Source organism: Quercus lobata, chromosome 8 (assembly GCF_001633185.2).
Source record: "Quercus lobata isolate SW786 chromosome 8, ValleyOak3.0 Primary Assembly, whole genome shotgun sequence".
Classification (NCBI taxonomy): Eukaryota; Viridiplantae; Streptophyta; class Magnoliopsida; order Fagales; family Fagaceae; genus Quercus; species Quercus lobata.
The window spans coordinates 59,256,014-59,400,192 of NC_044911.1; the positions used below are offsets into that span (position 1 = coordinate 59,256,014).

Consider the following 144,179-nt stretch of genomic DNA (forward strand, 5'->3'; position numbering starts at 1 on the left):
ATGGAGCTGGTCGGTAACTTGCAAACTTATGAATTGGGTTTGACTAGAATCGGGAAAGGAGGCAAAAGTAAGAGCATGGCATTGAAGGCCAAAAGCAATGAGACAGATGAGTCTTTTGATGATGAAGATTCAAATATAAAGTCCTACATCACTAGGTAATTCAAGAAGTTCATGAAGAATGCCAATGCAAAAGATTCGACAAGGACTGTAAGCAATCCAGTTCTTCTCAATTTAAGAGCCAAGACAGAGGAAAGAAGGATGCAGAGGATGGCAGTCAGTACACCATTCCCTCCGGACCAAAGTGCTTTGGATGTCAAGGTTTTGGATACATGAAACAAGAATGTCCAACATATCTCAAGACAATTGGGAAAAGTAAGGCTCTGGCTGCTACCTTGAGTGACATCGAGCTTGAGTATAAGTCAAATGAAAATGATGATGAGGGAATCTTGAATGCTTTCACTGCTATAGTGGATCCTATTGAGGGGATCGTAGAAGAAGTAGATGAAGAAGAGAACTTAGTGGAGTCTAAGTTTAAGAAAATGTATGAACAAGATGACATCCATACAGCCTATGCTAAGTTGTACAAGGTTTCTGAGAAGTATGAGAAACTATATAGGTTGGTCACCAAAAAGCTGAGTGATGTTGAGCTAGATCGAGAGAAGATCTTTACAAAGGTTGATGAAGCAAATCAAACCATTGGAGCTTTGCGGTTCGAGAACAACTTCCTTGCTGAAAGGACTAAGAAGCTTGCAGCGAAACTATTCCAGGTTAGAGCTCAATTGGAGAGGACTTCCAATGCATAGGTCGATGAGATGGGAAACTTTCAGAAAGCTGCTCCTAACAAAACCGGTTTGGGGTATGATTTCTCTTCTCCTAATGTTGCCTCATCTAGTACAACTGTGTTTGTCTCACTTGTTGATAATGTTAATTCTAAGAATGATGAAACTAAAACTGAAATAATTAGTGATAACTTAGATAAGGGCAAATCTATTCTAGGAGTACCCCCTAAAGTTGAAAAGAAGGAGACTAGAAACCCTAGGACTAAGAAGGTAAACAACAAAAAGTCTTAACTAAAGAAGTTGCATCTTTGTCATCACTGTGGAGCTTCAGGGCATACTCGTCCAAATTGCTACAAGTGGTTAGCCACTCAACAAAACAATAGTATGCTATCGTCCAGAAACCAGAATCAGTTTCCATCCTCTTTTGCTCATCTTGGAGATCTTCTCAAGGCCCTCATGTTCCTTTCGAATTTGAACGGTTTTAATTCTTCCCCCTCACTACCGAATCAAAGGTTCACTTTGATGTGCATGAAATATATACAATAAAGTACTCACATATCTACATATTTAGCCTTACTTTTATGTTATTTTGTGCCCCTGCAATTAAGAAAGGAGGATTGTATGAAGTCAGTGAAGATTTAGACATAAAAGCTAGGTTGGACAATCTCACTCGTAAGGTTGAAGCTTTAGCTTTAGGTAGAGGGATGAATTCTGTCAATCAAGTTCAAAGTGAAACATGCTCTATTTGTGCTAGTCCTATGCATACAACACAAATGTGTCCTTCTGCAGCTGGGTACCCTGATTTTTATGCTGAGCAAGCAAATGCACTGAATAATTATGGAAAACCATTTGCTAGTCCATTTTCAGAGACATACAATCCAAATTGGAGGAACCATCCTAATTTCTCATGGAGGCAAAGTCAGCCTCCCACAAATGTAGGTGGACAACAAGTGCATCAACAAAGTCAATTTCGTCCACCTACTCAAGCATATCCTCCCATTCCTCAATCAACACCTCAGTTTGTAACACCACCAAGACAACAACCATCTTTGGAGGAGTCTCTCAAAACTTTCATGCAGTCAACTAGCCAAGCCATTCAAGAGATGAAAAGTTCCACCCATTTGAATACTCAAGCTATTTCAAAGTTGGAAAATCAAGTTGGCCAGTTAGCAACCCAAGTTGGAGAAAGGGAAAAAGGAAAGTTTCCTAGTCAACCTATACCTAACCCAAAAGGACAGTATGCCATCAATGGTTCTTCTAGTTCTACTCATGGACAAGAACATGTTCAGTCTATTACTACCCTTAGGTCTGGTAAGCAAGTTGATAATCAAGTGAAAATGCCAGAAGTGGAGGATGATGAAAATATTATGTTAAAGGAAAAAGGAACTCATAGTTCACATGATGATCATAGAGAAAAGAAGGACAACCCACCCGCCACTCCAATTCAGGATCTTAATTCCCCCCTTGATAAGAGGTTTGTTCCTAAAGCTTCATTTCCTCAAAGGTTAATCAGTCCTCAGAAAAGTGCACAATTTGGAGACATTTTAGAGGTCTTTAAGCAGGTGCAAATAAACATTCCATTTCTTGATGCAATTCAGCAAGTTCCTGCTTATGCCAAATTTCTAAAAGATCTTGTGACAATGAAGAGAAAGACAAATGTCCCTAAAAAGGCATTTTTGACCGAGCAAGTCAGTTCAATCATTCAGAATAAATATCCAGTGAAATGTAAGGACCCTGGATCTCCTACAATTTCATGTAGGATTGGGGATCATCTCATTGAGCGAGCTTTGCTAGATTTGGGGGCAAGTGTGAACTTATTGCCATATTCAGTATACTTACAGCTAGGTTTGGGGGATTTAAAACCAACAACCATGACACTTCAATTAGCTGATAGGTCTGTGAAAATCCCTAGAGGTATTATTGAGGATGTGTTGATTAAGGTGGACGCATTCTATTTCCTGTTGATTTTGTTGTGTTAGACACTGAACCTACTCTAAATGCCAATACACAAATCCATGTCATTTTAGGTCGCCCTTTCTTAGCCACATCCAATGCTTTGATCAATTGTCGGAGTGGTGTGATGAAGATTTCTTTTGGGAATATGACTGTTGAGCTTAATATTTTTGACATAAGTAAGCAAGTACTAGACAATGAGGATATATGTGAGGTTAACATGATTGGGAGCCTAGTCCATGATACTTTCCTACAATCAAGTTGTGAGGATCCCCCAAATGCTTGCTTAACCCGTTTTGATTGTAATTTGGATACTGAAAAATCAATTGAGGAGGTCAATGCATTGTTGGATTCTATTCCTCTCTTAAGTATTGATAGCTGGCAGCCAAAAGTGATCCCTCTTCCACTTTCTTCATCCCTATTCCCATCTATTGTAGAACCACCAAAGTTGGGTGAATTTTGGGAACACCAATTGATAAGTATACTTCAAGAGTATAAGGAAGCTATAGGTTGGAAAATTGCTGATATTAAGGGTATTAGTGCTTCTGTGGTTATGCAAAGAATTCACTTGGAAGACACTGCAAAAGCTTCTCAACATGTTTTTGACCCAGGTAAGTTACAATATCATTAGACTAGTCCATTCATAATATGAATTATTTATCTCCATGGTGTTGTTGGGATTTGGATGGTCCTGTTTATCAGGATTGATCTCCAGTTGTGTTAAATCTTTTTGAAAAAAAAAAAAAATTCTTTTTTATTTTCTGATTTTAGATTAATCTTTGTGTTTATTTTCTTGTTTAGTTTTATTTTCTTTTGTTCTAGCTGATATGTGACAGAAATTAAAATTTATAACAATCAGCTTGATTAAGGTACGTCTCCTCCTTCTCCTTACCTTACTTTTCCTACTTGAGTTTCTCATGTTGCATATTCATATTTTGCTCTCTTTTCATTCAAGACATATATTTGAGAGTATCATTTTTAACATTGAGGACAATGTTTGGTTTAGGTTTTGGGGGGATGCATATAGCTTTCTATCTTTTTGTTTTGTTTAGTTGTGTTAAAAAAAAAAAAAAAAAACTTTTGCCTAGCTTGAGGTTTATGTTTTGAGTTCATTATACTACTCTTGCTTAAAGAATTTCATTGCTTTCATGCTCAATTCATTGCACATGCACATAGCCACTCAAACACAACTTGTTGTTGAAGGATAAAAATGATTAGAAAATCTTGATGATAACAATGTGGAGACTGTAACCCCTGTGAGTTTTGAGCCAATCATTATTTTTGGAGGGTTATTCATTGTTTCTAATCTTAAAATTCATTTGGAAGTGCATAACATATTTCCCTTGTTGTAGTCTCATTGTTTTTTTCTTTTGGCCAAGAAAAAAAATATATATGATTTTATGCCACACTTTAATCTTTTGAAGTCATTGATGTTGAATGAACTATACTAGTCTTTGAGAGATGAGATTAGGCCATTTTTGTCTACTTTGAGCCATATATGTATTTTTCTTTTTTTTCTTTTTTTGATACATTATCGCTAGTCACCCCGTTGAGCCTTTTAATTAGCCTTTCTTTCTTAAAGCCCTTATCCATAGTGTTTCAAGATTGAATTTGATCAATTTGTTTCAATGTGGTGGTTTGTAAGAGAATTCAAAGAAAGAAAGAAAAATTCAAAGAAAAAAAAAAAGAAAAAGAATTGAAAAGAGAAGAAAAAAAGAAGAAGGGAAAAGTGTCAAAAAGAAGAAAATAAAAAAGGTTCTCATCAAATTTTGAGAAGTGAAATGTAAGGAAGAAGTACTACTTTGAAGAAGAAGAGTTGAAAAAAAAAAAAATGCTGAATGAAAATTCCAAAAAGAGTTGACATTCCAACAAATCTTGAAAACACTTCTTATTATTTACCTTCACCCTTTTTCATTTCATTCCCTTTGCTTTTACCCTACATTACGTCCTAATAAAGTCCTTATTTGATCTTGAAGATTGTGTAGTTCAGATATTGATATGACTGAGAAGAAAAAGGTGTGGTATAAATTCTTTTTGGCATCCTTTCATGAGACTACTTGTTCTTTCTTGATTAAGCGTTTTTCATGTGTTTTATATGTGAGGTATTTGATTTTGCTTACATTACTCCGCTCACATATATTGTTGAGAGTGTAACACCCTATTTCAGAGTGATTTCATTTGTTGAGTGATAACACCGGAAAGATTTGAGTTGAAGCATACTTTCAAATAGAGATTCGAGTCAAGTTTATTCTAAAACTAAGAGTATGTTTGGGTTGGCTACCACTTTTCATTCACATTGAGTTTTGATGGCATGAGAAATTTCTTTAGCATTTATAGTGTTTTTGAACTTGAACTAATCCTTTTTGCAAAAGGCAATTGAAAAAAAAAATGATGATTTTCTTTGTTTTGTTTAGTTATTTATTTATTTTTTTTTAGTATTCAATCTCAGAATTTTGTGGGTAAATTCCCTGCAAACCCTCACGAGACTACAACTCGTCCACTAGTGTAAGCTAGGGGTTTAAAGGCTTGTTGCATATGCTAAATGCAATCGAAAATTCCAGCGAAAGTGGATTAGTTAGGATTTCCTTTTTCTTTGTTTTTAACTTCTTTATTTTGTTTTACTCTTTATCTGTTTTGCTCGAGGACTAGCAAAATGTAGGTTTGGGGGTATTTGATGTGCATGAAATATATACAATAAAGTACTCACATATCTACATATTTAGCCTTACTTTTATGTTATTTTGTGACTGATTATATAATATCTTTGTGTTGTAGGTAACAAGGGCTTTACATGCAAAGTGGGGCTAGGCCAATTGAATCAAGCCAACTTACATCCAGCCAGGCATTAATTCAAGAATCCAAGGAGTAAGGAATCACGCCAAATCCAAGTCCAATTCGGATTAGGATTCCAGACTGCACATCGGTTAGTATTTTTGGCATAACTTTCGGCTCAGATGTCCAATCGAGATGATTCAAGTTGGGCTGGAACGTTAACTTAAAGGGCTACAACTTTTTAGTTTACCAAAAGTCCAAATTCTGAAGTTAAATGGGCCAAAACTGTCGGTTAAATGAAGCCTAAAAATCTGGGATTTTCTCTAAACGGGAATTCAACTTGTAATAGGATTCCTTGACCTATTTAAGGACTCTTTAGGGCAAAATTCAGGGAGGCTGAGGCTGAGGCAGAGGCAGAGGCTAGTGCTAAGGCTGAGGGCTGAATGTATAGAGAGTGCGGCTACTTCTTTGGTTTTCTTCTATGACAGTTAGTTTTATTTTATTTTTCTAGTTTAATGTTTAGTGTTTTATTTTTGTGTTTTCTTTCAATTACTATGAGTAGCTAAATTTATAATTAGGGTTGAGGATGAAACCTTGTTAAGGATTATCAGTTATATTTATGTGATTTGATTTTTCCCACAATAGTTGTTCTTTAATGATTTAAATTGTTCTTGCTTCATATCAATTGACTAAGATGGAATTCTAGATATGAGTTCAATCATGTTTTTCTCATGATTTAGGATTTGTCTTAATTAATTGAATGCTTGGTTTATTAATTCTTGATTATAAAATTGGATATCACTTGTGATTTGTCTGTCAATGGATACAATTTATGATTTGATTTTTAGAATTGGATATATCTTGTGATTTGTTTGGCTACGGATACAATTGATGATTTGATTTTATACTTAAGAAGCGAAGAAGAACATGCTATTGATTTTTAAAATAAGGATTTTAATGATGATATTTTCCATGATAGCAAGATTGATTTCTAGATTATCATGTAGTGAGTTGGGAAAAATTAATGATCATAAATATATGCTGATATGACTTACAAGGCGGATTCCAAAACCTTAATTCCTTTCTCTTGATTGTTTACATCTTTTTATTACTTTATATATTTTTCTTAGTTTAACTATTTGCTTAATTTTATTATTTGCTTAGTTTATTTTATTGTAACCAACCAATTCTTATTTAAACTAGATTAGGATTAATTTGGTTAAGATTTAATTAATTTTCCTATGTTCATACAAGTCCCTGTGGGTTTGACCTCGTTCTTGTCCAACTATACTTCGGTACGGTTCGTACACTTGCGAGTATTTTAAAATTTCACACAACACACTTAAAGGAAAGGTTCTTCCAAGGTGTGGAAGGAAAAAGGCTTAAAGTGATTTAGTCACTTTTCTCTCTCTCCCTTTTTGTTTATGCGTTACTTGTTTGTTTTGCTTTCTTGTTTTTGAGTTAGTCTAGTTTTATGCTTTGTTTGTTTAACATGTTTTTGTTTGTTTGTTTTCAGTTTTATTTTATTTGTTTTTCATAAAAATAAAAAATTGAAAAATCAGAAAAATACAAAAACAATGTATGTTTTGTGTATATTGATACTTGTGTACCTTGAATGGCCATTGAAACAAAATTTTCTAAATTTTGTATCTTTTGTAACTTAGATGAGCATCTTAATACACAACTAAGCAATTGAGCTTTGTGACTTGTATTTGTGATGAATACGATTAAGTAATCTCTTATACTTAACACTCAAATCACTCTTTTTGATGGGAATGATTAAAAAATCCTAAGAGAAAGGCATAAATAACCATCTTACTACTAAAGCCCGTTAATCATGTATAACATCTGTGTGCCTCGACATAGCAAAATTGTGATATTTTTGGCTTAACATAATTGGGTATTTCTTTTCTCTCTTTTATATGCGTATGCATGATATGTGTAAGCGACTAAATTTCTCGGTTCGAAATAAGTCAAACAAGTGAAATAGTGTCGCAAATGCGAGTTTTTATTTATGATTGTATTGATGATTGTGTGGTACAATTCTCTGTGATTACAAAAGATTGATCCTCTGATTCGATCTCCTTCAAAGATTTGTTGATTGGATTTGTAGTGATGTGATTTTGATTCGAACACCCAATATACTTCAATTTGGCTGAAGAATGGATCGAAGATCTTTGGAACAGAATTACAATGAATCTCTAGCTATGAGCTTGTTAGAAATTCTTTGTTCTTCACGTTCTTCGTGTTCTTCGTGTGTTCTTCGTCTTCGAAGGTTTGTTGTGGAAGTTCTTTGGGGCTTTAGAGGCTTGAATCTGTGGAGCTTCACTGATTTGTGGTTGTTTGAGGTTTCTGAAGGCTTTTGAGCTTGATTCTAGTGACCTTTGAGATCTAGGCAGGTAGTTTGGATGATTCTGCTTCGAATGTTCTTTGTATTCGAAAGTTTGTGGTGGAAGTTCTTTAGGGCTTTGGAGGCTTGAATCCGTAGAGTTTCACTGATTTGTGATTTGTTGATATTTTCGGACCTTTGAGCTTGATTCCCGCAAATTTTAGGATATAGGCAGATGGCTTGGATGATTCTGCTTCGAATGTTCTTTGATTTTGGGGTTGAAGTTCTTGAAGTTCCTGGAGGCTTCAGGGCTTGATTCCAGCAGAACTTTTTCACTTCTGAATCTTGGCCCTCCTAAATGTCTCAGGAAGGCTTCTATTTATAGGAGTTTGGGGGTGGGTGAGCGACACGTGGCGGAGCTTGATTGGTGACACATGTCACAGCCTGATTGATCCGCTTAAGTCATTGCTTACATGTGCGAGGTTGCTTGTGTCATCGCTTACACGTGCGAAGCTGTTTGTGTCATCGCTTACACGTGCGAAGCTGTTTGTGTCATTACTTACACGTGCGCTGATGTGTGATTGGTTTTTGCATGACACTTGGCAAATTTCTGTTGACTTCTGAATGGTGATAGCAAAACCTAGCAGCAGTATGTGGTGCTTTGTAATTGGCTGTATTTTGTGGACTTGGTAATGTGACATGTCAGCTTGTGATAGGTTAGGAATTTTCCCTGTCTACAATATGCTTAAAAAGAAAAATTTGCAAAGTAAAATAAAATAAAAAAGAATGAAAATACTTTTAAATATGGTTGCAAGTGTGTTTCTCGGAGATGTGGGAGTTATAGAATGTACCTTGAAGGTGATAGTCCCCATCAAGCAGTTATGGTTGTGTGTGAGTGTATTTGATTTTCTCATATCTTAAATCGTCATGATATGAGACATTTATGTACCCTTACTATGTTTCACACACAACACGCAAATTCTTTGTTACTTTTGATATATGTACATGTACAATGTGATTTGGTCATCACAGGGAATACATGTGTTAATGTATGCTCACTAATCTATCTTAACTTGTTTTTGAAATGTAAAATTGGTTAGACTTGTTTAGTGTGTGTGTGTGTGTTTTGGATCTTGAATGCTTTGCATATATGTTGAGAGTTGTTTTGAGAGCTTAATATGTTGTTTGGATCTTTAGTTGAGTAGCTTGCTTGTTGCATTCATCTTTATGTGTTTTTCCCTTCTTTGAAATTTTTTTTTCTTCTAGCTTGACAGCTTCTCGAAGGATCCTCGACAACTTCGCATCTAGCGAGCCCTTCTTTCTTCTTTTCTCGATAGATCTTATCGCATTCTTGATCCGTCGAGCTTTTTGGATTTCATCTCGATTGCTTCTCGACAGCTTCTCGATCCATTGAGCAACTTTCTATCTGGTCGTTGACAGATCCTTGACAGCACCTCAATAGATTCACTTCTGTTGAGATTTAGTGCTCTATAGATCTCGACAAATACTTCGATCTATCGAGCTGCGATTTCTATTTAAGGGCTGAGCGCGAAATCAGATTCATTTCTCACTTCTCTCTCTTGACAGAAAACACTCTTCTCTGCCTCCAAACACTTCTCACTCTCTCAAATCTCCTCACACACTGCATTTTCAACCTATATCAAGCTTAGATTACTTGATATGTGTTCTAAATCCCTTCATTTTCATGCATTTATGCATTTTAGACCTAGGTTTGGGGTTTTTGAATTTTTTTTTGGATTTTTGAGATTTTTGTGAAATTTGTGGGTTAAGTTATGTTGATTTGATTCTATATGCTCGTACATTGCATATTCCTTGCATTTTAATGATGTTTCATGCATTTAGATGTGTGCTGGTAGGTTTGGATTGAGTTTTACCCATGATGTATTTCAATTTTGCACGTCATATTTTCATGCATATGTATCCCTTTTTTTCTTTATCTAGTTGTGATTGTGTTCTATTTCTTTCTTTCTCTCTCTCTCTCTCGCTCTCTCTCGGATAGACTGTGCTATGGCACCTAAGCGTAAATCCACTTTGGCTCGGAACCTTTTTGGTGTTGGGTTTTGTGGAGTCTAGTTTTGTTTGATTCGGTTTGACGAATCAATTTGAATAATGTTGCGTGGTTTTTAATGGAAGATTTTTTGAGGAGCCTTTTGGGGGTCTGGGGACAACACCCTCGGGAAAATTTTTTTGGCCTGTTTTGTGTAGAAAAGCGTAGTTTTGTGATTAGGGTTTTAATTGTGTTGTTGTTGTGTTTTTGAGAGTGAAGAAAAATTGTAGCCGCACTTTGTACTTTTCCCTGATAATAGTGAAATTCCTGCAACTCTGTGGACGTAGGCAAATTGCCGAATCACGTAAATATTGTCTTGTGCATGTGATTGTTTTCTTTGGCATGTGTTTTCTCTATTTTTTTTTTTTGTTTCTCACAGGTTGGGAATTCGGGTTAATTCCCTACATTTGGTTCCGGGTCTTCTTCTTCTTCTGATCCCATTCCCCCTTTTTAAGTTCGGCTCCATGATGGGAAGGCCCAACAGGACTTCCTTGAGAACTTTCAGAAAAGTGGCGTTCATCTGGAGCGCATGTTGGTCTGTTGGACTTTTCTGACACTCCTCTACCCGGTGTCGTTTGGACTCGGGGCTGGGATTCTCTTATGGAAGAACCCTTGAGGTGTCCCATCGTGTTTATACAGGAGTTTACTCCAATATACATGGTATCGATACCTCTATACCTCGGTTTACCACGAAATTTCGAGGTACACGTATTGTAATTACCCCGGATCTTATATCCGATGTACTACATGTCCCGAGGGTATCACATCCTTATTAGCCCCGTTGTGAGCGTCTTTGGACTGTGGCTAGAGACTAGCTTTTGTCTTACTTTTGTGAGACGCCTTCCATATGGGGTGGGAAGCAAAACACCCCAAGCTCGGGCTTTGCAAAAGGTTTGAGATTCCTTAACATGGTGATGACATTCACTTTTACTCCATTGTCTCGCTATAATTCTATCACAAAGCCTTGTGCTTGTTTTCTCTTGTCTCTCTTAGAGGATCTTTCTATTGACTTTCCCACTCACTTTATCACTTCTATCCTTGATGTCTATCAGGATATGGCAACCCGTGATAAGCTCATCTTTCCTTCGGTTATCATGCGGATCCTTTGCCATTTTTCTACCTCCATTCCTGACTCTCCTTATTACACCACCATGGGTGCCATCGATGTCGATTCTGTTTGGCGGAGTGAGGCCTAGCTTCGACTGAAGCGGCCACATGTGGAGTCTACTGGTCCTACAACTTCTGCTGTTCCTTTGACTTCTGCTCCTTCTTCCTCGACTGGTGGTGTGACCCTCGAGGCCATTATGGTGTAGTTTCAGTGCATGGATACTTGCCTTGACACTCTCACTGATAAGTTGTGTCAAGTGAACAACCGTGCTGGTTGTATAGCACGACAACAAGCTTGCCTTGGTGGTTTCGCCGCTTTTCCATCTCCTTCTCTAGAGGCTTCAGCAGATGAGGATGGTGATGATGATCAGGATGAGGATGAGGATGCTAGCTCTTCCAGTGATGATGAGATGACGACCTTTCGATGACTTGCCCTTTGTCATTTGTGACAAAAAGGGGAAGTAGTTTTAGGATGAGAGTAGTCTTGTATTTAGGGGTAGAGTTAGCATATGATATTTTTGTTAGGGGGAGTGTCTATACATTTTGAGGGATGTAGTGAGGTTATTATGTATTTTATTTTCTTTCTTTTACCTCATGTATACCGGTCTTGTGACCATTTGACATATATTGTACTTATCTTTTCATATATATATGATGATGTATATTGTTCTTAACCTATCTCTCTATGTGTTGTTTCTTTTCTCTCTTTATACACATGTTTATTTATGTATGCAATATTTATTTCTGTTTCACACAAAGATGCCTTGATGAGTTTTGTTTAAGTATTTTAGAAAGACAGGTTGTTAAAGTCTACCATACTATGAACTCTCTTCTTGCAAAGTTTTTCAAAAGTTTGTGTTAGGGTTAGATTTGTTTTGTATCCCAACAAGTGGTTATGAGTTTAGTGATTTAAGACTTCTCTCATGATTCATTTGTTTGTTGTGGCTTTGTCACGGATTGCCAAAGGGGGATATTGTTAGGATATATGTGAGATTATTAGGGACTTTTTATTTTTTATTTTTTATTTATGTAATTGGCTAATCACTTGTTCCCACAAATCAATATTCCAATACAAACTCTTTTTCTTTTTTAATAAAGTCAAAAAATAAGTATCTTGGTCTTTGTATCCTTGTGTGTCAGTTTTTAAAATAAGTCTTATATATGTCTAGAATTGTGAAAAAAGAAATCCCAAACATATATACAAGACTGGGCCGAATTTCAGATCTAAAAATTCTAAAATCGTAATTCTCGATAGATCGAGTTACTGTCGAGCTATCTATCGAGCTTCACATTAAGTCTCGATAGCAGGCATCTGTCGAGACTTAATGAACAGCTTTTCTTCACTCGTTTCTCGGACCAATCTTCATGTCTTTGATACTTGACTTGAACAACATGTTTCTTGAAGTACTAAACCCATCTTAGATCTACCCAATTACAAGTAAAGTGCATTTTGTCAAAGGATTAGCCAATTATATATATTAGCAGTAATTATAAGTTGGCAAATGTTCATTCTAATGAAAAAATAGGAATGATTACTAAAAAAATAATTAACAATTTAACTTTTCATGTTAAATTTCAGCTACATGTTTGGTGCAAGCATCATCGACATTGTAAATACAATCTTGCAAGCAATTGTATTTGTAATCTTCCAGAACATGATGAAGAGCGACAAATACATTCTATATGAATTTTATGGTGACAAGGTACAATCATCATATTGGTATTGACGTATTGTACTAATTTCATTTTCACATGGAACTGTTGGATTTTTTAGGCTTATTTTGTGTTTAAATAGCTTCCATTTTTATTATTATTATTTTTAAGTTGGCATTACACATTTCAAGTTCACCATTTATAAGGCTACCCATAGTCTAATAATAATAATAATAATAACTACTATTCTATGGTGATAAGGTATACTTTTTTTTTTTGCTTTGTTCCATTGCTAAATGTGATAAGGTATACTTATTTCTTTCGTGTCTAAATGATATTAGTTTCCACAGCTTCTTTATTTATTTATTTTTTTAATTATCAATCTTGGTTTCTCAAGGGCCTATTGTTGGCTGAATAGATGCATGATCTTTTAAAAAGTCAGGATTTATAGTTTTTTGTTCGGCCCAAAAAGAAAATTAGATATTTTTTGACTTAAGTCTTAACAATTCCAAAACTTGATAACTGGAACAGTGGCATTTCCGATCTATTTTTTAAGAAATTAATGTAAACTTTTGGTTGCCTTGTGATGACCTTGAGTATGCTCTAGGCAGATATCATAGTTAATATAATCCAAAGTTTTTTTTTTTTTTTTTTTTTTTTTTGATATTCAATTGAAAGAAGAAGTAGAGTCTAACCCAAAATTACTTGTGTATAGGTTATTTCGTACCTATTAGCCACAGGCACACAATGAAAAATATTCCAGCATCTTCTAGACATAGACGTAAAAGGAAATAAGGAATCATCGAAAAGAAAGTCAAGGAAATGATTAAGGATCCATTTGGATAGAACTTATTTTACTGAAACTAAAAACACTATAACAAAATAATTTTTAAATGTGTGAATAGTATCGTGAGACCCATTTTTAATGAAAAAGTGAGTAAAAAGTGAAATTTGTAGATCTATGAACAGTGTATTGATGCACTGTTCATGAAAGACTTAGTCAACAACTACTACTAAAAAAAAAAAAAAGAGGAAAACGCAGAAAGAGAGAAATGTAGACGTGCAAACCCGCTATCCAAACACTTATTATAACAATCCACTTTCTCTGCACTTCCCATGTAAAAACTAGAAATCTAGTATGACACGAGTTCTTCTAACTTCTAGGAATGAAATATCCGGCTGCTCCTTTTCCGTGGGAAGTGAGGCATTTTTTAATGGTCTTTTTGTATTATATTTATAGGCGGTGCTTGGTAGGCTTACACGTAATTAAGTTGCAATGAATCATTCAAAGAACTTTTACACGGTTTTGAATATATGTAAAAACTACAAAGTAAAAACTGTCCAAACCATGTGTTTTATTTATTTATATTTTGTGAGTTTCAGTTAGTTCAACTAGTAAAGTCTTTGATGATTGAGTAAGAGATTTGAACTTCAACATTTGCTCACACCAAAAACCGATTGGTGTTTTGATTTGATAATAAAGAGCATCATCAGGAATAGATGTCATAAGTTGAAATTTTTTTAAAAAAAGTTTTATTTTTATTTTTATTTTAGATAGGAAAGAATTCTAATCAATGAGGTCCGCTCTAATAATTACTTTTTTTCATTAAATTAAAATATTAATTAATTTTTAGTATAAGTAAGATATGAATCTTAAGTCTTTTATTCAACAAAAAAATTTTACCAGTTGAATTGTGTGGTAATAAAATGCAATGATTTTGATTTTTGACACAAGAGTGGCGTGTGGATACTTTTTTCTAGCTTGTCTATGATATAAGTGCCACCGAGTTGGATTAGATATAAGTGCGCCGCCGATTTGAGGATGGATTGGAAGAGAAGAAATTAGAGAGCGGTGCCGACGAGTTGGATTGGATGAGAAGAAGCAACGCCAATTTGAGGTTGTGGGTGTGCGACTGTTTGGTTCTTGTATGGTTTTAGCTATTTTGAGAGTTCTGTTTAGAGAGGCAAATTGAGACAGGCAGAGGTAGAGAAGCAAATGTGAGAGGAGAAAAGTATGATTAATGTTATAATTTTTGGTTTATATATAAAACCTGTTTAGCCGGTAACCAAAACCCATTAAAATTACATCAACGGACAAGATTAAAACAATATTAAATGAAGGGTTCAGATTTAAGGGGGTATCGTACCCCTTTTTTTGGGGGGTACGGTAGAATGACCCTGGTTACTAATCAAGTACTTGAATTTGTTACGATGGATATATGATGCCGTATATACACCCAAGATTTCATGCATGAATTCTTGGCACATCTAAATGCTAGGAGATTCTGGCATTTTACCCTTAATTTTTTAAAAAAATTGGCAATATGCCCCTGTTTGCAAACTATATAGGAGCGTGCCCCTGTTTTGATACACGATTATCTTAAAATCGAGTTCAATTAAATACTTGATTTGTAGAAAATCGAGTTATGCCCGATCAAACTTAAAAAAAAAAAAAAAATTTCCATGGAACTCGAGTTTCAGGAAATTGAGTTCCATGCAAAAAAATTTTTTATAAGTGCAATTGCCCCATATTCAGGGAGCCCTATAGTGGCGTTTCTAAGCCCTATAGTGATGTTTTAAGACCCTATAGCGGCATTTTCCTGCAAAAAACCTGTTCTGGGTGCCCTATAGTGGCGTTTTTAGGCCCTATAGTGACGTTTTAGAGCCCTATAGCGGCGTTTTCTTGCAAAAAATTTTTATATCCCATACCAGCTTCAAGGGGCCTTATAGTGGCGTTTTTAAGCCCTATAGTGACATTTTAAAGCCGTATAGCGGCGTTTTGGAACTTGACTTCCCTAAAATTGAGTTCCATGCTTTTTTTTTTTTTTTTTTTTTTTAGTTTTATTCGTTATAACTCGATTTTCTACGAATCGAGTATTTCTTTGAAACTCGATTTTAACGTAATTGAGTATCGAAACAGGGGCATATCCCTATATAGTTTCGAAATAGGGGCATGTTGCTAAATTTTTTAAAAATTAAGGGCAAAAGGCTAGAATCTCCCTAAATGCTACATATTTTATGCCTCTTTAGACAAAACCACATGTACACAAAATGGGTCCAACACCAATAAGCACATTTCTACAAAATGGGTCCAACTGTGCTTATTCTCTTACCAAAAAAGAAAAAGAAGAACAAGAACAAATGTATGCACATGTGAAGACAGTTGCAAGTACCATATATGATATCATAAGTGGTGACGATACATGATGACGACTTCTCGATAATTATTAATGATGACAAATCCGGCACGGCAAGTCATATATTCCATTAACAATTAACGGGAAATTTAGCCATATGCATGGGGTTTTGAAACTTATATTTAAAAAAAAAAAAAAAAAAGCTCTCTCCGAAGACCAATCTCTTCCTTCATTGTTAAGAAAGTTTGAAGTATATTTAATATGAAAATATCATGAAATTCACTGGTGATTTCTTCATAGCGTGCCCTGAGAGTTTTTTATTTGGAATTTTTGGCTTGGACGGTTGGGCTGTTGAACATTGATTAATTCAGCAGACTGAAAAAGAAAGCTGCTGAAGATTTAATATAAATTAGTATTTATCAAAATATAAAAATTCATAGTAAAATTTTCACAATTTTTTAAAGTATTTTAATATTAACTTCATGTGAACATGATTTAGTGGTGGATTTAAGTGAAAAAGGTATAAATAACAAAACATATTTCGGCCTATTATGAATTTATGATTAAAAAAAAAGGTTATGTCTTTGTGAGCGTAGATAGATTTGCTCATTCAATATATAAGTAAGCAAATGTAGTCTATATATATATATATATATATATATATATATAAACTGAAACATTTGACTTTTTATTGACATCTTTAGAATTTGCCACATTATTATCATTTTTTTTTTAAAATAAAATTATTTTTGTTTAGTCCAAACTTAACAATAAGTGAAATCCTATCTCTCTAACAAGTTCAATTTAAACTCAAACTCAAACGTTATTAATTTATCTCCAAATTTACAAGATTAATTATGAACACTATAAAAGCAGTGTAAATCCCATTATATATATATATATATATATATAAATATATATATATATTTAAAGCAGAGTAGAGGTATGAGCTTTTCTTCTATTATTTTCTTCTCCTCTACTTTATTAAAATATATATATATATATATTATGGTTTTTCATATATTTTTTAAAAAGTAATTTTATATATTTAAAGCAGAGTAGAGGTATGAGCTTTTCTTCTATTATTTTCTTCTCCTCTACTTTTATGGTTTTTCATATATTTTTTAAAAAGTAATTTTTGTACATGAACCATCAAACTCTATTTAGCGGTTTTTTAGAAAATAAAAAAGTTTGCAATAATTGACATTTAAGGTTGCTGTTACTGCATATGTTTTTGCTTCACCTCATGATATGAAAGTATGTAAATTTATTGGGCAGAAAGCTTATATATGATATTAAGAGGAGGTACGACTTTCATTATTTCAACGTGGGCTCCTACTCAACATTTTTTAGCGTGGGTCACATGCTGATAAGCTTTGTTTAAAGTTTAGACTAGTTAAAATTTAAAACTTATTGTTTTATGGGTTCATGTACTTTTTTCTTTTTCTTATATTTCTCTTTTGAATAGTCATATATTTTTTGAAATGTTTCAATAACTTATTCTTTAATTTATATATCTTTTTTGACATTTTGGAAGTTTTAATATCTAAATTTGTGTAGTCATACACACACAAACACACACACACACACACACATATATACATGAACAACTCATTAAAATACTAAAGGAAGAGAGAGAATTTGAGTTTTTTAATTGAAGGAAGAAATATAACCTTAATAAAATATTGTATTTTATTTTTAATAACTTGCTACAGTCAATTGGTTTAAAGTATCAGTTGATTGTAGTTGCAAAAAATTTAGCTTTACCTTCTCTAATAACACATGATTTTTTAGTATTTTGGTGGTAAGATATTTTTTTTGCTAAAATAAAATCACCATTGTGAATGTTTTTATTGTTTTTGTTAAGTTTTTAGGTTGGATAGATGTTATTGGGTTAGGCTAACTAGGTTGATTGGGGAGAAGGGGGTCTAAGGTTTTAGAAGGGGGACCTAACTACAAAATTAAAATATATAATAACTAAAAAAAAAAAAAATTGAACCTAAGAGGGGCTCGGGCTCCACCTCAGTCCGTCCCTGCACACAACAACAAAAATGTAGCCTTTTTTTTTTTTTTTTTTTTTTTTTTTTTAGAAATTTCCAATCAAGTTGAAACTTCATGGTACATTCTCAAAATTTGGGGTCCCATATGTTACCCAATTTATGCCATAAGTGAACACAGTCCAATTTATAGTCAGCTTATGACAGAAAATTATTTGATAGTAGGAATAAATGGTACTCCCTCCTCTCATATTTATAGTACATCTTACCATAAATTTAATGAGTAAATTTCACCATAAATGTAATAGAAAAGTACACCATTTTCTACCTTTCGAGGGTACTTAGAAATTACTCATCACAGTGCTTAAAATTAGTTGCACCATTTTAGATAGCTTTTAACTATGAAATTCTTAACGTAGCCACACAATGAAAAATAAGGAATCATTGAAAAGAAAGTTTAGGAAATGATTAATACTTTATTTTGTACTTTCCGACAAGAAGATAGATATTTCCAACCACTAATCATTTTATTCCGAGAAAATTCAGGCTTCTTGCTGATGTAATTGCATGCATAATTTCCAATAATAGGACAGAAGCTTCTAAAGATACTTAACAAACAAGACGTACGTCGGTACGTGAACATCACTTCTCGAAGCCTGTACTAAAAAGAAATATATTTAGTCAGTTTAATTTGTTAAAAGGAAATCATATATAATAATGCACTTTCTCTGTACTTTCCATGTAAAAACTAGAAATCCAATATGACACGAGTTCTTCTAACTTCTAAGAATGAAATATCCCGCTGCTCCTTTTCCGTGGGAAGGGAGGCATTTTTAATGGTCTTTTTGTATTATGGGCGGTGCTTGGAAGGCTTACACATAATTAAGTTGCAATGAATTATTCAAAGAACCTTTACACGGTTTTGAATATATGTGAAAAGTAAAAATTGACCAAACCATGTGGTTTATTTATTTATATTTTTATTTTATATAGAAAAGAATTCTAATTAATAAGGTCCGCTCTTATAATTACTTTTTTTTTATTAAATTAAAATATTAATTAATTTTTGATGTAAGCAAAATATGAATCTTAAGTCTTTTATTCAATGAAAAATTTTTTTACTAGTGGAATTGTGTGTTAATAAAATGCAATGATTTTGAGTTCTAACACGAGTAGTGTGTTGATAATTTTTTCTGGCTTGTCTATGATGCACATTTGTTACTAATTATGTACTTGAATTTGTTACTATGGATATATGATGCCGTATACACCCAAGATTTCATGCATTAATTCTTGGCACATCTAAATGCTAAATATTTTATGCCTCTTTAGACAAAAGCACATGTACACAAAATGGGTCCAACACCAATAGCACATTTCTACAAAATGGGTCCAACTGTGCTTATTCTCTAACCCAAAAAGGAAAAAGAAGAACAAGAACAAATGTATGCACGTGTGAAGACAGTTGTATGTATGTCAAGTACCATATATGGTTTGAAGTTTGAACTATATAGTGATATCATTAGTGGCGACGATATATGATGACGACTTCTCGATAATTATTGATGATGGCAAATCTGGCACGGCAAAGTCATATATTCCTTTAACAATAAACGGGAAATTGAGCCATATGCATGGGGTTTTGAAACTTATATATATATAAACACTCTCTCCGAAGACCAATCTCTTCCTTTATTGTTAAGAAAGTTTGAAGTATATATAATATAAAAATATCATGAAATTCACTGGTGATTTCTTCATAGCGTGCCATGTGAGTTTTTTTATTTGGAGTTTTCGGCTTGGACGGTTGGGCTGTTGAAGCTTGATTCAGCGGACTAAAAAAGAAAGCTGTTTTGAAGATTTAATATAAATACTATTTATCAAAATATAAAAATTCATAGTAAAATTTTCACAAATTTTAAAGTATTTTAATATTATCTTCGTGTGAATGTGATTTAGTGATGGATTTAAGTGAAAACGGTATAAATAACAAAACATATTTCAGCTTATTATGAAATTATGATTAAAAAAAAAAAAGGTTATATCTTTGTGTGCGCATGTAGATTTGCTCATTCAATATATAGGTAAGCAAATGTAGTCACCATAATCAATATATATACAAGTACAATAACATACCACGTGGAGTCCACTTCAAATATTTTCCTTCATTTTATTTTTCTATTATTTAAACTATACATTTATTAAATACATATATATACGAATGTCTTTTGTATTTTTGGATGACTCTCCTATAGAGATGAAAACTTTTGAGAATCCACAAAATTTCTGCATCATCATTATAATGTATATATCTTTAATTTAATTTAATTTGTATTGCAAATCAGTTAAAACCAATTAGAAGTCATAGTTTTAACGAAAGTTTCTGATTTTTTTTATAGTTAGACTCTCTCTTACGCTGCCATGAAGCTTTTAAATTCCCATTATATTTTCTCCTTATCATTATATATAATATATATTTTTAATTCATTTTTTTTTTTAATTTCCAATTAGTCAAACCAATTAGAAGCTGTTTCCTTAGAATAAAGAAACGGGACATAGTGATACTAAAATAATAAAAAAAAGATTTTACTAACATATAACACATGCTTTTAGAGCACATATTATAAAACTATATATTTAAAGAAACCTTTCTATAGAAAAATAAAAAAATAATTATCTTTTTTAAATTCTCATAAACAATTTTCAAAAATAGATGATTAATCATCAACCGGATTCAAATAAGGAAAACTTAAAATAAAAGTCATTATAAAAAAATAATTAAAAAAAGTCACTTTTTCCACATGAGAGGTCACCTCAATAGGCGTACAAGAAGTATGAAAGTACGTCAATATTAAAGTTCCAATTGCAAATTATTTCTTTCCGAGAAAAATCTCTTGATTAGCTTTTTGCTGTTGGAACTTGGAACTGCATGAGTAATTTTCCAATCATAGAACAGAAGCTCCAGAACTTCTGGTTGTTTTTTTATTGTCTTCTTGTGTTACCGTCGGTTCTTGGTAGGGCTCACACGTTAGTTGCAATGTACTATTCAAACAGCTTTTTACATTGCGTTTTGTTCTTCCAAATTTATCAGAGACGTGATTGAATATAAGTGATAACTAATACAGTGCTTTTGTCTAGGAAAAAGTAAACAGAAATTGTTATCCACCATGATCACACATGCTATTTGTGAATTAAGATCCTCTTTATTTTAAAAAGAAATGTATTATATAGGGTCTGTTTAGATACAATTTATTTTATGTTTGCGTTTGGATCAGCGTCCATGTCTACTACGTTTGCGTTTGCATTTTCCGTTTTTATTTTTTATTTTTTATTTATTTTTTATTTTTTAGCCATAAAATTTGACTTTTCACCCATATACTGTTCACGCATTTCAGATTTTTTATGACAGAGTGCACTATTCAGCACTTTACTGTTTATGCACTGAACCCACAAACACTTTATTTCGGAAAAAAAAATTAAAAATGGGTCCTACGATACTATTCACATATTTAAAAATTATTTTACTATAATGTTTTTAGTTTTCAGTTTAAAAATTATGTCCATTTTATGATTAAGATTTAATTATTAGATATTTAAATATGTAAATGATGCTATATTATTTTAAATTTCATTTCACAAAATAAGCAATAGTAACTTGTGTTGCTTGTTCTTTACCATGAGAAGAGTTAATGTTCAAATTACCCACACAAGGAAAAGTATTTCGGCATCAAGTGATTCACCGATTTTTTCACATAGCCTCTCTTTTGTTTTTGTACTTTGATGAATCTAGTTGATTATACTTTCTCAACCGTTATGTGAGTGAGATATGAAAATTATAGTAATTTTTGTGTGTAACATGACTATTCTTGAAAACTAAATTTTGACTATGGAATTGTTAATCTACATTTTCCAAAAAAAAAAGAAAAGAAAAGATGTTGAATAGTCTTTGATGCATAGTTAAAATCAAAGACTCTTCAACACTGTTAAAAAAAAAATGTTGAAGAGTCTTTGATGCATTGTTAAATTGTTAAAAACAAATTAAACTTAATATAATTTTTTTTTTTTTTTGAGAAAAGTTAAGAAATATAATTCTTCTTTAATGTTACATTAATTGATAACTTTTTTTTATACATTCTTAGTTCATCTAAATGCTTCAAAGAAAAAAAAAAAAAAAAAAAAAACTTCACAAAAAAAATAAATGCTTCTAAAAGTTCATTTTTTCCTCCAAATTTTCGCATGTTGCCTACAAAGGTGCTACATATATTATGCCTCTTGAGACAAAGATGTAGAAACGAAGAACAACCATAAGTAATTAAGCATATATACGATAATATAATATGTTTAAACCTTCCCAATCATTGGTACAAAGAACGTTCTTTATTCACACAAAATAATTTGTTATCAAATTATACATGGACTTTTAATCTACTTTATTTACACAAAATAAATCAACTAGTCTAATCGGGGGGAAAAAAAAGGAAAAGAAGAAAAAATCAACTTGAAAATAACTGTTCAAAACACACTACAGCAATCCCAATCGGATCTCCAAAGATGGCTGAAATAATGAGCCTGAGAACAAGTATAGCCTTCGTCAAATATTTATTAACCTTCTTTCCCTTCTTGCTTCGTCCACTTTGTTCTACTGCGTCTTCCATATTTGGAACCATAATTTGCAACCCCGTGTCACTTGTCTGACCCTTCTTCCAATTATCAAGAATTAAGTCCTTCACACATGCCACATGATAGCAATACTGGCCACAGTTGGATTCATAAGACCAGCCCTCTATATTATTAGCTACTTTCTTGCTTTTACATTTAAGACACTTCAATCTTGATGAGACCTTTTCTCTAAGCTTCAGCTTCACCCCATCACCATTTAAGGTAGGTTCAAGCTTCATACAACATGGGTGTAGGTCATATGCGTTCTTGTCCTGGCTTTGGTACACAAACCCTAGCACATCTTTCCCACAAGCATCACAGCGCCTCTCCCCTTGTACATTTTCAATGAATTTGAACTCGCAAGTTTCGAAAAATGGGTGGAAGGCAGAGGATTCAGGCATTGCACACTCCTCGTGAAGATGGAAGTCGCACTGCTTGCACTCGTAACACGATCTTTCCCCTTGTCTGAACCCTATTTGCTTGCATCCATCGCAACTGTAAGGTTCTTGGGCAGCCACAAGTGTCAAAGTGTGCTGTGGGTGGCTAGGATGCTTTATCTCTGTGAGTTTCATGTCTGTATGATTGTGTCTGATCTGATGAGACTGCCTCAAAACTTGACACATATTTAATATTTATAGATGAAGAAAGTTGGAATGATAACACTATACAATTGTCAGGAACTTCACTAGAAATTTCCAAGAAAATGCATGGGCCGGTGACTCCAATAGTTCAATAGCGCGTGGCATGTTAATTAGAACGTTCTTCGGTTCGACGTTTGGGCCAAGTTAATTAGCTGATGAAGTGACCGTTTGTATAAAAAACGCGTCTGCGTTTGTGCTTATCCGGATCTTTTTTTTTTTTTTAGTGTGTTCCATGAATGGTTTATGAAACCTACAAGTATTTATTTTAATAATTTTTTTTTAAAAAAAATAGATCCAAAGGTATTATTTACATATTTAAAAATTATTTTATTACAGTATTTTTAATTTTCAGTAACAAGTGGTATCCAAATGGACTCGAAGATTTAACCAATACCCAACTGCAATGAAACACCAAGAGGGGTCCACTTGATACACTTTCTTTTCTTTCTTATTATTATTATTATTTTTAATTTTAAGTAAAAATTTATTAAACTTTTACCATTAATTAAGAAAACCTTTTTTGTTCTTTTAAATATTTTATAGGTGGAGTTCAGTTAATTCAATTGTTTAAATTTTTTTATTGTTAAATAAGATATTTAGAATTCAAATCTTGTTTACACAAAAAATTAATCGATATTTTGATAAAAAGTAATTACCTGAAATGAATAGCATATATTAAAATTCTTTGATATTTATAAGAAGAAAAAAATCTTTTTATTTTTTTATTTTTTATAATTTAATAGTTGGTTTAACAAAGATTTAAACACGGGATGTTAAAAGTATCAAGTAGTTGAGATATAAAACTCTTGAAAAAAAAAACTTGTTTCGAAGTAACATTAAATCCAATTAAAGCCCATTAATACACTAAATGTGTGCAATAATTTCTTGCATGTTGAATATGAAGAAATTATTATTTACATCAGGAGGATTGCTGATATGGTCCTCCCTAACCAATAAGATGATGCTATTTATGCAAATATATGTGTGAGTTTCCTAATCAGCACAAAGAATAAAAAATAAAAATTACTAGATGATGTCATATTTGCATAAATAACACAATTTTATTAATTTAAAAGTCAAAAGGATCACGTCAACAATCCTCCTGATAGACCTAATAATTTCTCAGTTAACAACGTGATCAGTATCCTTTTATCATTTACACTGGTTTTATAATTTTTATTATACTATTATAATGAGTCTGACCAATCTATCCAGATAATTTTATAATTTATACCCTAACCAATGCAAGCTTACAGTGAAATGAAGAAAGCTTTTACGGTTTTACCAACGCGACAACGACATGACCTATTTAGCTTTTGCGTCGAGAATTTTGGTTGGTTAATGACATATATTTGCACTGTTAGAAATACTGAATGATTGTATTGTATTTTCTCAATCAAAGAATATACATCAGTGCCTTAATATAAGAGACCTATGTGTGCGGTACAAGTAAAGTGTAGTACAAGTACAAATGTGCTATACAAGTAACCTAGTTGGGCCTAAAGCCCATAACATAATATACGTTAACAGCCCCCCTCAAACTCAAGGTGGATGTGAGACCAGCTTGAGGTTGTCAACCAAATCACGAGTGCGTCCCTTAGGAAGTGACTTGGTGAAGATATCTGCAAGTTGATCTTTGGAGGAGACGGAGAAAAGCTTGAGAGCACCATGGACAAGATGATAACGGATAAAATGACAATCAATTTCGATGTGTTTAGTCCGTTCATGGAAGACATCATTGTGAGCAATATGAATGGCACTCTGGTTGTCACAATAAAGGGGAGTAGCAGAGGATGTGGACACACCTAAATCCTTAAGAAGCCATCGTAGCCAAAGGAGCTCAGATGTGGTATCAGTAAGGGCACGATATTCTGCTTCAGTACTAGAGCGGGCCACAAAGGTTTGTTTCTTACTTCGCCAAGAAATCAAAGAAGAACCAAGGAGAAAGCAATAACCTGTAGTGGACCTGCAATCAGTGGGATCTCCTGCCCAATCAGCATCAGAGAATGCACGGAGTACAAGAGGAGACTAAGCTGAGTAGAAAAGGCCATGGAAGAGGGTGCCCTTCAGGTATCGAAGAATGCGCAGAACAGCAGCATAGTGAGTTGATCGTGGAGCAGACAGATACTGGCTCACCTGATGAACAGCATAGGAGATGTCTGGACGAGTAACTGTGAGATAAACTAGGCTGCCAACCAATCGTCTGTAAAGAGAGGGATTAGACAATGGTTTCCCCCCTGAGGGAGTCAGATGCGCATTAAGCTCAACTGGAGTGTCAACAGTCTTGCTATCAGTGAGTCCAGCTCGAGACAAGAGTTCAGAAGCATACTTAGCTTGAGTAAGATAAAGTCCATCTGTAGAATGAGTGATTTCAAGACCCAAGAAGTAGCTGAGATGTCCAAGATCTTTCATCTCAAATTGCTGACTGAGAAAATCCTTGAGTTCTTGAATGCCACTGAGGTCATCACCAGTTATGATCATATCATCCACATACAGGAGAAGTAAAATAGTGCCTTTGTCAGTGCGACGAAGAAATAAGGCAGAATCATAATGACTGGCCATGTAACCCAAATGAGAGATGGTAGAGCTGAATTTGGCAAACCAAGCTCGTGGAGCTTGTTTAAGGCCATAAAGTGCACGTCGAAGGTAACAAACCTTGTTTGAGTCAACAGAGAGACCAGGAGGAGGTTGCATATAAACTTCTTCATTTAAATCCCCATTAAGGAATGCATTTTTGACATCCATCTGAAAAAGATCCCATTTACGGGCAGCAGCAACAGCTAAGAGGGCACGGACAGATGAGATACGAGCAACCGGAGCAAAGGTCTCTTCATAATCAATCCCATACTCCTGTGTAAAACCTTTTGCAACAAGACGAGCTTTGTAGCGCTCAATGGACCCATCAGAGCGAGTCTTAATCTTGTAGATCCACTTACAACCAACCACAGATTTCCCGGGAGGGAGTGTCACCAAATCCCAAGTATGATTTTTAGATAATGCATCAAGTTCCTCTTTCATTGCAATCTGCCATAAAGGGTCAGTGGAAGCCTCACGATAGGTGTGAGGCTCATGTAGTGTAGCAAGAGCAGTGTAACAATGATAGTCAAGTAAATGTGTAGGAATAGATCTTACTCGAGTTGAGTGACGAGGTGGAATGTCTTGTGCAAGATCTTCAGGCGGAGCAGGAGCAGGGGACCCAAGCTCAGGGTTGGGGTTGGGTAGCTCGTCTTCAACCTGTTCATCTTCCACCTGTTCATTAAAGGGTGAACTAGGAAAGGGATCAGTGATATCTGGTGGTTGGACAGAGAAGTCTACAAGAGAATCAGGAGCAACTATAGGAGGATCAGGAGCAGCTACAGAAGGAATATGTGCCTCATCTGGAAAAAGATCTAAAACAGAGGAGGAAGATAGGGAGGCACGAAAGTGAGAGAGCTCGACAAAGAGGCGATGTTCCCAAAAGACAACATTGCGGGAAACACGAAGACGATGAGAGACAAGGTCATAACACCGATACCCCTTTTGAGTTTCGCCATAGCCAAGAAAACAACAAAGCCTTGACCGAGGCTCAAGTTTGTTATGCTCATGTGGCTGAAGAAGAACGAAACAAGCAGAACCAAAGGAGCGAAAGTGGTGATAGTCTGGAGATGACCCAAAAAGGCGCTCATATGGAGTTTGATTTTGGATAACCGGACTCGGAATGCGATTAATAGCATGAACAGCATGAAGAGCAGCTTCGCCCCAAAAAGGAGCAGGAACTTTGGCAGAGAGAAGGAGAGCACGAACAGTGTCAAGAATATGACGAAGTTTCCGTTCGGCTCTACCATTTTGCTGAGAGGTACCTGGACAAGTTAGTTGATGAACAGTGCCATAGGAATGCAAAACAGCTTGGAAAGCATATTGAGTATATTCAAGAGCATTATCAGATCGAAAAATTTTGATGCGTTTGGAAAACTGAGTTTCAACCATTTTTGCAAAATTAGAATATACTTGCAATAATTCAGAACGATGTTTCATATTAAAAATCCAGCTATAGCGAGAGTAATCATCAACAAAGACAACAAAATATCGAGACCCACCAATACTAGAGACAGAGGAAGGGCCCCAAACATCAGAATGAATAAGGTCAAAGATATCAGTGGATATTGATTCACTAGTATTGAAAGGCAAAGCTGGTTGTTTTCCTAATTGGCACGAAACACAATCAAAATTTTTTGTAGACACTGAACCTAACAAACCTCTAGAAGCTAATTGTTGTACCCGAGAGGAAGATGCATGACCAAGTCGAGCATGGCAAAGTGCAAGGGAAGGAATTGAAGAAGCTGTAGTAGCTGCAGCAATAGAAACAGGAGCAACAAGTGGAAGACGAAGGTTGTCCACGGGAAACATACGCCCAACTCTGGGACCAGTCCCAAGCTCCTGTCCCGTCCTCGGATCCTGCACAATACACCCAGAATAATCAAAGATAATGCGATAACCCAACTCAGCTAATTGTCCAACAGAAAATAAATTATAAGAAAGGTCAGGAACATTAAAGACTCCAGGAACCGAGAGATTGGAGGTCGCAACGGAACCTATATTATGACCAGACATTGTGGAACCATTTGCTGTGCAAATATTAAGAGGGTGCGGTGCAGGTTTAAGGTCAGAAAATAAGGACGAGTGAGATGTCATGTGATTGCAACAAGCAGAATCCATAAGCCAAGAGGTAGGAGACATACCAGATAAAGCTGAGAGAGAAGAGGAATAAGATGCATTACCAACCATACGAATGACATTGGCGATGATATTTATAAGGTCATCTCTGGAAATGGTGAAAGTGGATCCAGAAGACTGAGACTTTGTAGAGACGGGAGCCATAGGTTGGACACTCTCAGTGTTAGCAACAGTAGCAGCAGAAATGGAAACAGCTGATTTGTTTCGTTGATAGCAAGTCTTAATATTATGACCAAAACGTTTGCAAAAATTGCAAAAACGTTTGTTGGATTGTCGGCGACGATTGTTGCAAAAGGAAGAAGACTTGTCCTTATTCTTCATTTTGAAGCAAAATATGCAAAAATACTGCAAAAATGAAATCAACGTGAAAAATTGGGTAAGAAGCACCTGTACTGCAAAAAGTCAACTCTGCAGAAAAGTCAACGGTCAACGGTCAAAGTCAACGGTCAACGGTCAACTACAGTGATGACGTCAGCTAGGGCTGACGTAGATGATGACGTGGCAGAGATGACGTCAGCAGATGACCAGCGGCGCGTGAGGTGCGTGAGCGTGTGGTCTAATCTTCGCCGAAACTTCTGTCAGCGCGTGAGGGCGCGTGGCACGCCTGATGTTGCTGATTCTTCGCCGGTGATGTAGATCGGAGCAAGACGAATCCGATGACTGCGGCGGTGAGATGATCGGAGCAACACAGATGGCGCGTGGAAAAGCGGCCGAATCTTTGACCGGCGCGTGGCGGCGCGTGAGAGGTCAGTTGATGATGATTCCGGCGGCTATGTGTAGATCGGTTGAAAATCTACATGTTGATATTTCTTATGTCTTAATCGGAGGTCTGATGTGGAAGACCTGACGGAGGCAGTGATCTTGGTGGCGGTGATCGAGCTTCTGACGGTGAAGATTCAACCTTGGCACCTCTGAGGGCACAACAAAAAAAAAAGGTTTACTGACCGAAGAAGTTGAGGCAGCAGAAAACACCAACAACGACAGGACTGCAAGACACAAGAAGGTTAGAGCAATGACTCTGATACCATGTTAGAAATACTGAATAATTGTATTGTATTTCCTCAACCAAAGAATATACATCAGTGCCTTAATATAGGAGACCTATGTGTGCGGTACAAGTAAAGTGTAGTACAAGTACAAGTGTGCTATACAAGTAACCTAGTTGGGCCTAAAGCCCATAACATAATATACGTTAACATGCACAAACTTCTATAATGCAGCGGCTGCATAATAGTTTAAGTATAGATCATAGATGGACCATTGGACTAACTACCAATAACGATATGAAGCATACACATAATCTTTATATTGAGTTCATCCAATATTTTTTTTGGATAGAAGGACCTTGTACATTAGAGACCTTATATCAAAATAATGAGATTCAATTCGAACATAATCCGTGTATATGGTTTGTGCTTACAATTTATCTACACCACACAAGATTAATTTTTAAAAGTGCACTGACTCCTTCGAATGTGAATACAAGTTGCCACATAGTAAAGTTGTGGTAAAATTGTAAAATTTTTTGTGGCTCTCTTTGTTAAAAGGAAATCGTAATAATGCTTTTTCTCTGTACTTTCCATGTAAAAACTAGAAATCCAGTATGAGACGAGTTCTTCTAAGAATGAAATATCCCACTGTTCCTTTCCCGTGGGAAGGGAGGCATTTTTTAATGGTCTTTTGTATTGTGGGCGGTGCATGGTAGGCTTACACGTAATTAAGTTGTAATGAATCATTCAAAGAGCCTTACACGGTTTTGAATATATGTAAAAACTGACCAAACCATGTGGTTTATTTATTTATATTTTTACTTTAGATAGGAGAGAATTCTAATTAATAAGGTCTGCTTTTATTTATAATTACTCTTTTTTATTAGATCAAGATACCAATCATTTTTTGACGTAAGTAGGATATGAACCTTAAATCTCTAAAAATTTTAACGAGTTGAATTTACTGGAATCATGTGATAATAAAATGCAATGCTTTTGAGTTTTGACACAAGAGTAGCGTGTGGTGAATTTTTTTCTGGCTTGTCTATAATGCACATTTGTTACTAATTATGTACTTGAATTTCTTATGATATTTGATGCCGTACACACTCAAGATTTCATGCATTAATTCTTGACACATCTAAATGCTATTTTATGCCTCTTTAGGCAAAGCTGGGTGAAAATGGGTTTTTGCCCTTTTTTTTTTTAAAAAAATCCAGCAAAATGCCCCATATTTGAAACTATTTAGGGAAATGTCGCTATTTTGAAACTCGATTTTCTAAAAATCGAGTTTCAATTTAAAACTCGATTTTTGGATAATCGAGTTATAGCGAACTAAAAAAAAAAAAAAAAAAAATTTCTGGAACTCAAGTTCCATTCAAGGAACTTGAGTTCCATGTGAAGTACTCGAGTTCATGGAACTCGAGTTCCTTGAAAAAATTCAAGTGGAACTCGAGTACTTTACATGGAACTCAAGTTCACGTTCCAAAAATCAAGTTATACATTTGAAACTCGATTTTTAGAAAATAGAGTTTCAATATAGAGGTATTTTCCTAATTAGTTTCAAACATGGAACATTTTACTGAATATTTTAAAAAGAAAGGGCAAAAGCCCATTTTCTTTGGCAAAGCCGTACTACAATAAGCACATGTACCCAAAATGGCTCCAACTGTGCTTATTCTCTTACCAAAAAAGAAAAACAAGAAGTGAAGTACAAGAACAAATTAATGTATGCACATGTAAAGACACTTGTAAGTATGTATGCATGCCTAGTACTATATATGGTTTGAACTATAGGCTTAATAAATAATAATTAGATACTATAACGATTCATTCAAATGGGAAGCGGGTATATATTATCATTAGTGATGACGATGAGGGTGACTTCATGATAATTATTGATGATGACGGGTCAATTGGCACGGCAAAGTCATATATTAATTTCTTTAACACATGCGCGGGTCTAAAATTTCAAGTTAGAGGAGTTGAAGTATAAGAAGGACAAAAAAAAAAAAAAAAAAAAAAAAAAAAATCCAAATAGGTATCTTGAAAGTTCAAATAGTGTATAAAACACCCTTAAACGTTTAGACTCCCAATTACAAAATAACCAATTCAAGCTTTATGACAAACAACTAGTGTGCGGAAAATGAACACAAGCTATAAACAGAATTGGTATACAATCTAAGCCAATTAAAATTATATCCATAGCAGAAAATGAAAGGTAAAGATTAAGGGAAGAGAGATACAAACACAAGGAGAATACAACGATGTGTTATTGAAGAGGAAACCGAAACTCTCGGCATAAAACCTCTCCGCCGCCCTTCAAGCGGTAAGTAATCCACTAGAAAATGTAGTTGGGATACATGAACAATAATAGACCCTCCAAGCCTAATCTATCCAGTATACCTAAACCCTCCAAACTTTTTACTCCAACAAGGTTGTGCCAAACCTATTTCTTTTCTAACTTCCCGGATTCCGCTACTTGACCATAGCATCAACCAATGTGAAATTGGTTCCTTTCTAACTGCTTTTCAGAACACCAAACAACCCTCACACAGTAATGGATATGGTGAGAAAATGTTTTGGTAAATGCCTCTCAAGGATTTAACAATGGAGAGGAAGAGAGTAGAGGAATTTGAAGAGTCTCTTATGTGAAGATTATGGATGAATCAATCTTGTTTTATTCTGGGGTTTCTCTTTGAAAATTCTATCTGGAAGCTTTCTTTCTTTCGTGGGTATAAGGGGTATTTATACTTGGGTGAGAATGGAATGTGAAGAGTCAGGTTTTTCAAAATAGGGCTGGCTCGCGGATTGGTCTCACGGCTTAACTGAGTCGCGAGATCCAACTGCAAGATAACTGAACGGCCAGTTGTCTTATTTTGTCCTGTAGTGCTCCAGCTAGTATGACGCTTCAACTTCTGGCATGCCTGACATGTGTGTATTTTTTGGCAGCTTGAAGCCACGAGTTACTAGCGAGATCCTCTGTTTTTCTTGCACAATCTTGAGCATTTCTTCACACTATCTCACTCACTATCCTTACAAAAATCCCACCTAAATACAGGGTTACTAAATGCTGAAATACAAGCAAATTTGGCACGGAATAAAGCCAACAAGATGGTTAATTAAATTCAACCTTACATATCTATATAGTACTAATAAACTATCAACTAATATCAATACACAAAATCATTGTTTCTAATATATTAACATGCAATCATCTATCAACAAAGGCAAAAAAACACAAAATAATATTATTTCTTAAGAGCATCAACTGTTACAAAAACAATTTATTTTCACAAACTAAAACTTACTTTTGCTAATTTAATATAATATTTGATATGTCTCGTATAGAAGGTACAATAGTGTTTTTGGTATTTGGTATTCTAAATACTAAATATTTAGCATTTAGAACACCTAATGCTAGTACTCTAAGAGCACCCACAGCAGGTGTGGTAAATGTGCCAAATGCCAAATATTTGGCACATTTACCACACCAAACACAAAAAACACCAAATACCAGATGTGCCAAATCTTATAACTTTTACAACATGTGAACAGTACCGTTGCAAATTTGCAACGGTACGGAATAAAAATGGTATAATTTTAATCATATTTAATTCTCTATTCTCTCTCCTCTCTCTTCATTTTCATTTTATTCTTCTCTTCTCTCTCGCCTCTGTTCTCTCTCACCGGTTGCCTCTCTTCTCAGCCACCGATCCCCTCTATTCTCTCTTTTCCCTTTAATTTAAGATCAGTCTAACGGTGGCCATTATCACCGAAAGCGCAAGCGGCATGGGCGACGAGTTCGCCGCTCACGGCGCACGAGCGCCGAGCCATCGCCATCGCTATCCGATCTCTCTCTCTCTCTCTCTCTCTCTCTCTCTTGGTGGTTGTTGTTTTGATTGTTGTTGGTTGGCTAAGATTTGTGGATCGGCGTTGATGTGGGTTACGATGTGGGTTTTGGGTCGGCGTTGATGTGGGTTTCGACGTGGGTTTTGGGTCGGCGTTGATGTGGGTTTTGGTCGGCGTTGATGTGGGTTTCGACGTGGGTTTTGGGTCGGTCGGTGTTGATGTGGGTTTCGACGTGGGTTTTGGGTCGGCGTTGATGTGGGTTTTGGGTCGGCGTTGTGGGTGTGAGATTTGGGATGGGTGAAGGTTGATGAAGGTTGCTACGGATGATCTGGATCGGTGAAGGTTGCTGTTGGTGTTTGTTTGATGAAATGATGAAATGTTTGTCTGTTTGAATCAATGGCTATTTGTTTGTTTGAATCGGTGTTGGTTTGGCATTTGGGTGGTGGTTGTGCTTGGTGATTGGTTTTTTTTTTTTTTTTTTCCTATTTTGTTGGTGGTTTCTGCCTTGCTGGGTGTGTGTGATGGTGGGGTGGTGGTGGCTGTTGGTGCGGCAGTGGTGATGTGCCGTTGTTGTTGATGGTAATGAGAGGGAGTAGATAATATATTATTTTAATGTATAGTATATATTATTTTAATATATAGAATTGAAGGATAAAACATATGATAAATGAGATGTTGTAAAATAATGTGGTAAAATAATAAAGTAGGTGTTTGGTGTTGTAAAATGGCATAATATTTGCCACAGCTGCTGTGGATGCTCTAATATTGGGTTGATTGAGATTTTTATTTTTTATTTTAAAATTTTGTTTTAATTAAGTTTTTGAGTTGGGTAATTGCTAGTTGGACTAGAATAATTAAAATGGAGGGGTTTAAATTTTTAGAAGGGTGAGACTAGAAATAATATATATATATATATATATATATATATAAACATTAGAAAATATTATAAAAAAAATACTTAAAAGTAAGTCACGTTTTCCACATGAGAGGTCACCTCAATAGGCGTACAGGAAGTATGCAAGTACATTAATATTGAAGTTCCAATTGCAAATTATTTCTTTCCAAGAAAAATCTCTTGATTAGCTTTTTGCTGTTGGAACTTGGAAGTGCATGAGAAACTTTCCAATCATAGAACAGAAGCTCCAACACTTCTGGTTGTTTTTTATTGTCTTCTTGTGTTACTGTCGATTCTTAGTAGGGTCACACGTAGAGAATAGTAATTTGTGAATCAAGATCCTCTCTATATTTTTTTTTAGAAATAATTACAATATACTAATAACCCCACAGCTTAAACCATTTCTCTTCTAGACCTCTAAACACTTTATATATGAGAATGTGCCAACTTATCTATAAGGCCTTTGGCAAGATCCTCTCTAAATTAAATGGAATAAATTATTTCCATTTTATGATTAGGATTTAATTGTTAGAGATTTAAATATGTAAATGATGCTATCCTATTTGAAATTTCATTTCACAAAATACGCAATAGTAACTTATTTAAATGGCCCAAATACTCACAACTTAGTGTTGCTTGTTTCTCTATTATGAGGAGAGTTAATGTTCAAAAATACCCATATATAATTGTGTACACCCTCTAGATTCTTTAAAGGAAAAGTATCTTGGCATCAAACAATTCACCGATTTTTTCACGTAGCCTCTCTTGTGTTTTTGTGTTGTGGTGAATCTAGTTGAGTACTTTCTCAAATGTTATGGGAGTGAGATGTGAAAAATTTAGCAGTTTAATACTTTTATTTTGTATAACATGACTGTTCTCGAAGACTAAATTTTGACTATGGAATTGTTGATCTACACTTTCAAAAAAAAAAAAAAATTGTTGAAGAGTCTTTGATGCATAGTTAATATATTATAAATTGTTAAGATCAAATTACACTAGATATAATTCCTCCTTAGTCTTACACTTCTTGATAACTTTTTTATACATGCTTAGCTTATCTAAATGCTTTAAAAAGTTCATTTTTTTCCTCCCATTTTTCACATGCTGTCTACAAATCTGATATATATATATATATATATATTTATATATTTATATAAAATGCCTCTTGAGACAAAGATGTAGAAGAAGAACAATCTATAAGTAATTAAGTTTACGATAATATAATATGTTTAAACCTTCCCAATCATCACTGGTACAAAGAACATATAGTTTGTTACATGAACTTTTCATCCTCTTTCACGCAAAATAAATCAACTTGAAAATAACGATTCAAAACATATTGCAGCAATTATCCCAATTGGATCTCCAAAGATGGCTGAAATAATGAGCTTGAGAACAATTTTAGCCTTCCTCCAATATATATTAACCTTCTTTCCATTCTTGCTTATTCCTCCACTTTGTTCTACTGCGTCTTCCTTATTCGGAACCATAATTTGCAACGCCGTGTCACTTGTCTGACCCACATCATTTAGTCCATAAATATAATCCTTCTTCCAATTATCAAGAATTAAGTCCTTCACACATGCAACATGATAGCAATGCTGGCCACAGTTGGATTCATAAGACCAGCCCTTGAAATCTTTAAGTACTTCCTTTCTTCCACATTTTCTGCACTTTGATTTTGATGAGAGCTTTTCTTTGAGGTACAGCCTCACCTCACCACCATTTAAGGTATGTTGAAGCTTCATACAACATGGGTGTAGGTCATGTGCTTTCGTGTGCGAACATTGGTACACAAACCCTAGCACATCTTTCCCACAAGCATCACAATATCTCTCCCCTTGTACATTTTCAACAAGTTTGAAGTCGCATTTTTTGAGAAATGGGTGGTAGTCAGAGGATTCACGCTGCAGTGCTGCACATTCCTCATGAAGATGGAAGTAATACTCTTTGTACTCGCACTCGTAACAAGGTCTAAATCCAACTTCTTTGCAACCATTGCAACGGTAAGGTTCCTTGGCAGGCACAAGTTTCAAAGTGTGTTGTGGGTGGCTCCAATGCTTTATCTCTGTGAATTTCATGTCTGTCTGATCTGATGAGAGGACTGCCTCAAACCTCAAAACTTGATACATATTTATAGATCAAGCAAGTTGGAATGATAATACTACGCAAATGTCACGAACTTCCCTAGTGACTTCTTCGTGATGGGCCGGTGACCCCGATGGTTCAATAGTGAGGCACGTCGTTCCGTTGGAAGTACGTTTGGGCCAAGTTAACTGTTGAAGATTCAATCAATACGGCAATACCCAATTGCAATGAAACACCAAGTGGAGTCCACTTGATATACTTTCTTTCTTCTTCTTCTTATTATTATTATTTAAAATTTAAGTATAAATTTATTAAACTTCTACTACTTAACAGGAGAAAATCATTTTTTTTTCTTTTCTCTCTCTTAAATTCTCTTCTATTGGTGGTTTTAAGCGGTAAAATACTTTGTCGTTGGATAAGAGATTTAGGTAATGTTTGGATAGCGTTACGTTTTGCTGCGTTGCGTTTCTGCATTTTCCCTTTTTTTTTTTTTTTTTTTGCACGTATTTTTCCCCCTCAAGCGGCTACTGTTCATGCACTGTACATGAACAGTAGCTGCAACTTTTGACCAGTCTTCCATGAACAGTGCATCTGTACACTGTTCACGGACCCACAAATTTCATTTTTTTATCAACTTTTTCATTAAAAATGGGTCCCATGGCACTATTCACACATTTAAAAATTATTTTGCTACAGTGTTTTCTGTTTTCAGTTTTCAGTTTCAGCAAAATAAGTTATATCCAAACAGACCCTTAGTGTACGTTTAGCTCCAAATTAAAAAACCAATTTATTTTACTATTTAGTTTATTTTTGCTACTATTCATGGATCCCACTGTACTTTTTATTGTTATTCATGGGCCATACGATACTATTTCAGTTAACTTTTACTTTTATCTATAATATTTTTAACAAAAAGTTTTTAATTTCAATAAAATAAGCAAATTTCAAACAAACTCTTAGTGTTTGAATTTTATCTACACTAAAAACTAATTAGTCTAATGATAAATTATAATTATTATAGAGTGAATGTCATATATTGAAATTCAATGGCATCTATAAAAAAATAAAAATTCTTCATTTTTTTTATTTTTTATAATTCAATAATTAGGGGAAGTGAAAATTTGAATAGGTAGGTTTCCAAAGCTACAAGACTTTAACAAATAGGGGGAAAAATCTTGCTTTGAACTTTGAAGTAGGCATTAGATCCAATTAAGCCCATTAATAGCCAACTACCAAAGCCCAATACCTTAAAAAAAAGGAGCCTAGTCTTCAACGTAAGAGCTGAGGTCCCCTAAATTGGGCCTTTCAGACTTTATAATTGATTTGCTTGTAAGTTCACCAGTAACTCTGGGAGAAAAGCCCTTAGAAATAAAAAACACATATTTCCCGCGACACTAGAGAGAGAGAGAGAGAGAGAGAGAGAGAGAGAGAGGGTGTGAGATCATCGAATCATTGAATATGAATCAGAAATTCGGAGGAGGAAGACAACCTACGGGGACTCCGTCGCTGGCGTGGTCGTGCGTTGTTGTCGTCGTCTCGCTCCTTGCTGGCGCATCTGTTGTCCACAACATATATAAGCCTAATCTTGTAAGCCTCTCTCTCTCTCGCTCTCTCATAACCATTTCAATCTTTGGCACATTGCCAGTATGTTATGACCAAATATTTTAATAGGCCCATGACCTGTTTGATAAAATGTTTGAAACACTCCTATCTTGTTATCCATGACTGCATGACCTGTTTGATATGTCTTTTCCTACTACTATTGTGTGTAGACATTGCCTCCGGTGGAGAGTGTTCACGAGACTAAGCCGAAACAACAATCTGAGAAAGAATGATATATGGTCTTTTAGCTATAATGTTGGAGCTGGTTTTTGTTTCTGGATAGATAGATCAACACGACAATGTATGTGGCCTATCTTTGAAGCCAAATCCAAGTTTCAAAATTTTTGCGTGTTTTTCAGCTACATTTAATTGTTACGATCATTTTCTTTTTTAATACCCAGAACCGTAACATTGTAATTGCTACTGTGTTTAATAAGGATTAGTTTTACTTTTATCCCCAAACACTAACAGACATATATGTTCGCTTTGCTAGTTGTTTCTACCATATGTCTGAGTATGCACTTAAGATGTTCGAAGAAATAACTGAATGAAAGTTAGGTATGTTTTTAGTTTGGTTTCCACAGCAAGTTTTTCCATAATGCTTAGCTCTAGCCAATCAATCATGGAAAGAACTGACAATTCATTGGAACTAAATCTAATGCATTGAGAAAAATTCTTACTTTCTGCTAATACGGGGTTATTGTCGGTTATATTTTATTAAAAGCTTTAGTTTTCTTTTAGAAAGAGACTTTTATGGGAATGTTAGACTAGAGTATGTTTAATAGCTCAAAATTGAATGTGGGCAAGGTGGTTTTCAAAGTTGGATTCTTTAAAAGCTATTTCTGGCTTTGTTGCATTATACATTAAGGAACCACACAGTCTGCAAAGTCTAGGCTTTGTTTTATACTTCTGTTATGGTACCAAATTCAACTTGAACTTAGTTCTTGGTCGTTAATGTCTTTAATAAATATTCCTGTGTTGCATAGTTTCCAACGTTTGAGCTATTTTTGCATTGTTGGTTCTGGAAACTAATTTTTTTGAAGAAAGTAATTAAACATACTTGCTTAATTCCTGTTATCATTTTGGAACTGACCCTGTTAGCAGAAGTTAGGTCTTTCAAGTTACCACTTACATGAGTACTAGTTATTTACGACATGGGCAAAGCTTCAAGAGATAAGAGGGCAGGTTTTCCACTTTGTGACATTTCCCTTCATCTCTTTTGTTTCCCAGCCTTTTAGTAATAAATTGATTTATATGTAGGATTTATACTACAAAAAAGCCAAAGAAGGACGTTAAAGTGCTAGGATACATACTAGCAAAGCTTCCTTAGCCTCAACCTTCTTCCTATTCTCATCATCTTCAATGTTGTATTTCCCTGCATCCTTGATCATCCTCTTAATCTCCTCATTGGACAGCCTCGCCTTGTCACAGGTGATAGTGATCTTGCTCCTCAATCAAACCAGAGGTCATCTCCTCAACTGAAACATTCAAAATACCATTGGATTCAGTATCAAAGCAGACATCTATCTGTGCAACACCCCTTGGTGCTTAAGGAATGCCAAAAAGCTCAAATTCTCATAACAACTCGTCATCTTGAGTCCTTGTTCTCTCACCCTTGTATCCCGAGTATAAAGTAGTAGTTTGGTTGTCATAGTTGGTCGTGTAATGGCCCTTCTTGGTGTTAGGAATGGAGGTATTACTTGGAATCACAATAGACATTTCAATTCCAATAGGGGTGACATCCTAAAGTGTAAAGACTTGAAGCTTTTCGTTACCCATATGGGCTAAGATTGCAGCTTGAAAAGGCACTCCATATATGATATGCCACTGCATCGTTCAGATGAATGCTCCTGCAAAGTTCTTTCCTCCTAAATAAGTCCAATGATAAGCCAACAGGTGCTGTGCCTATTGGAATTCTCTGGAAACAACATTTAACAACGACATCATGAACAAAGTTCTTGTCATCTTAGCATTAGTTATGGCAATTTCTTTTGATTTTCTTAGCTACCATATACCAATTTTCGCACTGCCAAACACGGAATGGAGGTGATGAGGCTTTATAATTTGTTATGTTATGGCATTTTCTTTCATCTATATCTTATTAATTTCAAAATCACCTTATTAAAGATGGAAAAATACCTTTAAACCGGCTCGCCCAAACCTACCCAACAGGGGTTTCCCTGCCTTGTTCTCATCCCTACTTAATTTTATGTGGATTGTTCTTTTGATTTTCTTGCTTACCAAACACCAAATAGTGAATACTTGTGGCTTTTTCCGTTGATTTTATTGGCTACCAAGCATAGAAAAGAGGATATGAGGCTTTATATTGTAGTTTTCCTGTCGATTTTCTCGGTTACCAACTTGAAATCATCCTTAATTTTACTTAAAAAAAAATTATTTTAAGACAAAATCTCTATAATTTTTTTTCTTTACTAAAATAAATCACAAATTGCATTTTCCAGCCATAACAAAAGGACGGATTTGGTTATTTCTCAAAGTCTGAATTTTTTTAGTTTCAAATTAAAACAGTAGAGGTTCAGTTTGATTTTGATCTAATATTAACAGGATTTTTTTTTTTTTTTATGCTTGTATTTTTTTCAAATTATTAAGTTACTTATGTTTTTAGAGACAATTATTAAGATAATTTGTACTAAATAAAACTCTATTACAGAGTTCCAATAAATATGACATACTACGTACACTAATAAAATCTCTCTTACTCAAAGTTTGAGAATTAAAGAAGCTCACTTATTATTTAAAATTATTTAATAATCAAATTTGTAGTTTTAATTTTGTGTGTTTTTATTTACTTTAATAATTATTATTTTTATAGAAAACATAAGTGAATGACTTGCACCGACTCTGCCAGTGACCTAGCCACCCAGGCACCCTACATATGTATATATTTCCCTCTATGCGTTTTCTTTTCCTTCATCAGTTCTCGTTCTTCTTTCAGTCGTGTAAACACTTCAACCAAATTCTCGTAGGAGCACAGAACATGGGGAAGGGCAAGGGCAAGGGCAAACAAAAAGCCGTAAGAAACGAAAAACAACCGTTAAGTCTTACCATACACAATGAAAACTCAATCACCAACCAAGAACAAACTGATGCTTTCTCAAAATTCCCAGCGGAAATCTTATTGGAAGTAGTCTCGCGCTTGCCACCCAAAGACATATGCAACATCAGGAGTGTCTCAAAAGGCATCAATAATTTGACAAGAAGGCCAGACTTCGCAGCCAAACACTTCCATAATTGCAAAGCTCTTTCTGGTAATCTCACAGGATTCTTCTCCCAGAGTTTTTCAACGCAAAGTGTATGGCGGCACAATGAGAGCTGGTTCATTAATGGTCAAGCTATCCATGGCCCTGATTTTGTTGCCATAAAATCTGAAGCTGATCGTGTTCCAGATTCTCTCTTCAATTTCTTAAAGAAGGGGAACAACAGCAACGATTTGGTCGAGCTTATTGATTCTTGCAATGGTTTGTTACTTTGTTGCACTCACACTGGGATAGAATCGTTCAAAACGTGGTTCGTTTGTAATCCTTTGACCATGGAACATGTCACTCTTCCATATCCTGTCAAACGATCTAACCTGGTCTACTTTGGGTTGCTTGCAGACACAACCAACTCTGGTTATCTTCAATATAAGGTGATTTGTATTTTTAATCCGAAAGACGATGACTCCTGTTCTATGTTGTCGGTTTTTTCATCGAAAACGGGTGAGTGGAAGGAATTTGAGGAGAGCCTTCGCCTTTATGCCACCATACCATGATGGGTTCGAAGGTTGTATACAACAGCAAGCTATTTTGGGATTGTCTTGAAGGTCACATTCTTGTATGTCACTTAAACAAGGAAGGTAAATCAGAATTGATTGAGACTCCTCGTGCTCCACTAGGAAGGTCACTTTGGAAATCCAATGACAAACTTTTCTGCTATTGCCAGGGGTTTGATGATGAGACTCCTGTCTGGTCTCTCTCTATCAATGACGAGGAGGAACTTGAGTGGAAGGTTGAAGGTTGCGAGGAGTTTGAGATGTTGGCAGAAGATGTCGGCAACGAACTCGTTAGTTCGTTGTGTAATGTATTGGTGCAAAAAAAACCAAACATTGAGTTTAACATAATAGGTTTCAACCCTGAATCTAAAGAGATTTATTTATGGGAGCCAGATCCTAGTAATTTTATTCTAAGTTATGAGTTTACAGAAAGGAATTGCAAGTGCCTCTGGGGTTCTGGACGTGGACCATGCCGTATTTTGCCATATGTGCATAGCTTTGCGCCGATTCAGATTGCCAAGATGAAAGAAGGGGAAGGCAAACACTATGTTGATGTGAAGACAAACAAGAAGAAAACCAAAGGCAAACATGTTGCTCCACGTTCTCAAAGAACCAACTAATCTGTTGGTTTACAATGGACTCTAGCCAGTAGCCATGAGTGATTGCGCTAATTTGTCTATTATTTAGTATTCCTGCTATCATTTTCTTTTGGATTTCCTTTTCTGTTTTTATTTTATTGCACTTTCATGGTTAGGTTATCTTATTTATTATGTTATATTATAAACCTCTCTTTTTCTTTCAATTATTTAATCACTCAACTCCTCGACTATGTTATATATCTAGTTGTTCCTCCAACATTTAGCCTTTTAACATATAAAGTTGCTCCTATAAAAAAAAAAAAAATATATATATATATATATATAAAAAGTTGCGGAGTTAGTAGCATGTTGTAATTAATATACATTGTTTGTAAAATACACCTCCTACATAATTAAGCTTATTGATTGTGAGCCTACTTAAATGTTTCTCATTCATGATCAAGGAATTGAGGATGTTTCATTATTGATTTGGACTGTAGGGTTCCCAGGTTCATGTGTGCAGTCACATGGGCACATCTTTAACATTATTCAGGCCACCGTACATGTGAGGCAAACCCTTCAATGCTCATCAATTTTTACTCTGCATTTGCATTTTGAATTTCATATTTGCATAGTGATGTTCCTAGTTTCTACACCGATTCTTCTGTTCTCTCAAGAGAAGAGTTGCATCTTTTAATTCCACAAAATAGCACATGAAGAATTATCATTGAAGGCACAAGTTGCTTTGATAAACTCATATAATGCAATTTTGATATGACCAAGAAGTAAATATCCAAGAGGAAAGGTAAAGGAAAACATGGGGAGAGGTAATTTATTAGGTTGCCTCTAACTTCTTGTACAGTATGGCAGGACAAGACATACAAGACAAACTAATATCCTCACTTAGGCTTGTAGAAAAATCCCAAGGCCTAGTGTTGAAAATTGCATTCTCGGATTAACCGTGAACTAGTCTTGAAACCGGTTTTTTATGCGTGAGAACCGGCTAGTGTTGGTAATGGTATTCTCGGATCGACTCATAGTTCATGTAATGGCCTCTTGGTGGTAGGAATGGAGGTATTTCTTGGAATCACAATAAACATCTCACTTCCAAATAATCTCGACCCCAAGAGACATAGGAGTGACATCCTAGAGTGTAAAGTCTTGATGCTTTTCGTTACCCATACAGGCTAAGATTGCAGCTTCATGATCCATAGACACTCCATATATGATATGCCACTGCCTTGTTCAAATGAATGCTCTTGCCAAGTTCTTTCCTCCTAAATAAGTCCTACAACAAGCCAACAATTGTTACGCTTTTTAGAATTCTTTGGAAACAACCTTTAACAACGACATCAGGAACAAAGTCATTGTCATCTTAGCATTAGTGATGGCCTTTTCTTTTGATTTTCTTAGCTACCATATACAAATTTTCACACTGCCAAATATGGAATGAAGGTGATGAGGATTTATAATTTAGTGATGGAAAAAATTCCCTACCTCGCATGACTGGTCATGTCCGCACGGATTTTTCTTCGCCCAAACATATATTTATATGTTTTTATTTTAATATATATATTCAATGATTTTTATAAATAATTTATTATTTTTGGAAGATATTCTATTTATAATGTTTTATATATTTTATTACTATCTCTCAAAACACTTGCTCTATTAATTTGAAAATCACCTTATTAAAAATGGAAAAATACATCTGAACCAACTCGCCCCCAACCTACCCTATAGGGTTTCCTTGCCTTGTTCTCATCCCTACTTAATTGACGTGATTTGTTCTTTTGATTTTCTTACTTATCAAACACCAAATAGTGAATATTTATGACTTTTGCTTTTGCTTTTATTGGTTACCAAATACAGAAAAGAGGATATGAGGCTTTATATTGTAGTTTTCTTGTCAATTTTATCGGTTACTGACTTGAAATCATTCTTAATTTTACTTTTAAAAAAATATATTTTAAGAAAAAAATTCTATTATTGTTTTTCTTTACTAAAATACATCACATACTGCATTTTCCGAAAGACGGATTTGGTTATTTCTCAAAGTCCATGAATTTTTAGTTTCAAATTAAAACAGTAGAGGTTCGGTTTGATTTTGAACTAATATTGACAGGAATTTCTTTTTTTGTATTTTTTTTTCAAATTATATATAAGTCATATTTATTGGAACTTTGAAATAGATTTTTATTTAGAACAAATTATCTTAATAATTGTTTCTTTTTTTGTATTTTTTTTTTCAAATTATAAAGAAACCTATGTTTTTAGAAACAATTATTAAGACAATTTGTTCTAAATAAAACTCTATTTCAAAGTTCCAATAAATATGACATACTACACTAATAAAATCTCTCTTAAAGAAAAAAAAAAAAAAGCCTCCTTCACTCAAAATTTTTGAATTAAAGAAAATCACTTTTTATTTAAAATTATTTAATAATTAAATTTCTAGTTTTAATTAAAATTTGGTGTAGATATATATGTGTGTGTGTATATATATATATATGCCAACTTACTTTAATAATTACTAGTTGCTAACCCGTGCGATGCACGGGCTAGTTAAATAAAAAGATAATTAATCAACCACATGGTAAAAAAAAAAAAATAAATAAAAAAACCAATAAGAGACTAATTTGTTCATCAAGTAATCAATCTAAGTAGCATCATAGCTCATGTACAAAACTATTAATCTATTGTCAAAGGGTCAAATGACAAAGTGGAAAACATTTCATAAATAACTTATTGATAACAGGTATATAGAGAGGGGACTTTCGTAAATCATCAATGGAATTGGAGTCAACATCTCATTGCAAATGGAATGTAGCTCTATATTAAAACTAAGAGTAAAGTTTCAATCATTCTCTTTCTATAAAACATTATCGAAACTATATGTAGTTTACCTTGGTTTCAAATAGAAATTACTTGAAGAAACAACTATATCTATGTCCTCAGCACCATACATTTCCATCACGTATTGCTGTGTCAAGCACGCCAATACAGTGAAGAAACAGTTACCAATACATGCTCTCACCAATCATAGAAGTTGGAATGCCAAATTGTGACGATGCAGAAGATACCATTGTCATACCATAAAAAAGATTCTCTCTTTCGTCTTATTCAACTTCAATTCCATTACTCTTTCCACAAAATTGTAAAAAATGAAATGAAAAAGCATGAAGTAAACTTTGACATCGCAGCCACCAAGAATGTTGTCTTTGCTAAAAATTGAGGGATGAGGGTTCACACCCATCACAACTTGGCAACAAAATTCATTCCTCTACCTCAAGTTCATAATTTCTGTAAAAGCCATAAAATGTTAAATACTATCCCAAGTTTCACTATTGCAACTGAAACTTTTATGACTGCCTGTTTTATATGCTTACAATTAATCATTAAATAGGAAGATAATTACTTGATAGATCTCATTTACCTACTTTGCCCAAGTGCAAACATCTTCCAAATCACTTTTTTATTTTTTATTTTATTTTTTGATTTTCTATTATTATTATATGGTAACATCTTCTAAATTACCTATGACATGGGTGTGATGATTAAAAAAAAAAAAAAAAACATGAATTGGTAAACCTCAATCCTATCTATGTCTATAACCTTGAGATTTTGGAAACCTGACTGAGCCAAGTCTTTTAGTAGCTCACAGCCCAATCCATCAGCTCCTACTACTAACACTTTTGCATATTTTGCAAGATCCTCACTCAAGTCTCAACTACCACCAATTAAGACAAAAACCTTAAAAGTTTTAACATATTTGAATAAGGATTAAACCCAACAAGATTGAAGCTGAAAATTGATAAGAAAGAACAGTACCACATGGGGGTACCTTGTTTGCCGATTAAGTCCATAAAATAAAAGAAAAAGAACTGAACCCATAAAAGTTGAACTAAAAATAAAGACCCAGATATTATAAACTAAAGAAAATAAAAATTACTTTAAGAAAGTGAGTGAATTTGAAGGAAAATTTAAAAGAAACATTGCCATCACATAACCAGGTGTATGCTTTGAAGAGCATCCCAAAATATAAAAACCTATACCTGAAAGGCCAGAGACAACCTTCATGGCCTTCTACTTTGATCTATAATCATATAATCTTTTACAGAGGCTATTTGAGACTTAAAGATTCCATTTGTGGCACTGTGAGATGATAGCCTACCCTAATAAATAAAAATAGAATTGGTAAAGCAAATAATACCTTCATAGATTTCATCCCATCCAATGTAGTAATGATGTCCATTTTTCTTTTCAAATCCAAGGCTTTTCTTCTCTAAAGATTTCATTGCATCTTCCATCTCTCCAACTTCTCTTTTATGGTTATTGTTGCTGCTGCCTAATGAATTAAAAGAATAATCAAAATATTTAGTCAAAAACCATGTTATATGTACAAAAGATTGCAAGACTTTTATTTTTATTTATTTTATTTTACCTCATCCTCTTCACATAGGTTCAAAATTTTTGGTAGCACCAGACTCAACAATATAGTTGAAATTTTGTGGGTCAGTCTTGATGGTAAGCTCAGCAAAGCATCTGTTCGAATACCTAAATAATTGTCACCAATAACATCTACTTATGGGGAGCATCATGCATGCTTGACCCCTCAAAAGCCTCTGGGTTGAAGACAAGTGAGTAGTATTTGTCTAGCACCTTCCTCTTTCCCATCCTTCAATTATTAAAACCAAGAAAATTTTCAAAATCCAACACCTAATTGTAATGTGTAAGACACAAATAAATACTAAATCATAAGAAATAATTTGTTAGTAATCTCCATCATTTAATCAAACAAAACACATCCACTCAGCTTATTTTTACCAGTCAGCATCTGATACCAAATACCCCCCCTTCTTTTTATAGAGGAAAGAGTTCAGTCAACATCCGATACCAAATACCCCCTTTTTTTTACAGAGAAAAGAGTGCAATAGTGATACACATTGTGATTTCTTAGAATGAGCCAACAATTATGAACAATCACATGATAACAAAGTCAATGTTTGGTACATGTTTAGTCATATAACATACAAACGAATAAAAGAATTGAAAGTCAAAGATTTCAAGTTTTTCATATCTCCTCTTAGATTCATTGTGACTGCTTTGGTTCTCATTAAAATTATAAAATATGCAGATTGAAGTGGCTTTTCATTCTTCTTCTTATAGTCATGCTCCAGTTCCTCCTAACACATAGACACCTAATAATTAAATAAAACATATATAAAAAAATATGCTAGAGTTCCAAAGATTGGTCATTTGGTTGCATTCAGATAAAAAAATAATAATAATAATGGAAAAGAGATGAACAAACAATATGTGCAAGAGTATAAAACTAAAAGAGAAGAAAAAGAATCTGTCCAATACCAAAACAATCTCATATACATAATATTCAACTCCATGCTTCATCTGGTTGTGCCCTCTAATACAACAATCTCTTCATCAGTATTAGAGGGCACCGGTCTGACAGTAGTGAAGGGCCTCCCATAGATCTCTCTCTTTCCAACTCTCTCTGCACAATAAAAAATAAAAATAAAAAAAAAGAAGAAGAAAAAAAAGGAAATCAAAATTAAATCGCTGAAAACTAAATTGGAACAGAAAATTAACAACAAAAAGCTTGCATTTCTTCTCAGCGTCAAAACAAAGGTCATATACTTGTATTCATAGAAAGTAAGGACTTCATTAATTTTGACCCTTTTTTCAAGTAGAGAAACCCCTGATAGGATTAAAATCAAAAGCACAAATAGGAAGGCGGAAAACAAAAATCAGATAATAAGTCATAGATTAAAACCCAAATTGCCCAACAAAAACAACAAAATTTTCCATTTTTTAACCAATGAAAGCAAGCCCAGATTATAAATCAATCAGGACTACCCAAATTTTGATCGCATAAACACAATAAACCTAAAAACCCTAGAATATGAAACTAAGATAAAAAACCAAAAAACAGAAGGCAAATAATAGAAAGATTCAGAGAGAGAGAGAGAGAGAGAGAGAGAGAGTAGAAACATTGTGGATTTGAAATTTACTCCACTACCTTCTTGTCTAATAACCCAGATATCAAGCCAAATAAATAAAAATAAAAAACAAAATAGAATAGAACAGAACATGAAACTGAAACTGAAACTTACCGACAACTGTGTGGAACTAGAAGATGGAGGGAGATCGGTCTAACAGTAGTGAAGAGGCCTCCCTCAGGTTTCTCTCTCCAACACTCTTTGCATCGTATCAGATTTTTTTGTGTTTCACAGTCACAAAAGCTCTCTATTCTTTATATCTCTCTCTCTCTCTCTCTCTCTCTCTCTCTCTCTCTCTCTCTCTCTCTCTCTCTCTCGTTTTTTATGTAATATAGAGAAGCAGAGCATCCGGTTTATATTATTATTATTATTATTATTATTTTAATATTGTGCTGACGTGGAAAATTGTAGAAACTTCAAAAGCTTCAGTTTTATATAGATATATAGATTATTTTTATAGAAAACATAAGTGAAATCAACAGAAGTGTAGAACTCCTAAAAAAAAACAGAAGAGAACTCCTGTTCAGGTATTCCAATTGCTAAAGTGAGTTTGGTTTCTTCATCAAAAAGAGGACAAAAAAGAAAAAAAAAAAAGGTGAGTCGGTTTCGTTTTCGATACGGATTCGAATTAATACAAAAAAAAGCCAATTACAGCCTGACTCGCACCGAGTCCTGCCACAATATATATTTCTTGTTCTTTCTTTCAATCGTGTAAACGCTTGAATCAAATTCTCGTAAGAGCACAGAGCATGGGCAAGCGCAAGAGCAAGGGAAAGAAAAAAGCCGTAAGAAGCGAAAAACAATCTTCAAGTCTTACCGTAGACAGTGAAAACTCAATCACCAACCAAGAACAAACCGATGTTTTCTCAAAATTCTCAGAGGAAATCTTATTGGAAGTACTCTCGCGCCTGCCAGCAAAAGACGTATGCAACATCAGGAGTGTGTCAAAAGGCATCAACAACTTGACAAGAAGGCCAGACTTCGCAGCCAAACACTTCCGTAATTGCAAAACTAATTTCGCGGGGTTCTTCCACCAGAGTTTTGGAATGGAATGGAATGGGAATGGTGGCACAACGAGAGTGGTCAATGTTACGATGACCCTAATTTTATTCCCATAAAACCTGAAGCTGATCGTTTTGTAGATTCTTTGTTCAGTTTCTTAAAGAGTGATTGCCTCGATGTGGTCGAGGTTGTTGATTCTTGCAATGGTTTATTACTTTGCTGCATTTACACTGGGATCTGCGTTTACTCTGGGATGGCAATGTTTAAAACAACATGGTTCGTTTGTAATCCTTTGACCAAGAAACATGTCACTCTTCCTATCCCAAACGATCTACCTTAGTATATTATGGGTTACTCGCAGACACAACCAACTTTGGTTATCTTCAATTTAAAATAGTTTGTATTTTTAGCTCGAAAGACGATGAATATTGTTCCATGTTATCTGTTTTTTCATCGGAAACGGGTGAGTGGAAGGAATTTGAGGAGAGACTTCCACCTTTATGCCACTATTCGGTGATGGGTTCGAAGGTTGTGTGCAGTGGCAGTCTATTTTGGGATTGTCTTGAAGGTCACATTCTTGTATTTCACTTGAACAAGAAAAGTAAATCACAGAATTGCTACGAGTTGATTGAGGCTCCTCGTGCTCCGCTAGGAAGGTCACTCTGGAAATCCAATGACAAACTTTTCTGCTATTGCCATGGATTTAATGATGAGTTTCCTGTTTGGTCTCTCTGTGTCAGTGATGAGGAGGAACTTGAGTGGAAGGTTGAAGGTTGCAAGGAGTTTGAGATGTTGACAGAAGATGTCAGCAACGGAGTTGCTAATTCGTTGACTAATATAAGGGTGCAAAAACCACGCGTTAAGTTTAATACAATAGGTTTCAACCATGAATCCAATGTGATTTATGCGTGGAAAACAGGTTTTATTATAAGATATGAGTTTACAGAAAGGAATTTAGAGACCTACAATGTTGCATGTGACTGTTTACCAAGTCGTATCTTACCATACGTGCATAACTTTGCGCCAATTCAGATTGCCAATATGAAAGAAGAGGAAGGCTATGTTGATGTGAAGAAAAACAAGGAAAAAAGAAAAGGCAAACATGTTGCCCCACGTTCTCAAAGAACCAAGTAATCTGTTGGTTTACAATGGACTCTCCATGAGCGATTGTGCTAATTTGTCTATTGCTTTGTATTCCTGCCACTATTTTCCTTTGTTTTGACTGTTCTGTTTTTATTTTATTGCACTTTTTTGGTTAGGTTATCATATTGATTTCTCCTAAAATAAGAGTGCCAAATATATTAAAGATAATATTATGTTATGTTAAAACTTAAAAACATCTATTTTTCTCTAAGTTATTTAATTACTCAACTCTTCGACTATATCATAATCTAGCTGTCCCTCCAATATTCAGCATTTAAACATATAAAGTTGGGAAAAGTCTGTTACAATGTAACTGTGTTTTCACTCACTGAAATTGTGAGTTTAACTCATGATTTTAGTTCATGAAAACAGTATACACATAATATGTGCAACACCTTGTTTTTAATTGACATCCCCCTAGCTATATAAGTTTATTGATTGTGAGCTAAGGAATTGAGGATGTTTCATTATTGATTTGGAATGTACGGTTCCCTGGATTATGCGTGCAATCAGATGGACACATTTTTAACATTATTCAAGCCACTGTACATGTGAGGCTAACCCTTCAATGCTCATCTATATTTGCGTTTTGGATTCCATATTTGCATAATGAAGTTCCTAGTCCCTACATTGATTCCTCTGTCTTTCAAGAGAAAAGTTGCATATTTTAATTCCACAAAATAGTACGTGAAGAATTATCATTGGAGGCACAAGTTGCTTTAATTCCAAGTAGTAAATATCCAAGAGGAATGGTAAAGGAAAATGTGGGGATAGGTAATTTAATAGGTTGCCTTTAACAGCTTCTTGTATAGTATGGCAGGACAAGACATACAAGACAAACTAATATCCTCACTTAGGCTTTTAGAAAAATCCCAAGGCCTAGTGTTGGTAATGGTATTCTTGGATTGACTCAGGAGCTGATAGTTGTGTACCGTCTACCTCCTTTGCTTCCCTTCACAACCCAAATGAAAAATATTTAGGGTCTATTATTTTATGTCAATTCCATCACAAAATTAAAAAATTTACCGAATACAAGCTTACCCTTTATCAAGAGCTTGAACAATTTGTTCCCTTTTATCCTTTGGAACTTGCTATTGGATGGTTTATACATATAATTTAAAGACTCTTTAAACTCCAAACTGACAAGATTTTTTTATGTTCCATAAAAGTTCTGGACATTCTCTAACTGCTTGTCCACAGAATAAATTGTGCTCATGTCCATCACTATTATGGTTCAATTCTCAGAATGGCATATTAGTTTGATATCATACCCTACTTTCATTTGCATTGATACCTTAAAACTTCAATGGCACAATTCTAAACTAAAACAGGATAATTCCAAAACTGAGCCAGACAGGTTCATGCTCATCCTCATCAATTGATATAAAATGGCAAAACCAGAAATTAGAAATCATATTAATTATCAGAATTTCCAACAAAGTCCAAATTACTTGCAAATAGTAGAAATAAAGATTTGGGAAAATAAAGTCGGAATATGTTGTACTGTTGTGACAAAAGAGGTGCTGCTCAAATTTATTGCTGGTGTCTATAAAATCCTCGCAATGATGGGATTGCAGATACTCTCAAGCGTTTCCAGCTTGTCCTCATACTCTTCTGAATCCATGATCTGGAGGCCATCTAACCACTCAATCACCTGTTCAATAGCTTCTTCCATCTTTTGCTTACTTGCAGGGGCAAGCTTTGCACCAATCTTCTTATCATTGATAGTTTTCCTTAGGTTGTAGGTATAGTCTTCCAAAGCTACCATAACCTTAACATTCTCCTTGTGTTCCTCATCTTCGGCCTTGTATATCTCTGCATCCTGGACCATCCTCTCAATCTCTTCACTGGACAATCTTGCCTTGTCATTGGAGATAGTCATCTTCCTCCCTACACCAGACATCATCTCCTCAGCAGAAACAGTTAAGATACCATTGGCATCAATATCAAAACAAACTTTTATCTTAGGAACACACCTGGGTGCTTCAAGAATGTCAGAAAGTTCAAATTCCCCCAAGAAGTTATTGTCCATAGTTCTTGCTCTTTCACCCTCGGAAACTGAGAGCAATATAGACGTTTGGTTGTCAGAGAAGGTGGTGAAGAAACCCTCCTTCCTGGTGGGAGTCGCAGTATTCCTGGGAATCAAAATAGACATCTGTGATCCAGGAATCGCTACACCAAGGGACAGTGGGGTGACATCTAAGAGTATGATGTCTTTAAGTTTCTCATTTCTCATACCAGTCAAGATTGCAGCTTGAAAAGCGCTGCCCCATAAGCTACAGCCTCATCCAGATTAATGCTCTTGCAAAGCTCTTTCCCATCAAAGAAGTCTTGCAACAACTGCTGCACCTTGGGAATTCTGGAAGAACCACCTGTAACAACAACATCATGGACCCAATTCTTGTCCACCTTAGCATCAATTAAACACTTCTCCACAGGCTCTATACACTTCCTGAACAAATCAATATTGAGATCCACAAATTTAGCACGGGTAATGTTTGAGAAGAAATCAATGCCATTACATAAAGAATCAACTTCAATGGTAGTCTCAATTGTAGAAGAAAGAATAATCTTTGCTTTCTCACGAGCAGTTCTCAACCTCCTAAGAGCTCTTGAATTCCCACTAATATTGACCTTGTGCTCCTTAAATTTTTCAACGAAGTGCTTTACCATTCTGTTATCAAAGTCCTCACCTCCGAGGTGTGTGTCTCCAGCAACGGCTTTCACTTCAAAGACGTCATTCCAAATGGTAAGTAGTGAGACATCAGCAGTACCACCACCTAAATCAAAAATCAATACATTTCTCTTCATAATGCCGCTTGACTTGTCAAGACCATAAGCAATGGTTGCAGCGGTTGGTTCATTAATTATTCGCAAAATATTAAGGCCTGCAATGCCACCAGCATCCTTTGTGGCCTTACGCTGGGAGTCATTGAAGTAGGCAGGGACAGTAACAACTGCATTTTTCACAATTGTGCCCAGGTAGGCTTCAGCCATCTCACGCATCTTTTTTAGGACCATAGATGAGATTTCCTCCGCAGAGAAGTGCTTTTCTTCGCCCTTATAGGTGACAACAATCATAGGCTTATCAGCAGGACCTTTAACAACCTTGAATGGCCAAAGGTTGATATCTCTCTGAACCAAGGGATCACTGAATCTCCTTCCAATCAACCGCTTTGCATCTGCAATATGGTATCCTTCTAAGAAACAAATACCTCAAATGAAAAGAAGGAAAAACTACTAGATAAAAAGACATTTGTGTACATGAATCATTTGTAGTAAAATTTGTAATATCTTTAACATGTGCCACCACCAATTGCGTTCATTTCCACCAATCAATCAAATGGTAGGAGATTCAATGCCACTAAACCAATCAATTGCTTTGCATCTAGATATTTACAATTACTAAATCAAAGGGAATTCATAATTGATGCATATGGAAAAAACTAATAGTTCTTTGAATAGTTTTTACTATTAACGTCCTGAATTCTTATTCGACATTGAACTCTCAATTAATGCAGACATTATCATATATGAATGCTACAAAACATTTTTAAGGTGACTTAAGTGGTGAAAATTATATTTCAAACCCTAAAGTTTAAGGGTGTAATGAATTAAACTCTTTAATTTAAAAAATAACAAATTTAAATCTAAGGATTCAAGATGAAAAGTTTTAAAAAGTAACAAATTAAACCTAAACCAATTTAAGTGAAATAGCATTGTACTTGGGGAGTAAATATTTGTTGATGCTTTAATCCATTACTTGTTGAAACCCTATGGTTTAATTTAGAATTTAATTTGTTGTTATTTATAACTTTAAAGTTTAATTTTTTTAACTTTTGAAATTATATGATTTATTTTGTTTAGCAACTTTTAGGAAAAAAAAAAATGTTACGGCACCCTAAATTATAAATTTAAAATGTTTTTCTTTTCTTCCTTTAGTTTTCTGCTGTGAAGTGTGTACTATCTTAAATGAAAATGCACAATAATTTTGTAAAAAGAAAAAAAAAAATCATGAAAATAAGTTTCCTTTTCTCTAAAAGAGTATATCATACACGCGAGCAATAAAAATCAAAGTAGTTGGTGGATGAGAATTAAGATTTAAGAACATAGAACTTTTAACAGTGATTACATACAGTCCGAACATAAGTAACAGCAAGTCAACAACAACAACAATGTCCACAATCCTCTTTCCACAGTCGACCAAATATATAATTTCCATCCCACAAAACTAGTTACCAAATAATATATCCACATAAGAGAAAGTACACAGGCACAGATACGCAATATCTTTAGTATATGAATTGATGTTGGTAAGTGAAAACCAAGTTATGAAAAACATTTTTGAAGATTACCGAAGACAGAGTTGGTTGGGTTCCTGGCAACTTGGTTTATGGCAGCATCACCAACCAAGCGTTCGGCAGGAGTAAAAGCAACATAGGTGGGCGTGGTCCTGTTAACCTGATCATTCACTATTATCTCTACTCGTTCATGTTGCCACACTGCCACGCACGAGTACGTTGTACCCAGATCGATCCCAATTGCCGGTCCCTCTCCTTGGTCGTTGGCCATTGTTGTCTGGAACGAGGAGTTCAAAGACTTAGTACACCAAAATGAAGTAGATGAACGAAGACTAAGGCACTTTAGGTACTGAAAAGTTAAAGACGGTATCCTTATATGCTCCTAAGGGGGAGCTTTTAGTGAACCAAAACAATGTATTTGAAAGAAGACTATGAGACACTTAGCCATTGAAAGGTTGTTTCAATACTTGTTCCTTATTAATGATTCCAATTCGTCTCTTTCTGTTCCCAAAAATGTTTCATTTAGTGGCTCCTACTTTCTAGAGATGATGCAATGCTTCATGGAATTCAGTAACTATACCTGTTCTTAGCATTCATTGGGAATTTTTTTGATTTCTAATAGTTTATTTGCATAATGTGATAGAAAAAGCTAATGGCCTGTTTGGAAGTTTAGAGAGGGAGGAGAATAGAGGAGAATGATTCTCCTCCACCTTGTTTGGATGTTTTTAAAATTAGTAAGAGGGAATGGAGTAATTAGCTCTTCCCCTTATTTGGATGTTTTAAAAATTAGGATAAAGAGGAGAGGAAATGATTAAAATAGACAAATTTACCCATATTTAAAAATGGACTTGCATCATTGGTCTATTATTAATTTAGAAAGGGTAAATTGGAAAATTTATTTAGTCAATAATTTATTTACTTTACTCTCCTTCCAAATCTCTCCAATTTGGGGGAATTAAAAATGAGAGGTTAAAGGTGGTTGAAACCCTTCTAAATTCTTCCCCCTCCTTCTTTAAAAAACTTCCAAATAAGGTAATGAAATTACTCTCCCTTCCTCTACTCTACTCCCCCTCCTTTTTTTAACTTCCAAACAGGCCATAAAAGTTGACTTATTTTCAAAAAGCTTAAAGTTAAATTATTTGAAATAAAGTTGAGACAAAAAATAGTGTGACTCACAAACAGTAGATAATTTAATCAATAAGCTAGATTTTTAACCAATAATTAAACCCACACTTAGCCAAAAAACTCTAGAACTATATGATTCAAATGGATATATAATTAATATAATGTAATTACACATCCAAGTGTGAGGTATCCCATGGAGAAATATTATTCCTTCAATTTAGTTCTACTTTTTTGTGTGGTTAATTATATAATACCTATTGTTAGCAAGATAACACTTTGAGAAGAGTTCAATTAAATAATTAGTGTAATATATAGAGACACTATTTGTCACTCAATCTTGTTATTAATATCTCATATATGAATACACTACTCACACTTGAATATTCCAAATTGAAGATAAATTAGAGTTGAAACTTTAAGGCCGCAAGGAGTTTGAGTATTTGAGATGTTGACAGAAGATGTTAGTCAAAAACTTGCTAGTTTGTTGACTATAAGCGGCCAAAAACATGGGTTGTGGTTAATATAATAGGTTTCAAGCTTGAATCCAATGAGATTTAATTTATTTTTGTTGCAGAATGAAAAAGTTATTGCCCAACCCAAAAAGGGGAAAAGAAAAAGAATTGGGCCTGACCTCATTTCTATCCAAGGCTTGCACTAGGGTTATACATGGGTCAGTTTGGGTTGGTTTTAGACTAAACCTGGACCTCCAATAAGAGACTCACCTCTGACCTCTAATAACCACAGGTCAAGTTGAATTGGACTCGCTCCTCTAATATATATATATATATATATATATATATATAAAAAGTCGAATTGGGCTGTAGTGGATGACGATTAGAATTAGTCGAAATCAATGAAGGAGCAAAGGTGAGGTGAGTTGCCGGATTTGGTCGAATTTGGTCAAGATCTCACCAAATCTAATCGAGATCTCATCGGATTTGAGACAGAGACAGAGACAGAGACAAAGAGGATGAGCAGTGGTTTTCAGCAAGCTATATGTTCTTCTGTCGACTATGTGTAAAGAAGTATTAAAAAAAAAATTTGCATGTGAATAGTAATGGTGTATATAGACTGATTTGGGTGATTTTTAGAGTTGTATGTCCAAAATTTACCTCATATGTATTATACATTGACTGAAATAAGTGCTCTAAGAGGCCGAACCAGTAAAGCAATTAATAAACGCAAAGCTTGTGTCAAAATCAGTTTAAAGCAAGCCTCGTCGTAATTGGAGTTTAATGAAATCCACATTTATTTGTGATGTTTCTGCAAGATTTAGGAAGATTTTACACTCTTTTTGTGTTTTGTTGTGCCTTGATTTTACTCACTGAACAAGGCTTAAAATTTGTTGGTGTTTTATTTTACTTCAATTGAGCTTTTCTAGGTAGTACTTCTCTACTTTACCCAGTTTCATTTTATTTTTACCTATTCACACTTCACACATTTCAAATTCGATTGTGTAGCTGTATACTGAAAGAGAATTCAACGACACCAAAGTATGGGTTGAAGGACTGAACCTAAATCCTTATCAGTGGAAACGTCTTCAAAATTTCTAACCGTTGCCTGAAAATGACAAATAACCAACAAGAAAGCACAAGAACGCCAAAAAATAAGTAGACAAAGACAAAATAGTAGCACTGGTAAGTGGTAACATAGTTCTAACCATTACATCGGTTGAAATGATAAGGTGCTACGACGGACTCGAATAACTATCATCATTTTGCTGAAGGGGTCTGGCTCAAATTTATTATTGCTTTCCATAACTCCTGATGGGATTGCAAATGCTCTCCAGCCATTTTAGCTTGTCGTCATACAATTCTGACTCCACGAGGTGGAGGTCATCTATCCATTGAATGGCCTGTTCAACAGCATCTTTAATATTTTTCTTAGCTGCAGGGGCAAGCTTGGCACCAATCTTCTCATCATTGATGGTATTCCTCATGTTGTAGGCATAGTTCTCCAAAGCTTCCTTAGCCTTAACCTTCTTCCTGTGTTCATCATCTTCGACCTTGTAAATCTCTGCATCCTTGACCATCCTGTCAATCTCTTCACTGGACAGTCTTGCCTCGTCATTGGTGATAGTGATATTCCTCATCACACCAGTAGTCATCTCCTTAGCTGAAACATTCAAGATACCATTACTGTCAATGTTAAAACAAACTTTTGCGTTAGCAACACCCCTGGGTGCTGGAGGAATGCCAGGAAGATAAAATTGTCCCAACAAGTTGTTATCGCAAGTTTTTGCTCTTTCACCCTCGTAAACAGAGAAAAGCATAGAAGTTTGGTTGTCATGGCCAGTGGAGAAGAAGCTTTCCTTCTCAGTGGGAGTGGCAGTATTCCTTGGAATCACAACAGACATCTCAGTTCCAAAAACCTCTACACCAAGGGACAGAGGGGTGACATCTAAGAGCACAATGTCCTGAAGTTTCTCATTTTTCATACCAGTCAAGATTGCAGCTTGAACAGCTGCTCCATAAGCTACAGACTCGTCTGGATTAATGCTCTTGCAAAGCTCCTTCCCATCAAAGAAGTCTTGCAACAACTGTTGCACCTTGGGAATTCGGGAAGAACCACCGGAAAGAACAACAACATGGACGCAGCTCTTATCCATCTTAGCATCACTCAAGCACTTCTCCACAATATCGATACACTTCCTGAACAAATCCATGTTGAGTTCCGCAAATTTGGCACGGGTAATAGTTGAAAAGAAATCAATACCATTATATAAAGAATCGACTTCAATGTTAGTCTCAATTGCACAAGAGAGGATCCTCTTGGCTTTCTCACAAGCAGTTCTTAACCTCCGTAGAGCTCTGGAGTTCAGACCAATGTCCACCTTGTGCTGCCTCTTAAATATTTCAACAAAGTGATTTACCATTCTGTTATCAAAGTCCTCACCTCCAAGGTGAGTGTCTCCAGCTACGGCCTTCACTTCAAAGACACCTTTCTCAATGGTAAGTAGTGAGACATCTGCAGTACCACCACCCAAATCAAAAATCAACACATTTCTCTTGCCAATACTGTCTGCAATCTTGTCTAGACCATAAGCAATGGCTGCAGCAGTTGGTTCATTGATTATACGCAGGACATTCATGCCTGCAATGCCTCCAGCATCCTTTGTAGCCTTACGCTGGGAGTCATTGAAGTAGGCGGGGACAGTAACAACTGCATTCTTCACAGTTGTACCCAGGTAGGCTTCAGCTGTCTCACGCATCTTTTTTAGGACCATAGATGAGATTTCCTCTGCACCAAAGTGCTTCTCTTCACCCTTATAATTGACCACAATCATAGGCTTATCACCAGAACTTTCAATGACCTTGAATGGCCAAAGTTTGATATCGCTCTGAACCAAGAGATCAGAAAATCTCCTACCAATCAACCGCTTTGCATCTGCAGTGTAATACCCTATTAAGAAATAAATACCTCTAATAGCAGAGAGAAACTGTCACGACAATGGAGCACAAGGAGCAGCAAGATTACATATTGACTTTTCTTTTTCTTTTTTTTCTTACAAATATATTTTTTATTCATGAATTTAAGGAATAGAAGAGGACATTTTGTAGCCCATGAGCCTAATAAGACGATATAAAAAGAGGAAAAAAAAAAATCAAAATATGGCACATGAAGCATCTGTTGACAACATTGTAATCTCAAGTAAAAATTTTAAGGGAATGTTTGGTACACTGAATGTAGATTACATTAGGAATAATAATCTTTATTATTGGGAATAGAAGACATTGTAATGGAATAACTATTACTATTCATAAGTTTGGTTGTTACATATGGAAAGCTTGTAAAATATGATGTATAAGGAAACTTTATATTTTTGGAAATATATTAATTTTTAAACCTATTATATAGCTACTACATCCATTTTAAAGAGGAATAACTATTTTTCAATTTAAAGAATAGTCATTCTAATGTAATAATTAATCCATGTAATAAAGATGTAACCAAATGACTGACTTGCTATTACACTTGAATAACTATTCTATTCGGGAGCTATTTCAGCATACCAAAGTACCTAATTTTAATTAGAGCTGATAATACAAGTTTGAAATTTATATACAGAACTTTAATTAAAATCTTGACAATTACAATTACTAAAGCAAAGAATTCATAATTGATTCGGAAATGGAAATAAGTTATTAGTTTTTAATTTTCTGTTGAAGTTGTGAATTCTTTATCCTCCGACATAGAACCCTGAATAGATGACGTTATGATATATGAATGCTATAAAACATTCTTAAAGTAATTTAAATGGTGAGTATTAAGAATTTAAGATCAAAATTAAACAGTGATTACAATGGTCCAATTAGCAAGTGGTAACTCAACTGACACCTCTTAGTGTTTATAACGGAAATGTATAGAGTTCAAATCCCCTTTCTTAATGGATTCTCTCCGGATGTAATAGAATCTACAGTTAATTTGAGGTAAAAAAAAATCTTTGTAGTTTTTGAAAGAAAAAGTTAGAAAGACTATCTTTTTTTTCTGACCCAATCACAATTTAATAAAAATAAAAATGATTATATTTGGAATTATTATTCAAGGCCATTAATGGGAGTAGAAAAGTAAGTGCTTAAGAATAACATTTAAAAAAAAAAAAAAAAAAAAACTATGAAGATTACCGAAGACAGAGTTGGTGGGGTTCCTGGCGACCTGGTTCTTGGCGGCATCACCTACTAAGCGCTCTAGAGGAGTGAAAGCAACGTAAGAGGGAGTGGTCCTGTTACCTTGATCATTCACTATGATCTCTACTCTTTCATTTTGCCACACTGCCACACATGAATACGTTGTGCCCAGATCAATCCCAATCGCCAGACCCTCTCCTTGGTTCGACATAATCGTCGGGAACGAGAAGAGCAAACACTTTTGTAAACTGAAACTGAAGTAGCTGAAAGTAGACTATGAAGCACTTCAGAGCTGAAAGTATACCTTAGTAAAGCAAAACGAAACAGAAGAAAGAAGTGTCTTTTATTTTTTTGACAAGCTATAAAACTTAACCTCGAAGTTTACTTACAGGGAGGAAAAGTAATGGAAAAGTGGTCCTACTACACTTAAAATACACATATCTCAGTGATGTGTTTTTTCTTTACTTTTTATTTTACTGCCTATTTGGAAAGTACTTATTTAATTGGAATTAAAATTTTTTTATTAAAATTATTGTAAATAAAGTTGTAAGTTAGTTGAATAGTATAGTGGAATCTATAAATAGTATTAAAAAGTATTATGGAACCTATAAATAGTAGTAAAAAAAACTATCAATATATATATATAGTCAATACTGAGAGAAAATCTAATTAAATTCTAAATTGAAATATAATTTTGTGCTACGTGTCTCATCTAATTTTTAAATTTGTGTGTCAAGTGAATTATTAGGTGCAAAAATCAAAGAGTCTTAATTCAATTAGATTCTAAATTAAATTTTAATTGAAATTCAATTTTGCGTCATGTGTTCCATCTAATTTTTAAATTTTTATAGCAAGTGAATTATTAAGTGTAAAAACTGAAGAGTCTAGATCCAATTAAGGGGCGTTTGGTTCGTCGTGATGTTACATTGCATTGTAATATTGTATTAATGTAATCTTAATACAAAAATACAACATTACATTGCTTAGGAAGGTGATGAGATTAAGATGATGTAATATATTTTGTAATTTTAGATTATGATAATATTAGAAAAAATAAAATAAACAAAAAAAATTAATGTCACATTATTGTAACGTGCATCACATTAAGGGCACATTATCATAAAAATTACAACTTACACATTTTTTAAGCCATAAATTTCTAAAACATGTAATGGTTTCTCATATTATATACTCATTCCGTCCCATTTTGTTTGTCATGTTTGAAAAGTTAAACTTTTAAAGGGAATATCATTTATTGTCTTGTTTGCCTTATAAAAATATATAAGTTTACAAAATTACCCTTAAATAAATTTATTAGTTTTTTTTTAAAAAAAAGAGTTATTAATGACATAAAATAGGTATATAATAGGAATATTAGTAAATTAGTCACTTTTATTTTTAGAAATAGGACAATATTTTGGGACATTTCAAAATGAAATAGAGGACAAATAAAGTGGGACGGAGGTAGTATATAATTGTGATTGTCTTTTAATATATTCATGCATATACACGAGGTTACACACTAATTTTTATAAAGATTACAGCATTTAAGTGTCAGACGTTCTAAATAAATACTATTTTGATATATTAAAAATGAGTAATTCTACAGTACCCCCAAAAAAAAGGGGGTACGGTACCCACTAATAGGTAACCTGCTACACCAGGTTACTTTTTTCTCACATTTGACGGTTCTATTCTCACATTGTGCAGTTCCAATATCACATGTGACAATTCTTTTCTCATATTTGGTGGTTCCCTTACTTTTTTCTCATATTTGATGGTTCTATCCTCACATTGTGCAGTTCCAACATCACATGTGATAGTTCTTTTCTCACATTTGGTGGTTCCTTTGCTTTTTTTTTTTTCTCACATTAGACAATTCCATCCCTACATTGTGTGGTTCCAACATCACATATGACAGTTCTTTTGTTACATTGGGTGGTTCCCTTACTTTTTTCTCACATTTGACGGTTTCATCCTCACATTGTGCAGTTCTAACATCACATGTGACAGTTTTTTTCTCACATTTGGTGGTTTCCTTACTTTTTTTTTCTCACATTTGATTGTTTCATCCTCATATTGTGCGATTCCAACATCACATATGACAATTCTTTTGTCACATTGGGTGGTTCCTGTACTTTTTTCTCACACTTGACGGTTTCATCGTTACATTGTGTAGTTCCAACATCACATGTGACAGTTCTTTTCTCACATTTGGTGGCTCCTTTACTTTTTCTCACATTTGACGGTTCCATCCTCACATTATGCAGTTCCAATATCACATGTGACAGTGTTTTTCTCACATTTGGTGGTTCCCTTACTTTTTTTTTTTCACATTTGACAGTTTCATTCTCACATTATACGGTTTCAACATCACATGTGTTAGTTCTTTTGTCAAATTGGGTGGTTCCCTTACTTTTTTTTCACACTTGATGGTTCCATCCTCACATTGTGCAATTCCAACATCACATGTGACAGTTTTTTTCTCACATTTGGTGGTTCCATTACTTTTTTCTTACATTTGACGGTTTTATCTTCATCTTGTGCAGTTCCAACATCATATGTGACAGTTCTTTTCTCACATTTGACGGTTCCATCCTCACATTGTGCAGTTCCAACATCACATGTATTAGTTCTTTTGTCACATTTGGTAGTTGCCTTATTTTTTTTCTCACATTTGACGGTTCTATCCTCACATTGTGTAGTTCCAACCTCACATTGTGTAGTTCCAACATCACATGTGACAGTTCTTTTCTCATATTTGGTGATTCCCTTACTTTTTTTTACACATTTGATGATTCCATCCTCATATTGTGCAGTTCCAATATCACATGTGTCAATTCTTTTGTCACATTTGGTGGTTCCCTTGTTTTTTTTTTTTTTTTTTTTTTTTTAATTTTTTTCCTCACATTTGACGGTTTCATTATCACATTGTGCAGTTTCAACATTACATTTGACAGTTTGTTTCTTACATTTGGTGGTTTCCTTATTTTTTTTTCTTGCATTTAATGGTTCTATTATCACATTGTGTAATTTCAATATCACATTTGACAGTTTTTTTGTCACATATAGTGGTTCCTTTATTTTTTTTCTCAAATTTGATGGTTCCATTATTATATTAAGCAGTACCAACAGTTTGTTTCTTACATTTGATGGTTCCATCCTCACATTGTACAGTTCCAACATCACATATGTTAGTTCTTTTGTCACATTTGGTGGTTCCCTTATTTTTTTTCACATTTGACAGTTCTATCCTCACATTGTGCAGTTTCAACATCACATGTGTCAGTTTTTTTGCCACATTTGGTGGTTCCCTTTTTTTTTTTCTCACATTTGACGGTTCCATCCTCACATTGTGTAGTTCCAACATCACATGTGACAGTTCTTTTCTTATATTTGATGGTTCCCTTACTTTTTTTTTTTTTATACATTTGACGGTTCCATCCTTATATTGTATAGTTCCAACATCACATGTGTCAATTCTTTTGTCACATTTGGTGGTTCCCTTATTTTATTTTTTATTTTTTTTCTCACATTTGATGGTTTCATTCTCACATTTTGTAGTTTCAATATCACATTTGACAGTTTGTTTCTTACATTTGGTGGTTCCCTTAATTTTTTTTTTCTTGCATTTAACGGTTCTATTATCATATTACGTAATTCCAATATCACATTTGACAGTTCTTTTGTCACATATAGTGGTTCATTTTTTTTTTTTTCAAACTTGTATATTAAGCAGTACTAACATTGCATCTATTCTATTTTTGTCACATGCGACAGTTTTTTTGTCACATTTGGTGGTTCCCTTATTTTTTTCTTACATTTGATGGTTTCATCCTCACATTGTGTAGTTCCAATATCACATGTGACAGTTCTTTTCTCATATTTGGTGGTTCCCTTACTTTTTTTTCTCACATTTGACAGTTTCATCCTCACATTGTGCAGTTCTAACATCACATGTGACAATTATTTTCTCACATTTGGTGGTTCCCTTACTTTTTTCTTATATTTGATGATTCTATTGTCATATTAAGTAGTACCAACATCGCATCTGACTCTATTTTTGTCACATTTAGTGGTACCCTATTTTTTTATTCTCAAATTGTACCGTTCCATTATTACGTTAGGCAGTACCCACATTACTCTTGACCATACTTTTGCCACATTCAGTGGTACCCTATTTTTTTCCTTACAATTGACAGTTTTAATCGTCACAGTAAGCACTACCAATATTACATCTAACCATAATTTTACATTTAGGCTATCACTGAGGTCACTTTTTTACTTACTAATAACGGCTTATCACAATAGTAATTTTTTTTTTTTTTAAAGTTATTAAAAATTTTATATCTAAAATCAAAAACCAAAAAAAAAAAAAAAAAGCATCCCATGAAATTAGCCCAACCACAATAATTACTCTTGTTCACAAAAAAATTAGGTAGAATTATCTTGGTTTCTTCCACAAATATTTGAATATACCAATTAACTTCCTACGTATCTCCCTTGGTAGCTTCCATCACATTCAAGGGCATACCTCCCTATAAAATATCATAGTTAAGGTCATTTTCCTGATGTTTATATTTTTATTATTCATATATGAAGGTGAACCAAAAATTAGACTATCTCCAATTTGTCTATAGTATCGTCCAAGACCAAAAAGGTCATCCGAGTGCAAGAAGGTTGTCCAGCATGTAGTCACCTGGACGACCGCCAAACACTTAAGAAATTTTCAGAGTAAATCTGTATCCAAAAGCTTATGATTTGGACCACGTTCTACCATTCTGAAGTAGAAGCAAAATTCTTATTTACCGTTCTAACTTCCCACTAAGTTCTTAACTTCTGATGGCAATTGTAGAAGTTAAGAATGATGATCTAGAAGCACCATTTAGATTGTAAGCAGAGTTGCGGATCTATTCATTGAACCTCTATTTTTAGGGGGAGGCATTAGATCTCTTTTAGTAAAAAAAAAAAAAATCGTTCCACAATTCCATGTACTTCCCCCTCCCCCTCCAATTTATCCTTTTTGACATAATTAGAAATGTTATGTATGAATTTGGAAATAGTGAAATGCAACTCTTTTGGTTACTTTGTAAGGCACCTCATTTAAATTTAAGTTGCTGCCATTGTGTTGGACTTGGTTTCGCAGTTCCCATATCACATCCATAATCTTAGTTTCTTAAAGAGTAAAATGTTCAACTTTACCTCGTAAACAGGTGGCCATATTGCAAATTTAATCAGCTCAATATTGTTTTGGATTCCCATCTCATCAATACATATGATCCGTTGTCATGCAAATTATATTGACCTTGCAATGAAGCACTTGGTAAAAAAATGAATATAGCTTTCTTCTGCAGCATTGCACAAGGGGCATTTATTCTCCCCCAAATTCCATTTTTGCTTTAAAAGGACCCAAACTATTTGGATTGACCTGTTTGAGATGTGTACAATGTAATGTGTAATTTTTTAACAATAAAAAGGTTGTCACATCACTTAAAAAAAATGTTATGTCAATATTCTGTTAAACATATAGGCAATAAAACTAATGGAAGGACCAAACGTGCTCATTTTTTAAATTTCAGGGATTAAAAGGGCTTAGCAAACAAACTTTAAAAACCAATAGTATATTTTTACCAAAAAGTAACTTACCTCATGTCGGGGGCGGTTTTTTGCGCGTAGCCACGTGCCTTTTGGAGGTGTGACTTTGTTACGCCCGGATTTGTTTTGGGGAGGTCAACCCGGAACTCGACATTGGGCCATATAGACCAATGGTTACCGGTGTATTTTTTAAGCCTACAAAATAAATGAAACCTAAAGTCTTAGAATCATGATAATGGTTGAAATAAATAAATAATATGCTTAGCATGATAGCTTTGATTAAATGGTGAGTTGATACGTTATTATTATGTTTGTTAAGTGATGTCCAATATTAAAAAGTGTTTAATTAGGTATCCAATGTACAATAATGGGATGAGTCCGATAGCCCATAGTTGCGGTTCATGGTTCATGTTCAACATGATAAGGTATGTCCGGCAATGGTCCATGTCCAAATAATAAATGTCCAATGGTAGTTAATGTCCAAAAAAGATATGTGTCCAAGGATGGTTCATGTCCAAATAATATATGTGAGATGATGGTAGATCGATTTATTAATATGTATGTTCATTAATGAAGTATTAGTGAGATGATATTAAAATAACTTGCATCAAACGGTAAAATAATAATGAATTAATATGTACTTAATAATGTAATCTTAAAAATAGAGAAAGATTGACTTATCTTGTGTGTTTTTGACTCCAGCCGTATAGCATCACTTTGTTTTTTATGTAATTTGTGGCCCTAGCCATGTAACAATAATGGGCTGATGACATTCCAACAGTATAATAACATTAGTTGAGTGGTATAATGATAGTGAATAAAATATACTTAATAATATAAGTTTGAAGGTAAAATATAATGACTTATCTTCATAATTTGGGGCTCTAGCCGTAACATCAGTGGACTTAGTCATTTCAGCAACCTTCAGACTTTACAGCTCCAGCTGTACAACATCAGTGGGCTTAACATTTCAGTAGCATGGTGAAGTGAATCCTTTCATGGTGACTTCATGTTTGAAAAAGGAAAAATGGGTGCAATTGGAGGGAGAGAGAGCATATCCAGCCATGTGCATCGGTTAGTTAAGTTTGTCCCCTTAATCATGCACTTAAATGATTTTCCCCATGTAATGCTCTTTTAGTTTTTTAGTCAAGTATGAGTGATATTGCCTTCCATAAGAAGGGATTTTAATTTTTATAAGTTTTGTCTTCCATGAGAAAGGGCTTTTGTGATGTGTTCTTGGAAGAATATTTTGATACGTTTTAAGATGTGTAGAGATGGTGAGAAATATATATATTGTGAGATATGATTTCTGTAATATGTATAGGAATTGTATGTAGATACTTTGTTGGACATGGATCTTGTATGCTATGTGAGGCATGGAGTTTAAAGATATATGATGAATATGTATGGGTATTTTGTGAGGAAGGTGTTTATAAAATATATAGAAGTGTGAGATAGATAATATGAAGGTTGAATATAGTAAATACATGAGATTATTTGTGTTATGGGTTATGTTGCTTTCTAAGAAGGGAGATTTTGTATGGGAAATAAAGAATGAGATGAATATGTGTTTTGGGCAATAAAAATGAGTGAAATTTCAGACTATTGAAGTGTGGGAGAGACGGATAGTGTGTAATGGTGCTGTTTAGAAAGATATATTTTTGTAAGGGAGATGGAGAAGTATAGAAGAGTCTAGAGATCTTTAGAGATATGGCAGCAAAATGAATAGAGTTTCAGAGATACAAGCACAACATTTTATACAGAAAATTTACCACAAGCTTTACGAGAAGTTCTTTCGCATACAAAATTAGAGAATGCAGTTTAAAGGTCAAAATTCAATAAGAGATCTAGACAAACCAAAAGGATGTCATGAAAAGTTTGGCTTGGGTCATTCAGACATGGATAATCATCTTTTGACAGTTCACATTTGTGAAGTTTTTCAATAAGTTCTTGAAAGATGTAAAGAATTTGGGCCTAGTGAGCCATTGATTCCATAAAGCTTTAATTCAAAGTTACAGGATAACTGAATTGATCACATTATGACAATGTAGAAAAGATATTAGTCACAAATAAGTCCTCCATTGCCACGATACTCTCAAGGTAGCAAGATATATTTAAGACATGCAAACCATTGTCCATTATACCCCCTGAAATTGACAATGGTCTTCCTTGATTTCCTTTTCTAATGGTTTTAATTTTTGTGAATAGCTATTATAGATGTTTTGGTTTTCATTAAAATAATGGCAAACAAATCATTGTCACAGAAAACCACTGTTGTACTTTGTAAACTTGGAGTGCAGCAGCTAGGTATTTTGAGTTTTTTGACTAGTCTGTTTCATTTGTTTAGTTACTGTTTAACTTTATAGTTTATTCAGGTCACTTTTTCCCTTACTCTCCTCTCTTTTACTCTCCCATCCTCCGAACATAGAGCTCGGGTGAATGGGAAGCCCAACAAACTTAGAAACACTAACAATGAACATTGAAAGCAACTTTTGGGTCTAATGCATAGGCAGTGCTCTCCTCTCTTTTACTCACCTTTGTTTATACCAGAAGATAAACCCCTTCACACTCTAATGACCAAGAATACATATATTCTTCTTTTCAATACGCCTACACACTTATGTTTATACCACAACATAAACCCCCCCTCACACTCTAATGACTAGGGTCAAAGCGAGGCACTTCACTGCTTCAACTGATAATTTGGCCCAAAGGTTATCAATATATATACATATATACACACACACACACACACATATATTTTATTTTTTTTTCTTCTTTTCAGTAAGCAATTTAATTTTGATTGGAAGGGGTTTACCCAGAGAAATTATCCAACACCTGCCAAGCCAGAGAAAAAAACCCAAATTGTTCAACCCAGCTAGAAAAACCTATGATAAATAACCCAAAAAGTATAAACGACAATACTAACAAACCCAACCAGACAAAATAAAGAAAAATAAACCAAATTGAAATCAGTATTAAACATACAATTAGAAGATTTACTAATTCAAGTATATACAATAACTTATTCTCTCACTTGTTATGAACCTGCTATGAACCAAAATGAATAATAGATTGGTTTTGTTCCTAGCAAGTAGCAACCCTGCGAAACCAAAAGGTAAACAAAAACAAAACAAAATTAATAACAATTCAGCCATACAGAGAACAAACAGCAACAGTTAAAAAACCCATATGGAAAATTAAAGAATAAGGATGAGACGTACTGAGATTTTAGATTCGATAAATGGTGGAAACTTCGAACAAAAGGGCAGAGAGACATAAGAAGCGCCGCTGAGTTGGATTGGATGTGGATTTGAGATTGGATTGGAATAGAAGAAGCTAGAGGGTGGCGTTGCCGAGTTGGATTGAGATTCGATGGTGCGCCGTTGTATGGTTCTTCTATTATGGGTATGGGTTTGTTGAGCTAGAGAGGCAAACGTGATACTGTTATGAGACGAGATAGAGGAAAACGAGATAGAGCTGGAGAGGCTTTAGCGTTGAGATGTCAGACGAGACAGAGTAGAGAGGAAAACCAGAGGCGTTGTTGATGCGTGAATGATTCTGTGTTCTTTTGCTTTGTTTTTTTTTTTTTTGGTTTATATATATATATATATATATATAACCTGTTTAGCCAGTGACCAGTATCCCTTAAAATTATACTAATGGTCAAGATTTAAACAATGTTAAATCAACGGTTAAGATTAGGGTGGGTACCGTACCCCCCTTTTTTTGGAGGGGGTACAGTAGAATGACCCATTAAAAAATTGTTTTATCTATTTGAACATACCTTTCTACAATACATTCTGCATCACATATTTTTTTTTATCATTTTATTTAAATATTTTTTTTAGTTCTTTTTTATGCTTTCTTTTTTGTTGTTCCCAAAGTTTAGATTGAGGAGAGAGAATGTTTGAATATTATTAATTAATCCCCAAACTCCCAGTGGTCATCAAGAGAGAAAATTTTGAATAAAAAAGTAACTAAATATTTATACAATATTTATCCGTACAATGCTATTATTAGAATGTTACTGTAGCAAATACCAAACAAATTTTGTATTTAATATATTTTATGATGGTGAATTTGTTTGGTGTGCTAAATGCTAAAAATTTAAAATTTAGTGCACTTGATACTGGTGCTAGTACATTGCAAATAATATTGTACGTGTTAAAAAATGCATAGACAAAAAAAATTTAATTTATGTTTAAACATAAAAATGTGAAGAATAATATAAATTTCTAATGTAAAAATGCATAATTGATTTAAGTTGTAACGGTTTTTGTTAGGTATTTGTGATTTCACTTTAAATTCATATATTAATAAGATTTAAATTTGAGATATTATATAAATAAATAAAAATATTAGAAGAGGATTTTATTATCAAGGAAAAAAAAAAAAAAAACTATTAAGACGAGGACTCCTCTACTGCATACAAGTCTTTTGAGATCACTTGGAAGATTTTGTATTGTGCAACAGTGCAAGAAAGAGAAATGGAGAAATGGGATCCCCGGCCCTTGTCGAATTTTTCAAGAGGAACCAATGAAGCTTACTACCAAACCATTGAGGTGGATAGCGTACAAAGTAGTTGAGACATATTCCAAAATCAGGTTATCCAACTTCAACGCCATTTCGCCCGTTTGCCTTTCTGTTTAGAAGACATGTAATTTTGCATCCTCAGAAAAGGAAAAAAAAAAAAAAAAAAACCATTTGTAGGATTCCAAGGGGACAAGGCCACCAAAAAAAGGGTTAATTTTTTATTTTTTATTATTATTATTATTTTTTTCTAATCTATATCTACTCCAATATTTATGTATGATATAAAATGAATCTCTTTTTCTTTTTAACTTTTAGTTGATTTATTTATTTATTTAAAGTTACCATATAAGTTTTCAAAAATCCATAGTTTTTCACATGACTAGTCTGATATATATTTTCAATTTGATTTTTAAAGTTACAAATATAGTGCTAAACTATGTTTGTTTAAACTAATTAAAGCCCTTTCTAAAAAAAAAAAAAAAAAAAAAACTAATTAAAGCCCACACTTTTTTTTTTTTTTGGTTCGACGACAAGTTCTGGATGATGATACTTGCGAGTTATGCATGAGAACAAAAGAAACAACAATTCATGCACTTTGGGAATGCAATGTAGCTAGTGGGGTTTGGGCGGAGAGTACACAGAGGGTGCAGAAAAGTATGGGTGGACAATCTGATGTTTTGCAGCTTACTATGGAGTTATTGCATAAGCTAACGCAAGAGGAGTTTGAATTATTTCTTGTCCAAGCTTGGTTGATTTGGAACCAAAGGAACTTTGTTACATATGGAGGACGTATACAGGATCCGACTCGGCTGGTGCGAAGAGCAGTGGAACTGTTAGATGAATTTAAGGCCGCACATCAGCTTCTGGCAGTCCAGACGATAACAAGAAGAAGTGCAACCTGGACAAAACCACCGGAGAATTGGTACAAACTTAACTTCGATGCGGTGACTTTCAAGGACATTAACACATCAGGTGTGGGAGTGGTAATACAGAACGCGAGGGGGGAAGTAATGGCGGCCTTGGCTGCAAAAGGTCCACCGGTGCATGACAGTGAGGAGGCTGAGGTGTTAGCATGTCGGAAATAGCTTGAGTTCGCAGCGGACGCCGGTTTCGCGGAGTTGGTGCTGGAAGGAGACAATGTAACAGTGATGAGGAATTTAGAAGCTTCAAGGGATTCTCTGTCTTGCCTGGGTCATTTATATGGAGATGTCCAATGCCTCATGTCGGGGCTAGATGTTGTATTGGTCAGTTGTGTAAGAAGAACAGCAAACTCGGTTGCTCACTCATTGGCTAAATTTGCTAGAGGAATCGAGGATGAATGTATTTGGTTGGAGGAATCCCCCCACCAGCGTTGGACGCATTGTATTTTGATTTCTTATAATGAAATCTCACTGGCTTTGCTTTCAAAAAAAAAAAAAAAAAAAAGCCCACACTTAAAATAAATAAATAAATAAAGCAGCCTAATACTAAAGTAGTTTTATTTTTAAAACAAAGGTGATGTTAACTAGTGTCCTTAAAACACTTATTAACAATCTATTTTAGTAAAATTTTAACATTATTTTTATGAAAAATGAAAAAAACTGTCAAAACATTAATTGTTTTTTTTCTTTTTTCTTAAAAATTTTTTTTAACTGAATTTTTAACGGCACTTGTTAGCCTTTCCCTTTAAACAATAATATACTGAAACAGAATTCAACGACACCAAAGCTACGGCCGAAGGCCTGAAGCTAAATCCTTATCAGTGGACATGTCTTCAAAATTCTCAACAATTTCCTAACAAAGACCAAATAACTAACAAGAAAACGCTAGGACGAACACAAACGTAGTAAAAAATAAAAAAGATACGACGGTACTGCTGCGGACTCTAAAGAATATCATCTTTTTTGGGGCTGCCTCGAATACTGATGGGTTTGCAAACGCTCTGGAGCCATTTTAGCTTTGCTTCATACAGTTCTGAATCCTGGAGCTGGTGCAGGAAGCCACCTGACCACTGAATCACCTGTTTAATAGCATCTTTAATCTTTTTCTTACTTGCAGGGTCAAGCTTGGCACCAATCTTCTCATCATTGATGATATTCCTCATTTTGTACGCATAGTTCTCCAATGCTGCCTTAGCGTTAACCTTCTTTCTGTGTTTATCATCCTTAGCCTTGTACATCTCTGCATCCTTGACCCTCCTGTTAATCATTTCACTGGACAGTCTTGACTTATATTTAGTGATAGTGATCTTCCTCATCGAACCAGTGGTAGTCTCCTTGGCAGAAACACTCAAGATACCATTAGCATTAATATCAAAGCAAACTTTTACATTAGCCACACCCCTGGGTGCTGGAGGAATACCACGAAGCAAAAATTCCCCCAAGAAGATGTTATTCCTATTTCTTGCTCTCTCACCCTCGTAAACTGAGATTATCATGGAAGTTTGGTTGTCACGTATAGTGGTGATGTTTCTCTCCTTTTTGGCAGGAAAGGAAGAATTCCTCGGAATCAAAACAAACATATCTTTTGTATGACGAACTGATATGCCAAGAGATAAAGGGGTGAAATCTAAGAGCACGATACCTTGAAGTTTCTCATTACCTATACCAGTCAAGATAGCAGCTTGAACAGCAGCTCCATAAGCCACAGCCTCATCTGGATTAATGCTCTTACAAAGCTCCTTCCCATTGAAGAAGTCCTGCAACAATTGCTGCACCTTAGGAATTCTGGAAGAACCACCCGAAACAACAACATCATGGACACAAATCTTGTTCATCTTAGCGTCAGTCAAGCACTTCTCCACAATATCGATACACTTTTTGAACAAATCCATATTGAGTTCCTCAAATTTGGCACGGGTGATAGTTGAAAAGAAACCAATACTTTTATACAAAGAATCGATTTCAATGTTTGTCTCAATTGCGGAAGAAAGAAGCCTCTTTGCCTTCTCACAAGCAGTTCTTAGCCTCCTAAGAGCTTTGGAGTTATCACTAATGTCCACTTTGTGTTGCCTCTTAAATATTTCAATAAAGTGCTTTACCATTCTGTTAGCAAAGTCCTCACCTCCAAGGTGAGTGTCTCCAGCGACAGCCTTCACTTTGAAGACACCATTCTCAATAGTTAGTAGTGAGACATCAGCAGTACCACCACCCAAATCAAAAATCAACACATTTCTTTTGCCAATTTTGTCTGCCATTTTTTCTATACCATATGCAATGGCTGCGGCAGTTGGTTCATTGATTATACGCAGGAAATTGAGGCCTGCAATGCCTCCAGCATCCTTTGTAGCCTTACACTGGGAGTCATTGAAGTAAGCAGGGACAGTAACAACTGCATTCTTCACAGTTGTACCCAGGTAGGCTTCGGCCATCTCTTTCATCTTTTTCAGGATCATAGATGAGATTTCCTCAGCAGCAAAACGCTTCTCTTTGCCCTTATAGTTGACCACAATCATAGGCTTATCACTAGGACCTTTAATGACCTTAAATGGCCAAAGGTTGATATCGCTCTGAACCAAGGGATCAGAAAATCTCCTACCAATCAACCTCTTTGCATCTACAAGACAATGCCCTCTAAAGAATTACTTCAAATAGAAATGATAAAAAAAAGAGGAAAAACTTTGCATCCGCAATACAATGCCCTCTAAAGAGAATTACTTCAAATAGAAATGATAAAAAAAAGAGAAAAAAAAAAAAGGACAACAAGAAGCAGAAATTAAATATTGATATTTAATTCGTGAATTAGAGGAATACAATAGGGAAATTTTGTAGCTGATATCATAAAACTAATTAAATAGTATAAAGAGGGAGAAAAAAACAATAATTGGCTCATGAAGATGCTCTTGATAAAATTGTGATTTCACGTTAAAATCGTTAAATTTGATTAGAGCCGATATTAAAAGTTGAAAATTTTAAACGGACACTTGATAATTACACTCACTAAAGCGAAAAGAGTTCACAATTGATGCATATAATGGAAAAAGTTATGATTCTCAGAAGAAGAAGAAAAAAGAAAAGAAAAGAAAAAAGTCATGAGTTCGTTACATGATTTTTACCATTGAAATTATGAATGCTATTAACACTATTAAAGTGATTCAACAAGTGGAGAATATTTTTTTTAGTGAACTATGGGGAAACACCGTCTTTAAATTTATTTTTATATTTTTCTTTAAAGGAATATATCATACACGAGCAATAAAAATCAAAGTAGATGGATTGTGTGTTTGGTGAATGAGAATTTAGAACATAAAACTTTATATGTGAACACATACAGTCCGAAATAAGCAGCAAAACAACAACCACTATACTCTTTCTAACCGCAATAACCAAAATAATAATCCATGTAAAAGCAAGAGCCAAGAAGACAGGCTTAGACAAAAGCAATATTATATATTAATATATAATATGACCTGCAAAATATACATTGATCTTGGTGAGTAAAATCAAATTTTTGAGGGAAAAAAAATCATTTTATTCATCTAAAAAAAAAGAAAAAAAAAGAGTTGTTTGAAGATTACCGTAGACAGAGTTGGTGGGGTTACAAGCAACCTGGTTCATGGCGGCATCACCAACCAAACGTTGGCCGGCAGGAGTGAAAGCAACATAGGAGGGAGTAGTCCTGTTTCCCTGATCATTCACTATTATCTCTACTCTTTCATTTTGCCACACTGCCACACACGAGTACGTCGTTCCCAGATCGATCCCTATTGCCGGACCCTCTCCTTGGTTCGACTTTGACATTATCTTGCGGAAACATGAGTTCAAAGACTCCATTTTCTTGGATCAGAAGTTCAGAGACTGTTGAAGTAGATGAATGAGTACTGTGATGTTAGGAGTGATTGATATCTCTAATTATAAAAGTGGATGGATAAATATTCAATTTATAAAGTGGTTGAAACTCGTTAATCACATTTGTTGTGATATTAATTTTATATACTTTATGTAGTTTCCTTGACATAGTTAGCTACAGTTTGTTTCTACCAAATTTGCTTCCTTTGCTCTCAAAAATAGCAAACCGTGATTATCCAGAAGACACCAATTAACTCAAAACTTCTTTTACATTGGCGGATTCCAATGAATCACATCCAAATCTTGCATAGAGATCATACACGCAACAGGTTGGACAACTTGGCATTGCAATCTATTAGGCAATTCAGAGAACCAAGCTAAAGCAATAGAAACAAGATCCTCTAGCTCACTCAAACTTCTTCCTTGAAGGATATATTTTCGTTGAAGGAACAGAGCCAAGAGTTTATCTTTTTTGTTTTTTTGAGGAAAAAGCCAAGAGTTTATCCTAAGGCGGCCAAATCATGAAAAATAATAATAAAAAAAAAATCACTGTTCAAGAATTAGAATTATACAAAAATTCAAGACTTTTTTTTTAGAAGAAAGAAAAATTCAAGACTAAATTAATAAATGAAGATTTTTTTTTTTTTTTTTGGCTGAATATACATACATGAACAGTAAAATTAGCGTTTATATATCCATTGTTAACAAAATATAAATAAAATAAAAGATATGATACGATACGATACTTTTTTCTTAGAACATTTCAAGTTAATCACATCAAGATGTAGCTCAATATTTTTTTAAATCCAAAAATTCATTCATGATATTCTTTTGGCAATATCTCTCAATTTAAAGGTATGGGATACACTAAATTATCTAATACAAACAAAATTTTGTTGTCATATCCTATTTACCACCGACTTCTGAACCAAAAAAAGTAATAATAAATATATGTTATAAGAAAAAAAAAAGGAAAAATAATTTTGGGAACAAAATAATAATAACAATGAATTGATGAATATGATGGTGAGAGAATAAAAATATACTTTGGAAAAAATGCAAAAACAAAATAGTTTGACATGAAAATAACACTTTTAATTTAACTCTATTGAAATTACTCAGCATTATGTTTTACTTAACCAAACATAGAAACATATTATTTGTCTCCACTTTCTTTATTTTTTGTACTCTTATTTTTATCAATGAAATTAGTAATGACCTTTTTTTTTTTGATAAAAATTAGTAATTACCTAAGAAAAATAAAGAAAAGGGAAATAATGTATATATTTTCCAGTTCCAAAATTTAAGCATTTTTTCTAGTCAAGAAAACAGAATTGCAATAATATCAATCAAAAAACTTTCTACTTTTACAAAATTAGGTCAAAAGAGAGTGGAGAAAAAGGGGCAAGAGCCCTTGCTCTAGCTAGTATCACATGTAGCATACTAGCATTGAGGACCTTGACAAACAAGTGGCCTTTGGACAAGTTGGCTGCACTTCTTAAGGTGATTCACACCTTGAACATGGTAGCAACACTAGAGTTTAGGAATTTGTTAACTTCAAAAAAAAAAAAATCTTCTCTTGTTTTCGGGGAGAGACCATAGACCATAGAAGAACTCAATATAAATACTATTTTTAAAAAAAATTGGGGGCCTCAGGGAAAATGGTTTACATTTCTACTAATATACTATAGAAAACCACTTTATTGCATATACAACATATATAAAAATTCGGAAGCCAGGGGGGTCATGATTGAAATTTCTACTAATATACTACATAAAAATAAAAATTATTACATATACTATATAAAAATAAAAATATTTATGATTAAAGTAACATCACCTTCACATAAAATTACTATATACTTCATTTTTACTATGCACTAATCATAATAGTTGTAATTGTGAAAAATCTTGTGATCTTAAACTTATACTATTTTCAAAAGGCCAAAAAAGAATTTTGCAGTTTGTACAATTACTCTCTGGGTTGGTGATTTTCACTTTCACTCACAAAAAGATAATATTTGGGACACCCAATTGGGCCTGACGACGTGACCATCTTTGACTACAGGTGGAAAGCTGAGATGCTCACTGAACCTCCTATCCAAGCCTCTAGAGGCTGAGCCAGTAAAGCAATTAAAACCCAAAGCCGGTGCCAAAATCAGTTTAATAAGCTTGCCTCGTGGAAATTGGTGTTAGATGAAAATTGAAATCCACATAATTTTCTTTTGTTAGATCCGAAAGATTCAGGAAGATTTTACCTAATCTGTTTGGGTTTTGTTACGCCTTGATTTTACTTAAACAGGCTCAAAAATTGTTGGTGTTTTATTTGATTTCAATTGGGCTTTTCTAGGTAGTGCTTCTCCACTTTTCCCAGTTTCATTTTATTTTTACCTGTTCACACTTCACACCGTACAAATTTTTTTTTTTTTGAGAGTCAATTCTGACTATTATTATTAGATGGCGTGACTGTACTGAAACTGAATTCAACGACCAAACTATGTGTTGAAGGCTTGAAGCTAAATCCTTATCAGTGGACAAGTCTTCAAAATTTCCAACCGTTGCCAATAAGGCCAAATAACTAAAATAATAATAATTAGTCGCTAACTCGTGTGATGCATGAGAAAACTATTGGAAATAAGATTTTAAAAAGAGAATTTTATTAATTTTAGTTTATATCAAATATTTATTTATGGTGGTTTAAAATATTATTTCAAATCTTCATTTCATTTTATTTTAGTTGGAATAACTTATATAATTAAATGAAATGTTTATAAATAAGAGATGACATTAATAATATACTATATATAGTTAGTGATTATTCAAGATATCATTCAAATATGACAATTTTTTGGTTTTAAAAAAAGAACAATATTAATGCATTTAAACACAAAATACTATATTGTCCAATAGATATTACAACTTTAAAACTAAAACATGAGTAGTGATTTTTAATGGATTGGGGTAATAGCACAACTTTTAATAGAAAAAAAAAAATTTGATTTAAAATTTTTTGGAGTATCACTATAGTAAAAATGCCGAAAGGAAGCAAGAAATTCCACTGAAAAATGCTACAAATACATTTGGGTTTTTTTTTTTTTTTTTTTTTTTTTTTCAAGGAGCAGGTACATTACTGTTTAGTAGAGTCTTAATACATGGGGGATGCTCCTCCATCCAATACATCATTGTCTAGCAAACCCAGCCAGTTCTTTGCTTCAAATGCTATCTTCTTTGTTGGTCAGTTTGTTCAAGGAAAGCCACAAGAGAAAAATATATTCCTAATAGAAGAACCAGCTACCAAGTAGTCTAACATCATTAAGGATGTGGCCAATGCTCAAATTGGTAGGTCCAGCTGACTTTACTTCATCTACCGGACTATTAAATTCACACTCTATCTCTACTGCTTGAAGCCCCAAATCCATAGAGGCCATGTACACCCTTCAACAGGCTATCTAGACTGATTATTTCTCTAAGCTTCCATATATTCCACAGCAAGTGTACAGGTTGTTTGCACCAAATTCACTACTAACTTCAAAGTTTCATCCACATGCCTTTGGTTTCGATTTGAGCATAATAGCCAACCTCCACCGCAACTAATACAATCATCCGGATTGGTTAAAACAATATATCACATACTGGGAATATAAAAATACAAAACTTGGTATCATGTATATGATACCGTTGAAAGATTTAAATATCATTGCAGGCTTCCTGAATTCCACCCATCACAAAAGCCACGACTTACATCAAATTGGCCTTTGAAATCTTGATCTCCTTCATCCCTGGAACCTGGAAAATCAAATTTCTGGACTAATTGAAAATTTGTAAATATTTCCAACTATCATCTAGCGATGAAATTATTATATCTTTTCAAGAACAAAAAGGAAAACAAAGACCAAACGTTCTATGTAGCAAATTTGAAACCTATCACCAAGAAAAAGAATTAAACCTATTGGAAATTCATTAATTGGTACCAATGCAAGTAATTGGTACGCTAAAATATATTGATGAGTAGATAATGGTGATGATGAGAGAATAAAACTTTATAGGAAAAAAATAATATGAATAAATTACTTGTGTATGCTTTGAAGCTACTACCATCTCTATCAAAATTTTGAGGAGAAAAATAGAATGAAATATATTAATAAAAATAATATATAAATTTTATTATTGATGCAACGATTTCTCTAATGTTAAAGTGAAAAAATAATATTCACTCTCACAACAACTCAAAACATTTACTTAATATATTATATCATCCATACCATCCAGCCACCACTTCCATTCCGGGTGATCATCTCTAACCACCCTCTAAAATTTTGTGGTTGCCTATGTTTCCTACCCAACACAAAATTCTGCTCCCCACCTTTAAACAAAACTTCACAACTTCGCAAATAATTCTTGTCACATTTAGAGATCTCAAACCAACCATTTTCATTGTAGAAACCAAAATACACACTCAGTAGTTCCACCACTATAAATTATACAACAAATTGAGCTATAGCAAATATTGGTAACACAAAATCTCATAAAGGATTTAAAAGTATATTCCAAGAGGAAAAAAAAAAAAATTTTTAATACAAATAGTTAGAGTCTACCTTTTAATTTGGAGTATGTACATGTTTTCTTAAAGAATATAATCATGTGAAACTTGAAAGCAAGTTCAAAGAATAGGTGCAGTACATAAAAGCCAGTCATTCATTTAAGTTGGAGAAAAAAAATCCATCCTGGTTCAATTGAAAAAGCATAAAAAAAATGACAGTCATGTTTTTACATCACACAAAAAATGACACTGAGAAAATAAGGCCAACAAATACATCTCACCCTGATTAAATCAACAACACATCATCACATTCCCTACTTATCTTCCTCCTTACCACTCTCCATGTATTATGACTTCTAAAACAACAACAAAAAATCACTTACAAATTTTATCAAACGGCTTGTGTACGTGTAAGAAAAAAAAAAACTTAATGAAAAGAGAGAATTTTAAAAAGAAAAGAGAGTACCATGTTGCAGCAACACCAGCATCAATATAACCAAGGGTTATTTTTTCTCTCAAGAAAAGAGAGTACCATGTTGCAACAACACCAGCATCTGAGCATTCTATCAAACACATGTTCAGCAATCTCAAACAACTATACTAACCAACCCCAACCTTCAAAAAAAATTCCCACGAAATCCAAAATAGTGGCAGCCCCAACATAACATTCCATAGGCTATCATATAATAAGATCCAGAAATTATAATAATTTATAAAAAGGGAAAACCAATGTAAATGAAGACGACAGTAACACTATATATCAAACCAAAACAAACCCAAAATTGAAATCAAATAGAAGAATCCCAAGAAACAAAAATCCAATAAAAATTGCATAACCAAAAAAAGGGAAAAAGAAAATCCAAACCAATGTAAAATTAAGATGAGAAAAATACTATATATCAACTAAAACAAACCCAGAATTAAAACCAAATAGAAGAATCCCAAGAAACCAAAAATCCAATAAAAATTGCATACAAAAAAAGGGAAAAAGAAAATCTAATTACAAAAATTTCGTGATTCTTCTTTGCCATAGATTTGACAACAAAGTAAGAAGAAGAAAACGTGGAAATCTGCAAAGAAAGAAAGAAAGAAAGAAAAAAAAAACCAACTTAAATCCAGAGCAACCCGCAACCCACAACCACAAACCAACGAAATTCCATGAAAACAAAAACAAAAAAACTTAAATCCAGAGCAACCCACAACCACAAACTAACAAAATTCCATGAACAATTGAAGCGGATAGAGAGAGAGCAATATATAGAAACTAAGGAGAGTAAAAAACATGTTTTAATTACCTCAAAATAAAACATGATGGGCTGGATTGAGTGATGATGGAGAGGCAAAGAGAAATCGATGTAGTGGCGGTGACCCATGGTGGCGGCGGCGGCGGCAGGAGGATTGAGTTTTGGCGTATATTAGAAAACAGAGAGGTTGTGGGGTTTAGACGTGAAGGCTGAAGAGGGAGTTGTAAATTGGATTAGGGTTCTAATTTGATTATATATATATATATATATATAACGTTAAGAAGAATTAAAAAAAGAAAAAGAAAAAAAAATAGGTGACGTGAAAGCTGATGGGGGGGGGGTGTGTGGGGGGATTAAATGGATAAATTCTAATATAATAAAACATCAAAAATAATTTTAAAATAAAAAAAATATAAAAAAAAGATAACGTGGAAAATTGTGGAGTTAGCAGAGGTTTCGGTTTTATATATATATATATATAGATATATAGATAATAATAAATTAATTAAAAAAAAATTGTAGTCAAGACTCAAAATAATAACACTAGAAAGTGGTAACATAGTTTGAAGTTTGAACAATTACATCCATAATTGAAATAATAGGTCGCAACAACGGACTCCATAACCATCATCAAAATTATTATTACTTTCTATAATTCGTGATGGGATTGCAAATGTTCTCGAGCCATTTTAGCAGTTCTGAATCCACAAGCTGGAGGTCACCTAACCATTGAATCGCCTCTTCAATAGCATCTTGAATATTTTCCTTAGCTGCAGGGGCAAGCTTTGAACCAATCTTCTCATTATTGATAGTATTCCTCACGTCGTAGGCATAGTTCTCCAAAGCTTCCTTAGCCTTGACCTTCTTCCTGTGTTCATCATCTTCAGCCTTGAACGTCTCTGCATCCTGGACCATCCTGTCGATCTCTTTACTGGATAGTCTTGCCTTATCATTAGTGATAGTGATCTTCCTCATCACACCTGAGGAAATCTCCTCAGCAGACACATTCAAGATACCATTGGCATCAATTTCAAAGCAAACTTTTACGTTAGCAACACCACTGGGTGCTGGAGGAATACCATGAAGCACAAATCCCCCCAAAAAGTTGTTATCCGTAGTTCTTGCTCTCTCACCCTCGTACACAGAGTTGTTCATAGAAGTTTGGTTGTCATATACAACCAAAACAGAATTCCTTGGAATCAAAACAGACATATCATTTATATTAATCTCTGTACCAAGGGACAAAGGGGTGACATCCAAGAGAATGACGTCTGCAAGTTTCTCATTACCCATACCGGTCAAGATAGCAGCTTGAACAGCAGCTCCATAAGCCACAGCCTCATCTGGATTAATGCTCTTACAAAGCTCCTTCCCATCGAAGAAGTCCTGCAACAACTGTTGCACCTTAGGAATTCTGGAAGAACCACCCGTAACAACGACATCATGGACACAACTCTTATTCATGTTAGCATCGGTCAAGCACTTCTCCACAATATCAATAGACTTCCTGAACAAATCCATATTGAGTACCGCAAATTTGGCACGAGTAATAGTTGAAAAGAAATCTATACCATTATATAAAGAATCGACTTCAATGTCAGTCTCAATTGCAGAAGAAAGAATCCTCTTTGCTTTCTCACAAGCAGTTCTTAACCTCCTAAGAGCTCTGGAGTTTACACTAATGTCCACCTTGTGTTGCCTCCTAAATATTTCAATAAAGTGCTATACCATTCTGTTATCAAAGTCCTCACCTCCAAGGTGAGTGTCTCCAGCAACAGCCTTCACTTCAAAGACACCTTTCTCAATGGTAAGTAGTGAGACGTCAGCAGTACCACCACCCAAATCAAAAATCAACACATTTCCCTTGCCAATGCTATCCGCAATCTTGTCCAGACCGTAAGCAATGGCTGCAGCAGTCGGTTCATTAATTATACGCAGGACATTCAGGCCTGCAATGCCTCCAGCGTCCTTTGTAGCCTTACGCTGGGAGTCATTGAAGTAGGCAGGGACAGTAACAACCACATTCTTCACAGTTGTGCCCAGGTAGGCTTCAGCTATCTCACGCATCATTTTTAGGACCATTGATGACCTTATAATTGACCACAATCATAGGCTTATCACTAGCGCCTTCAATGACCTTGAATGGCCAGAGGTTGATATCGCTCTGAACCAAAGGATCACTAAATCTCCTACCAATCAGCCGCTAATTTGCATCGCCAATATAATTAGCCTTTTAAGAAATAGATACATCGAATAGTATATGGAAAAACTGTTAGACAATAAAGAAGTACGAGAAGCAACAAGATATATATTTACTTTTTATTTTACAAGTATATTTTTTATTCGTGAATTTAAGTAATGGAAGCGGACATTTTTGTAGTTCATTAGCCTAATAATGTAGAGTCATCACCGACTCTAGAGCATTAGGCCGGCAGTAAAGTTTTCAATGTTTTGCACGTTTGACAATAGGTGAAGAAGAGTTAAGGATAGGGAAGTGTTTCATGACTTTAGGTGACAAGGAAACTTTTCCTTCTTTAGTAGGTGAGTTGAGAGGTTTGACTATCAAATAAATTTGGCTTCAACGTGTGAATGTAGAACTGGTGGAGTTTTGTTTTTCTTTGTTTGTTTGTTTTTTTTTTTTTTCAATTGCTTTTAAGGTGGTATTGTTTAATACTCTGTTTTCTTGTCTACTTTGTAAGCTCTTATATATCTCTATATAAGGTTAGCTACGGAAAGTATCAAGGCATCAAAGAATAAGCAGTGAGGTAGCGAATAAGTGGTGTGCGGCGAATTATGTGTAATGTTATAAGCATCAATAAAACTTCTTTGTATATTCTATTTTAGTGTGATGAGATTTATTACCAAGTATTTGACATTTATACTTTCCTTTTTAGTGTCAAATATATTTTGACAAAGTTTTCGTAATGACAAATCTCAACAAATAAGATAGTATAAAGGAGAGAAAAAATATTCTAAGATTAAATTACAAATAACATCTGTAAAGTTTGGGTTAATTTTGATTTTGCCTCTTAGAGTTTTAAATTTTTTATATGCTCCCCTAGTATTAAGTATCATTGGTATTTGTTCCCTTCCATCAATACGGTGTGCTCAACTGTCCCTCAAGTATTATATTGGCACCCCAACGACACTCTATGTTTGAAATTGTATTGTTATTGCATCCTCTATATTTGGTGGTTAACAATAGGGACAGACCCATGATTTTAAGCTATCGGGGGCCGAAGTAAAAAAAAAAAAAAAAAAAAAAAACTCCAAATAGGCATCCATATAGTATTAAAAAAATTATAAATACACAAAATAGTTGTTTCTAAATACATTAAGATGCAATTATCTACCAACAAAGACAAAAAACAAAATAATTTTTTTTTTTTTAAAAATACTAGGTTGACTAGAATTTTTTTTTTTTTTTTTGAAATTAGAGCATTTACCGTGGTGGTGCTATAAATTTTAGCTTTTCGTACCTCAAAAATAAAATAATATTTCTTTTTAATACTAGGTTAGCTAGGATTTTTTTTTTGTTTAATTTGAAATTAGAGCATTCACAATGGTGGTACTAAAAATTTTAGGTTTTAATACCTCAAAAAGCTACTTTATCTATTTTACCACCCCACTCACTTTACAATACACCCAATATCAAATATTCTATTTTTTTAATCACTTTATTTAAAATAATATAAATAACTCATTAAAATAATAAGGAAAAGAGAGAATTTGAGTTTTTTAATTGAACAAAGAGATATAATCTTAATAAAATGTTGTATTTTATTTTTAATAACTGTGGGGGGTAAAAGATTAGGAGGTCCATGTCAATGTCTACATGGGGCCAAGGGCCCAGTCCAAGGAAAAATCCCTCCTCGGCCATGGGAAGAATCCTCCTGGGCACGGTTGTAGCCGAGGACAAAGGGGGCAACCTGCCATTGGTAGTGACATTCTAGGTCATTCCACGGAACAGAAAAAGTACTAAAGCAGAAAAGGACAACGGAGAAAATGGAAATGTCAGAGGGAAAAGCTGCCATGATTTCATTCAGTGTCTTATGCCTGACATAGCCATACTTTTCTATCTTTACAACCACTCCCAACAACTGGAGGGGAGGGCTGATAGGACAAGTACCTACCCTAAGAACCCCATTCAGGAGGAAGGAAACTACTATAAAAAGGAAGTGAAGGGAGACAAAAAAGTGGGGCTGAGACCCCCCCAACATACCAGAGGCACCAGGAAAAGCTCCTCTGACCATGCCGAGGACCAATCCTCTCTGGTAAACTCAATCCATCTTAGCTTGATCGTGAAGAACACCGTGTTAACCATTGTCCATACACTAAAGCCTAGCTCTTTGACCCACTCTCTACAAATTCATTGTACTGGGCTCGCTGGTCTAAGGTTCCATGCATCTTGGGTCTGGGCTGAAAAACATGACCCTGCAATTGGCACCGGCTAGGGAAGAGCTTGTGCGTTAGCGAATGCAACGGTTAATCACGATGGAATCAAGCTCCTATCAGCAGGAGTCCCTCAAGAAGACCACTTTGGCGGTGATACAAGCTACACGAAAACCTCCCCATTATTTCCAAGAACACACCGTCATTGTCGTGACTCAGCTTCCACTTAGATCTACGCTTCGAAGCATTGATTACGTGGGAAAGATTACTAAACGGAGCACGGTTCTAGAGGCTTCTGACGTCAGATGTGTACCCCGTGCACTTATCAAGGGGTTAATTCTCGCGGGCCTAGTAGTCTGGTTTGCTGAATTCACTTCGGAGAAAGAAGCCGAGGGCCAAACCAGAATCTTTTGAAGCGATTAAATAGAACCTTAGCTATGTCGGGTCCCCGGACTTTCGGCTTCGAGGAAATTAACGTGCATTGACAACTTTCTAAATGACCAAGTGCTAGACAGAACTAAGGTCTTGCATGGTCCTCAAACTCAAACCTATGGGGAAACTAGTTACTTCAAAGAAGAACCTAAGTGCTAGACAGAACCAAGGTCTTGCATGGTCCTCGGATTCAAACCTATGGGGAAACTAGCTACTTCAAGAAAATCTAAGTACTAGACAGAACCAAGGTCTTGCATGGTCCTCAGACTCAAACCTATGGGGAAACTAGTTACTTCAAGAAAATCTAAGTACTAGATAGATCCAAGGTCTTGCATGGTCTTCAGATTCAAACCTATAGGGAAACTATCTACTTCAAGAAAATCTAAGTACTAGACAGAACCAAGGTCTTGCATGGTCCTCGGACTCAAACCTATAGAAAAACTAGCTACTTCAAGAAAATCTAAGTACTAGACAGAACCAAGATTTTGCATGGTCCTCGGACTCAAACTTATGGGGAAACTAGCTACTTCAAAAAAATCTAAGTACTAGACAGAACCAAAGTCTTGCATGGTCCTCGGACTCAAACCTATGGAGAAACTAGCTACTTCAAAGAAGAACCTAAGTGCTAGACAGAACCAAGGTCTTGTATGGTTCTCGGACAGAAAACCAATGGGGAAACTAGTTACTTCAAAGAAGAACCTAAGTGCTAGACAGAACCAAGGTCTTGCATGGTCCTCAGACTCAAACTTGTGGGGAAACTAGTTACTTCAAAGGAAAGACTAACTGCTAGACAGAACCAAGGTCCTGCATGGTCCTCGGACTCAAACCTATGGGAAAACTAGCTACTTCTAAGTGCTAGACAGAACCAAGGTCTTGCATGGTCCTCGGACTCAAACCTATGGGGAAACTAGTTACTTCAAAGGAAAGACTAAGTGCTAGACAGAACCAAGGTCTTGCATGGTCCTCGGACTCAAACCTATGGGGAAACTAGTTACTTCAAAGAAGAACCTAAGTGCTAGACAAAACCAAGATCTTGCATGGTCCTTGGACTCAAACCTATGGGGAAACTAGTTACTTCAAAGAAGAACCTAAGTGCTAGACAGAACCAAGGTCTTGCGTGGTCCTCGGACTCAAACCTATGGGGAAACTAGTTACTTCAAAGAAGAACCTAAGTGCTAGACAGAACCAAGGTCTTGCGTGGTCCTCGAACTCAAACCTGTGGGGAAACTAGTTACTTTAAAGAAGAACCTAAGTGCTAGACAGAACCAAGGTCTTGCGTGGTCCTCGGACTTAAATCTGTGGGAAAACCAGTTACTTCAAAGGAAAGACTAAGTGCTAGACAGAACCAAGGTCTTGCATGGTCCTCGGACTCAAACCTATGGGGAAACTAGTTACTTCAAAGGAGAGACTAAGTGCTAGACAGAATCAAGATCTTGCATGGTCCTCGGACTCAAACCTATGGGGAAACTAGTTACTTCAAAGAAGAAGCTAAGTGCTAGACAGAATCGAGATTTTGCATGGTCCTCGGACTCAAACCTATAGGGAAACTAGCTACTTCAAAGAAGAACCTAAGTGCTAGATAGAACCAAGGTCTTACATGGTTCTCGGACTCAAACCTATGGGGAAACTAGTTACTTCAAAGGAAAGACTAAGTGCTAGATAGAACCAAGGTCTTGCATGATCCTCGGACTCAAACCTGTGGGGAAACTAGTTACTTCAAAGAAGAATCTAAGTGCTAGACAAAACCAAGATCTTGCATGGTCCTTGAACTCAAACCTATGGGGAAACTAGTTACTTCAAAGAAGAACCTAAGTGCTAGACAGAACCAAGATCTTGCATGATCCTCGGACTCAAACCTATAGGGAAACTAATTACTTCAAAGAAGAACTTAAGTGCTAGACAGAACCAAGGTCTTGCATGGTCCTCGGGTTCAAACCTATGGGGAAACTAGTTACTTCAAAGAAGAACCTAAGTGCTAGACAGAATCGAGGTCTTGCATGATCCTCGGACTCAAACCTATAGGGAAACTAACTACTTCAAAGAAGAACCTAAGTGCTAGACAAAACCAAAGTCTTGCATGGTCCTCGGACTCAAACCTATGGGGAAACTAGTTACTTCAAAGGAAAGACTAAGTGCTAGACAGAACCGAAGTCTTGCATGGTCCTCAGACTCAAATCTTTGGGAAACTAGCTACTTCAAAGAAAAACCTAAGTCCTAGACGGAATAAAGGTCTTGCGTGGTCCTCGGACCTCCGGCTTTGTGGAAACTAACGTGCGATGGTACCTTTCTAAGCTTTTAAGCTAAGTTCAATCATGCCTCGGTCCTCGGACTAGATGCCTAGGGCAAGCTAAAGCTATAAATATCATCAGAAACGTGGAAAAGAACCCTAGTACCCGGTGATCCCCTCGGACAGTTTACTTTAGGTTACACGTCCTTGGGTGGTCACCCTGTTTGCAATGCAGAACATGTGGTTGTTTTCCTGGTTAGTCTTATATGGTTAACTTATTTGAAATCGGCATTGTTGTACCCGTTAGTTTTGATAAGTTCAGGATGACAACTTTTTACCATCAATGGCATCAGTTCTAAGTACTATTCAAAAGAAAAGACACTAGCACACTTATTCATAAAATAATTATCGCAAAAAAGAAAAGGTACGCAAAATGAAGTAAAACCGTCTTCTTATTAGATAAAGAAGAAGTACAATGTACGTAAAAGGGCTAAGACAAGCCTATATCAGAAGCTAACTATAAAAAGCGGTACACGGAAACGGTAAATCCTCAATCTTGCTCCAGCAGTAATCGAGCAAGTATGGATGGCACCAGTGGTGGAAGAGAAGAAGAAGCAGAGATGCTCGGTCCATGATCTTGCTCTAGCAACAATCAAGCAAGTATGGATAGCATCGGTGGTGGAAGAGAAGAAGAAGTAGGAACGCCAAATCCCCATACTTGCTCTAGTAGCAATCGAGCAAGTATTGCTCTAACAGTAATCAAGCAAGTATGGATGGTACTGGCGATGAGAAATCCAAACCTGCACACATGTGATGTACGACGTTGGATGAAAATCCAAATTTTGTCCCACCAAAAATCTAATGCGACCTACACTTGCTACGGATTTTGGCTGAAGGAAGAGAGACTTCTTTCTTGTCTAGTCGAGGGGGAGAAATATCTTTGGCCTCCGTCTCCCTTGCCCTGACTGGGTCATTTTGAATGTTGGAGACACCCGTGGCTTCTGAAGAGGGTTTGGTTCCTTCACCCTCACCCTTATCCTTGACCATTTCACTCCCTCAATCTCAATCACTATCATAATGGGGATTTTGGGAACATTTGGAGAGTTAAAAGCCTGAAAAACTCAAGGCTCTGCGAATAAAGGAGAATGATCTCCCCCCATGTGTCTTATATAGGGGGCAGGCCTGTGGCAATCAATTCGCCCAAATCTCCAAGAAGGAATTACAAGCGAGATAAATCTCGCTCAATTTCCAAAGCAGTCTCCAGCCATTGGATTTACGTCAGCTCGTGAAGAGACCTTAATGAAAGTGCGCTTCGTGTACCAAAACGGTAGGAACGCGGCTTGGATAAACTTAAAAATGTCTCACAGCCAGGAACGTGCCTCAGGCAAGCGAAGAGGCTCTGGCATTAATGGAGGACAAGATTTGGCAAGCCTTGACAGAGGCCCGATGTTACCAAAACCCTCCTCTCCGTCCAAAGAGCCAGACATCAGGATTTTGAGGGGCTATTGTGGAGGGTGAAAGACCTGGAGGTCCATGTCAATGTCTACATGGGGCCAAGGGCCCAGTCCAAGGAAAAAGCCCTCCTCGGCTATGGAAAGAACCCTCCTCGGCATGGTTGTAGCCGAGGACAAATGGGGCAACCTGCCACTGGTAGTGACATTCCAGGTCATTCCACGGAACAGAAAAAGTACTAAAGCAGAAAAGGACAACGGAGAAAATGGAAATGTCAGAGGGAAAAGCTGCCATGATTTCATTCAATGCCTTATGCCTGACATAGCCATACTTTTCTGCCTTTACAACCACTCCCAACAACTGGAGGGGAGGGCTGATGGGACAAGTACCTACCCTAGGAACCCCATTCAGGAGAAATGAAACTACTATAAAAAGGGAGTGAAGGGAGACAGAAAAGTGGGGCTAAGACCCCCCCAACACACTAGAGGCACCAGGAAAAGCTCCTCGGACTGTGTCGATGACCAATCCTCTCTGGTAAACTCAGTCCATCTCAGCTTGATCGTGAAGAACACCGTGTTAACCGTTGTCCATACACTAAAGCCTAACTCTTTGACCCACTCTCTACAAATTCATTATACCGGGCTCACTGGTTTAAGGTCTCATGCATCTTGAGCTTGGGTTGAAAAACGTGACCCTACAATAACTTACAACAGTTAACTGGTATTTATATCAATTTACTATAATTGCAAAAAATTTAGTTTTAACTTCTCTTAGAACACATGATTTTTTTTGGTTCTTTGATGGTAAAATAGTTTTTTTTGCTAAAATACAATCACTATTGTAAATATTTTTATTATTTTTGTTAAGTTTTTAGATTGGATAGTTGCTATTTGAATTAGACTAACTAGACTGATTGGGAAGAAAGGAGTCCAACTACGAAATAAAATATAAAGTGACTAAAAAGAAAATTTGGACCCACTACCCAAGGGGGCCCAGGTTAACAACTTACCGCTAAGCATGACACATTAACAGACGAGAAGAAATCCAAATGATACCTAAGGTTAGGAGAGCTTATCAATATATTGAAACTTTTTAGAGGGCAAAATCAAAATTATCCCTTTTGAGATGTAGTTTACAATTTAACCAGAAATCAACCATTGGCACATGAAGTTGCTTTTGATAACATTCTGATCTCACGTTAAAATCTTCAATTTGATTAGAGCTGATAATACAAGTTTGAAATTTATAAACAAAGCGTTAATTAATATCTTGATAATTACAAATATTAAAGCAATAAGTTCATATAATTGATGCCGAGATGGAGAAAAGTTTCTTAGTTCTTTAATGATTTCTATTATTGAAGTTGTGCTTTCTATTATCCTCTGAGTATGAACCTTGAATAAATGACATTATGATATGTGATTGCTATTAAGCTTTCTTAAAGTTTTTTTTTTTTTTTTTTTAATGAAAATTCTTAAAGTGATTCTTCTTTTTTTTTTTTTTTTTTTTTTTTTTTTTTTTTTTTTTGAGAAACAAAATTCAAGTGGTGAGAATTAAGAACAAAATTTAACAGTGAACACAAACTGCATATCTTTTTCTTTCCACAAAACTCGTTACCCAATAATCCATACCAGCATCTTTACACACTTGCACTACGCGAGTCCAAATAATAAGAGCAGAATTGTTTTCCCTTGTTAACCTTTGAAACCCGCATTTTATATATATATATATATATATATATTTATATTTTTAAGAGAAGTGTTATTTTTATTGCATTTTCATAACAAACATCCCACATATACCCAATAACTATTAACAATTTCAAAAACCCAATAACTACTAACAATTTCAAAAAGGGAAATACCATCCCCACAACATTTTTTAAGGCAACAAATGTACAAATTTAAAATAAGATAAAATAAAACTAGCCTACAGTCAGACTCAGAGGCTTTCAAGAACATAGTTTGATCTTGGTGAGTGAAAAACATGTTTTTAAGAATAAAAAAAATACTTTTTTTCTTTCTTCATAAAAAGAAAATCTTTTTATTCATCTATTTTATAAAAGGGGGAGAGGGGGGAGTTCATTGTAGAGAGATTACCAAAGACAGAGTTGGTGGCATTCCTGGCAACCTGGTTCTTGGCTGCATCACCGACCAAGCGCTCCGCCGGAGTGAAAGCAACAAAGGAGGGAGTGGTTCTGTTACCTTGATCATTCGCTATTATCTCTACTCTTTCATTTTGCCACACTGCCACGCACGAGTACGTTGTACCAAGATCTATCCCAATCGCCGGGCCCTCTCTATGGTTGGCCATTGTCGTCGGGACAAGAAGCTCAAAGACTTTTGTATACCGAAACTAATAAGTAGAAGAAAGTAGACTCCGAGTGTATACGAGCCACTTTGGTAATGAAAGGTTAAAGAGTAAAGACGGCACCATATATTGATATATATGCCTTTTTCTTTTTGAGAAACCATATATATGCCTTAATCTCGAAGTTTACCTCATTTCCACCCACTTGGGTGAAAAAAGGGAGAAAGTATATTGTGTTTCAGAAACTCCAGCTCAGCACACATGTGGAGTTTCTAAGACCAATGAAAATTTGACAAATGAATTAAATATTACAGCTCATCACCAAAGGTTATTTAAAATAAAAAACACAAATACTCTAAATTTTCAAAGCCCGCCGATTCAAAACAACACTTCCCCTTTTTTTGAAAATCAAAATTTTCTATCTTTGCTCTCTCACTACTCTCTCTTCCAAACCTCCATAGCCACTGCCCACTGCCTAGCATCGTCGCCGGAGCTACGCTGTCGGACATATACAGTTTTGAAAATACCAAATTTCACTATCCCGCCACTCTTCCGTTTCCCATTCTCCAAAATAGCAAATCTCATCTCTCTCTGTTTCTCTCGCACCACCATACCACACCGGCACCTCCATCTTCCCTCTCTCAACTCTTAACCTTGACAGCCACTGCCTAGCATCGCCGATCATCACCAATTCTGACGAGACTGACCTTTGTTTCGTCAGAAAACGCCTAAAATTGTCTCTCCGTTGTCTCCAACCACAAAGTTTTCTTCACTGCTTTCAACTTCTGACTTTGCAAGAAGGTTTTCTCCTCACTTTTTTTTTCATTTTATTTTATGAATTTTCTGTTTACATATGTGTCTTGATTTTCTTTTCCAAAAAAATTGACATATAAGTTCTTATGTAGTCTTATGTAGAAAGGAAACTTGTACTGTTTGATAAAATGCTTCAGTGAGTATAGATGTGCTAATATACAGTAAAAGGGTTTTTTTTTTTTCATTGGTGGAAGATGCGTTGGTGATCGTTTGAAGGTGTTGTTCTATGGAGGAACCTAAAGAGGTGGGACATTTATGTTGTTCACTGGTGAGGATGAAATTAGTGGAGTAGATAACGTAGAGCATGGAGACGATGAGGAAGAACCAAATGAGGGTGTTTCTCAAGCCTATTTGTGGTCTCATTTGGTACCAATGTGGTAACTTTTTGTCAGTGTCTTCAACTTTGATGTTCTTACTTCCCATGCTTTCAGTTCAAGGTGTGGCCAAGGAGAGGAGAAAGGTTGGGTTGAGAATTGTTCGGATCTAAGAGATGGTGAGAGAGGCATGGTATTTAAAGTATGTTAAGGAATGGAACAAAAGTTTGAACGCGGATAACATAAAGACATGGCTGAAGTTTGCATCTTTGGTGGAACTATGGAAGCCTTATGATTTGTGAACTGTGATTGTGATTAATCTGAGGCCATTAGTTTTTTGCATTCATATGAATTTATGAACCATTGAATTGGTTATGATTTGGAATATGATTTTGTACAACACATTCCTTGCAATTTTTATTATTATACAAATATGATAGAGGGAAGATGGAGGTGCTAGTGAGTGGTGGCTGACTAGCACCACTCAAAAAATTGCTCTTTTAGATTAGATTAAAATTGTTATTTTTCTTTCTTCCAATATTGAAGTTATTAGTACAATCTTGTTTTGGGGTTGTACATATTTCTCATCTTTATATTTTTATTGTAGTAATAAAGAAAGGGACAAAATAAGATTGGGCTGCCTAGATTAACATTGATGGTTCCTTCCAGGTAATTTAATACATAATTTAACATGCATGAACACAGAATCTGTCACAGTGACAGTTTCAGTACATATTCTTATAAAATCATCAACAAATAGCAATAGGCCTTAATTTAATTTGGGTATTTTTATACATATAGTATACATATTAAAATACCCTAATAAGCATTCAATTGATCAAAATATCATCAAACCTTCAATCACTAAAACAGAATCTTAATTCAGCCTATAAAATCAGGATAGAAGATAAAGAAATAGAAATAAACAAATGAAGGTTTGATTACTTACCCACAAACTTGGAAGCTGAAATTTTATTGTTAACCCTTTAATTTCTTCTTTAGAGAGGAATATATTGTGTTGGTGAGAAAGGGAGGGCTGCCGTGTAGAAGCAACAGAAGAAGAGAGAAAGAAGAACAAAGAAAGAGGAAAAGGAGTAGAGAGAGAGGGGCTGGACTTCTGATCTGATGCAGCCAAGAAAATAAGAAAAGTGTGAAGACTTTTGGGGCAGCAAAATCAGATAAGAGAAGTGGAAAGTTGGGGTGGATACGTGTATGGCTAGGGAAAGAAATATCCCACCCACTTTCCAAATTTTCTTGCATTCACACTTATATATATATATATATATATATATTTATATATATATAATCTTTGCATTCACACTTACTTTTCTACCAAAATAATTCCTTGCATTCACACTTGCTTTTCTACAAAAATAATATCACTTTGCATATATATATATATATATATATATATATATCTCACAACTTAACCACCTAATATGGTTTTGTACATGCTAAATATATTTTTATAATACAAATAGTCATTTCAATTATTTATAATCTTTACAAATTCTTATTCAATGACATTATAAAATAATATGTTCATTAAATACTTTGTAAGTAAGTGGCTTAAAATATTAATCATACTTAACCACTTAAACATATAGTTTAATTATAAAAATTAGATCGGGGTGTTACAATACCGACGCAAGAGTTGGGGTGGTGCAAGTCGGAGATGTGTCAGGCATGGCAGAACATTTTCCCGTTAACCATGGAGAGCCGCAGATCGGGGACACTATTACTGGATCATCCGGCCTGGGGTCAGACGCCCAATCCTTGGTGGCGATTCATAACGGACACTTCGTTAATTTCACGGGAAGAGGCCGAAGCCTTGAACAAGTTGAGAAGGCCATTGGTGGTGCCTCACTTCGACGAATTCGGATGGTTGATACAGGAAAGAAGGCTAGTGGACCAGAGGGGAATGGCAACAGCTTTAATGGGGAACCACCCAATGCTGAAGCTTATCCAAATCCTTGCTCCGATCGAGAAGAGTGATGTGTTGATATGTTGCTGGGAAGATGTAGTGGGAATATTGAAGCACATGATGATATAAAAATCGGAGTGGAATCATTCAATGGAGTTGTTGAGGAGGCTAGGATGGAGTATGGTCGAAGTTGCAACAATGAATCCTAGTCAAGTTGAATTTCTGGATCAGTGTACGAAGATAAATATTCTTATGTGGAATTGCAAGGGTGCATTAAACCCGAATTTTAAGAGGAGGGTGCTTGAGATGGCTGTGAATCATCTTCCATCGATAATGGTAATCACGGAGACCAGAGTGGGTGGAAGTAGAGCAGAAAAGATCATTGAAGGAATTCCCTTTGATGGTTTTATTATAACAGAGACTATTGGGTATGCTGGAGGCTTATGGATTTTGTGGAAAAGAAAGGATGTGGATATTAATCTCCTTTCAGCTACGGAACAGGAGATTCATGCTACTGTGAAGGTATGTGCCTCAAACATTTCTTGGTTAATTTCCACAATTTATGCTAGCCCTCGATTAGCTGAATGGAGAATTCTTTGGTCCAACATAGAAGAGGTAGGGCAGTTACATCATCTTCCTTGGTTGATGATCGGAGATTTCAATGAAGTGCTTAGTGGGGAGGATAAATTTGGGGGGAATCATATTAATTTAAATAGGGCCCTTGAGTTCAAATCTTGTTTGGATTCTTGCAATTTTGTTGACCTTGGTTTTGCCGGCCCAAAATATACTTGGACTAATAGAAGGTAGCTTTCAGATCTGATTTTGGAACGTTTAGACAGGTGTTTTGCTAATCCTAGGTGGAGAATTTTATACCCTGAAGCAGTAGTTACCCATCTCCCTAGGATCTTTTCTGACCATCATCCTGTTTTGATTGAATTATGGAAACCCAATGTGAATAGACTGGTGAGGCCTTTCTGTTTCCAAACGATGTGGCTTCTTTATCCAGATTTTTACAGGATTGTTAAGGAAGCTTGGCCCAATGATGCCCATTTACAAATGGCCATTCCAGATTTTATTAGGAAGGCTAGGAAGTGGAATTTTGAGGTTTTTGGAAATATTTTTGGGAAGAAAAAGAGAGTTTTAGCCAGATTACAGGGGACTCAAAAGGCATTGGCTGAAAATCCGAGTGAGTCTCTTATGAGGCTTGAGAATCCACTCATTGAGGAGTATTCTTCTATCTTGCTCCAGGAAGAGGAGTTTTGGGCCCTTAAGTCCAAGATTAATGTGGCTACTTTGGGGGATAGAAACACTTCTTATTTTCATTTAAATACTGTTGTTCGGAGGCAAAGAAATAAAATAAGGTGTTTGAAGGATAGCATGGGGGAATGGATAGTAGAGGAAGAGGCGGTGCAGGAGCATATTTTGAATGGGTTTAAGAAACTCTACTCTATGGATTTCGAGATGTCTTATAGGTTCTCTCCGGTGGCTGATTTCTCAGGCAGCTTTCTCATAGAAGTTGAAAGAAATTGGATGGGGAGGGAAGTTATTGATGAAGATGTGAGAAATGGGTTGTGGGCTTTGAAACCATTTAAAGCCCCAGGGCCGGATGGTCTCCATGCTAGTTTTTATCAACATTTTTGGCATGAAGTGGGGAATTCAATCTGTAAGGAGGTGAAGACTATTTTCAAGGATGGTTTAGTTCCAGATTATCTCAATGATACTCTTGTAACTCTCATTCCGAAGTGTAAAAGCCCTGAATCCCTAAACAATTATAGGCCGATTAGTTTGTGTAATTTGGTTTATAAGATTAGTCTGTGTAATTTGGATTAGACCTCACCTAAGCAAGCTTGTGTCTCCTGTCCAATCTGCCTTTGTGCCCGGAAGGAAGGGAATAGATAATGTCTTAATTGCTCAAGAGCTCTTCTATGCCTTGGATGGGAAGAAAGGCAAAGAAGGGTATATGGCTATTAAGATAGATTTGGAGAAGGCGTATGATAGGTTGGAGTGGTGCTTTATTCACAAGGTTCTTCAAACTTATCATTTTCCCCAAAATATTGTTAAGGTGATAATGAGTTGTGTCTCTTCTACTAAGATATCAATTTTGTTTAATGGAGGGGCTTTGGAGTCATTTAATCCTTCAAGAGGGATTCGGCAAGGTGATCCTTTATCACCGCACCTATTTATTTTGTGCATGGAATATTTAGGTCATTTAATAGAAAAGACATGTATGGTAGGAGCCTGGAAACCTTTGAAAGCCTCCAGGGATAATATAGGAATCTCCCATCTATTTTTTGCGGATGAATTAATTCTCTTTGCCAAAGTAGATGATGATTCATGTGAAGCTATTTCGGAAGTATTGGATGAGTTTTGTGAAGAGTCGGGTCAAAAGGTGAGTGTGGAGAAGTCAAGAATTTATTTTTTCCCCCAATGTGCAAGCTGAATTAAAAAGAGGAGTCTGCTCAAGACTGGGAATACAAGCTACGGCTAATATTGGGAATTACTTGGGGTTTCCGATAAAGCATAAAGGGGTCCCAAGGAATAGGCTAAACTTTATAGTTGAGAAGGTTATGAATAAGCTGGCTGGTTGGAAGGCAAGGTTATTATCCTTTGCAGGAAGGTCTGTATTGGTCAAGTCGGTCATGTCATCTATCCCTAACTATGTAATGCAGGCTGCCGCCCTCCTTACTCATCTTTGTGAAAAGTTAGACAAAATCAATCGAGACTTCTTATGGGGTTCAACCAGTGAAATGCGAAGGCTACATTTGGTGGGTTGGAGCAAGATTATTAGGCCAAAGGAAGAGGGAGGTCTTGGGATTCAAGCTACTAGAGCTAAGAATTTGGCTTTATTAGCTAAGCTAAACTAGAGAATGTATCAGGAAAAAGAAAGCCTATGGGCTAAAGTGATCTTAAGAAAGTATTGTTCGGTTGAGAGAAGGAGAGCTAAAGATCCGAATAAGCTGCCAGCTTCTCCAAATTGGAGAGCTATTAAGGCTAGTTTTCAAACATTTAATGATGGAATTTGTTGGGGGATTGGAAATGGTGAAAGAATTAAAATCTGGATTGATAGTTGGATAAAGGGGAGTTCCTTGAGAGAGTTGATTGAAGGCCCTTTAACTCAAAGGGAGGTTGATATGAAGTTGTCCGAATTGCTCCTTGATCATATACAGGAGTGGAAGTGGGAAGTTTTGTCTTTTGAGTTACCTCCTTGTATCAAGGATAGGATTAAGGCTATTCCAAGGCAGCAGGTTGACAGAGGGGAAGATGTCATTATGTGGAAGTTTTCTAAGGATGGAGAGTTCACCACCAAGTCTGCCTATGCTTTGCTAAATGGTGCTCAGCAAAATTCCTTGCCTTTCCAAGGTCAATGGATATGGAAAATAGACACATTGCCAAGAATTGTTAGTTTTCTTTGGCTGTGTATGCATAACAGCTTACCTGTGACGGCTGAATTAACTATGAGAGGTATAATTACAAGCAGTTGCTGCCCTTTGTGCAATAATTTCCCAGAGACCATAAGCCATCTGTTGAGAGATTGTGTGGTGGCAAAAAATTTCTGGTATAACCTTAAGATCCCCCCTGCAATGGTTAGCTCTTTTTTTGATTTGGACTTGAATTGCTGGCTAAAAACTAATTGTCAAAGTAAGGTGTCTCATTCCTCTTTAGTGCCGTGGAGCTATATATTTACTTTTGCCGTTTGGAATTTATGGAAACAACGGAATGGAATGGTTTTTAATAATACTACATTCAATGCTAACTTACACAGAATTAGTAAGAACCAAGCTTTGGAGTTTTACTACTGTGTGGGGAAGCTCAATTGTCACAGGAACAAGGTGGTGTGTACTGTTAGCTGGAAAAAACATCCTTTAAATTGGTGTAAATTAAATACAAATGGGCCCTCTCTTGGTAATCCGGGTAGGGCAGGAGGAGGTGGGATTATTAGAGATAGTGAGGGAAGATGGGTGAAAGGCTTTGCTAGATCTATTGGGTTCACTACTAGTATTACAGCCGAGTTTTGGGCTCTAAGAGATGGGTTGTTACGGGCGGATCAGATTGGGGTGCAGAACCTGGTGATTGAACTAGATGCTAAGGTTGTGGTGGAGTTAGTCCAGTTTGAAACCACCTCTAATGCATACTATTCCTCTCTCCTGGCTGATTGTAGGTCTTTGTTGGGCAGGTTTCAACATTGCAAGGTGCAGCACGTGTTCCGTGAAGTTTATAGAGTTGCAAACGCACTGGCTAAGTTAGGATGTCATATGCAGGAAAATTTTGTTATTATGGACAGTTCCCCATTTGATGTTGTATCTGATTTTGTGTACTCGGATGCTATGGGGGAAAACTTTTGTAGGCTTACTGCCTCTAATTTAGCCATTTTGGCTTAGTTGAATGATATTTTCCTTTTAACCAAAAAAAAAAAAAAAAACCTTTCTCTCAATATGTTTTTTTTATAAAAAATTTCAGCTTACGGCATTCTGTTCGTTATGTTCAAAGTAATAAGTCACATCTTTTATTTTCACAAAATGGTACCTGACAAACTGTCAAGTGGAGTTGTTAAGGAAAACGTGGGAATGGGAAATTAATTTTAAGGTTACCTTCCACTTTATCTTTTATGGCAAGACAAGCTTAAGATCGTTACTTCGACTTTCAAGTAGAATATAGAAATCCCAGTGTTGGTATCTGGATTGATTCAGGATTCTTTGCTTTCCACTATTTCTCTCACAACCAAAAAATAAAAATTCTCTTATCCTCGAATCTGGATTTTTTTTTTCTTTATATAAATTCAGGGGTCAGGCTACATTTCAGAAAGGTTACGTAACAGGGCAATTTATCCTCTCCATGAACAGAGTCCAGGCTAACCCTTTATCAATCCATATTGCTTACTAATCTAATCTAAGAATCGAAAGTGCAAACAAACTGTGGCTTTTACCAGGATAAATCAACTTCCGAGCTAGACAGGTTGAAGCTAAACCTTATCAGCTGGCATAAAATGACAAATCCAAAAATTTAGAGTCATAAATTTCCAAACAAGGACAAATTACTAGCAAGAAAATAAAAGACTTAAAAGGGTTGGAAAAATAAATTCGAAATAGTCACACTGGTGAAATGGTTTGCACCCTTACATGTGTTGTACTTTTGAGAGGTGCTACTCAAAGTTTTTGATTTTGTCCACAAATCCTATGAATGATGGGGTTGCAGATGCTCTCAAGCGTTTCCAGCTTGTCCTCATACTCTTCTGAATCCACGAGCTGGAGGCCATCTAACCACTGAATCACCTGTTCAACAGCATCATTAATCTTTTTCTTACGTACGAGGCCAAGCTTGGCACCAATCTTCTTATCATTGATAGTGTTCCTCATATCGTAGGCATAGTTCTCCAAAGTTACCTTAGCCTCAGCCTTCTTCCTGTGTTCATCATCTTCAGCCTTGTATATCTCTGCATCTTGGACCATCCTAGTCAATCTCTTCACTGGACAGTCTTGCCTTATCATTTGTGATAGTGATCTTACTCATCACACCAGTGGTCATCTCCTTAGCAGAAACATTCAAGATACCATTAGTGTCAATATCAAAACAAACTTTTGCCTTAGTAACACCCCTAGGTGCTGGAGGAATGCCAGAGAGCCGAAATTGTCCCAATAAGTTGTTGTCACAAGTTCTAGTTCTCTCACCCTCGTAAACAGAGAACAACATAGAAGTTTGATTGTCACTCATGTTGTAGTAGTTCTCCTCCTTCTTGGTGGGAATGGCGGTATTCCTTGGAATCACAATGGACATCTCTGATCCACAAACCTCTACACCGAGGGACAGAGGAGTGACATCTAAGAGCATGATGTCTTGAAGTTTCTCATTACCCATTCCGGTCAAGATTGCAGCTTGAACAGCAGCTCCATATGCCACAGCCTCATCTGGATTAATGCTCTTACAAAGCTCCTTTCCATTAAAGAAGTCCCGCAACAACCGCTGCACCTTGGGAATTCTGGAAGAACCACCTGTAACAACAACATCATGGACACAGCTCTTGTCCATCTTAGCATCAGTCAAAACACTTCTCCACGATATGGATACACTTCCTGAACAAATCCATATTGAGTTCCGCAAATTTGGCACGGGTAATAGTTGAAGAGAAATCAATACCTTTATATAAATAATCAACTTCAATAGTAGTCTCCATTGCAGAAGAAAGAATTATTTTTGCTTTCTCACAAGCAGTTCTTAACCTCCTAAGAGCTTTGGAGTTTACACTAATGTCCACCTTGTGCTGCCTCTTAAATATATTAATGAAGTGCTTTACCATTCTGTTATCAAAGTCCTCACCTCCAAGGTGAGTGTCTCCAGCAACAGCCTTTACTTCAAAGACACCCTTCTCAATGGTAATTAGTGAGACATCTGTAGTGCCACCACCCAAATCAAAAATCAATACATTTCTTTTGCCAATGCTACTTGCTATCCTATCAAGACCGTAAGCAATGGCGGCAGCAGTTGGTTCATTAATTATACGCAGGACATTTAGGCCTGCAATGCCTCCAGCATCCCTTGTTGCCTTACGTTGTGAGTCATTGAAGTAGGCAGGGACAGTAACAACTGCATTCTTCACAGTTGTGCCCAGATAGGCTTCGGCAATCTCACGCATCATTCTAAGGACCATAGATGAGATTTCCTCAGCAGAAAAGTGCTTCTCTTCGCCCTTATAATCAACAATGATCATAGGCTTATCACCAGGACCTTCAATAATCTTGAATGGCCAAAGATTGATATCACTTTGAATCAAGGGATCGCTGAATCTCCTACCAATCAATCGCTTGGCATCTACATGACAATACCATTTTAAGGAATTAAAAAATGATTTGACAACAATAAATCATAAGGAGAAGAAATAAATTATTCATTTCTTGTCCATAGTTATATATATTTAAGTAGAATTTGAAAACATAAAAAGTTGGCAGCTTGGTATGGGTTTGGCTCCAAATTAAAAAGTCAGTTTATTTTACTATTTAGCTTTTTTTTTACTATTCATGGGTCTCATTGCACTTTTTGGTACTATTCATGGGTCTCACTATACCATTTCAATTAACTTTTACCTTTATCTACCATACTTTCAGCAAAAACTTTTTAGTTTAAGTTCTTGCTGGTGACCTTGAAATTTTTTTATTTAAATCGATACTATATGCCTGAAATTTGTAACAGAGAACTTTAATTAAGATCGTATTAACTACAATTAATAAAGCCAAAATTGTCCGTAATTGATAGCTTTTAACACCATATGTGGTAGAATTTAGATGAGATTGTCGCCTATAAAATGGTGAATATGAATGCTATAAAACATTGTGATATTCGGGTAAGTTTGTTTTTTTCCTGGGTTTTTTTGACTGATTTAATTAGGTAAAGCATACTAATATATTTATCATTCGAAGAAAAAGTAAAGTTATATTTTTATTAAAAAACAGAAGTATAGATATATTTTTATGTAATTTAATTTCAAATAAAATAAAAGGCAAATAATAATAAGTTCATCCAAACATATTACAATGATTAAGTCGAATAACCCTGCATCTTTTGACTAATATTTTAGTGCAAACTAATTTTGTAAAAGGAATAACTAGAAACGACTGGAAAATAAGTTCCATTTTTGCTTTAAATTATTCACTAATCTGATGAATTAATGCACAGTGTGGGGCCAGAGAACTTATGATCCGGCCCATGCTCTACTAGGGCCCAGGGCCAGTGCCGAGGAGGGTATTTGCCGAGGACGAATAAGGAAAGGCCGAATAGTCTGGGGGCACAGCTAAGGATGACCTTGTCCTCGGCATTCCAAGACTTCATAGGGAAGAGCAACATCTCGTTGAAAGCTGCCCCCAAAAAGCCCCCTGAAGAAAAGGCGAGTAGAATGGGACCCACGTGGGGGTACGGTGTGGAACTGGTTCAAGGTAAATACGCCCCCTCCGCATTAAATGCGCTCGCAAACGTTCTAACCATATTAATGAGAAAAGACGCCTGAACAGGGTGGTTTCGGTTATCGCAACTAACAAAAAGTAAGGGGAGGCAGCTGATGGGACGGGTACTTAAGTAGGCACCTACCTGATCAACAAGTGGAGGGCTAGGATTAACCAAGAAGGGCTATATAATGTGAAGGTTGATGCGCCAAAAAAAGGGGGCTGGGAAAAAAGGCCAAGAACCAGAGCCTCCCAGACCGCCTCAAGGAGAAAGACTCCTCGAGCGAACATGGCTTAATTCTATACGAACACCACGACTAACCCCCGTCCGGTGACCAAGGCCTAACCTTTCAAACCCACGTTCTACAAATGATATTGTTTGGGCCTTTTTACGTGCGAACCCAATATCATTTTAAGTCGTTACAAATTGAGTCCTTATACACAAAAAAGTTTTATAATTATATATGAGACATTCAATTAGTAAGTACTACATTCTCGAAAATAAATTTAATAAGTACTTTTAATAAAAAAAATATGGTTAAATTAGAGAATTTGTGAAAAGGATCTTTCCTAATTTAATTAGAAATTATTAAACCTAAAATTAGAATTTGTTTAGTATTAGGGTCCTAGTTATCTCTATGCTCTAGGGGAAAGTTTATTTATATATGATACATATTAATTCAATAAGAACTAATAAATAAAATTTAATTAGATAATTTATAAAAAAAAAGATCAAACCTAATTTAATCAAAATTAATTTAAACTAATATAGTTTGATATTATTTCTAACTATGAACAATAAATTAATATATTAGAATGAGACTAGGGGTGGAGCTAGGGGTGAGAGGGGCCAATTGCCACACCTTTAGTTTCTTCTGTCCTTAAGTGGTTTGCATCCCTAACATGGTGAAAAATAGAAAATAAACGACTCCCACTCTAGAGAAATAGACATTGATACCAACATGGGGAGGGAGGATAAGTATATAACTTTTTCACCTACTTCACTATTCTTTTAAAGTAGCTGTTATCTTGTCTAGGTTTTCACCCATTTTACTAATTTCTTTTCCTTTTCATTATTTTCACTCATTTCACTATTCATGTCTCTTTTCTTGTTGAGTAATTTACATATATTGCAAATTTACGACATTAGTCTTATAAGATGATATATCACCCTCACACCAAAAAAAAAAAAAAAAATCAATTTATATAATTATTTATTACTTTTTCAAGTGGCACTAATCACATATCAAAGTATATAACTTTTTCACCTTTTTCACTATACTTTTAAAGTAGCTGTTATCTTGTCTAGGTTTTCACCCATTTTACTAATTTCTTTTCTTTTTCATTATTTTCTCTCATTTCACTATTTATGTCTCTTTTCTTGTTGAGTAATTTACATATATTGCAAATTTTACGACATTAGTCTTATAAGATGATATATCACCATCACACCAAAAAAAAAAAAAAAAAAAAAATCAATTTATATAATTATTTATTACTTTTTCAAGTGGCACTAATCACATTCTTACCATATGAAATTATTTGCATTTTGTAGTAAAATTTGTAGTAATTTAACATTTTTTTTTTGTCTTTTCTCAGGGAAATTCAATTATTGGGCCCCATAATTACATAAATTAATATATTTTAAAAAAAACTTAATGCTCTTATAGTACTTGACTAAATCCCTAAAGGCTAAAGCATCCTCTCTCTCTCTCTCTCTCTCTCTCTCTCTCTTCAATGTTTTAAACTCTGGTTATAAACCCAAATTTTAAACACTTTGAAGAATAAATTTTTTTTTTCTCAATTTATTCTAACGGGTCAAATTAGATGTCTGAATTTTGTATATTTAGATAAATCTCTTATTTTTTTTTATTTTGATCTCTAATAAATCTCTTACTAACAAGAATACAAAAAAAAAAAAAAAAAAAAATCAATTATACTCTTAAAACTTTTAGATTGATTTGTTTTCACAATTTATTCTAAGGGATCAAATTAATTAGATGTCTGAATTTTGTATATTTAGATAAATCCTTTACTTATTATTATTATTATTATTTTTAATTTTGATATTTGATAAATCTCTTACTTTGAATTTTAGTAACTATGAATTAGTTATTTTTATTTCTTTATTTTAATGATATGAAATGTATACACAATTGTTTAATTATTTACTATTATTGTTGATTGATATTTTATAGATTTACTTCATTTTTAATATTAACTTTTAATCTTATCTTCCTTTAAATTGAAATTATGGCTTCGCTACTAAATGTGAACCACCACCAAGCAATAATTCCAAAATTTTGAGGTACAAATTCACTCCCTTAGTCCTTTGTGACAAATGTCACCAGGCTAGGAGGGCCCTTTTATGACAAATTATGAGCTATTATATGACGTAATATAGTAGTCAATTTGATGTAGTCAAATTTTTTTTTGAAGAAAAGTCGAAAAGAATATATATTTTTTTTTCAATTTTGACCCAATCACAGTTTAGCAAATAAAATAAAATAAAATATTTTATATGTGGAATTTTTTTTTACTGTCATATGTGGAGTTATTATTTTCATGCGATGGGCTAACAATATATGTGATCAAAGTTATTTTCACGAATAACCTTATTATTATTAATGGGGAGTATAACACTAAGTGCTTAAGAATAACACTAAAAAAAAAAACTTTGAAGATTACCGAAGATGGAGTTGGCAGGGTTCCTGGCGGCCTGGTTCTTCGCCGCATCACCAACCAAGCGCTCGATGTGAGTGAAAGCAACATAAGATGGCGTCGTCCTCATTCCTTGATCATTAACTATTATCTCTACTCTTTCATTTTGCCACACTGCCACGCACGAGTACGTCGTTCCCAGATCGATCCCTATCGCCGGACCCTCTCCATGGTCGGACATTGTCGTCGGTAATAGAAGCCCTCCAAATACTTTTGTTAATGGAAACTAAAGTAGATGAAAATAGACTATGACGCACTTTAGAACTGAAAGGTTGAAGGCCCTAAATACTTAACATGCACATGGACCGGTGCTTTTAGAAAAATGCAAAACGAAATAGAAGAAAGCAGTATCTATGAGACACTTTTGACAATGAAAGGTTAAAAGACGGTACGAATTCAGCAAAAAAACAGAAAGAGAAAAGAAAAGACGGTACGATCTCCTTAACCCTTTTTTTTTTTTCTTGACAAGCTATATCCCTTAACTTCGAAGTTTCCCCCTTTCCACTTAAGATGGAAAAAGTGAAAGAAAGGAAAGGTCTTAAATGTAAACAAGTCCTACATTTAAAATGTGTACATTTACATATAGGTGATGTGTTAATTTTAATTCTTTTTCTTCTTAATTTCTATGATGATTACACAACAAACATTGCTGTTAAAAAAAGCACTCACACAAAAAAATATTTAATTTACATTTAAACATAAAAATTTGAAGAATAATAAAAATTGCTAATATAGTAACGTTCACAGTGATGCTCTTAATTTGCTTAAAAAAACTATTTTTAGCACCATAAACAAAAAAAATGCATGCTACATTGATGGTGCTAAAACTAAAATTTTTAGATCCTAACTATAGTAAACTGTAAAAAAATGATAGCTTATTATAGTTACAAAGTTATAAAATTTTTTTTGTTCCAATTCTCTCTCTTATTCTATTTCTTTCTCTTTTTAGCTCTCCAGCTTGTTCTCTCTCTTTCTTCTATCATTTTTTTTCTCTCTTCTCCTCAGACTCAAACCTTTTTTTTCTTCTCTTCGCTCTCTCATTTGTAGTGATTTTGGGTTTTGTGGCCAGTTGTAGGAGTAGTGGTGATAGGTTTTGGAGCCAGTTGTGGGAGTAGTGGTGATAGGTTTTGTGGCCAGTTGTGAATTGTTGGGTTTAATGTCGTTTTGTGCCTAGTGGTAGTGGTGGCGGTGGCTGGTGGTGTTGGGTTTTTGTGGTCGATTGTGTGGCTGGTTTGCTAGGTTTTTGTGGCTAGTTGTGCATGTAGGTTTGTTGGGTTTTTGTGGCAAAGAGGAAGAGGGAGGAAGTAAGAAAGAAATTAATAAATAAATTAACAATGTTTTGGCTTAGATGTGAAAAATAAGAGAATTGATGTAGGGAGAGTTATAAAATAGTGTGTTAAAATAGATAAAGTAAGTTTTTGAAATGCTAAAAGTTAAAAATTTTACCTTTATCATTGTGAATGCCCTAACAATGCATAATTAATTCAAGTTGTAATGGTCTTTGTTACGTATTTGTAATTTCCTTTTAAATTCATATATCAATAATATTTAAATTTGAGATATATATATATATATATTATAAAAAATAAATAATAGAAAAAGATATTATTTTCAACAAAAAAAAAAAAAAATGATTCTCTATTACTATATACAAGTCCTTTGAGAATGCATCCAAGTGGAATCTCTGTCCAATACCCCCACCCCAGAAGAATGGAAGAAGCATCCATGGAGGAGGATAGACTACTATAGAGCACAAAGTACTTGAGAGTTTGAGAGACACTCCAAAGTCAAATTTATCCACTAGGCAACAAATCTCAATTTGAGCATAATGGCTTTTAAGAAGTTGCACTTGACATGATACTATTTATGGGTCTCACTATATAATTTCAGCTAAATTACAGCAAAAAGTTTTTAGTTTTATCTAAATAAGTTTTTTCCAAATGGACCCTTACTGAGATCTAGCTTCAACACCATTTCATCTTATTTTTCTTTTCGTAAAGGGCTAACATGTAATTTTGCTAAATCGAAGGGGCAAAATTTCAAGACGACAGCCAACAAGACCACCAAAAAAAGTAGAAAACAAACATTTATTTTTCTAATCTATATTTATATCTATACTTACAAAAGTTTTATATAATGTTTTTTTTTTTTTTGAGGAATTTTTTTTAAAATTTTTGTATATTGTAAGTATGTAAGGTTAAATCTTTTTATTTTTGTTAAATAATTTTAAAGTTACCATATAAGTTTTTAAAATCCTTTTTTTTTTTTTCACATCATTAATCAAATATACATTTAATTTGAATTTTAGAATTACAAATAGTGCTAAACTATGTTTGCTTAAACTAATTAAAATCCACACTTTTTTTAATAAAACAACCCAATACCAAATAAATCTGGATTATTTTTTAAAATTATAATTAAATTAGATATATTCTTTTCTATAAATTCTCTAATTTGACTTTTTATATATGAATATCATAATAAATTTTTTGTCCAACCTTTTCATGTATTTTACAATTTGTTCTAGTTAATGATTTGCATTATGTTTTTTCCAACAACACTAAGGACAACTTTTTTCATAATATTTTTAATAGTATATAAAAAGTAATAAGTTGTAATTGAAATAACATCACTTACATATAAATTTACTTGATTTCCTTTTTATTATGCATCAATTATATAATAATTGTAATGGCAAAAAATTTTGTATCCCCATATTTATGGATTTGCAAAAGCCCAAAAATGTAATTTGCACCATTTTTCTCTTGGTCGGTGATTATTACTTTCAATCACAAAATCCCAAACATATAACATTTCGGACCTCCAATTCGGCCTAACAATGTGACCATCTTCGACTACAGGCCCAAAGCTGAGATGTCTACCGAGCCTCCTAAGTCTCCATAGGCTGAACCCGTAATAATAAAGGAATTAAAGCCGAAGCTGATTCTTTTTATTTTATAAAAACCCAGTTTTAAGTTTACCTCGTTGAATTTGAAGCCGAAAAGAGAGTTCAAAATTGGTGTTTGATGAAATCTATAATCTTTTTTTGTTGGTTCCTCAAGATTTAGGAAGATTTTAGTTTACACTCGTTTTGGGTTGTGTTGTGCGGCTTGTGCCTTGATTTTTACTCGTTTTGGGTTGTGTTGTGCGGCTTGTGCCTTGATTTTTACTCGTTTTGATCTCACGTTAAAATCTTCCATTTGAATACAAGCTTGAAATTTATAAACAGAACTTTAATTACCACTGGGCAGCAAATATCAATTTAAATATAATTGCTTTTATAAACAGAGCTTCAACACCAGTTCGCCTTGTTTTCCTTTCAAGACAGGAATTTTGGCTTACGAAAAAAAAAAACTTTGTAGGATTTCAAGGGATAAAGGCCATAAAAATTGGTAAAAAAATTTACTTTTCTAATCTATATATATATATATATATATATATATATATATACACACACCAATATTTATAATATAAAATGAAATCTTTTTAACTTTTAGTTGATCTTTTTTTTATAAAGTTACCATACAAGTTATCAAAAATCCAGAGTGTTTCACATGACTAGTCAAATACTATATCTTTTCAATTTGATTTTCAGAGTAACAAATAGTGATAAACTATGTTTGTTTAAATTAATTAAAGCCCACACTTTAAAAAAAAAAAAAAAAAAATCTATAAAGCAACCCAATACCAAATAAATCCTTATAAAATTAGGTTTATTTTTTAAACAACAACAATAATAATAAAATTAGATATGTATACTGAAACAGAATTCAACGACACCAAGCTACGGGTTGAAGCTAAATCCTTATCAGTGGAAATGTCTTCAAAATTCCCAACAATTGCCTAACAAAGACCAAATAACTAACAAGAAAACACTAGAACGAATAATAAAACACTAGAATATCAACTTTTTGGGGGCTGCCTCAAATACTGATGGGATTGCAAGCGTTCTGGAGACATTTTAGCTTGTCTTCATACGGTCCTGAATCCACGAGCTCATGGTCATCTAACTACTGAAATACCTGTTCAATAGCATCTTTAATTCTTACATTCAGGGTCAAGCTTGGCACCAATCTTCTCATCATTGATATTATTCCTCACCTTGCAATCATAGTCCACCAAAGCTTTCCTAGCATTAGACTTCTTCCTGTGTTCATCATCTTTAGCCTTGTACGTCTCTGCATCCTTCACCATCCTCTCAATCTCTTCACTGGAAAGACTTAACTTATCTTTAGTAATGGTGATCTTACTCGTCGAACCAGTGGTAATCTCCTTAGCAGAAACATTCAAGATGTTGGCGTGAGCTGTCTAATTAGATAAGTAGAGAAATCTGGTTTATGTAAATCCCATACTTCAAGGGCCATCCTTATTTTTAGCCACAAAATGTGTATAGGCTAGAATAGGTTCCAAAAATTCCTCTGGCTTTGTATCTATATACTATTGTATTCAACTCTAAATAAAAATACAGAAAAATACTTCCTTTTTGACATGGTATCAGAGCATGTCCTTAGGACCTCTGTTGAAACCACCGTTTGACCAGAAAAAACCCAGACCCGATAAACTCCATGGCAGAGTCCGGAGACCTAACACAACCTCTCATTCCCCAAACCAATTCCCTCCTTAACGATCTGACAACAAAAATGACGGAAGTCTTGACTAGAGCCCAGACCTCCCCTCAACCTCTGCTTGCTGATTCTTCAACTACTCCGATCGGTATCAAGTTGGAAGGATCCAACTATGCCTTATGGTCCCAGGTTGTCGAGATGTATATCTCTGGCAAGGACAAGTTGGGATACATCAATGGAGATTCCCCTCAGCCTCCAGAAACCGATCCTTCATTCAGGAGATGGCGAACCGAAAATGCCATTGTCAAGGGTTGGTTGATCAATTCGATGGACCCTTCCTTGATTGCCAATTTTATCCGCTTCCTAACTGCAAAACAGGTTTGGGATTCTGCTGCTACAACCTATTTCGATGGGACAGATACATCTCAAGTCTATGATCTCCGGCGTCGTGTCACTCGTATGAAGCAGGCGGGTGGATCCATTGAAAAGTACTACAACGTTCTTCAAGGGTTGTGGCGAGAAATCGATTTTCGTCGTCCTAACCCGATGGAGTGTGCCATTGACATACAGAAATACAACTCGATTCTACAGGAGGATCGGGTTTATACTTTCCTTGATGGACTAGATGACAGATTGGATAAAACTCGGAGTGATGTGCTCCAAATTAAACCATTCCCTACGGTGGAACAGGCCTACGCTTTTGTCCGTAGGGAAGAGGTCAGGCAGACGGTGATGATCTCAGGTGCAGATACTACTCCAGGAGCAGTTATGGCTTCCAAAGGGATCAAGGGAAGTCACAACCAGATGCCACCGAAACCAGGGGTTTTTTCTCTAAGCAGCGGAAAATTCAACTCCTCATCCAAAACCAAACCACCATTTGATGGCATGAAGTGTACCCATTGTGGCAACTCCAAACACACCCGTGACACCTGCTTCAAACTACATGGGTATCCGGATTGGTGGAACGACTTTCAAGCACGGAAAAAGCGTGAAACCTCTACTAATGATGACCAAACTGGTGTGGCTGCTGGGAGAGCTGCTGTGGTTACCTGTGATCCTTCGTTATCCCTCATCCCTCAAGTAGAATCTTCACATGAACCAGGTACTTCTAGTAAGGCATTTCATATCTCTACTCACAATGATGATGATGACTGGATTCTCGACTCTGGAGCTACAGACCACATGACATTTAATTCAAAGGATTTCTCCAACACAACTCAGCCGAGACGGAGCTGTGTTGCAAATGCCAATGGGGTCACTTATCCGGTTACAGGGGCTGGAACAGTGACTTTATCTCCTTCCCTTTCATTATCTAATACATTACTTGTACCCTCTCTTTCAAATAGACTGATGTCTGTAAGTCAAGTTACTGCAGATCTTAATTGTGTGGTATTGATGTATTCTACCTTTTGCCTTCTTCAGGATATTCTCACCAAGGAGATAATTGGGCGTGGTACTAAGAGGGGGGGATTATACTACGTGGATGACTTCAGTTCGGGAAGAGCAAATCACATGCACCACACGGTTGGTAACAAGGAAAGACAGATTTGGTTATGGCACCATCGACTTGGGCATCCATCATTTGGGTATTTGAAGCACTTACTGCCTGGTTTATTTTCCAATGTAACACACTTAGATTTTAAATGTGATACTTGTATCTTAGCCAAAAGTCATAGGGCTTCTTATCCCCTGAGTATGAATAAAAGTATGATTCCTTTTGATTTAATCCATTCTGATGTTTGGGGACCTTCCCCAATAACTACATCTTCTGGTCATCGTTGGTTTGTAATTTTTGTTGATGATTGCACACGAATGACATGGCTTTACCTCCTAAAACACAAAGATGAAGTATTTGCTATATTTCAATCATTTCATACCATGGTTCAAACACAATTTTCTGCAAAAATTAAGATCCTTCGCTCTGACAATGGAGGGGAATATGTTAATCAACAATTCCAGACATACTTCAACAGTCATGGTATTCTCCATGAAACCTCATGTTCACAAACCCCACAACAGAATGGTACTGCTGAAAGAAAGAATAGACATATCTTAGAAACTGCCCGTGCTCTATTGATCAATGCACATGTGCCGAATAGATACTGGAGTGATGCTGTTGCCACAGCCGTGCATCTACTGAACCGAATGCCCACCAAAGTTTTGCAATTTCAGACTCCGTTAAAGGTGCTTTCTGATCATGTCTCATTACCTACTGTTTTGATGATTCCTCCCCGAATTTTTGGTTGTGTTGCTTTTGTTCACCTCCATAAGAATCAACGAACTAAGTTGGATCCATGTGCTGTCCGGTGTTTATTTTTGGGGTATGGAGTACACAAAAAGGGATATAGATGCTACGATCCCAGTGCTAAAAGAACCTACATTACCATGGATGTCACGTTCCTAGAATCTGAAAATTTTTTTCCATCACCGGCATCCAATTCCTCTCTTCAGGGGGAGATCTATGGTGAAGAACGGAATTGGTCTGATGTTGAAGTGCTAGACGTTGGTGACAATCTAGCACATCTGAATGATGACGACATGGTTGAACATGTACCTAGAATTGAAGCTGAACCTGTACCTGAACCTCTAAGAACTGAAGCTGAACCAGTACCTGAATCATCGGAAGATGCAGAATCTGATGAATCCCTTCACTCTTTAGTACCCGACAACCCTCCTGCTGAGAATATCCCTGAGGTAAGCTATCCTATCACACCTTTACAAACTAATGCTATAGATACATCTGCGGGTTATGTTCTACCTTTCAGACACAATCGAGGCAAGCCACCAAATCGATACTCCCCAGACATAGAGGAACAGCGATCCAAGTATCCAATAGCCAATTATGTGTCTACTCAAAGATTATCTGAACCTCTCAAGGCTTTTGCATATACACTCTCCTCATGTCAGATTCCGAGTAGTGTTGAAGAAGCCTTATCAGATCCGAAATGGGCTCAAGCTATAAAAGAAGAATTGGAGGCGTTGCAGAAAAATAACACATGGGTTTTAAGCATGTTGCCTGAAGGAAGGAAGACAGTGGGGTGCAAGTGGATTTTCTCCATTAAATATAAAGCAGATGGGTCTATTGATCGATACAAGGCGAGGTTGGTAGCAAAGGGTTACACACAGAAATATGGTATAGATTATCAGGAAACTTTCTCACCTGTAGCCAAACTAAAAACTATTAGAGTTTTATTATCTCTTGCTGCAAATTTAGATTGGCCATTGCACCAACTGGACGTGAAAAATGCCTTCCTCCATGGTGATCTTGAAGAGGAGATTTACATGGATATTCCACCAGGTTATACTGCTACTTCAGAGGCAAAAATTGCTTGTAGGTTACAACGAGCATTGTATGGACTAAAGCAATCACCTCGAGCGTGGTTTGGCAGGTTGAGTTTGGCAATGAGGAAATATGGGTTTCAACAAAGCAATTCTGATCATACTCTCTTCCTAAAACATCGAGTGGGAAAAATAACAGCCCTCATAGTCTATGTAGACGACATGATCATTACAGGGGATGATGTAGAAGAAATATCTAGGCTTCAAGAGCAATTGTCAACTGAGTTTGAGATGAAGAACTTAGGAGGGCTTAAGTATTTTTTGGGCATTGAAGTGGCAAGGTCAAGACAAGGCATATTTCTTTCCCAAAGGAAATATATACTAGACTTGCTGGCAGAGGCAGGATTACTAGAGTGTAAGCCTGCTGATATTCCAATTGTCCAAAATCATAAACTTGTAGAATATGTAGACCAGGTACCAGCGGACAAACAGAGGTATCAACGATTAGTGGGTAAACTCATCTATTTATCTCATACTCGGCCAGATATTGCTTATGCTGTGAGTGTAGTAAGTCAGTTCATGCACTGCCCAAGTGAAGACCATATGGATGCCGTAATGCGGATCCTTCGTTATTTGAAGTCCTCTCCTGGGAAAGGGCTTATGTTCTCAAAGAATGGTCATTTGAATGTTGCTGGCTACACAGATGCAGACTGGGCAGGGAACATCACGGACAGGAAATCTACTGCTGGGTACTTTACTTTTGTGGGAGGCAACTTGGTTACATGGAGGAGCAAGAAACAGAAGGTAGTTGCCTTGTCTAGTGCTGAAGCTGAATTTCGGGGAATGGTCAAGGGAATATGTGAGCTCCTTTGGCTGAAAAAGCTGCTAGCTGAAATTGGTGTTGCTCCTAGTTTTGAAATGAACTTGTTCTGTGATAACAAGGCGGCCATTGCTATCTCCCACAATCCAGTCCAACATGATCGCACTAAGCACGTTGAGGTGGATCGGAACTTCATCAAACAAAACCTTGAAGAAAAGATTATTCAGCTTCCATTTGTTAAATCAGAAGACCAGTTGGCTGATATACTTACAAAAGCAGTGTCTGCAAGGAACTTCTACAACTCACTTGACAAGTTAGGCATAAGGGATATCTATGCACCAACTTGAGGGGGAGTGTTGGCGTGAGCTGTCTAATTAGATAAGTAGAGAAATCTGGTTTATGTAAATCCCATACTTCAAGGGCCATCCTTATTTTTAGCCACAAAATGTGTATAGGCTAGAATAGGTTCCAAAAATTCCTCTGGCTTTGTATCTATATACTATTGTATTCAACTCTAAATAAAAATACAGAAAAATACTTCCTTTTTGACACAAGATACCATTAGCATCACTATCAAAGCAAACTTTTACCTAAGCTACGCCGCATTCAAGATACCATTAGCATCAATATCAAAGCAAACTTTTACCTTAGCTACACCCTGGGTGCTGGAGGAATACCACAAAGCTCAAATTTCCCCCAAGAAGTTGTTATCCGTAGCTCTTGTACTCTCACCCTCGTAAACTGAGATGGAGATAGAAGTTTGGTTGTCACGTATGGTGGTGAGTTTCCCTCCTTTTTGGCAGGAATGGCAGAATTCCTTGGAAGCAAAACAGACATATCTTTCGTAGGATCAGTTAATACCCCAAGAGACAAAGGGGTGACATCTAAGAGCACGATATCTTGAAGTTTCTCAGAATCTTTACCAGTCAAGATGGCAGCTCCATAAGCCACAGCCTCATCAGGATTAATGCCCTTACAAAGCTCCTTCCCTTTGAAGAAGTCCTGCAACAACTGCTGCACCTTAGGAATTCTGGAAGAACCACCTGAAACAACAACATCATGGACACAATTCTTGTCCATCTTAGAGTCGGTCAGGCACTTCTTCACAATGTCCATACACTTCTTGAACAAATCCATGTTGAGTTCCTCAAATTTGGCACGGGTAATAGTTGAAGAGAAATCAATACCTTTATACAAAGAATCGACTTCAATGTCGGTCTCAAGAAAGAATCCGTTTTGATTTCTCACAAGCAGTTCTTAACCTCCTAAGAGCTTTGGGGCTATCACTAATGTCCACCTTGTGTTTCCTCTTAAATGTTGCAACAAAGTGTTTTACCATTCTGTTATCAAAGTCCTTGAGTGTCTCCAGCAACTGCCTTCACTTCAAAGACACCATTCTCAATAGTAAGTAGTGAGACATCTGCAGTACCACCACCCAAATAAAAAATTAACACATTTTTCTTGCCAATGCAGCCAAACTTCTCAAGACCATATGCAATGGCTGCGGCAGTTGGTTCATTGATTATACGCAGGACATAAGCCTGTAATGCCTCCAACATCCATTGTGGCCTTACGCTGGAAATCATTGAAGTAAGCAGCCACATTCTTCACAGTTGTGCCCAGGTAGATTTCGGCCATCTCACGCATCTTCCTAAGGACCATAGATGAGATTTCCTCAGCAGAAAAATGCTTCTCCTTGCCCTTACAGTTTACCACGATCGTAGGCTTATCACTAGGACCTTCAATAACCATAAATGGCCGAAGGTTGATATCACTCTGAACCAAGGATCAGAGAATCTCCTACCAATCAACCACTTTGCATCTGCAATATAATAACTTTTTAGAAACAGTTCAAATAGAAAGGAAAAAAATTATAAGACAACAATAAAGCCCAAGAAGCAGAAATTAGATATTGATTTTTTTTTGGTTGACAATTATATTTTATTTGTGAATTATAGGAATGAAAGAGGACATTTTGTAGCTCATATAATAAAACTAATAACAAAATTTTAAAAGGGAGAAAAAAAAAAATCAACTATTGGCTCATGAAGCTGCTCTTATAACATTGTGATTTCACGTTAAAATCTGAAATTTGATTAGAGCTGATGATACATGGATACAAAGTTTGAAAATTTTAAATGGGGACTTGATAATTACAGTCACTAAGAGTTCATAATTTATTCATATAAGGGAAAAAGTTATGAGTTCGTTAAATGATTTTTATTTTTTACTACTGAAATTGTGAATGCTATTAACATTATTAAAGTGATTTAAGTGGAGAAATTTTTATTTTCTTCTGAACTATTGTAGGGAGGAACATTTTTATGGCTAATATGTGAGTGCACAATAATTTTAAAAAGAAAAAAAGAAAAAAGAAAACAAAAGAAGAGGAACTAGAAAATTCCTGAAAATAATTTTTTTCCCTTTTCTTTTAAGGAGTATATCATACAAGAGCAATAAATTGTGTTTTTGGTGAATGAGAATTCAGAACATAAAACTTTATCTGTGATTAAATACAGTCCAAAATAAGTTGTTCTAACAGTCGCCAAAATAATAATCCATGTAAAAGCAAGAGCCAAGAAGACAGGCTTAGACAAACGCAATATATACCAAGAATACACATTGATGTTGGCAGGGATGGAACTATGCTTGGACCCCCCCCGGGGGGGGGCAATGCCCCCCCTAGTCCAATGAGAAAAAGGGAAGTATATAATATATAATATATAAAGCTTGTTTTTTTAATTTTCATGCTCTATTTTTGTTCAATACTTTCACGCTTTCATACCAAAAAAAAAAAAAACTTTCTTTATTCAAATTTTCATTAAATTTTTATTCTTTTTGTGGTTATTTGTCTGGGTTTTAAATGATTTATGAAATTTATCTTAAAAGATTAGTATAAGATAATTGCAGTTTAAGTGTTTGATGAAGTTCCCCAAAGAAGTTTGGGATAAACACACACACACATATATTCTTTTATAAATTGCTTGGATAAAAAACATGGTTATCTTTGGGTTAATCTAGAGCTACAATATGAAGGTTTAGGCTATAAATTTTTATTTTAAGCACTTGAGTTTGAGTGTATCTCGCCCCCCCCCCCCATTCGAAATCCTAGCTCCGTCCTTGGATGTTGGTAAGTAAAAAACCAAGTTTTTTTAGAATTAAAAAAAAAAATTTATCCAAAAAAAAAAAAAAGAAGTTGTTTGAAGATTATCCAAGACAGAGTTGGTGGGGTTCTTGGCAACCTGGTTCATGGCAGCATCACCGACCAAGCTTTGGGTAGGAGTGAAAGCAACATAGGAAGGAGTAGTCCTATTCAATGAAGCATGGGTGCGTTTCCGAATTCGGGTGCGAGACTCAGCAATTTTTGAAAAAGTTGGGTGTAGGTGCGGCGATTAAAAATATTTTTATTTTTATTTTCTATATATTTCCTTCATATACTGGTACCTAATAACAACCCTAGGTAAGAAGTGGAGCTAATCTCTGTCCACTTTGGAACCTAACTTTGTTTATTTTAAGTAACTGGTGGTCAATCGTGCATCTTAGCCTCTGGCCTTTATAAACACAAACACAAAGTATCCCAATGCAAAACCTGAAACAAAAACAGCAAAATGGAGCCAGTTCCATACACAGACCCAAGCTCTAGCAACTCAACTTTATCATCATCATCACCAATCCCACCATGAGATGACATGTTTTGGCATGATTCAAGGCCGATTTTGGCCTGTTTCGACCGTTTCGGTCCATTTCGGTTGCCAGCCGATACGACCCGATTTGGTCGAATTGGCTCGGTTTGGTGTGAATCAGTGATAATCAAAGCCCAGTCTTGGGTCTCTGAGTACGTCGGTGCCGCGTCTGACGCGACTCTATGAGGTAAGGAGAAGGATTTGAGCAAACAGGAGGGTACTTGGGTCTCCGAGTATAAGGCCACCCATTGTAGGAAACCCAACGCCCACAATACAAATAGATTGTGAGCCCCAAGTAGAGGCTGAACCCAATAGCCATATTTTGGGTACGCACAGTATGTGTAGTAAAAAATAAATAGTAGAAGAAGATTTTATTTTCAAAAAAAAAAAAAAAATGATTAAGATGTGGACCTCCTCTGTTGGTTTTGGGATCCCCTTTATCGAAATCCCCTAGAGGAACGAATGAGGCTTACTAGCAATCTATATATTGAGGAGGATAAAGAAGAAAGCAGTTAGGACATGCTCTAAATTCAGGTTTATCAAGTCAAACTCGACGTGATTATAAGCCTTACTAGTTTAGATCCAACTTCAACATCATTTCACTTTGTTTTCCTTTCTATTTAGAAGACATGTAATTTTAAAGGAGAATATGACAAATAATATGGAACAATTTCCCATATATTTTTAGAGAAACAAACACACACAAAGGATAAAGAATTTGTGATGTTTCTTTGTGTAAGATCCATATTCTTTCTCCTTTTTGTGTGTGTGTTTATTTTTGAAAAAAAAAAAAAAGTAATTTTGCTTGTGAAAGGAAATAAAAAATAAAAAATAAACTTTATAGGATTTCAAGTTGACAAGACCACCAAAAAATTATTAAAAAAAATCAAAACATTTACTTTCTAATCTATATCTATATTAATATCAATATTTATATATAATATAATATGAAATCTTTTTTATTTTTGTGGATTTTTTTTTAAGTTACCATATAAGTTTTTTTGAAAATTAACAGTTATAAGCTTTTCACATGATTAGTCAAACATATATTTTTAATAGTTATGAATATATAATGCTATACTATGCTTCTTTAAACTAATTAAAACCACACATTTTTTAAATAAATTAAGCAGGTCAAAACAAAATATATTATTTTTAATTCATTGTTTTTTTTTTTTTTTAAAAATAACTAAATTAGATATGTTCTTTTCTATAAATTCTCTAATTTCACCTTTTAGTTATGTACTTATTAATTAAAAAATTTTATATATAATTCTTTTGTCTAACTTTTTCATGTGTTACACGGTTAATGACTAGGTCTATTATTTCTAATAGTAAGGATAACTATTTCAATAATCTTTCTCACAATATTTTTTCTTTTAAAAGGATTTCAGCCTATGACGTTTTATTCGTTATGTTAAAATTAATAAGTTGCATCTTTTATTTTCACAAAATGGTACATGACTAACTGTCATTGTAGGCACAGTTTGCTTTTATTAACTTATATCAAGTGGAGTTGTAAAGGAAAACGTGAGGATTGATTCATTGTCGGCATCTGGATTGATTCAGGATCCTTTGCCGTCCACTATTTCTCTCACAACCAAAAAATAAAAATTCTCTTGTCCTTGAATCTGGATTTTTTTTTTCTTTATATAAATTCAGGGGTAAGGTTACATTTCAGAAAGGTTACGTAACAGGGCAATTTATCCTCTCCATGAACAGAGTCCAGGCTAACCCTTTATCAATTCATATTGCTTACAAATCTAATCGAAGACTCTAAAATGCAAACAAACTGTGGCTTTTACAGGATAAATCAACTTCCGAGCTAGACAGGTTGAAGCTAAACCTTATCAGCTGGCATAAAATGACAAATCCAAAAATTTAGAGTCATAAATTTCCAAACAAGGACAAATTACTAGCAAGAAAATAAAAGACTTAAAAGGGTTGGAAAAATAAATTCGAAATAGTCACACTGGTGAAATGGTTTGCACCCTTACATGTGTTGTACTTTTGAGAGGTACTACTCAAAGTTTTTGATTTTGTCCACAAATCCTATGAATGATTGGGTTGCAGATGCTCTCAAGCGTTTTCAGCTTGTCCTCATACTCTTCTGAATCCACGAGCTGGAGGCCCATCTGATGTAGGACACAATTTACTATTTAATTATTGTAATTTATTATTTTTGGTATTTTTATGTAAAAAACGTTATTTTAGGTTTAGGTGATTTATTTCCTTGTTTTTAGGTGCATTTAATGCTTTTTAGGTCAAATTTTATTCCTGATATGGTTAGGTATCAATTAGGAGTTATTTTAGAATATATTTTCTTGTCTGTCAAGTTTTATGGAGTCCTTAAATAGTCATCTAAGTCTGTAAACGTTTTTCAGATATTATTGAATAAAAAATCAGAAAAGGTGAGGCTTTGCTCTTCTTTTGGTTCTTCAAGAACTGTGAACTTATTAGGGATTCTTCCTTGTGGCATTCAAACTTTATACCTTTTGTTCGTGATTCAATTATAATCATTGGGTCAAGGTGTTACTTATACCTTTGGTTCGCGTTTCACTTATAAACGTTGGGTCAGGGTTTTCTATCAAAATCTGAATTTTAGCTTTCTTGGGCAAGTATTCCAATATTTTTGTTGGGTCTCAAAGCATGTCGATTGAGGTTCGCAACATATTCCAATATTTTTGTTGGGTCTCAAAGCGTGTCTATTGAGGTTCGCATAATTTGGTATCAGAGCACAGGTTCTAAAATCAGTTTTCTATCCCTTTTATCTTTTGTTTCCTGTTATCATCCTATCTTGTTCCTTTTGTGTCCTTGTTCTTATTTTGTGACGTGCACTAGGTCAAAATCGTGCACCAAGCTCCAAAAAAAAAAAAAAAAAATGAAAAAAGAAGAAGAAGAAGAGATGGTAATTATTGAGAACATTGTGGAAGATTCAATTGAAGTCAAATATGAGGATGAGTCCACAACTCACAATCCTCAAGTCTCAGTTGATTTGTTGAAGATGACTATACAATATGTTGATTTTCTTGGAGTAGAAAATTTTTATTTTATTATCAACCCTTTGTTGATTGATGTTGCAAATAAATTGAAAGTAGATGAGAAGAAATTTTATGCTACACTTTATGAAGGATTCAAGTTTTAGAACCGGATCAAGTTATTAAAGCATTCGAAGTATTTGTTTATTTGGAGCGGAAGATTTCAAATTTCAAAGATGAACTCGAGGACGAGTTTGTTTCAAGAGGAGGGGTCTGATGTAGGACACAATTTACTATTTAATTATTGTAATTTATTATTTTTGGTATTTTTATGTAAAAAACGTTATTTTAGGTTTAGGTGATTTATTTCCTTGTTTTTAGGTGCATTTAATGCTTTTTAGGTCAAATTTTATTCCTGATATGGTTAGGTATCAATTAGGAGTTATTTTAGAATATATTTTCTTGTTTGTCAAGTTTTATGGAGCCCTTAAATAGTCATCTAAGTTTGTAAACGTTTTTCAGATATTATTGAATAAAAAATCAGAAAATGTGAGGCTTTGCTCTTCTTTTGGTTCTTCAAGAACTGTGAACTTATCAGGAATTCTTCCTTGTGGCGTTCAAACTTTATACCTTTTGTTCGTGATTCAATTATAATCATTGGGTCAAGGTGTTACTTATACCTTTGGTTCGCGTTTCGCTTATAAACGTTGGGTCAGGGTTTTCTATCAAAATCTGAATTTTAGTTTTCTTGGGCAAGTATTCCAATATTTTTGTTGGGTCTCAAAGCGTGTCGATTGAGGTTCGCAACATATTCCAATATTTTTGTTGGGTCTCAAAGCGTGTATATTGACTGTGAACTTATTAGAGATTCTTGCTTGTGGCGTTCAAACTTTATACCTTTGGTTCATGATTCAATTATAATTATTGGGTCAAGGTGTTACTTATACCTTTAGTTCGCGTTTCACTTATAAACGTTAGGTCAGGGTTTTCTATCAAAATCTGAATTTTAGCTTTCTTGGGCAAGTATTCCAATATTTTTGTTGGGTCTCAAAACGTGTCGATTGAGGTTCGCAACATATTCCAATATTTTTGTTGGGTCTCAAAGCGTGTCTATTGAGGTGGCCATCTAACCACTGAATCACCTGTTCAACAACATCATTAATCTTTTTCTTACGTACAAGGCCAAGCTTGGCACCAATCTTCTTATCATTGATAGTGTTCCTCATATCGTAGGCATAGTTCTCCAAAGTTACCTTAGCCTCAACCTTCTTCCTGTGTTCATCATCTTCAGCCTTGTATATCTCTGCATCTTGGACCATCCTGTCAATCTCTTCAGTCTTCACTGGACAGTCTTGCCTTATCATTAGTGATAGTGATCTTACTCATCACACCAGTGGTCATCTCCTTAGCAGAAACATTCAAGATACCATTAGTGTCAATATCAAAACAAACTTTTGCCTTAGTAACACGCCTAGGTGCTGGAGGAATGCCAGAGAGCCGAAATTGTCCCAATTAGTTTTTGTCACGAGTTCTAGTTCTCTCACCCTCGTAAACAGAGAACAACATAGAAGTTTGATTGTCACTCATGTTGTAGTAGTTCTCCTCCTTCTTGGTGGGAATGGCGCTATTCCTTGGAATCACAATAGACATCTCTGATCCACAAACCTCTACACCGAGGGACAGAGGAGTGACATCTAAGAGCATGATGTCTTGAAGTTTCTCATTACCCATTCCGGTCAAGATTGCAGCTTGAACAGCAGCTCCATATGCCGCAGCCTCATCTGGATTAATGCTCTTACAAAGCTCCTTTCCATTAAAGAAGTCCCGCAACAACTGCTGCACCTTGGGAATTCTGGAAGAACCACCTGTAACAACAACATCATGGACACAGCTCTTGTCCATCTTAGCATCAGTCAAACACTTCTCCACGATATGGATACACTTCCTGAACAAATCCATATTGAGTTCCGCAAATTTGGCACGGGTAATAGTTTTAGAGAAATCAATACCTTTATATAAATAATCAACTTCAATAGTAGTCTCCATTGCAGAAGAAAGAATTATTTTTGCTTTCTCACAAGCGGTTCTTAACCTCCTAAGAGCTTTGAAGCCTACACTAATGTCCACCTTGTGCTGCCTCTTAAATATATTAACGAAGTGCTTTACCATTCTGTTATCAAAGTCCTCACCTCCAAGGTGAGTGTCTCCAGCAACAGCCTTTACTTCAAAGATACCCTTCTCAATGGTAATTAGTGAGACATCTGTAGTGCCACCACCCAAATCAAAAATCAATACATTTCTTTTGCCAATGCTACTTGCCATCCTATCAAGACCGTAAGCAATGGCGGCAGCAGTTGGTTCATTAATTTTACGCAGGACATGCAGGCCTGCAATTCCTCCAGCATCCCTTGTTGCCTTACGTTGTGAGTCATTGAAGTAGGCAGGGACAGTAATAACTGCATTCTTCACATGCCTAGGTAGGCTTCAGCAATCTCACGCATCATTCTAAGGACCATAGATGAGATTTCCTCCGCAGAAAAGTGCTTCTCTTCACCCTTATAATCGACAATGATCATAGGCTTATCACCAGGACCTTCAATAACCTTGAATGGCCAAAGATTGATATCACTTTGAACCAAGGGATCGCTGAATCTCCTACCAATCAATCGCTTGGCATCTACATGACAATACCATTTTAAGGAATTAAAAAATGATTTGACAACAATAAAGCATAAGGAGCATAAATAAATTAATCATTTCTTGTCCATAGGTATATATATATATATATATATATATATATATTTAAGTAGAATTAGAAAACATCAAAAATTGGCAGCTTAAGCTCTTGCTGATGACCTTGAAAATTTTTAATTTGAATCGATACTATATCCCTGAAATTTGTAACAGAGAACTTTAATTAAGATCATATTGACTACAATTAATAAAGTCAAAACTGCCCGTAATTGATAGCTTTTAACACCATGCATGGTAGAATTTGAACGAGATTGTCGCCTATAAAATGGTGAATATGAATAATATAAAACATTGTGATATTCGGGTAAGTTCGTTTTTTCCTGGGTTTTTTTGACTTATTTAATTAAGTAAAGTATAGTAATATATTTATCATTCGAAGAAAAAGTAGAGTTATATTTTTATTAAAAAACAGAAGTATAGATATATTTTTATGTAATTTAATTTCAAATAAAATAAAAGGCAAATAATAATAAGCTCGTCCAAACATATTACAATGATTAAGTCGAACAACCCTGCATCTTTTGGCTAATATTTTAGTGCAAACTAATTTTGTAAAAGGAATATGTACATTTTTAGACCCCTTAAAACACAACCAGATTAACCTAGTTAATTGGCCAAGTGATTACTTAGTCAAATTATTCAAATTTAGGTTAACACAAATATATCATATTATGTAAAGCAGCAGAAAATAAATAACACAAAGATATGATGACCTAGGAAAACCAAACTGGTAAAAAACCTCGGAAAGATTTAACCTAACTATCTTCAAGGTAAAACAGATCCACTATGAAAGACTTGAAGTTTATACAATAGCGACTTAGACCACTAACATCCTATTGCTACATCGAGTAAAAAACTTATTATCACGATCACATAATAGTTCCAAGTCCACAGACTACTTCTTTCTTGGATTTACAGTAAGCACAAGTACTCCCACTTATGTATCTTTAAGCTCTTTATGTAGCAACCGAACCGATCATCAAGTTCTTGATATAATCTTGATTCTTGATAACCCTAAATATATGTGAAGGCGAACACATCTAGATCTTACAAGAGATTCACATACACAGCATAAACAACAACCACAAAATGTGGCTAGGGTTTTTCCTTTTATACTTAAGGCAAAACATAAAACCCTACACGTCAAACGGGCTTGGGCTGAGTTGAAAAATTTTGTAGAAAAACAATCTGCATGAGCTTCGATCGATCGAGTCTAATTTTTGATCTATCGAGCCTTGCAGAAAAACAACAGTAATTTTTTGCAATTACTCGATTTCAACTTTACATACAAATATACTTTGATCAAGTCTAAAACAGGACTGAATGTTTTGATCATGGTTTGCCAACATTACATAATAAAGTTCTAATATATTTAAACCTAAAGTCTTAGAACCTAACAGAATAACTAGAAACGACCGGAAAATAAGTTCCATTTTTTACTTTAAATTATTCACTAATCTTATCAACTAATGCACAGAAAAGTTTGATAATTATATATGAGACATTCAATTATAAGTACTACATTCACTAATCTGATCAACTAATGCACAGAAAAAATTTGATAATTATATATGAGACATTCAATTAATAAGTCCTACATTCTCAAAAATAAATTTAAAAAGTACTTTTGATAAATAACAAGTTAAATTAGAGAATTTGTGATAAGGATTTTTCCTAATTTAATTAGAAATTATTAAACGTAAAATTAGAATTTGTTTAGTATTAGGGTCCTAGTTATCTCTATGCTCCAGGCGAAAGTTTATTTAAATATGATACATATTGTGGGGCCCAATAATTCATGGACCAGGCCCATCCGCCCTTAGAGAGTCCAAAGGCCCGAGCCGAGAAGAACTACGGCCCAAGTTCTACAGTGCAGAGCACCAAACAGTTTTGGGAGGCAGCCGAGGACAGTTCAGTCCTCGGCAAATCCAGAATCCTACCGGAGTAAAGGGGTAAAACTGGTATAGGAACGAATTCGTAAGGAGATCCAAAATATCTTGGGGGAAGTTATCCTTACTACCCCTCCAGATAAGACTCTGCACCTGACATCCCCAACAATTCTGGGATTAGACTGATGGGACAAATATCAGTCTTGTAAAGATCGACCCTACACGTGGACGAAGGACAGTTAACGCAGACGAGTATAAAAGAAGAAAGTAAGTAACTCAAGGGGGAGGCCATTGGACCTCCTAAGAAAAGGAGACGATCTGGGTGAGAACATCTTAACAACACCGGAGATTACAGAAAAAAACCCATCGTCGGGTAACCGGGGTATGACCCTAATGGTTCTCGGATCAAGTCCGAGGAGGCCCATCCCATAGGATGCGATGCCGTAGGGCTTAAACGTTCAAGCCCAAATCCTTTTTCTACACGAATCCCTCTAAAACCAGGACCGGGCACTGCCCCGCGACCAATGGCTAGCTTTTCAAGCCCACTCTCTACAAATCATATTGTGAGGGATCTTTCATGCACGAGCCCAACATCCTTATTGGGCCGCTAGAGAATTGTGTCCTTACAATTGGCGCCGTCTGTGGGAAGGCTTGCGCGTTGGCGCAGGTGGCGGTGGAGTCAGCTCTCTAGCAAGCAGAAATTCCTAGGGCTTCCTCCGACTCCGGCGACATACAGTTGTTGCTCCGGCATAAGCTTCTGCTAGGGGCTACGCCTTGCAGTGCCAAGGGCGCGGGCATCTCTAGGGGCTTCCGGCCTCAAGCCAACTTTCCTCGCCCTGGTATAGGGGCTTATGGTCGAAAAGTAAACCGAATAAAAGAAAGATTCATAAGTTTTGGACAGAACCAAGGCCTTGCATGGTCCTCGGACTCAAGCCTATGGGGAAACCAAGTACAAAAGAGAAAATCTCATGAGTTTTGGACAGAACCAAGACCTTGCATGGTCCTCGGACTCAAGCCTATGGGGAAACCAAGTACAAAAGAGAAAATCTCATAAGTTTTGGACAGAACCAAGGCCTTGCATGGTCCTCGGACTCAAGCCTATGGGGAAACCAAGTACAAAAGAGAAAATCTCATAAGTTTTGGACAGAACCAAGGCCTTGCATGGTCCTCGGACTCAAGCCTATGGGGAAACCAAGTACAAAAGAGAAAATCTCATAAGTTTTGGACAGAACCAAGGCCTTGCATGGTCCTCGGACTCAAGCCTATGGGGAAACCAAGTACAAAAGAGAAAATCTCATAAGTTTTGGACAGAACCAAGGCCTTGCATGGTCCTCGGACTCAAGCCTATGGGGAAACCAAGTACTATGGCACGTAAACCTCAAGATCCATCCGAAGAGAACTCCCCGTTAACAGTAGGGTTGATCCCTAAAACTGTACGGATCCCCCAGTCTACCCTCGGATCCCCAACACCAAAGGGATCGATGCGATATAGTGCAGTATATTACCCAACAACACAATCAAGGTCCCTCGCTACTCGGCCGCCCTCTCGGACGAATTATTTCGAGTTTATCGTTCTCAGACGTTGGTCTAGCCTGCATCGCGCAGCACTCAGCGGTTATCCCGGTTAGTTCCAAGAATTTAAATTATTGAGGCTTACCCTTGTTATACTTGATAATATTTGTGAGTTTAAACTGGTAGGAATATCATTAAGGGCAAGCTTACATTTAATATTCATGCGCAAAGTAGTTGTTGCAGAGAAGAAAAGCATGTATAAAAGAAATAAACTTATCTTTTATTAAGACAAAAGAGCAATACAGTGTACAGTGAAAAGCTAAAACAAGCTTACATTACAACTAACTATGCAAGTGAAAAGAGAAAAAATGCAATAGAATGAAGAAAAGCCGAAGAAAAAAGGCGCAGATGAGAGGTTGGCTGCTGTTCCAAGATGTCGTCTAAGGAAACTATTCCTCGACGCTTCTACATGCCCATAACTCAGGCAGCCAAAGAACCCAACTTAGGGCCTGCACCGGTGAAGAAAAGGTGCAGGGAACCTGACCTCAGGCTAACACCATCTACGGAAAAGGTGCAGGGGGCCGGAAGTTGGGAAGCTCCCTCAAAAATTTGCCTGCTACAAGGCAGACGGCGCTGATGGCGAAAATTCCTTCTTCTGACATACCAAAAATCTGGCATGACCAGAACCTGCTTCGGATTTTGACTAAAAGAGGGAGGAATACCATCTTCCTCCCGTCAAGACGGAGGACTGGCTTGAATCTGTGCCATCCTTGTCCATACCGTATCACCTTAAGGGTTCGGTGCCTCTGAAGTGTGCGGAGACCTTTCATCCCCATCCACGCCTCTAACATCTTGCTTTGAGACAGTGGCACTAGAAAGAGAGATCGTGGGTATGGAAGAAATATGGTTCTGAAGGGAACAGGGGAGTTCATGTGCAAGTAAGGTGATCCCCTATCCTATTTGTACCCAGAAGTGAACTGGTGGCATTTAATTCATGCAAGTTCCTAAGGAATGCTACGGATGAAGCGGGCTTGGCTCAATTTCCAACTTCACCCTCAGCCGTAGGATTTGAAGATCCTCGAGAAGGCGCACCTCGAACACTAGGACACCAAAAAGTACCGCGTGACCCAAGAGTACGGAAATGCCTCTTAATTTGTGGGCCTAGTAAATCCGCGACCCAAGCCCGTACAGCATAGGGGCCCAGGGACAGAACCAAGGCCTTGCATGGTCCTCGGACTCAAGCCTATGGGGAAACCAAGTACAAAAAATAAAAATTACAAAGTTTTGGACAGAACCAAGGCCTTGCATGGTCCTCGGACTCAAGCCTATGGGGAAACCAAGTACAAAAAATAAAAATTACAAAGTTTTGGACAGAACCAAGGCCTTGCATGGTCCTCGGACTCAAGCCTATGGGGAAACCAAGTACAAAAAATAAAAATTACAAAGTTTTGGACAGAACCAAGGCCTTGCATGGTCCTCGGACTCAAGCCTATGGGAAAACCAAGCACAAAAAATAAAAATTACAAGTTTTGGACAGAACTAAGGCCTTGCATGGTCCTCGGACTCAAGCCTATGGGGAAACCAACTACTCGGATAAGAAAAGGTTTGAATTTCGCAAGATGGGCTACTTGATAAAAAGGTCAGGTCACTTCATCCGCGGCTTAAACACCCTAAAGGGTTAGGCCCAACGAAGGTGTAAGGAAGGTGCTAGAACGCCCCAGTATTCATTGGCCTAAGAGGGCTGTTCATCTGGTGGGTGATATGTCTTCAAATGGTTATTTCTCACACGGCATCAAGCCTTCAGTTCTCTCCTCGGCTAGCATGGGTAATTATTACTTTTCACTGGTCGGCCTTATTATGCCAAGCATTTTTATTAGAGTTATGGCGACATCTTTTTATTATCAAGTATTTTTGGTCTTAGTTGACATTGATCTAGATGCTATATTATTGTGCCGAGCGGCGCTTGCAAATTTATAAAACAGAGACAAAACATGCAAAATGAAATAGAAACAACTTTTATTAATATGAAAAATTATTACAATGTACAAAAAGGGGCTTCAACAAGCCTATACAAAAGAGGGGCTGCCGAAGCAGCACTAACATCCACAGTACAGATAAGCAAACGGTCAAGCGCCTTTTAAACCTGTCTTCAAAGTCTCTCCAATCTCTGCCTCATTGTTGCTCATACTAAGAGAAGAACTTGCTTCAAAAAAAAAAAAAAGAATGAAGAAGAAGGAAATAGTAAGGAAGAAATCAATGAAGAAGATGGAGGAGATGAATGAAGAAGATGGAGGACATGAGTAAGAGAAGGAGGAGAAGAAGAGGGGGAGAGATGAAGAGACAAAGAGAGGAGCAAAAGAGGGAGAAGGACAGCACCAGGGCGGAACCGGTGCTGGGAAGACTATAAGAGGAGGGCGGAGGAGGGCACCAGTGAGCAAAGAGAGGGAGAGGCAGGAGCACTTCGTCCCTGCCTCAGCCCTGACTCCTAACACACTGGTGCCATGTTAGGTACGCTCGTGAGGAGCCGGGTGGTGCTGATATTAGATGTTCTCGACTCAGTCACGCCAAGAATTCGACGTGACGAGCCCCTGCTTCGGATTTTGGCTGAAAGAGAGGCGGGACAGATCTTAAGTCTGCGCCATCCTTGCCCTGAGCGAGCCATTTCAAGCTTTATCAGAACATGGAGTTTTGAGGAGGGGCATGGTTCCTTCATCATTCGTTATGGTAGGCGTATACTGATATGGTGTATAACAAACGGGCTAAGCAGACGCTAAAGAAAGCTACGAGTTTCAGATCTCAGAAGGAAGGAAAGGGGTCTGCACGAAAGTGATGGCCTCCTGCTTGCCTTCTTATAGGAAGGGCAAAACGGAGGGTATTAAATGCATTCTAGTTTCCTAAAGAATCTGAAGAGAAAAGAGGCGTCCGTTCCATTTCCCCACCTTATCAGATGAGCCGCCGGACATAAATGAGCCTCGTAAAGGGGATTCATTAAGGGCGCGTCTGGGACAGCCAAGCGGCAGGAGTAGATCACGAGCAGATTAAACGGAATCCCTTGAAAACCGGCTAACTTCCTGGACAGGTGGAAAACCGCTCACATAAATGCGGGGTTGAACTAAATAAGCCACATTAAGGGCCCGGGTTTGCCAAAACCCTCCTTCCCAACCCGGAAGTCGGATAGAAGGGTTTTGAGGGGCTATTGTGGGGCCCAATAATTCATGGACCAGGCCCATCCGCCCTTAGAGAGTCCAAAGGCCCGAGCCGAGAAGAACTACGGCCCAAGCTCTACAGTGCAGAGCACCAAACAGTTTTGGGAGGCAGCCGAGGACAGTTCAGTCCTCGGCAAATCCAGAATCCCACCGGAGTAAAGGGGTAAAACTGGTATAGGAACGAATTCGTAAGGAGATCCAAAATATCTTGGGGGAAGTTATCCTTACTACCCCTCCAGATAAGACTCTGCACCTGACATCCCCAACAATTCTGGGATTAGACTGATGGGACAAATATCAGTCTTGTAAAGATCGACCCTACACGTGGACGAAGGACAGTTAACGCAGACGAGTATAAAAGAAGAAAGTAAGTAACTCAAGGGGGAGGCCATTGGACCTCCTAAGAAAAGGAGACGATCTGGGTGAGAACATCTTAACAACACCGGAGATTACAGAAAAAAACCCATCGTCAGGTAACCGGGGTATGACCCTAATGGTTCTCGGATCAAGTCCGAGGAGGCCCATCCCATAGGATGCGATGCCGTAGGGGTTAAACGTTCAAGCCCAAATCCTTTTTCTACACGAATCCCTCTAAAACCAGGACCGGGCACCGCCCCGCGACCAACGGCTAGCTTTTCAAGCCCACTCTCTACAAATCATATTGTGAGGGATCTTTCATGCACGAGCCCAACATCCTTATTGGGCCGCTAGAGAATTGTGTCCTTACACATATTAATTCAATAAGTACTAATAAATAAAATTTAATTAGATAATTTATTAAAAAAAAAAAAGATCAAACCTAATTTAATCAAAATTTGTTGTACCATTTGTTTACTTATCAAAAACGATGGTGAATTTTAATTAATTTAAACTAATATAGTTTGATATTATTTCTAACTATTAAAAATAAATTAATATATTAGAATGAGTGTAACGACCCAGTCAACACAAAAAAAAAAAAAGGGGGTCAAGGTTAGATTTTTTTTTTTTAGTTCCCACGTGCCCCACCTAACCCTACTACTCATCATTCTCAGCCACTCATTTTCACACTATCCATCTTCTCTCTTTTGGCCGGCTCCCTCTTTTCTTTCTTTCATTTTTCTTTCTTTTCTCTTTACTTAAACACACACACACACTCCCTTCCACACTCACCCGCCGGCCTCCACTCCAAACCACACCATCTCACCATTATTTTTCCAACAAGATCTCCGGAAAAATATTTAGGAACTCCAAAGCATCTTCATCATTTTATTTAAGGTAAAAATTTCTAATCTTTTTGGTGGGTTTTACACTTTTTCTTGAGGTTATTTTTATCTAAGCTTTAATAATGATACTCATGTGATTTATGAGTATTGGAAGTGATATTTATGTGTTTTATGTATGGGTTTTGTATTGGTAGAATTATTTGATGAGTGGGTATATATTTTGTGCTATTAATGACTACTTAAGGTTTATATATGGTGGAAAAATTTAGGGGTTTTAAGTTATAACATGTGATGGTTGGTGAATTTAATTTTTCTATTGCCATTGGGTTTATTTGGAGTTAGTTGAGGTTCCAAATTTCTTATCTTGGAGGATATATTGATTTTACTTTCATGGGTCTCTTAATGATGTAGTGTAAATTTTATGGAAACTAGTCATAATGTTGGAGATGATATTAAATGGGTTAACTTTATAATTGGAGTTTTTGCCTTGTGAATCATTTTGTTAAGAAACTATGGAAGTGGAATATATTATTATTGATGAGGTTAGATGCTAGGCTTGCCTAATTAAGTGATTATTTGGCAATTCCTAAATTGTGGCTAGATGCAATTTCAAGCTCTATACTCATTGTGATAGGTTTACTTGATATTGTTTAGGTTCTAGCTAATCTCCTTGGAGCTTGGAGAATTAGGATTTTGCAGTTGCGAGATAAGTAGCTTTTTAATGAGATTTTTTGGAAAATAGCCATGTTTCATAAATGTTGTTTTTGGATCAAACACATTTTGGAAAATTGTATATGAATATCTGTTTTCTTAAAAGTGTTGTGTTGTGACCCTACTATATATTATTATATATGAAAATGCATCATATTTGGTATTGCATTTGGGGAAATGCATGAATTGTTGATATGAAAAAAAAATGAGCATCTTTTATTTAATCTTTGATAAGGAAATCTTGGATGTTATGGTATATTAGAAAATTTAACGATGCTTATCTTGTCTTAGCACTGGATTTTTGGTAATGTATCCACCTTCCATATCCATTTTCCTTCAAAGAAACCAGCTTCTCCCCCTTCCCCTTTAGCAATTCTGTAGGCACTCTTGCCATCAAAGTTTCCTGAGGGTGAATAAGCCCAGCTGATACAATCAATAGTGTATGGAGAAATTGGTATTGGTATAGCTCCAATTGTCCTCCCCACGACACTTGGTAAATCAAAGGAGATTCGTTGCAAATTCCACATTCCATCTAGGATCATATCTTTCACCTACAATTGATCCTCACCTCTATTAAGATGTCCGATGATCATGTTCCTAAAAGGCCCTTTTGATAGCCATTTGTCATGCCAAAATTTTAAATTGCTGTTTCCTCCCACCAGCCATTTCGATCCTTTGTTAAAGACATCCTGCCCTTTTTTAATGGCAAACCAGGTACGAGAGCAAGGTCTCTTGGGGTTTGTGTATTTACTTCTCATCACCTTGGCCCAATTTTGGTCTTTTTCCACATGCATACGCCAGTTAAGCTTAGCAAGCAATGCTTCATTTTTTGGCCTTGCCGCAGTCACTCCTAGGCCTCCTTCTTTTTTAGGCTTAGTGATTTTTTCCCAACTCACAGTGTGCAGCTTCCTTTTCTCCACCGAAGAGCCCCAAATGAAGTTTCTGCTGGTTTTGTCTAAAGCATCAATAATTTTCCCAGGGAGCATGACACCTTGCATCACACAAGCAAATTATTATGGTTGCTTGTGCGGATTATGAGCTTCCTTTATGGGGCATTGATGGCTAGGACTATTACTGCTGGAATTCAGCATCAAGTGTGGCTATGGTACAGACTGTTACTGTTGCAGTTCAACATCAGGTATGGCTAAATAGTGCAAACTGCTACTGCTAGAGTTCAGCATTAGGTGCAACAAGGTAGTGCTGACTGTTACTGCTGATGTTCAACATCAGGTACAACTAGGAAGTGCAGACTGTTACTATTGGAGATCAACATCTGGTGCAAGTTGTTACTGCTGGAGTTCAGCATCAGGTGCAGCTGTGGTGTAGACTGTCACTGCTGGAGTTCAGCATTAGGTGCAGCTGTGATGTAGATTGTTACTGCTGGAATTCAACATCAAGTGTGGCAAGGTGCAGATTGTTACTGCTAGAGCTCAACATCAAGTACAACTGGGTAGTGCAAACTGATACTACTAGAGATCAGCATCTGGTGCAACTAGGCAGTGGAGTCTGCTACTTCTGAAATTTGGCATCAAGTGCAATTGTGGAATGCTAACTTTGTACTACTAGATGGTTGATATTTTAAGTTCCATATTGCTAGATGTTTCGCAACTTAGGAGGCATGGTGATTCTTCATTTACTGTTGACTCCCCAGTGGAGTTGCCAGAATGTCGGGGGCATTTTTATTTGTTGCCAATATGATATTTGGGAAGTCAAGACCGAGATTCAACTTTAGGTTTGGAATATGGCCTAAAGGCTATCGGTGAAGTGTGAAAGACCCATTTTGCTCAAGGTTCGGGTTGCATCCAACAAATATAATAATAAGGCCCCAAAAATAGCTCCTACAAAGATAAGTTAGCACAAAAGATGACCCTCCACAATAAGTGCTTAAATAACAGTCCAGCAGTAAATAAGAAAAACATTTAGTGGTAGATATTTGGAAAATTAATAAATGTATTTGCATAGTAAAAATTATGTATTTCAACCATAGTCAGTTAATATAAAAGTGGGCCTCTTATAACAAGTACATAGGAAGAAAATGGTCCAATAATGAACATAACAAACCTCCAATGTTAACTTCTGATTAATTAATAAATGTGTTTACATAATAAGAATCATATATTTTCCTCATTATTATTAAGTCAACATAAGGGAAAACTCCTATAGTATCCAAAAAATTATGACCTTTATGTTAGGACATATGTGATTCACTTGTTAGGAACATATGCTACTATTTTTTGTAATTGGCTAATCTTTTGACAAAACACACTTTACTTGTATTTGTGTAGATCTAGAATGTGTTTAATACTTCAAGAAACTGTGTTTCAAGATCAGGTGTTGAAGACATGTAAGTCTGTCCAAGAAACAAGCTGAAGAAGTGTCTGTCATTAAAGCTCGACAGTTAGCTCGACAGCTAGCTATCTATCGAGCTTAAGAAGCTGTTCCAGTCCCGTGGTTCGATAGTTGCTCAACAGCATTTCGGTAGACAGGTATCTGTCGAGCTTTATGAAAAACAGAATTCCAGTTCTGTTTTGACTCCAATCCGGTTTTATGTGTTTGGGCTTTCTTTTCTCACAACCCTAGACATATAAAATGATTATTTTAAGGGCTGTCAAAGAGTTCACAAGTTACATAAGTGTTGAGCAAAGTTTGTTCAAACAAATTGTGACCGGAGACAGAATTTGCCCTAGTTCATCATTCTTGAAGAAGTTGCTGTGTTTGTGCACCATAGGATTTTGTGACCAAGCATCTTCTTGATCTTTATTGTTGGGATGAACTGAAGAACTTTACAGCCAACAACCTTCTCAAGTTGGTGCTTGAAGTCGCTACTGGGATCCGTGCAATTGGTTAGTCATGTATTGGGAGCCGTGCATCGAAAGAAGAAATTATCACTACAGAACAAGTCTAATTGGGTATTGGGATAAATGTTCAACTAGGCTGGTATAAGGTATTGAGATTCTTTTACTTGTAACCGCTTGTGATAATAGTGGAATTTCAGGAGTGGTGACCTTAAAATCACTTGGTGGGGTTTTTGCCGTGTTGGTTTTCCCAATTTGTAAACAAATCATTGTGTTATTTTATTTTCCATTGCATATTTAGGTTAATTGGTGATTTGTTTGTGCTACCACACGTTTGCATGTTAATTAACTTAATTAATTCACTTGGCTAAATTAATTGGTTAATTTATCACAAAGGGTCGATTCGTTTTTGGCCTATCACTTCATTATAATAGCAATAAAAAAAAGGATTAAAGGCTTATAATTACAAGTAAAAGAGGAAAAAAATAGGATGGAATGAAGGGAGAGAAAGACCCCTAGCTTAGTGTAGCAAATATTTAACCAAGATTCTTATGCCCATGTTGGAATATGTGGAAGGATGTATGGTAAATGATAGAAACTACTATTATATGAGTGGGGGGCGGGGGAGGGGGGGGGGGGGGGGAGTATATGGTGATGTGGGAATAAAATGGTAAAGGAACTTGGTTATTTTTTGCCATGGTGGAGAGAGACTGATTTTAACTAATCATGAGACCTTTATGGTGGTGGGTTTTGTTAAAAAAAGGGAAGCAATATTCGTGAGTTGATGGGTATGGTTATTTATGAACTAAAAAAGGAACTTATTTCTGAATCAAGAGTTGAAAATAGCAAGATTGATGGAGACTTTGAGACAATTTCATCCCCCTTGGCGAGTAGAGAAGCTTAGGGAGCAATTAGCAAAAGTGAAAAACGTTAGGTCTGATTAGCAAGAGAATTTTCAGAATATCCATCATGAGATTTGGCCAAAAATGGTATGAACTTCTTTTTGAGTGCTTGTCTCCTTTGGGTAATGTCAGATGGAGTTGAAATTCAAAGTATCTAACCTAGGATTTCAAAAATGGTGTGATTTGCTTTTGGGCTGCCTTACTTCTTTGGGCAAAGTCATACATGGGTGAATATTTGGGTAATCTTGCATTAAATGCTAAGATTTCTAAGGTTGGCTTCAACCAATGGGATTAAGGCAGGTATTATGGTAGAATCTTGGTGCTGCAACTAAGATTTGAGGTTTAAGGAGTAGGAGCTATCACCCCAAGCTAGGTGTCAAGCTTTTAGCCTACTTTAGGGAGATCTATTGGAGATTTTTTATGCCCTCCAAATCACATTTCCCTCTATTTCCACTTTTAGGAATTCATGGGTTTGGTTCATGAATTAGTTTTAGACATTTTTAGTACTAAAGAAACTAGTTTGTTGAAGTTTGGATGAGTTGGTCATGGCTTCCTCTAGTAGTAATTGAAATGTAGGAAGGAAGAATGGCATTTATTGCATCTCAGCTTTTTGGTGTCAGTCCAGCCCCTTAGTGCTGTTCACATCAGAAATGGCAGTGGCAGAGAGGCTGATGGGACAAGTGGTCAACTCCTAATTTGGTTTGGGGTTGCTTTTTGAGGTGATCTCCAGTGGAAGGTAAAACTAAATGGAGTTCTCCAGCTTGGTCAGTTTGTATACATGAGCTGTTTTGGTTGAGACTTCATGTTGGGCTTGGAGGGCTGAGTACTTTGGTGAGCCTTTGACTTGGTGGTTCTCTCCACTTGGGCCTATCCTTTTGCTTTCTCATTGTGAGCCCTACTTAATGGACAAAACTACTATATATTGCCATGGATTTTTATTCCACATGGGCTTGTGTTAGTTAAAATGAAATGTATTCATGAGCTTTAATAAATATTTATGATAGGTTTTTGGGTCTTAATAAAAATTTGAATAATTTCTCATAATTTTTGCCATGGATTATTTTGTAAATGGTATTTTCTTTGGGGCTTTTAAATAGTAACCTCCAATGTTTCTTGTGAATAATATTTACCAAGGGTTTTAGTAAAGGAAATATCCATGGGTTTCCAATAAAATATGATAACAACCACTATAATGGAATAATGTGATATTCTCATGGGTTTTCTATAGATAATGATATTGGGCTTGTAGGATAAATAATTACCATGGGTTTTGGAAATAAACATTATGAATGTTGTGATATAAGATAAATAGTGACCATGGGTTCTTATTATATAAATTCCAAGGTTTTATAATATGTTATGAAATAAATAAATGTCATGATTTTAAGATAAAGAATCATAACTTTCCATGGGCTTTTATAAGATAATTACCATGGGTTTTGAGAATAAATAATTGTCATAGATTCCATGGGCTTATAATATATAGTAATGTTTAAGAACTTAAAAACATCTTTCATCATGGGGCTTTTAAGCAAAATACTTATGATATTATATTTTGCCAAGTATTAATAACCTTGGGCTTTTGATAAAATAGTTTCAAGTAATTAGCTTGGGCTTTTAATAGTGTCAACGTAAATTGGATTTTGATATTGTCAATGTGAGTTGGGTTTTTAATATTGTCAATGAGAATTGGGCTTTGATATTACCAATTAGAATTGCGTTTTTGATGTTGCCAATAAGAATTGGGCTTTTGATGTTGTCAATGAGAATTGGGGTTTAAATATTGCCAGTGAGAACTTGGCTTTTAATGTTGCCAATGAGAATTAGACTTTTTTTATATTGCCTGTGAGAATTGGATTTTTGATAAATAAATTGCCACGGGTTTAAATCATGGGCTTTGATCATGGATTTGAATTCCATTGATAAAATTACCGTGGGTTTAAACCATGAGATTTGATTATGGATTTGAATTCCATTGATAAAATTGTTTTGCCATGGACTGGAATCATGGGCTTTTCAAATATTGTCAAGCATAAGTATTCTTGGACTTTAAATAAAATGAGATGTGTGTATTGGGCTTGTAGGGCCGATTTTGGGCTAAACTAAATAATGATAATAAAATTAGAAAAAATATGAGTTTTTTGGACTTTTTGTGATAGTTTATATCATGACTCAATTTAGATAATAAAAAATGAAATATATGTGGTTAATATAATAATAGGGCAAAAATTATTTGTGAAAGTCCAATGACTTATTAGTGGTATTTGAAAATAAATAGGTAGTGCTTAAATAAAACCAGGCGTAAAAAAAATGTACCCTAACAATTGGAAAGCAATTGGTAGAGTTCTTAGTTATTTTTTTTAAAAAAAACCATTAGTTTGGGACTCTTTTATTCCGAAATTCCAGTTATGTTGGAAGCTTATTTAGATGCTAGTTGGATTACTACTGTGAGTGATAACAAATCCACGTTTGGTTGGATATTCACTTTTGTTAGGTATATATATGAATAGGTTGTAATAATGATATTTGAGTTATGAGAATATTGTTTCATAAAGTTTATAAAGTGAAAATTCATGTTCTGGAATTTTCTAAGTGAAATTCAAAATTCAGTATTTTCGATAGGTCGAAATCTTTCCTCAATCAATCAAATTGATGAATAAAATTGCTCTACAGTCTCGGCCTGGTTCGATTGATGCTCGATTCTTGTTCGATTGATCGAAAGGAATGCTCAATCGATCGAGACTCGTAAAACTAAATTTTCTGCAGAATTTTCGATAACTGTTTTGAATGTTTGAAAATGTTTTATGTATTGTGAACAGTTTTATGAAACATTTTAACTCTCCATATGTGTCTTTTGGTGAAATATATCGCTATGGGTATAAACAGAGGTTTATGTTCACTTAAAAAGAAACACAAAATAGTAAGTTACAAAGAAATACAAGAAATCCTTTGGTCATTTTCTAGAATTGCTATTTGTAGAACCCAACAACTTGGATGTATCCTGAAGACAAGTTTGTGATAACTCTTTAGCAATAATAATATGGGGGCAAATATTTTCTAAGGCAAATGATAATGTGCCTCCAAATTATCTATTTATGTTTGTCTTTTGTGTTGACATTGTTCTTCCATCATTACTTTGTGTAATATCCCCAACAATATGAAATTTCTGTTTCTTGAATAATGATCGTTTGAGCAGTCAAGCAATCTAGAACTTACTTGAGGGAGCTTGCTTGTCTTCAATTTCTTCAACAACAACAACAAAATAATTGTAAAAGACTTTTACACTATTTAAACCCTAACTAACTTACATTGAACTACCGCCCTTAATTTGTCTCAAAGAATTTGTCTTAAGGAATTTGCCAAAATTTCCATATCTTTAAATCAGATTTTTTTTTTTTTTTTTTTTCTCAATGTAAATTCAGGGCCATGATACATTTCACAAAGGCTACGTAACAGGGGCAATTTATCCTCTCCATGAACAGAGTCAGAGCTAACCCTTTATCAATTCACATGGCTTCTTAATCTAATCTAAGACTCTAAAATCCAAACAAACTGTGGCTTTTACGAGGATAAATCCACATCCAAGCTAGACAGGTTGAGGCTCAACCTTATCAGTGGACATAAAAATGACAAACCATAAATTAAGTAATAAATTTCAAACCAAGGACAAATTACTAATAACTAGCAAGAAAATAATTGAGTTAAAGGTTTGGACAAACAAAGTCGAAATAGTCACACTAGTAACATGGTTTGCACCCTTACATATGCTGCACCGTTGAGAGATTCTGCTCAATTTAATCTATAAATTCTCTCCATGATGGGATTGCAGATGCTCTTGAGCGTTTCCAGCTTGTCCGCATACTCTTCTGATTCCACGAGCTGGAGGCCATCTAACCACTCAATCACCTGTTGAATAGCATCTTTAATTTTTTTCTTACCTCTACGGGAAAGCTTGGCACCAATCTTCTCATCATTGATAGTATTCCTCATGTTGTAGGTATAGTTCTCCAAAGCTTCCTTAGCCTTGACCTTCTTCCTGTGTTCATCATCTTCGGCCCTGTATATCTCTGCATCCTGGACCATCCTGTTAATCTCTTCGCTGGACAGTCTTGACTCATCATTAGTGATGGTGATATTCCTCATTACACCAGTGGTCATCTCCTTAGCAGAAACATTCAAGATACCATTAGTGTCAATATTAAAACAAACGTTTATTTTAACAACACCCTTGGGTGCTGGAGGAATATTAGGAAGCTTAAATCGTCCCAACAAGTTGTTATCACAAGTTCTTGCTCTTTCACCCTCGTAAACAGAGATCAATACAGAAGTTTGGTTGTCAGCGCTAGTGGTGTAGTACCTCTTCTTCTCAGTAGGAATGGCGGTATTCCTTGGAATCATAATATTCATATCCATTCCATTAGCTTTTACACCAAGGGAAAGAGGGGTGACATCTAAGAGCACGATGTCTTGCAGTTTCTCATTTCTCATATTGGTCAAGATCGCAGCTTGAACAGCTGCTCCATAAGCAACAGCCTCATCCGGATGAAGACTCTTGCAAAGCTCCTTCCCATCGAAGAAGTCTTGCAACAACTGCTGCACCTTTGGAATTCGGGAAGAACCACCCGAAAGAACAACAGCATGGACGCAGCTCTTATCCATATTAGCATCAGTCAAGCACTTCTCCACAATAGCGATGCACTTCATGAATAAATCCATATTGAGTTCTGCAAATTTGGCACGGGTAATAGTTGAAAAGAAATCAATACCATTACACAAAGCATCGACTTCAACGGTAGTATCAATTGCAGAAGAAAGAATCCTCTTTGCCTTCTCACATGCAGTTCTCAACCTCCTAAGAGCTCGGGAATTCCCACTAATGTCCACCTTGTGTTGCCTCTTAAATATCTCAACAAAGTGCTTTACTACTCGGTTATCAAAGTCCTCACCTCCAAGGTGAGTGTCTCCAGCAACGGCCTTCACTTGGAAGACACCCTTTTCAATGGTAAGTAGTGAGACATCTGCAGTACCACCACCCAAATCAAAAATCAACACATTTCTCTTGCCATTACTATCTGCAATCTTGTCTAGACCATAAGCAATGGCTGCAGCAGTTGGTTCATTGATTATACGCAGGACATTCAGGCCAGCAATGCCTCCAGCATCCTTTGTAGCCTTACGCTGGGAGTCATTGAAGTAGGCGGGGACAGTAACAACCGCATTCTTCACAGTTGTGCCCAGGTAGGCTTCGGCAATCTCACGCATCATTCTAAGGACCATAGATGAGATTTCCTCCGCAGAAAATTTCTTCTCTTCGCCCTTATAGTTGACAACGATCATAGGTTTGTCATCAAGACCACAAATGACCTTGAAAGGCCAAAGCTTGATATCTTCCTGAACTAAAGGATCGCTGAATCTCCTACCAATCAATCGCTTCGCATCTACATGACAATACCATTTTAAGGAATTAAAAAATGATTTGACAACAATAAAGAATAAGGAGCAGAAATAAATTATTCATTTCTTGTCCATATATATATTTAAGTATAATTAGAAAACATACTTGCTGATGACCTAGAAATTTTTTAATTTAAATCGTTACTATATGTCTGAAATTTGTAACAGAGAACTTTAATTAAGCTCATATTCACTACAATTAATAAACCCAAAACTGTCCGTAATTGTTAGTTTTTAACACCATGTGTGGTAGAATTTGAATGAGATTGTCGCCTATAAAATGGTGAATATGAGTGCTATAAAACATTGTGATATTCAGGTAAGTTCATTTTTTTTCCTGGGTTTTTTTTAATTTTTAATTTTTAATTTTTAATTTTTTTTTTTAACTTATTTAATTAGGTAAAGTATAGTAATATATTTATCATTCGAAGAAAAAGTAAAGTTATATTTTTATTAAAAAACAGAAGTATAGATATATTTTTATGTAATTTAATTTCAAATAAAATAAAAGGCAAATAATAATAAGCTCATCCAAACATATTACAATGATTAAGTTGAATAACCCCTGCATCTTTTGGCTAATATTTGAGTGCAAACTAATTTTGTAAAAGGAATAACTAGAAACGTCTGGAAAATAAGTTCCATTTTTGCTTTAAATTATTCACTAATCTGATCAATTAATGCATGGAAAAGTTTGATAAATAGAATTTATATATGAGACATTCAATTAATAAGTACTATTAATATTCAATAATAAAAAAATACTATTAATAAATAACAAGTTAAATTAGAGAATTTGTGGAAAGGATCTTTCATAATTTAATTAGAAATTATTAAACCTAAAATTAGAATTTGTTTAGTATTGGGGTACTAGTTATCTCTATGCTCCAGGGGAAAGTTTATTTATATATGATACATATTAATTCAATAAGTACTAATAAATAAAATTTAATTAGATAATTTTTTTAAAAGATCAAACCTAATTTAATCGAAATTTGTTGTACCATTTGTTTACTTATAAAAAAATGGAGAATTTTAATTAATTTAAACTAATATAGCTTGATATTATTTCTAACTATAAAAAAATAAATTAATATATTAGAATGAGACCAGGTGGAGCCAGGGGTGAGAGGGGCCAATTGCCACTCATTCAATTGCTTCTGCACTTAAGTAGTTTGCCTCCCTAACACGGTTAGAAATAGAAAATAAACAACTCCCACTCCTGAAAAACAGCCAATGATACCAACATTAAAAAAAGGGGGGGGGGGGGGGAAATCTTCCTTCACAAAAAAATCAATTTATATAATTATTTATTACTTTTTCAAGTGACACTAATCACATTCTTACCATATCAAATTATTATCATTTTGTAGTAAAATTTGTAGTAATTTAACATTTCTTTTTATCTTTTCTCATGGAAATTCAATTACCATAATTACATAAATTTATATATTTTTTAAAAACTTAATGCTCTTATACTAAACTAAATCCCTAAAGGCTGAAGCATCCTCTCTCTCTCTCTCTCTCTCTCTCTCTCTCTCCAATGTTTTGAACTCTGGTTATAAAACATAAACCCAAATTTTAAACACTTAGAAGAATAAAATTTAAAAAAAAAAAAATTTGTAGTTATACTCTTAAAACTTTTAGATTGATTTGTTTTCTTAATTTATTCTAACAAGTCAAATTAGGTGAGTGTTTGGATAGCGTTTTGTGCATTTGGCTAAAAATTACCTGAGTCCCACGTTACTGTTCATGAACCCTACAAAAAATGAAAAATGCATATAAATTATTTTGTACTGTTTACGTTACTATTTAGCTGAAGCTACAATACATTCAATCCAAAAAATTAGCTAGCTTATAAATTATTTTGCTACAGTACTTTCAGTAATAAGTTTTCAGTTTTCAACAAAATAAACGGTATCCAAAAATATAAGGTCCTATTTGGTATACCATTTTAAATACATGTTTTCAATTTTTAAACAACATTACACGTATTTTTACACACTTTTTCACCCACATGTATTTCTAAAAAAATTGAAAACTGTTGTTTAAACAAACGTATCAAATGGGCCCTAAATCTCTTACTAAATTTGTACTGTTCAGTTTTCAGTTTTCATTTTGTACTGTTCACATTCTGAATTATGTATATTTAGATAAATCTCTTATTTTTTTAATTTTGATCTCTGATATATAAATTTCTTACTAACAAGAATAAAATATATATATATATATATATATATACAATTATACTCTTAAAACTTTTAGATTGATTTATTTTCTCAATTTATTCTAAGGGATCAAAATTCCAAATATAACTTTATCTAAATTGTGATTGGGTCCACATATAACTTTATCTAAATAATAATTTCACATATAACTTTTGAATTTTTATATGTGGAATTTTTTTTAATGTTATATGTGGAATTATTATTTTCATGCGATGAGCTAACAATATATGTGATCAAAGTTATTTTCACGAATAACCTTATTATTATTAATGGGGGAGCATAACACAAAGTGCTTAAAAAAAAATAATAATAATAATTAAAAAAAAAAAAAAAAAAAAAAAAAAAAAAAAAAACCTTTGAAGATTACCGAAGATGGAGTCGGTGGGGTTCCTGGCGACCTGGATCTTGGCGGCATCACCTACCAAGCGCTCTATCGGAGTGAAAGCAACATAGGAGGGAGTGGTCCTGTTACCCTGATCATTAACTATTATCTCTACTCTTTCATTTTGCCACACTGCCACGCACGAGTACGTCGTTCCTAGATCGATCCCTATCGCCGGACCCTCTCCATGGTCGGACATTGTCGCCGGGAACAGAAGCCCAAAGACTTTTGTTAATCGAAACTAAAGTAGATGAAAGTAGACAATGACGTACTTTAGAACTGAAAGGTTGAAGGCCCTAAATACTTAAAACATGGGCGGGTGCTTTTAGAAAAAAGCAAAACGAAATAGAAGAAAGCAGTCTGCATGACACACTTTTGACCATGAAAAGTTAAAGACGGTACAATTTCCTTAGCCCTTTTTCTTTTTTTCTTGACAAGCTATATCCCTTAACCTCGAAGGTTCGTTCTTTCAACTTGATTTTTTGGACTGAAAAGGTAAAATTTGTATTAAAATAATGAGATAAATGTACAAAGGTGTAAGGGTAATGAAGTGCTTCAGGGCTATACATTCTAGCCTGACACCCGGGACAAAGAAAAAAAACAAGAAACATTATTACACCCATCCCTTCAAACAACTAATGTGTACGTTGGTTTGCCACTAACTTTTGGTGTTCATGCAAAATGGACATTGCCTCGCGAATGATGGTTTCAGGTCTAGGCTAGAATTCCTCAAAACAAAACTTGTTATGTGCCCTTCATATTGCCAATGCAGCTGTCATCCGTCGCTCCATCTCGTCTTTTGGTAGCCTCTCCAACATGCTT

The 144,179-nt window shown here is 35.5% G+C and overlaps 6 protein-coding genes, 2 long non-coding RNA genes and 5 pseudogenes across 9 annotated transcripts; 3 read left to right on the forward strand and 10 right to left on the reverse strand.

Annotated features, from left to right (window-relative positions):
• Positions 1 to 22,288: 22,288 nt before the first annotated feature.
• LOC115957151 lies at positions 22,289 to 23,026 on the reverse strand. Its single transcript, XM_031075375.1, has one exon. The coding sequence runs from the start codon at positions 23,024 to 23,026 to the stop codon at positions 22,289 to 22,291; it is 738 nt and encodes a 245-aa protein (XP_030931235.1).
• An 11,828-nt stretch (positions 23,027 to 34,854) lies between these two features.
• On the reverse strand, positions 34,855 to 35,676 carry LOC115957152. Its single transcript, XM_031075376.1, has one exon. The coding sequence runs from the start codon at positions 35,674 to 35,676 to the stop codon at positions 34,855 to 34,857; it is 822 nt and encodes a 273-aa protein (XP_030931236.1).
• A 1,313-nt stretch (positions 35,677 to 36,989) lies between these two features.
• Positions 36,990 to 37,815, forward strand: LOC115957711. Its single transcript, XR_004084393.1, has 2 exons — positions 36,990 to 37,219; positions 37,405 to 37,815. It is a non-coding gene; the product is annotated as an uncharacterized LOC115957711 (long non-coding RNA).
• A 2,392-nt stretch (positions 37,816 to 40,207) lies between these two features.
• Positions 40,208 to 41,695, forward strand: LOC115954519 (putative F-box protein At1g47300). Of its 2 annotated transcripts, none has more exons than XM_031072389.1 (2): positions 40,208 to 41,090; positions 41,177 to 41,695. In XM_031072389.1, the coding sequence occupies exon 1, from the start codon at positions 40,233 to 40,235 to the stop codon at positions 41,004 to 41,006; it is 774 nt and encodes a 257-aa protein (XP_030928249.1). In that variant the 5' UTR covers positions 40,208 to 40,232; the 3' UTR covers positions 41,007 to 41,090; positions 41,177 to 41,695. The 2 variants fall into 2 exon arrangements, with proteins under 2 accessions (XP_030928249.1, XP_030928250.1); XM_031072390.1 differs by having other exon boundaries at positions 40,208 to 40,762; positions 40,852 to 41,695.
• A 9,597-nt stretch (positions 41,696 to 51,292) lies between these two features.
• On the reverse strand, positions 51,293 to 54,318 carry LOC115955618 (annotated as a pseudogene).
• Positions 54,319 to 56,691: 2,373 nt separating this feature from the next.
• LOC115955617 (heat shock cognate 70 kDa protein-like) lies at positions 56,692 to 60,141 on the reverse strand. The gene is made up of 2 exons (XM_031073814.1): positions 59,798 to 60,141; positions 56,692 to 58,559 (listed from the first exon to the last, which is right to left on the reverse strand). Exons 1-2 carry the CDS (start codon positions 60,009 to 60,011, stop codon positions 56,917 to 56,919), a joined length of 1,857 nt encoding a protein of 618 aa, XP_030929674.1. The 5' UTR covers positions 60,012 to 60,141; the 3' UTR covers positions 56,692 to 56,916.
• Positions 60,142 to 71,678: 11,537 nt separating this feature from the next.
• Positions 71,679 to 74,733, reverse strand: LOC115954580 (heat shock cognate 70 kDa protein-like). Its single transcript, XM_031072474.1, has 2 exons — positions 74,427 to 74,733; positions 71,679 to 73,465 (listed from the first exon to the last, which is right to left on the reverse strand). The coding sequence occupies exons 1-2, from the start codon at positions 74,680 to 74,682 to the stop codon at positions 71,796 to 71,798; spliced, it is 1,926 nt and encodes a 641-aa protein (XP_030928334.1). The 5' UTR covers positions 74,683 to 74,733; the 3' UTR covers positions 71,679 to 71,795.
• Positions 74,734 to 81,038: 6,305 nt separating this feature from the next.
• On the reverse strand, positions 81,039 to 91,299 carry LOC115957316 (annotated as a pseudogene).
• Positions 91,300 to 92,007: 708 nt separating this feature from the next.
• Positions 92,008 to 93,548, forward strand: LOC115957317. Its single transcript, XR_004084340.1, has 2 exons — positions 92,008 to 92,095; positions 93,029 to 93,548. It is a non-coding gene; the product is annotated as an uncharacterized LOC115957317 (long non-coding RNA).
• Positions 93,549 to 99,179: 5,631 nt separating this feature from the next.
• On the reverse strand, positions 99,180 to 105,242 carry LOC115958516 (annotated as a pseudogene).
• A 9,067-nt stretch (positions 105,243 to 114,309) lies between these two features.
• On the reverse strand, positions 114,310 to 117,349 carry LOC115957154 (annotated as a pseudogene).
• Positions 117,350 to 119,365: 2,016 nt separating this feature from the next.
• Positions 119,366 to 132,138, reverse strand: LOC115957155 (annotated as a pseudogene).
• A 6,614-nt stretch (positions 132,139 to 138,752) lies between these two features.
• LOC115957507 (heat shock cognate 70 kDa protein-like) lies at positions 138,753 to 143,608 on the reverse strand. Its single transcript, XM_031075765.1, has 2 exons — positions 143,343 to 143,608; positions 138,753 to 140,731 (listed from the first exon to the last, which is right to left on the reverse strand). The coding sequence occupies exons 1-2, from the start codon at positions 143,554 to 143,556 to the stop codon at positions 139,083 to 139,085; spliced, it is 1,863 nt and encodes a 620-aa protein (XP_030931625.1). The 5' UTR covers positions 143,557 to 143,608; the 3' UTR covers positions 138,753 to 139,082.
• Between the last annotated feature and the right edge of the window lie 571 nt (positions 143,609 to 144,179).

Excerpts from the sequence above, each read along its gene's own strand:
- LOC115957151 (XM_031075375.1), bottom strand. The coding sequence starts at position 23,026 with ATGAAACTCACAGAGATAAAGCATCCTAGCCACCCACAGCACACTTTG.
- LOC115957152 (XM_031075376.1), bottom strand. The coding sequence starts at position 35,676 with ATGTATCAAGTTTTGAGGTTTGAGGCAGTCCTCTCATCAGATCAGACA.
- LOC115954519 (XM_031072389.1), top strand. The coding sequence starts at position 40,233 with ATGGGGAAGGGCAAGGGCAAGGGCAAACAAAAAGCCGTAAGAAACGAA.
- LOC115955617 (XM_031073814.1), bottom strand. The coding sequence starts at position 60,011 with ATGTCGAACCAAGGAGAGGGTCTGGCGATTGGGATTGATCTGGGCACA. Across the intron at positions 58,560-59,797 it reads CCCCACCAACTCTGTCTTCG|ATGCAAAGCGGTTGATTGGT; the intron begins GTAATCTTCATA and ends ATTACACTGCAG.
- LOC115954580 (XM_031072474.1), bottom strand. The coding sequence starts at position 74,682 with ATGGAGTCTTTGAACTCATGTTTCCGCAAGATAATGTCAAAGTCGAAC. Across the intron at positions 73,466-74,426 it reads CCCCACCAACTCTGTCTACG|ATGCAAAGAGGTTGATTGGT; the intron begins GTAATCTTCAAA and ends ATTGTCTTGTAG.
- LOC115957507 (XM_031075765.1), bottom strand. The coding sequence starts at position 143,556 with ATGTCCGACCATGGAGAGGGTCCGGCGATAGGGATCGATCTAGGAACG. Across the intron at positions 140,732-143,342 it reads CCCCACCGACTCCATCTTCG|ATGCGAAGCGATTGATTGGT; the intron begins GTAATCTTCAAA and ends ATTGTCATGTAG.